The 105093-nt window shown below is 43.5% G+C and overlaps 3 protein-coding genes across 11 annotated transcripts in view; all 3 read left to right on the top strand.

The window, feature by feature from the left end:
* Positions 1 to 16746, top strand: part of rassf4a (Ras association domain family member 4a) — a 307320-nt gene extending 290574 nt beyond the window's left edge. For all 7 annotated transcript variants that reach the window (XM_072282911.1, XM_072282915.1, XM_072282910.1 and 4 more), the window contains 5 exons: positions 1961 to 2062; positions 3443 to 3494; positions 6724 to 6845; positions 6935 to 7032; positions 16498 to 16746. In XM_072282911.1, the coding sequence (XP_072139012.1) occupies positions 1961 to 2062; positions 3443 to 3494; positions 6724 to 6845; positions 6935 to 7032; positions 16498 to 16567 (444 nt within the window). In that variant the 3' untranslated portion in view covers positions 16568 to 16746. The remainder of the gene's footprint in view (positions 1 to 1960; positions 2063 to 3442; positions 3495 to 6723; positions 6846 to 6934; positions 7033 to 16497) is intronic.
* An 18952-nt stretch (positions 16747 to 35698) lies between these two features.
* Positions 35699 to 63380, top strand: paox (polyamine oxidase). The gene is made up of 7 exons (XM_072282917.1): positions 35699 to 35933; positions 43600 to 44089; positions 46954 to 47153; positions 48661 to 48916; positions 54478 to 54590; positions 54674 to 54831; positions 61502 to 63380. Exons 1-7 carry the CDS (start codon positions 35759 to 35761, stop codon positions 61637 to 61639), a joined length of 1530 nt encoding a protein of 509 aa, XP_072139018.1. The 5' UTR covers positions 35699 to 35758; the 3' UTR covers positions 61640 to 63380.
* A 5615-nt stretch (positions 63381 to 68995) lies between these two features.
* mtg1 (mitochondrial ribosome-associated GTPase 1) lies at positions 68996 to 101359 on the top strand. 3 transcript variants are annotated; one of them, XM_072282060.1, is made up of 11 exons: positions 68996 to 69166; positions 71782 to 71846; positions 78550 to 78654; positions 80438 to 80524; positions 82678 to 82734; positions 86441 to 86531; positions 87723 to 87784; positions 90888 to 90984; positions 91978 to 92059; positions 98862 to 98974; positions 100477 to 101359. In XM_072282060.1, exons 1-11 carry the CDS (start codon positions 69067 to 69069, stop codon positions 100572 to 100574), a joined length of 957 nt encoding a protein of 318 aa, XP_072138161.1. In that variant the 5' UTR covers positions 68996 to 69066; the 3' UTR covers positions 100575 to 101359. The 3 variants fall into 3 exon arrangements, with proteins under 3 accessions (XP_072138161.1, XP_072138162.1, XP_072138163.1); XM_072282061.1 differs by lacking the exon at positions 100477 to 101359 and adding an exon at positions 99878 to 100454; XM_072282062.1 differs by lacking the exon at positions 68996 to 69166 and adding an exon at positions 69181 to 69415.
* The last annotated feature ends 3734 nt before the right edge of the window (positions 101360 to 105093 follow it).

Here is a 105093-nt window from a genome sequence, read left to right on the forward strand (position 1 = left end):
ACAATGAATGGAATTTTGGGGAATAAACAATGCAATGCATTTCCAGATTACTTGTTTGTATTGTATAGTGTACTGTACAGAACTACCTGTTTTTATGTACAGTGTATTGAAGAGTGTGAAGGTCCTGTATCAACTCAACTTTTGATCGTCCTTACAATATAAGAGATCATTGCTCTGGGACTGGAGCACATAACACCAGAGACTGCTGATGTTGAATTCTGGAGCCAACAACAGACTACTGGAGGTGATAATCCAGATGGAGTTCAAAATTCAAAGTAAAGTTCATTATCAGAGTACATACAGGCCACCATGTACAGCCCAGAGAGTCTTCTTACTGCAGGCATACAGCAAATCTGTAGAACAGTAACTGTAAACAGCGTCAATGAACAAGTAACAGTGCAAATGCAAATATAAATAAATAGCAATAAATACAAGAGAACAAGATAAAGGATCCTTAAAGTGAGACCATCGATTGTGGGAACACCAGAAATAGAATAAGTATATTTATTCTCTTTCATTCAAGAGCCTGGGATGAAGATGAAGGGTCTCAACCCAAAACATTGACTGTCCGTAAAACTATAAAACACAGGAGCAGGCCTGCCTATTGCTGAGGCTTCCCAATCCATCAGAACCAACACACAACTCACACTTACAGAGCTTTCTCTGTTCAGGATTAAACCTCGATTTCAGATTGAACTGTATCACTTAATTTCTATCACACAATGATTTCTGAGGGCCCCTTAACTATAAGATTAACAATTAACCCCTTCTCATTATGATCAAAACACCCTACTCACTAACTGAATAAATAAAAAAAGAACCTATCAACCTTTGTCTTAAGTATACCCAATGACTTGGCCACCACAGCCATCTTTGGCAATGAATTCCACAGATTCACTATCCTCTGGGTAAAGAAGTTCCTAATCTCTGTTCTACATGGACATCCCTTTAAACTGAGGCTATGCCCTCTGTAGGAAACACCCTCTCCATATCCACTCTATGTAGGCATTTCAATATTCGATAGATTTCAATGAGGTCCCCCCCTGACTCCCCATTCCTCTAAACTCCAGCAATAACAGGCCTAGAGCCTTTAAACATTCCTCATGCATTAATTTAAAAAATCCTCCTCATCTTTGAACCTTAAAATGGCAGTAGGCAGACTGATGATGGGAATAGGGATGGCAGGTTACTTGTTCCTCTTCTGAGTGAGCACTTTTGCACACAAACCTAATGAATGCTAAAAGTTCTGAAATGGTGAGTGAGGCAGGACCATCATAAAAACACAAGAAACAAAGTCCTCATGTAACATGGCCCTCTACAGGTCAGAATCTTCCAGAGTATAGATCACTGTACTTATCAAATGAGAAAATTTGCAGATGCTGGAAATCCGAGCAGCACACACAAAATGCTGGAGGAACTCAGTAGGTCAGGCAGTACCTGTGGAGAAAAAGTACAGTTGACGTTTCAGGCCAAAACCCTGATTAGGAAGGCTAACAGAATGTTGGGCTATATAATGTGGTCAGTGGAGTTCAAGTCAAGAGACATTCTCCTTAAGCTCTATAATGAGCTTGTAAGGCCACAGCTTGAATACTGTGTACAATGAAGGGGTGCGGGCTAACTAGAGTGGTTAGTAAGATTAACTGGGGGAAGAAACTTTTAAGATGGTGTGAAATTTCCTTTGGATAGTAGTGAAATGGCACATTAGATCTTTAACTTTGTTAAAATGGATTTATTAGAATGTTAAACTGAGCAGCAGGATAGGTCATGGGTAAATCGTACGGTTGTGCATCATATTTGATATGCATTCCCATTTGTGGTGATGCCAGGATCCGATGATCATAGGGTTGAACGGTTGTACTGCCAAAAGATATAGAATTGTTGTTCTAAAACAACAATTGAGCAGTAGTGAGCAGTAGTACTGCTTCCTCTCATTATGTAAATGATATCTGTTTCACTGCAGACGTCGGTGTTTACCCCTGCCTATGGGTCAGTGACCAATGTCCGAGTCAACAGCAGCATGAACACCTCACAAGTACTGACCCTGCTGCTCAATAAATTTCGGGTAAGCGACCCCCGTGTATGTGCAGATTTAAAGTATTGTATGCCAGGCTGGAATTTTGACCATAAGACATAGGAGCAGAATTAGGCTATTCAGCCCATCAAGTCTACTGTATCATTCCATATTGGTTGATCTATTATTCCTCTCAACCTCATTCTCCTGCCTTCTCTCTGTAACCTTTGATGCCCTGGCTAATCAAGAACCTATCAACCTCTGCTTTAAATATACTCAGTGACTTGGCCTCCACAGCCACCCGCAGCAATGAATTCCACAGATTCACCACCCTCTGGCTAAAGAAATTCCTCTTCCATCTCTGTTCTAAATGGTTGTGCCTCTATTCTGAGGCTGTGCCCTCTGGTCCTCGACTCACCCACCATAGGAAACATCCTCTTCACAGCCACTCTGTAGAGGCCTGTCAATATTTGATAGGTTTCAGTGATATCCCCCCTCATTCTTCTGAATTCCAGTGAGTACAGGCCCAGAGCCCTCAAGCCCTCCTCATTATTAAGCCTTTCATTCCCAGGATCATTCTCGTGAATCTCCACATGCTTTCCTTGGCCTGCAGCCCAAAACTACTCACAATGCAGTCTGAAAAAAACCTTATACAGCCTCAGCATTACATCCTTGCTTTTATTTTCCAGTCTCCTTGAAATGAACGCCAACCTTGCATTTGCCTTCCTCACCATTGATTCAACCTGCAAGTTAACCTTTAGAGAATCTTGCATGACGACCCCCAAGTCTGTTTGTACCTCTGATTTCTGAATTTGCTTCCAGATCTAGATAATCTTTGGGGCAGGCTGTTCAGGTTCCAGATTGAGTTTACATGGCCTCGTTGGTTTTAGATGATCTGTTGGGTGGGCTGTGTTTTTATCAGATTGGTTTCAAGTTCCAAACTTAACTTACATGACCTGGTTAGTTCTAGCTGATCTGCGGGGTGGATCCATAAAGTCATCCAGCAGGGAAAAGCCACTCAGCCCATCCCACCATGCCAAGTAGGGGGGGACCCATCCGTGTTATAAGATGAATTTGGACAATAAATCTGTAGAAAGTTGGTGGATGACTACACCTTGTGAAGGGTCTGTTGTACATTACATACTGGATTCATGCAAGCGCACTGATTAAGGGAATGCCTTTCATTGTAGAAGTTTGAAATTCTTCATTTTGCATGTGACTTTTCATTAATCTCAGTGACTTTCATTCAGCATACTTGTGCTGATAAAGTATCCACGATGATGAAATGTTGAGGGGTGTCCCAGCGTTGGTGCTGGAATCAGAACCAAGGCGGCGACACTGACTGACGGAGGTTGAAGTGGTCTGGGAGCCTGGTTCACTGTAACCTGCTTGTGCTTTACCTTACCTCATCTTCTTGATGTGACTTTGCAGGTGGAGAATGTTCCAGATGAATTTGCACTCTATGTCGTCCATGAAAGTGGAGGTATGTATGTACCAATAATTAATAGTTGAGGCCACTGCAATGATCAGTGTGAAACAGTGCTTGTTACATCTTGCCAACCAAAGACCCATTTATACCCTTCCTGTGGTTCCTGTTACTCACCCAGTCTTCTGCTCATGATAGTGCAGCATCGTGCACGTCTTGGGCACATGTAAAAAAATGCTGTAAAATGAAGATGCTTTCAAAAATAATGAAAAGTTTCTAAATGTCAAAAGATTTACTATAAAGGGCAGTAAAGAGTGTGACCACCCGTTGCCTTTAAAACGGCATCAATTCTCATAGGTACACTTTCATGCAGTTTTATTAAGAAATCAGTTGGTAGGTTGTTTCAAGCATCTCAGAGAACCTGCCACAGTTCTTCGGTAGACTTTGGCTGTCTCACTGGCTTTTGTCTCCCCAGGTAATCCCAGATATCCTTGATATTGAGAACAGGGCTCTGTGGAGGCCAAACCATATAAAAAATTTACCATGCCCTTAGACTTGTGTACAGAACTGTGTGTTATCTCCTGCACTAGGAGTTTTTATTTTCATCAGTAACCTATGATGCAGCAACTTACCAATGTCTAGAAATTTAAATATAAAAGATGCACAATTCTTCTTTAGAAAACTCCATCAACCTGATTCCCCTTGACAAAGCTATGCTGACCTTGCCTGCTTACCTTGCATTATTTCTAAGCACTCCGCTACGATGTTCTAATACATCCCCTTGAAGGTGACATGGTAGTATATCACTTTGCATAACTTTACTACAGCACCAGTGAGCCAGGTTCAATTTCTGTGCTGTCCATTTGAAAATTCTCCCCGTGACCTCCAGTTTCTTCCCACATTCTTATAAAACGATTTCTTATAAAACTGCATGAGAGTGTACCTATGAGAATTGATGCAGTTTTAAAGGGAAAGGGTGGTCACACTCTTTGCTGCTCTTTATTGTGAATCTTTTGATATTTAGCAGGTTAATTGGTCAGGAGTGTAATTGGACAGCGCAGGTTCGTTGGGCCAGAAAGGCCTGTTATCTCCTCATAACAAAAATACAAAAAGTTAAGCAGTGCTGTGATTTTCAGTTTTCTATCTCTCTCTCACTCTCTCTGACAGAATATTTGCCATTGACCCATCCAATGAAACCTTCCCAAAGGTAGATAAGTGGGACAGTGACTTGTGGGCAGGGCCCTAGATGGGTTCAATGACGGGGCAGCGACTTGATAAATGAGGTACAATAGGGAAAATATGAAATTACCCATTTTGGCAAAGGAAAGTAAAATAGAAGCAGTCCAGAGAGGGTATGCCAAGTTAACAGCTTGAATGAAGGGGTCATGTTTTAAGGAAAGGATTAGGTTAGACTAGTGTCTACTGGCGTTTAGAAGAGTCTAACTGAACTTTACTACAGTTCTGAAGGGTTTTGACAGGGTGGATGTGGACAGGAGAATCTCGTGAGGGACTAGGATCACCATTTAAAAAGGAGGACAGATACTTCGATGGAGATGTACAAGATGATGAGGCATGGATCAAGTGGATAGCCAGAGACTTTTTCCCAGGACTGAAACAGCTAATACCAGGGAATATAATTTTAAGGAGAGTGGAGGAAAGTATACAGGGCATATCAGAGGTAGATTTTTAACAGAGAGCGCGGCGAGTACGTGGAATGCCCTGTCAGGGATAGTGGTACATTAGGGACATTTCAGAGACTCAGGTAGGCACATGGATGATAGATAATGGAGGGCTATGTGGGAGGGAAGGGTTAGATTAATAAGTAGTTTAATAAGTCAGCACAACATGGTGGGCCAAAGGGCCTGTGAAGTGTTGTAATATTCTATATTCTGTGTAAAGTTAATTTTAATGTAAGGTGATCAATATAGTCACAGAGGACGCCACCTCCACGGCACTTCACTCTGCCCTGACCCACCTGGACAGCCCCAACTCTTACGTCAGAATGCTGTTCATTGACTTTAGTTCGGCATTCAATACTGTGATCCCCTCCAAGCTGATCACCAAACTTCGCCAGCTTGGTATCAGCTCACCCCTCTGCAATTGGACCTTGGACTTTCTGACTAACAGACCTCAATCAGTTAAGTTACACAACCTCTCCTCCTCCACTCTCACCCTGAACACCGGCGTGCCACAAGGCTGTGTGCTGAGCCCTCTTCTGTACTCCCTTCTCACCTATGACTGCGTTCCTGTACATGGTTCTAACTCCATAATCAAGTTCACAGACGACACCATGGTGGTTGGTCTGATCAGAGGGGATGACAAGACGGCCTACAGGGACAAGGTCCAGCATCTGGCTGCATGGTGTGCCGACAACAATCTGGCCCTTAACACCCAGAAGACCAAAGAGATCATTGTGGACTTCAGGCATGCCAGGAGTCACACTCACGTCCCCCATCTACATCAACAGAACTGTAGTGGAACGTGTATCAAGCTTCAAATTCCTTGGTGTCCACATTTCCAAGGATCTCACCTGGTCCCTGAACTCCTCCATCCTGATCAAAAAGGCGCAACAGTGCCTTTATTTTGCAGAGCATCAAGAAAGCTCACTTCTGTCCCAGGATACTGATGGACTTTTACCGCTCTACCGTTGAGAGCATACTCACCAACTGCATCTCAGTGTGGTATGGCAATTGCCCCATATCGGACTGCAGAGCACTCCAGAGTGTGGTGAAAACTGCCCAGCGGATTATCGGCACCCAATTGCCCACCATTGAGAACATCTACCATAAATGCTGCCTGGGCTGGGCTGGGCGAAAAGCATTATCAGGGATGCATCTCACCCTAACCATAGACTTTTTACTCTCCTCCCATCCGGTAGGCACTACAGGAGCCTCCGCTCCTACACCAGCAGGCACAGGGAGAGCTTCTTCCCTGAGGCTGTGACACTGCTGAACCTTTCATCAGAGCGCTAAGCAGTATTGCATCAGTATTGTACTGTCTCAGTACTTTTATATTTGTGTGCTGTAGCACTTTTTTTATGCGCAGTTATTTTGTAAATAACACTATTCTTTGCATTTCTGGTCAGATGCTAACTGCATTTCATTGGCTTTGTATCTGTACTCGGCACAATGACAATAAAGTTGAATCTGATCTAATCTAAATGATTGAAGGGTAGATGTTAGGGACTGTTACATGCCAGCACATGCTTATGTTTTACATTTCCTGAGTAACTTAGCTGCATGTAATTTGACTGAGTCACAAGCCTGATGTGTTTCTCCGACTGCAGAAAGAACAAGATTAAAGGATTCGGAATACCCCCTTATAGCACGGATCCTGCACGGTCCGTGTGAGAAAATCGCACGCATCTTCTTGATGGAGAAAGATCTCGGTGAAGAGGTCACATATGATGTAAGCATTATAATATTAAAACTGTCCAAACACGGGATCATGTTTAAGAGTGAACCTGATTTGTGTTTCTAATGTCTTTTTCCTCAAAGGTTGCGCAGTACATTAAGTTTGAGATGCCAGTCCTTGATAGCTTTGTTGAGAAACTGAAGGAAGAAGAAGAGAGAGAAATAAACAAACTCACACTGAAGTAAGTACAAGTTCCTCTGGTATTTCTCCACAGTCAGGAACAACCCTGTGGCTGGAGATAATAACTATAGAGTCATAGAACACTACAGCACAGAAACAGGCCCTTCAGCCCATCTAGTCCATGCTTAGAGTGATTGAACAGTACAGCACAGAAACAGGATTTTCGGCCCAGCTAGTCCATGCCGAACTGTTATTCTGTCTAGTCCCATTGACTCACCCTCCTGGATCTTAGCCCTCCATACCCCTCCCATCTATGTACTTAACCAAACTTCTCTTAAATGTTGCAGTCAAACTGGTATCCACCACCTCTGTTGGCAGCTTGTCCACACTCGCACCACCTTCTGAGTGAAAAAATTCTCCCTCATATTCTCCTTAAATATTTCACCTTTCACCTTAACCCTTGACCTTTAGTTCTAGTCTCACTCAACCTCAGTGGAAAAAGCCTGCTTACATTTACCCTATCTATACCCCTCATAATTATATATGCAATATTGCGTGAAAGTTTAAGGCAATATTACTATTGGGTCACTATTGTGGACTGAGAGTTGCCAGGGGACAGGGAGGGGGTTGGAAAAAGGGGAAGGGAGTGGTGAATGGAGTGGGAAGCACCAGAGAGAAATTCTGTAATGATCAATAAACCAATTGTTTGGAATCAAATGACCTTGCCTGGTGTCTCAGGGCTATGTCTGTCTGCATCCGCAATACCTCCCCCCCACCCCACCCCCGGCACTTTTTCCACCTGTCCCACACCCTTCCCATGGCACTCCACCTTGCCATTCCATAAGACCATAAGACATAGGAGCAGAATTAGGCCATTCAGCCCATCGGGTCTGCTCCGCCATTCCATCATGGCTGATCCCGGATCCCACTCAACCCCATACACCTGCCTTCTCGCCATATCCTTTAATGCCCTGACCAACCAGGAAACAATCAATTGCTGCCTTAAGTATACCCACGGACTTGGTCTCCACCAGAGTTTGCAGCAGACATTCCACAGATTCACTACTCCCTGGCTAAAAAAATTCCTCCTTACCTCTGATCTAAAAGGTCACCCCTCAATATTGAGGCTGTGCCCTCTAGTTCTGGATACCCCATCATACGAAACATCCACTCCTATCTACCCTATCTAGTCCTTTCAACATTCGGTAGGTTTCAATGAGATCCCCCCACATTCTTCTGAATTCAAGTGAGTACAAGCCCAAAGTGGCCAAACATTCCTCATATGTTAACCCCTTCATTCCCAGAATCATCCTCATGAACCTCCTCTGGACTCTCTCCAATGACAACACATCCTTTCTGAGATATGAGGCCCAATTCTGGGGGTTACCATTGACCGGAAACTGAACTGGTCTGGAAATATAAACACCGTGGCTACTTGTGGCAAGTAACTCACCTCCTGACTCCCCAAAGCCTGTCCACCTTCTACAAGGCTCAGGTCAGGAGTGTAATGGAATACTCGCCACTCGCCTGGGTGAGTGCAGCTCCATCAACACTCAAGAAGCTCAGCACCATCCAGTACAAGGCAGCCCACTTGACTGGTACCCCTTCCACAAGCATCCAATCCCCCCACCATCGATGAACAGTTGCAGCAGTGTGTGGTATCTGCAAGATGCACTGTAACAACACACCAAAGTTCCTGAGGCAGCACCTTCCAGACCCACAACCACTACCATCTAGAAGGATGAGAACAGCAGATACCTGGGAACACCAGCACTTGAAATCCCTCTCCAAGTCACTCACCATCCCGACTTGGAAATATATCGCCGTTCCTTCGTTGTCGCTGGGTCAAAATCATGGAATTCCCTCCCTAACAGCACTGTGGGTGTACATACACCTAGGGACTGCAGCAGTTCAAGAAGGCAGCTCATCACCACCTTCTCAAGGGCAACTAGGGATGGGCAATAAATGCCAGCTTAGCTGGTGATGCCCACATCCTGTAAACGAATAAATAATAAATAAATAAAATGCTTTTAAAATTTTTAAAACTTTTGACAATACTCCAAGTGTGATCTGACTAGTGTCTTATAAAGCTTCAGCATTATCTCCTTGCTCTTATATTCTATTCCCCTTGAAATAAATGCCAACATTGCGTTTGCTTTCCTTACCACAGACTCAACCTGTAAATTAACCTTCTGGGAGTCTTACACAAGGACTCCTAAGTCCCTCTGCACCTCTGATGTTTAAACCTTCTCCCCATTTAGATAATAGAATGTACTATTGTTCCTTTTACCAGAATGCATTATCATACATTTCCCAACACTGTATTCTATCTGCCACTTTTTTGCCCATTTTTCCAATCTGTCTAAGTCCTGCTGCAATCACATTGCTTCCTCAGCACTACCTACCCCGCCACCTGTCTTTGTATCATCCGCAAACTTTGCCACAAAGCCATCAATTCCATTATCTAAATCACTGACGAACAATGTGAAAAGTAGCAGTCTCAATACTGACCCCCGAGAAACACTAGTCACTGGCAGCCAACCAGAAAAGGCCCCTTTTATTCCCACTCGCTGCCCTCTGCCTGTCAGCCATTCCACTATCCATGCCAGTATCTTTCCTGTAATGCCATAGCTTTTTATCTTGTCAAACAGCCTCATATGTGGCACCTTATCAAGCACCTTCTGAAAATCCAAGTAAGTGACATCCACTGTTTCTCCTCTGTCCACCCTGTTTGTTACTTCCTCGAAGAACTCAAACAGATTTGTCAGGCAAGATTTCCCTTTACAGAAACCATGCTGACTTTGACTTATTTTATCATTAGTCTCCAAGTACCTCAAAACTTCATCCTTAATAATAGATTACAACTATTTCCCAACCACTAAGGTTAGGCTGACTGGCCTATAATTTCCTTTCTTTTGCCTTCTTCCCTTCTTAAAGAGTGGAGTGACATTTGCAATCTCCCAGTCCTCCGGGGCCATGCCAGAATCAAGTGATTCTTGAAAGATCATAACCAATGCATCTGTTATCTCTCCAGAAACCTCTGTCGGGTCTCTGGGATGTTGTCCATCTGGTCCAGGTGACTTATCCACCTTGAGACCTTTGAGTTTGCCTAGCACTTTTTCCTTTGTAATAGCAACTGTACTCACTCCTGCTCCCTGACACTCACAGACTTCTGGCATACTGCTAGTGTCTTCCACAGTGAAGACTGATGCAAAGTACCCATTAAGTTCCTCTGCCATTTCTTTGTCCCCCATTACTACCTCACCAGCATCATTTTCCATTGGTCCAATATCAACTATCACCTCTCTTTAACTCTTTATGTAACTGAAAAAATATGGTATCCTGCTTTATATTATTGGCTAGTTTTCCCTCATATTTCATCTTTTCCCTTCATAGAGCTTTTTTAGTTGCCTTTCGTTGGATTTTAAAAGCTTCCCAATCATCCAGCTTCCCACTCACTTTTACTACCTTATATGCCCTTTCTTTGGCTTTTATGCAGTCCTTAACTTCCTTTGTCAGCCATGGTTGCCTACCCCTGCCATTTGAGAACTCTTTCCTTGTGGGACATATCTATCCTGAGTCTTGTGAACTATTCCCAGAAACTTCAACCACCTCTGCTCTGCTGTCATCCCTGCCAGTATCCTCCTCCAATCCACCTGGGCAAGCTCCTCTCTCATGCCTCTGTAATTCCCTTTAATCCATTGTGATACTGATACATGTGAGTTATCTTTCTCCCTCTCAAATTGCAGTGTGAATTTAATCATATTATGATCACTGCCTCCAAAAAGTTCTGTTACATTAAGCTCCCTAATAAGATCTGGGTTATTACACAACACCCAATCTAAGATAGATTTCCCCAAGTAGGCTCAAGCACAAGCTGCTCTAAAAAGCATCTCTTAGGCATTCAACAAATTCCATCTCTTGTGATCCAAAACCAACCTGATTTTCCCAATCCTCTTGCATATTGAAGTCCTCAATTACAATTGTGTCATTACCCTTATTACATGCCTTTTCCAGCTCCCTTTGCAACCTCAAGCCCAGATCTTGGCTACTATTTGGAGGCCTATTTGTGATTCCTTTTTTTTTTAACCATTGCAGTTTCTTACCTCCACCCACAATGATTCAACATTCTCTGACCCTATGTCATCTCTTTCTAAAGATGTAAGTCCATCTCTTACCAACAAAGTCACACCACTGCCTATGCCTTCCTGCCTGTCCTTTTGATACAAAGTTTATCCTTTGATGTTAGGCTCCCAACTATAGCCCTCTTTCAGCCATGACTCAGTGATGTTCACAATGTCATACTGACCAATCTCTAATTGCGCCACGAGTTTATCCACCTTATTCTGAATGCTACATGTATTTAATTACCACACCTTTAGTCCTGCATTTTTTGCCCTTTTGAATTTTGGCTCTGTGGTACAATTTAACCCTTTACTCTGTCTGCATTTGTACTCAATCATTGCCTTGTCCTCCTTTACATTCATGTTACACCCATCATCTACTTGTAAACCTCAGCTCTATCATACTGGTTCCCATCTGCCTGCCATGTTAGTTTAAACCAATCCCAGCAGCTCTGGTAACTCTGTCCGCAAGAATATTGGTCCCCCTTGGATTCAAGTGCAACCTGTCACTTTTGTACAAGTCACACCTTCCCCAGAAGAAGTCCCAATGATCCATAAATCTGAATCCCTGCCCCCTGCTCCAGTCCTTCTGCCACGCATTTATCTGCAACTTCATTCCATTCCTATCCTCACTGTCACGTGGCATAGGCAGCAATCCCGAGATTACTGCCTTTGAGGTCCTGCTTCTCAGCTTCCTTCCTAACTCCCTGTGTACTTTTTTCAGGACCTTCTCCCTTTTTCTGTCCATATCGTTGGTACCAATATGTACCACAACTTCTGGCTGCTTACCCTCCATTTTCAGGATATTATGGATGCGTTCAGAAAGATCGCAAACTCTAGCACCTGGGAGGCAAACTACTTTCCGTATTTCCTTTTCGCATCCACAGAATCACCCATCTGTCCTCTGATTATAGTCTCCCCTGTTACTGCTGCCACCCCCTTCAGTCCTGTACCCTTCTGAGCCACAGGGCCAGACTCAGTTCAGAGGGACGGCTGCTGTTGTTTCCCTGAGGTAGGCCGTCATCCCTCAACAGTACTCAAAATGGAGTACTTGTTGTTGAGGGGGAAGGCCACAGGGGTGGTCTCCACTATCTGACGTTCTCCCTTCCCTCTCCTGACAGTCAACATTCAGGCCCCTGAGCCAGAGGGGATAACGTCACTCACCTCAACGCAGAACTGATTCCACAGCCTATGAACTCACTTTCAAGGGCTCTACAATTCATGTTCTCGGAATCATCTTTCTATTTGTCTATTTATTTATTTATCTGTTTATTTATTGTTTGCTTTCTTTGGTATTTGCGGAGAGTGAGTTTGTAAATACTGGAGAAAAGGATGCTGGGAATTTACAAACTCACCCTCCGACAGATAGAAAGAGATATAGGGCTGAAGAAGAGGGAATCCAATAGGAGAGGACGGAAGGCCATGGAAGAAAGGGAAGGGGGAAGCACCAGAGGGGTTGCAAGGAGAAAAACATAGAGCATAGAACATAGAATACTACGGCACAGTACAGGTCCTTCAGCCCACATGTTGTGCCGACCCTAAACCCTGCCTCCCATATAACCCCCCACCTGAAATTCCTCCATATACCTGTCTAGCAGTCTCTTAAATTTCACTAGTGTATCTGCCTCCACCACTGACTCAGGCAGTGCATTCCACGCACCAACCACTCTCTGAGTAAAAAACTTTCCTCTAATATTCCCCTTGAACTTCCCACCCCTTACCTTAAAGCTATGTCCTCTTGTATTGAGCAGTGGTGCCCTGGGGAAGAGGCACTGGCTATCCACTCTATCTATTCCTCTTAATATCTTGTACACCTCTATACAAGATAAGGTGAGAGAGGGAAAGGGGGATGGGGAACAGAGCAGAGTGGGGGAATTACAGGAAGCTTGAGAAATCAATGTTCATGCCATCAGGTTGGAGGCTACCCAGATGGAACGTAAGTGTTGTAGAGGAGGCCATGGATGGACATGTTGGAATGGGAATGGGAAGTGGAATTAAAATGGGTGGCCACTGGGAGATCTCACTTTTTCTGGTGGATGGAAAGTAAGTGCTCGGCGAAGTGGTCTCCCAGTCTTCGTCAGGTCTCACCGAGGCCACACCGGGAGCACTGGATACAACAGATGACCCCAACAGACTCACAGGTGAAGTGTTGCCTCACCTGGAAGGACTGTTTAGAGCCCTGAATGGTAGTGAGGGAGGAGGTTTAGGGGTAGGAGGGAGATCAGTGGGGAGGGACGAATGGACAAGGAAGTCACGTAGGGAGCAATCCCTGCAGAATGCAGAAAGTGGGGGGAGGGAAAGATGTGCTTGGTGGCGGGATCCCACTGGAGGTGGTGGAAGTGCTGCACGCGGAGGCAGGTGGGGTGATAGGTGAGGACAAGAGGAACCCTATCCCTGGTAGGGTGGCGGGAGGATGAGGTGAGGGCAGACATGTGAGAAATGGAAGAGATGCGGTTGAGGACAACGTTGATGGTGCAGGAAGGGAAGCCCCTTTCTTTGAAGGAGGAGGAAATCTCCTTCATTCTGGAATGAAAAGCCTCATCCTGAGAGGAAATACAGTGGAGACGGAGAAATTGAGAGAAGGGGATGATGTTTTACAAGTAACAAGGTATAGTCTAGGTAGCTGTGAGAGTCAGTAGGCTTGTAAAGGACAGTGGATAAACTGTCTCCAGAAAGAGAGACAGAGAGATTGAGAAAGGTGGGGGAGGTGTCGGAAATGGACCAGGTAAATTTGAGGGCAGGGTGAAAGTTGGAAGCAGAGTTGACACAGTCAAACCATCTGGCTGAGTGCATCTTTACTCTTATCATCTGCATATCCTTCCTCATAAACTCCCTACAAGCTGTCTCTACTTGTGTGCCAACCGCCCCATCCTCTGCCTCTTCATTTCAGTTCCCACCCTCCTGTAAATCTAGTTTAAACCCTCGCCAATAGCATTAGTAAACCTCCCTCCCAGGATATTGGTTCCCCTCCAGTTCAGGTGCAACTCGTCCCACTTGTACAGGTCACCCCTTCCCCAGAAAAGGTTCCAATGATCCAAGAACTTGAAACCCTGCCTCCTGCACCATCTCCTCGGCCACTCATTCATCTATGCTATCTTCCTGTTCTGACTTTCCCTAGCTCGTGGCACTGGGAGTAATCCGGAGATTACCACCTTGGAGGACCTGCTCTTCAGCCTCCTTCGTAACTCCCTAAACTTGCTGCACAGGACCTCTACCCCTCTCCTGCCTCTGTCATTGGTATCGAATTGTACCATGACCTCTGGCTACTCACCCTCCCCTTCAAGACTATTCTGAAACTGCTCAGAGACATAATGGATCCTAGCACCTGGGAGGCAACGCTCTATCCTCATGTCTATTTTGCTGCCACAGAATCTCCTATCTGTCCCCCTAACTATCGTGTCCCCTGTGACTATTGCTCTGCTTGACTTCACCCTAGCCTTCTGAGGCTCAGAGCCGCCCACAGTGCTATTGGTCTTGCTGCCACTCTCTCACATTATCTCCCTGCCTGCCCATCACCTCCCATTGGTGCTCCTCCCCCTTTTTTCTTCCGTGGCCTTCTGTTCTCTCCTATTAGACTCCCCCTTCTCTAGCCCTGTATCTCTTTCACCAATCAACTTCCCAGCTCTTTACTTCCCCCCTCCCAGTTTCACCTACACCTTGTGTTTCTTCCTCCCCTCCCCCCACTTTTGTAACTCTCACTCCTCATCTTTTTATCTTCAGCCCTGAAGAAGGGTCTCGGCTCAAAACGTTGACTGTACTTTTTTCCATAGATGCTACTTGGCCTGCTGAGTTCCGCCAGCATTTTGTGTGTGTTGCTTGGATGTCCAGCATCTGCAGATTTTCTTTTGTTTGTGACTATAAATGGAAGGGTAGGCATTCCCAATGGTAGTGTAGCAGTGGTCAATGTATGAGAAAATATTTGGGGAATGAGAGCCTTGCTGAGGAGGAACGTTTATTTTTTATAACAGTAGAGTGATTTTTTTAATTATAAAATAATCCTCTTCGTACCTTCTTTATTTGCCGGAGGTGTGGAGTACATTTGAGCCATTCAAAGATACGTCTTCACGTGAAATAAGAGAACATTAGGGAAGGACCTTCCTGTCCCTGTGCTCCTGCAGATGGGACTGATATTGGCCACTGAAATCCCTGGCACATGCACAGAAGTTAACAAGCAGAGTCAAGATACAACAAATAACAAACAGTATTTTGTTTTATGGGTCTGTGATATAAAGATAAAATGAGGCGACACTTCACCTGTGAGTCGGCTGGGGTGATATACTGCGTCCGGTGCTCCCAATGCGGCCTTCTATATATTGGCGAGACCCGACGCAGACTGGGAGACCGCTTTGCTGAACACCTATGCTCTGTCCGCCAGAGAAAGCAGGATCACCCAGTGGCCACACATTTTAATTCCACATCCCATTCCCATTCTGACATGTCTATCCACGGCCTCCTCTACTGTAAAGATGAAGCCACACTCAGGTTGGAGGAACAACACCTTATATTCCGTCTAGGTAGCCTCCAACCTGATGGCATGAACATCGACTTCTCTGACTTCCACTAATGCCCCACCTCCGCCTCGTACCCCATCTGTTATTTATTTTTATACACACATTCTTTCTCTCACTCTCCTTTTTCTCCCTCTGTCCCTCTGACTATACCCCTTGCCTCTGGGTTCCCTCCCCTCCCGTCTTTCTTCCCGGACCTCCCGTTCCATGATCCTCTCGTATCCCTTTTGCTAATCGCTGGTCTAGCTCTTGGCTCCATCCCTCCCCCTCCTGTCTTCTCCTATCATTTTGGATCTCCCCCTCCCCCTCCAACTTTCAAATCCCTTACTAGCTCTTCCTTCAGTTAGTCCTGACGAAGGGTCTTGGCCTGAAACGTCGACTGTACCTCTTCCTAGAGATGCTGCCTGGCCTGCTGCGTTCACCAGCAACTTTGATGTGTGTTGCATGATAAAGATTAGCATTGTTTGTTACATGTAAACTGAAACATGCATTGAATGTGTCATTTGTGTCCAATCAAATCAGTGAGGATGTTCTGGGGCAGCCTGCAAGTATCACCATGATTCTGGTGCCAACGTTGCATGCCTACATCTTACTAACCCTAACCCATATGTCTTTTTGAAACCGGAGCACCCAGAGGAAACCCATGTGGTCACAGGAAGAACGTACTAACTCCTCACAGAGAGCACTGGGAATTGAACTCGATCCTGCAGCCGGCAGTGGCAAGCAGAACGCTAACTGCTACACTACAAAGCCATCCAAAATTCAACATAGCTTAAACCATGTTTAACCTCTGACTAGAAAATGTCTGCATCATGCATAAAATCTGCAAAGTGTGTTAAAGTTTAACAAGCATTTAAAATATGTTTTGGACATAATGGTACTCTCTTTTTGAAGGTACAGTGCTTTGAGATCTATGATACATCAGCAACTGGAAGATCTAACAGAGTCAGAAGACTATATCTGAGCAAGCTCCAACTCCTCCAACACTGCAACCCCAGCAACCAGTTTGGATAAGGTCCTTGTGACAATAAACCAGTGGATAGACAAGATTCATGCCTTCAATTTGTTTAAAATCACTGCGCCCTTTTGTAAAAATGTGACTATTACAATGAGAACTTTTTCTATTAAATGTTCTTTGAATTAGCATTTATTAATGTGTAATACTTCAGAAAAACACTTTTATACTTTAAGCATTGCCTAATTTAACAGAACAACACACAAAATGCTGGAGGAACTGAGCAGGTCAGGTTGCCTGTTGTTAGATCTTGAACTATTTTATTTAGAGATACAGCACAGAACCAACCCAATGAGCCACGCCGCCCAGCAGCCCACCTATTTAACCCTAGTCTAATCACAGGACAATTTACATTAACCAATTCACCTACTAATCGTACATCTTTGGACTGTGGGAGGAAACGAGAACACCCGGAGGAAACCCACGCGGTCACGGGGAGAACGTGCGAACTCCTCTCAGACAGTGTTGGAGTTGAACTCTGAACTCTGTCACCCCGAGCTGTAATTGCATCCTGTTAACCTCTATGCTACCATAGTGCCCACTTTTGTGTGTGTTCTTCTGGATTTTCAGCATCTGCAGAAACTCACGCGTTACTAATTTAACAAAATTATTATTAGACATGCTAAATGAAGGTTTTAAGTGTGGACATGTAATTCAAGTGGAATATTTTGTTGGGATGTGTCTTCTTAACATGAGGCACTGTATTGTTAGTCTTTTGTGATCCGGGTAAGTTTCAATAAGTCTGTACAACTGAATGTCTCACATTTATTAGGTAAAGATTATACAATTTTGTCATCACATAACAGTAATAATTAACTAACATATGATAAATTGTACTATTATGTTAACCATGTTTTCTAGTTATACAAATTTCAGATATTTAAATAACTTGATTGCTGTTAAATGCTGTCGAGTCGTCGACTCATGGCGACCCTATGGATAATTGTCATAAATGAGTATCGATCCTTGCAGAGGTGGCTCATTGTAGATAACGTTGCTTTCATAGCCGTCCTTATTGTGTCCAACCACCTGATTGGCAGCCTTCCTCCCTTCCATTGTCCCTCCACCTTGCCGAGCATGATATCCTTTTCCAGGAAGCTGTTTCCTCGCATGATGTACTCAAAGTACTATAGGTGGAGCCTCCAGAGAGAGACGGTTTGGTCTCGTTGAGGATCGATTTGTTTGTTCTGTGAGAGGTCCACGAGGTGAATAGTATTTTTCTCCAGCACCACAGTTCAAAGGCATTGATATGCTTCCTATCCTTCTTCACCATCCAACTTTCGCATCCATGTATTGTCATTGAGAACACGATCGCCTGCACAAGTCATATATTTTAATGTAGAGATAGATACCTGTTCCTGAAGATCTTGTCCAAATCCTTCATGGCTGCTCTGCCAAGGGCGATTCTTTGTTGGATTTCTTGACTCCTTACCGCTTTGGTGTTAATCATTGATCCAAGTAAATTGAAACTGTCAACCATTTCAACTTCCTCTTCTTCATTGAGATTGAAATTGATAGTGCTGCAAGTAGTCATAATCTTAGTCTTTTTCAGGCTAAGGGGCAGATCCATCTTGAGGCTATGTTCCTTGATGTTGGTTAGCAGTTGTTTCAGTTCTTCATTTTCAGCCAGTATTGTCATGTCATCAGCATAATGAAGGTTTTTGATGATTCTGCCACCAATTCTCTCCCCTCGACTCTCTTTGTATACTCCAGCTTCTCTGAAGATTTGCTCCACATTCAAATTAAACAGCCTTGTCCTACCCCTTTACGGATACTGAACCATCCTGTTTCTCCTTGTTCCATTTGAACTGCTGCTTCTTGATCAGTATAAAGATTGCGCATATGTTCTGGTACAGCCATGTGTCTTAACGTGATCAATAGTTTGTCATGATCGACGCAGTTGAAGGCCTGTGGTAATCAGTAAAGTACATGTAGATGTCCTACTGGTATTCTTTTGTCTTCTAGAGAATTACAATGTTTCTTGTTCCCCTTCCTTTCCTGAAACCTGCACTTCAGAAAGCTCACGCTCTAAATAAGGTTGAAGTCTTCTTAGTAAAATCTTGCTGGCATGAGGAATGAGGGCAATTGTATTATAATTTCCACACTGCCAGATCACCTTTCTTCAGTATTGGTAAAAACACTGATTTCCTCCATTCACTTGGCCATGACGTTATCTTCCAGATCATTTAACCAATTTCCCCCGGGATCAATAAAGTATGACTATGACTCTGACTATGAGTTGACAGAGCATTGTCAGTGTTACAACAGCGTCTGATTGCTGTAGTATTTCAGTTGGAATTCCATCAACGCCACGTGCTTTGTTCTTTGGTAGGACTTTTAATGCTGCTTCAGCTTCTTCCTTCATCACTGTTGACACCTGACAGTAAGATATTGGACGATATTCCCTTGATCTTTCTGGTATAATGACTCACAGTATACCTTGCATCATTGTATGATCTTCTCAGATTCGTTGAGGATGGCACCTTATGCATCTTTCAACAATCACGTGAGAAGCTGGAATTTTCTCCTCAGTTCCCATAGCTTTCTTATTTTCCATTTCTTACTTCTTCACACATTATTGTGGTAGTTTTCTTTGGCTCACCTAGCAGGAAATTGGAAAGCTCGATTGAAAATTGCGACTACTACCCTTTTTCCCTCAGCCTTAGCTTCTCTTCTTTCCTGTGCGATTTTCAGAGTTTCTTCACTCATTTATTTCAGCCTCTTCTGCGTTTTCACCTTATGCAGAGTCTTTTCACACTCTTTCAGCATTCTTGATAAATAAGCTCTTCTCGGGCTTCCAGATGGGTACAGGTTTTCGGCAACATCATAGAACTTTTCCGTCACTGGCTTCCGCAGATATAATCTATTTGGTTTCTGTGTAATCCATTGTAAAAGGTCCAAGTGTACAGTCTTTGCGTGTGTCATTGGAAAAATATGTTTGAGATGAACAAGTTGTTGGTTTTGCATAAGTCGACTAAACATTGTTTAGTAGCATTCCTGATACCTAGTCCATATTTCCCAACTTCTTGACCTTTCCTCTTCCAACTTTTGCATTCCAATCTCCCATAATTATCAGTATATCTTGTTTGCACATTCCATCAAGAAGTTCAATCTGCACTTGCTCATAAAACTGGTCTATTTCATCTTCCTCTGCATCTGCTGGTGGTGCAAATATTTGTACAATGGTAATGTCATCCTTGTAGAGGAATTGAGATTGGGTGACTGTTGACTGCATTGAATTTCAATACAGCTCCAGCCAGTGTTTTCTTGACTACGAATGCGACACCGTCCCTCCTGTACTTGTCATTTCCAGCATAATATATCCAGTGTTGATCAGATTGAAAGTGTCCCATACCAGTCCACTTCTGCTCGCTGATTCCAAGTGGGTCAGTTTGCAGGCATTCCATTTCATCTTTCACCGTCTCCAGCTTTCCCTGATTCATACTGCGTACGTTCCATGTACCTAAAATCAACATATCTTTGCAACCTCTGACCCTCATTTCATGTGCAGAAACATCAGCAATCAAAGATCCCGAAGGCTTTACTCCAACCGCATCATACATCTCGGCCTTACTCTGAAGGATCATCAGCTCTTCCCTAGTAGCTTGTTGAGCATCTTCCAACCTGGGAGTCTCATCCTCCAGCACAATATCATGTTTTTGCTTTACTTTAGGGTTTTCATGACAAGATACGGAAGTAGGTTGCCAACAATTCTTCTGCGCAGACCCTGCTGCATGCTAGGTGGGTGGTTTTGTCCTAGTCTGAGACCTGTCCATCTTGGGAGACCCTGCCAGGAGATGAATTACTGATGGCTTAACTCTCAGCATCATTGATGCATGTGAGCCCTTGCAGCATGACAAGCCAACAAGCCATGCGAGGGTTAGGAAACAGCAATTGGTCACTATAAATCATCATCAGCCCCCTCCAGGCACGTTAATACAGATTCACATTATTCCATCAGTGGCCATCCACGTCACCTGGCAGCACACTGGTTTGAAATCTGCTTGTAGAAACTTCAAATGAAAACGTAAACAGTTGTCATTCATCAGCACATCGTCACGGTGATAAGGGTAAATGGAGACACTGGGCTCTAGAGCTAAGAGGTGAACTGCAGGTCAGACCGCATCTGTGGAGGGAAATGGACAGTTGACAGTTTCAGGTTGAGACCCTTCACCTGGATGCTGTGAATTGCAGGATATTATGATCAAATGACTGCAACAACATAGGATAAAATGCCTGAGATTAATTAATCAAATTGGTGTCTTACAACAGTGAGTCATATTTCCCTTGCCCGCAAAAACAGAATTTGAAATCTCAGCACAATCTGAAAACTGTTGTATTTTCCTGCTTCTCTCAATTGTTTTATAAGGCACTGGTCAGATCACACTTGGAGTATTGTGAGCAGTTTTGGGCCCCATATCTAAGAAAGGATGTGCTGGAATTGGAGACAGTCCAGAGGAGGTTCACAAGAATGATTGCAAGATTGAAAGGGTTAACGAATGAAGATTGTTTGATGGCTCTGGAGTTCGGAGAAATGAGAATCACATTGAAGCACGTCGAATGTTGTAAGGCCAAAACAGAGTGGACATGGAGAGGATATTTCATACAGTGGGTGAGTCTAGGACCAGAGAGCACAGCCTTAAGACTGAAGGATGTCCTTTCAGAACAGAGATAAGGAGCAATTATTTTAGCCAGAGGATGACGAATCTGTGGAAGCTGTTGCCACGATTGGCTGTGGAGGCCAAGTTATTGGGTTTATTTAAAACGAAGGTTGATAGGTTCATGATTAGCCAAGGCGTCAAAGGTTATGGAGAGAAGGAAAGACAATGGGTTTGAGACGGATAGTAAATCAGTCATGATGGAATGGTAGAACAGTTGTGATGGGCAGAATGGCCTAATTCTGTCCCTATGTCTTATGGCCAATTGCACTTGACAAGTCTTGAAAACAAGGAAAATTAACTGTCACCCCAGATCAACTCACATTCATCTTGTTGCTGTTAGCTGAGTTACCAGCACAGCAGCTTAGCGGTTAATCTTTTTATCATTTTTAGTTTTTTTATAATTCCATTAGGTTTCATATATTGCATTTCCATTTCCAAGCCTCAGAGTGTTGGAAAGATTCGGAGTAAGAAAAGGTCAACAGTTGTTTGCTGGTTTCGGGAACTTCATCTAGTTTACACCGAAGGCGAGTGTCATCAATGAATTATGTGTAAGAAAGTTGTGGAAGATCCGGTCAGCAGTTAGCTTGTCAGAAGCAGAATCAGCTTTATTATTACTTACATATGTCATGAAATTTACTGTTACAGGGCAAAACATTAGAAATAAATGTCTTTCAGTTACGATGAAAATTAAATAGTGCAAAAGAGGAATGTTTACTGGCAGCAGTACAGTGCAAAGACAAAATTACTGTAAATTACAAAATAGTATAAAAAAAAGAAAGAACTATGAAGTAATGTTGATAAAACAATCTGATGGTGGAGAAAAAGCTGTTCCTGAATCACTCAGTGTGGATTTTCAGTCTCCTGAACCTCCTTCCTGATGGTGGTAAGCAGAAGACAACATGTCCAAGATAATGAGTGTCCTTAATGATAGACGCTGCCTTTTTGAGGCACCACCTGTCAAAGATGTCGTCTATGGTGGGGAGGGTTGTGCCTGTGATGGAACTGGCTGAGTTTACAACACTCTGCAAACTCCTGTAATCATGGGTGCTGGAGGCTCTGTACCAGTCCCAATGCTCTGCACTGGGCATTATCTTTGGTACATGCCCATTTGGATATCTATCTCCATAAGTTATTGTGAGCAATATCTTTACACCTTAAGTAAACTTCTACTGTGGTAAGTAACATGCTCAAGATTTTGAACTACTTGTGATGATTTCAGAAGATATGTTGTACAATTTCATGCCATTGTAGGATATGGAAACTTAAGAGAGAGTGCAGAGGATTTACCAGAACGCTGCCTGGCTTAGAGAATGTGTATTATGAGGAAACGTTAAGTAAGAAAAGGCTTTTCTCTTTGGAGTGTGGGAGGATGAGATGACTTCATCGATGTGTATAAGATGATAAGAGTCATAGATAGAGTGGACAGTCAACACCTTTTTCCCATGGCAGAAATGGCTAATACAAAGGGGCATAATTTTACGATAATTGTTTGGGGGGGATGTCAGAGGTAAGTTTTATACACAGAGATTGGTGGGTGCATGGACTGCGCTGCCAAGGGTGGTGGTAGAGGCAGATACATTAAGGACATTTAAAAGACTCTTGGTAAGATGCATGGATGACAGAAAATAGAGGGCTATGCGGGAGGGAAGGGTTATACCTGTGGCTCTGACATCAATTGCTATGAAGTGCTTCGAGTGGTTGGTTATGGCACACTTCAACCACAGCCTACCAGTCAACCTCAACGCTTTGCAGTTCGCCTACCGGAACAATAGGTCAACGGCAGATGCCATCTCTCTGGCCCTACATTCCTCCTTAGAACACCTGGAGAATAAAGACACATATGTAAGGCTGCTTTTCATTGACTACAGCTCTGTCTTTAATACCATCATTCCAAATAAACTGATTCCTAAGCTCTGGAACCTGGGCCTCAGCACTCAGATCTGCAGTTGGATCTTCAACTTCCTCACAGACAGGACCCAGGCTGTAAAAATAGGGGACAAGCTCTCCTCAACAATCACTCTGAGCACCAGTGCCCCACAAGGCTGTGTACTCAGCCCCCTGCTGTACTCACTGTACACCCATGATTGTGAAGCTAAGTTTCCATCAAACTCAATATATAAGTTTGCTGATGATGCCACAATTGTAGGCCGTATCTCGGGTAATGATGAGTTTGAGTACAGAGAGGAAATTAAGAACCTGGTGGAATGGTGCGAGGACGATAACCTATCCCTCAACATCAGCAAGACGAAGGAATTGGTTGTTGACTTCAGAAGGAGTAGCGGACCACACGACCCCATTTACATCGGTGGTGCGCAAGTGGAACAGGTCAAAAGCTTTAAGTTCCTCGGGGTCAATATCACAAATGACCTGACTTGGTCCAACCAAGCAGAGTTCACTGCCAAGAAGGCCCACCAGCGCCTTTACTTCCTGAGAAAACTAAAGAAATTTGGCCCATCCCCTAAAACCCTCACTAATTTTTATAGATGCACCGTAGAAAGCATTCTTCTGAGGTGCATCACAACCTGGTATGGAAGTCATCCTATCCAAGACTGGAAGAAGCTGCAGAAGATCGTGAACACAGCCCAGCACATCACACGAACCAATCTTCCATCCTTGGACTCACTTTACACCGCACGCTGTCGGAGCAGTGCTGCCAGGATAATCACAGACACGACCCACCCAGCCAACACACTTTTCGTCCCTCTCCCCTCCGGGAGAAGTCTCAGGAGCTTGAAGACTCATATGGCCAGATTTGGGAACAGCTTCTTACCAACTGTGATAAGACTGCTGAACAGATCCTGACCCAGATCTGGGCAGTACCCTCCAAATATCCGGACCTGCCTCTCAGTTTTTTTGCACTTCCTTACTTTCCCTTTTCTATTTTCTATTTATGATTTATAATTTAAATTTTTAATATTTACTATCGATTTGTACTCCAGGGAGCATGAAGAGCAGAATCAAATATCGCTGTGATCATTGTACACTCTAGTATCAATTGTTTGGTGACAATAAATTATATTGATCTTAGAGTAGGTTAAGGGGTCAGCACCACATTGTGGGCCAAAGGGCCTGTACTGTGCTGTAATGTTCTATGTTCTATAAGGAATTAAATGCTCTCTAACTCATACTACTGATCTCCTAGTGCCAATTTCAAACATCTGGTGAATCTAATGCAATTCTAACTTTTATTAAATGATCCATTGTATATAAATCACTATGCATCATAATTTCCATAAACAGAGTTTTATTAGAGTTCTAAATGTGGTTTCATAACAAATTAGTCACCACATCAGAATGATCCTAGACGTGGGAGTTACTGAAAGACCCTGAGTCTCAGACGAAGTGTACAAATCAGAGAAATCAAAACTTGTTTGACTCTGCTGATTCCCCACCAATCTGCAACGCAGTTGCAGCAATTTCTGTGCTTATTTCATGCTGGCTTGTTTCCATTCCCAGGGAAAACTGCTCAATGTTTATTTAATTCATTAGCACAAGACAAATATTTTCTGTTTTTCTTAGTTTGTGATTGTTCCCATATGTCATTAGGATTTGTATCTGATTTCTCAACATTGGGAGTACTTCAAGGTGGGAGGAGAAGATGGCGATGCACCTGCATGTGCGCAGCCCTCCAGTGAAAAGTGATATCGTGTCTGTTAAATAGGGGCCGTGGACAATTCTGATTTGATGGAGAATGGAGGTGAAAGCACAGAGGAACATCTGGAGAAATTTCTGAAACGCCCATTTGCTGCTGTCGTTACTGTGTGGTCGTGAATCTTTCAGAGGGTAGGCCTCAAAATCCCCGGCCTTGCCTGCTTTTGGCGACTGAGAAGGAGGTCGAATCGTTCGGACAGAGATGGCGCTCAGTACTCGGTGTCGGAGAGCTGATCAGAGCTTGAAGTTTTCGGATGACTCAGAATCGGATTGTGGTCGGCATGGCAGGGAGAGTTTTTCTTCTTTCTCCCGTCTGCGTGAGATGTGGGACATTTGAGAAACTTTGAACTTTACTGTGCTCATGGACTTCTTCATCAAGTTATGGTATTGTTGCACTGTTTGTAACTATATAATTATGTGGTTTTGTCAGATTTTTCAGTCATGGTCTGTCCTGTGTTTTGTGATATCACACTGGAGGAAATAATGTATCATTTCTTAATGCATGCATTACTAAATGACAATAAAAGAGGACTACGTGTCTTCATAATCTAAAAAAATCTAATTAGCTCACTGAACACAGATTGCACTGGCAAATCCAGTGTTTGTTGTTCTGATGAAACAACCTGAAATATTACCCATCTTTCTTGTGTTGCTTGGCTGAGTTCCTCCAGCATTTTGTGTGTGTTCCATCTTTCTCCCTCTGTGGTTGCTGATTGACCTGTTGAGCATTTTCAGATTTCCACATTTTTGCTTTGATTTGTCCTCCATCTCTATTTGTCCCCCTAACAGGGCAGCTATTAAACACAATAGATCCTATAGATGCTGGAAATCCAGAGCAACACACATAAAATGCTGGAGGAACTCAGCAGGTAAGGCAACATCTATGGAGGGAAATGAACTGTTAATGATTCCCTTCATCATGACTGGAAAAGAAGGGGGCAGAAGTCGGAATAAGGTGGGGGAGGGAATGAGTGCAGGTGAGGGGAAAGGTGGGTGTGGGTGTGGATGAGGTAAGAAACTGGGAAGTGATAGGTGGAAAGGGTAAAGGGCTGAAGAAGAAGGAATCTGATAGGAGAGTGGGCCATTGGAAGAAAGGGAAGAAGGGAAACCAGAGGGGGTGATGGGCAGGTGAGGATATGAGAAGAGAGAAGGTGGGAGCCAGAATGAGGGATGGAAAAAGAGAGAAGGAGAGGAGGAGACATTACTGGAAGTTAGAGAAACTGATATTCATTACATCAGGTTAGAGGTTACGCAGACGGAATATTTCAAATATTGGCGGCACCATTTTTTGACAAGTGCATTCCCTACAGATGCCAGTATCATGCATATTAATTCTGAACGGGGAATTGTTCAGCCTAATATGTCCAATACGTAAACATGCAAGTAAAACTTCTTGCAACACACATAAAAGTTGCTGGTGAACGCAGCAGGCCAGGCAGCATCTCTAGGAAGAGGTGCAGTCGACGTTTCAGGCAGAGACCCTTCATCAGGACTAACTGAAGGAAGAGTGAGTAAGGGATTCACTCTTCCTTCAGTTAGTCCTGACGAAGGGTCTCGGCCTGAAACGTCGACTGCACCTCTTCCTAGAGATGCTGCCTGGCCTGCTGCGTTCACCAGCAACTTTTATGTGTGTTGCTTGAATTTCCAGCATCTGCAGAATTCCTGTTGTTTGAGTATAACTTCTTCTTTCCTTTTATACTCGTCTCCCAGTTCAGTTCCTACAACCCTCTGAATTTTATATAGATTCCGTCCTTTCATTTCCTTCTTCCAACTTTGTTGGCACACTGATTAAATAGACTTTTTAATTATGACTTTCATCTCCCTTTATGAAAATGCACCACGACATTTATATCCTTAATTTTGAATGATTGCTTGGTAAGAATATCTGCCAGCATGGGCAGTAATTCACATGAAGGTCAGACCTTGCAGCCTCAGCTGATGCTGTCCAATCTCAAGACGAATGTATGGCCTACAATTTGAAATACCTGCTTTAACAGATGACAGACTGAGAGCAAATCAAAGCACAGGGGTACATAATTGGGGTGTACTTTTTCAACCCATTCCAAGGCTAAAATGATAGCAACCATCTCAGATGTGAATGCACATATTTTTTCTGATAATCTTTTCTTAATAGACATCTGAAGCTCTGGAACATGGACAGAAACACGTGAATGGCGTGTCACTGGATCGTTAGCACAACCTGTGTAGATATAATATCTGCCTTGCATGTATTGCAGAGCTTCCTGCGCCACTGATAAACAACCACTCCTCATAGAAACACAGAAAACCTACAGCACAAAACAGGCCTTTCAGCCCACAATGCTGTGCCGAACATGTACTTACTTTAAAAATTACCTTGGGTTACCCATAGCCCATGTACCCATTTTCTAAGCTCTATGTACATATCCAGGAGTCTCTTAAAAGACCCTATTGTATCCACTTCCACCACCGTCACCAACAACCCATTACACGCACTCACCACTCTACGTAAAACACTTACTCCTGACATCTCCTCTGTACCTATTTCCAAGCACCTTAAAACTGTGCCCTCTCATGATACCATTTCAGCCCTGTGATAAAGCCTCTGACTATCCACATGATCAATGCCTCTCATCATCTTATACACCTCTTAACAGGTCACCTCTCATCCTCCACCGCTCCAAGAAGAAAAGGCCGAGTTCACTCAACCTATTCTCATAAGGCATGCTCCCCAATCCAGGCAACATTCTTGTAAATCTCCTCTGCACCTCTTCTATAGTTTCCACATCCTTCCTGTAGTGAAGCAACCAGAACTGAGCACAGTACCCCAAGTCAGGTCTGACCAGGGTCCTATATAGCTGTAACATTACCTCTCAGCTCCTAAACTCAATCCCACAATTGATGAAGGCCAATACACCATTTGCCTTCTTAACCACACAGTCAACCTTCGAAGCAGCTTTAAGTGTCCTATGAACTCAGACCCCAAGATCCCTCTGATCCACACTGCCAAGAATCTTACCATTAATACTATATTCTGCCATCATATTTGACCTACCAAAATGAACCACCTCACACTTATCTGCATTGAACTCCATCTGCCACTTCTCAGCCCAGTTTTGCATCCTATCCATGTCCCACTGTAACCTCTGGCAGCTGTCCACACCACCTACAACACCCCCAACCTTTGTGTCATCAGCAAATTTACTAACACATCCCTCCACTTCCTCAACCAGGTCATTTCTAAAAATCTTGAAGAAGGAGTCCCAGAACAGATCCCTGAGGCACACCACTGGTCACCGACCTCCATGCAGAATATGACCCGTTTACAACCACTCTTTGCCTTCTGTGGGCAAGCCAATTCTGGATCCACAAAGCAAGGTCCCCTTGGATCCCATGCCTCCTTACTTTCTCAATAAGCCTTGCATGGGGTACCTTATCAAATGCTTTGCTGAAATCCATATACACTACACCTACTGCTCTTCCTTCATCAATGTGTTTAGTCACATCCTCAAAAAAATTCAATCAGGCTCGTAAGGCATGACCTGCCTTTGACAAAGCATGCTGACTATTCCTGATCATGTTATGCCGCTACAATTATTCATAAATCCTGCCTCTCATGATCTTTTCCATCAACTTACCAACCACTGAAGTATGACTCACTGGTATAATTTCCTGAGCTATTTCTACTCCCTTTTTTGAGTAAAGGAACAACATCCAATCCTCCGGAACCTCTCCTGTCCCCATTGATGATGCAAAGATCATTACCAGAGGCTCAGCAATCTCCTCCAGCACATCCTCTTTCTTAATGTCTGTGTGCTCAAGCTTTTCAATCCTCTGTAAATCATCCCTACAATCTCCAAGATCCTTTTCCATAGTGAATACTGAAGCAAAGTATTCACTAAGTACCTCTGCTATCTCTTCCGGTTCCATACACACTTTTCCACTGTCACACTTAATTGGTCCTATTCCCTCAAATTTTATCCTCTTATCCCTCTCCAATGCTATGGTAAAGGAGATAGAGTTGTGATCACTATTTCCTAAATGCTCTCCCACTGAGAGATCTGACACCTGACCAGGTTCATTTCCCAATACCAGATCAAGTACAGCCTCTCCTCTTGTAGGCTTATCTACATATTGTGTTAGGAAACCTTCCTGAACACACCTAACAAACCCCACCCCATCTAAACCCCTCGCTCTAGGGAGATGCCAGTCGATATTTGGGAAATTAAAATCTCCCACCATGACAACCCTGTTATTATTACACTTCTCCAGAATCTGTCTCCCTATCTGCTCCTCAGTGTTCTTGTTACTATTGGGTGATCTCATCTTGATCTTTTCCTGAAGGTCCAAATCAACTACAGGCAGAGGGAAAAAACCATGATGAGTGATAGAAGGGGGTAAACAGGGACCATAGTCCATATTAAACAACCCAAGATGTGCCCAAAACTGAAGACCTTTCAAGAGCAGTGCTCCCAACACTCTACTAATGTTTCCAACATTGATGACCAACTTTATGTCCTCTTACGTTAACCCAATAAACCTTGCTAATTGTAACCTGTAAGGGTACTTCACTCATTTTCACCAGTAATGGAGTCATCTCTTGCTCCCATATTAGGAGAGAGAGAGAGAGTCTGCAGCATGTTGATTTATCGGATGAACAACGTAGTCTTTGGGGTAACTGCAAGTCTGTGTCTTTGCTCACGCTTGAGTGCTGGTAGCAGGTGTACTTTATTTTTGCCAGTGGGGGAGGGGGATCGTTGCTCGCTGGGGCTTGCGCACAGGAGGGAGGGGAGCTGGGGGGGGGACTTTGGGGGTCTAACATTTACCTGTTGTTCATTCTTAGGAGGCACTCCTCTTTTCGTGGATGTTTGCAAAGAAAAAGCATCTCAAGATGTATATTGTATACTTTTCTCTGACATCAAATTGTGCCTTTGAACCTTTAATGCTGAAATTGGGGGTGATTTAACAGCCCCACAACATAATCTCAGTGCTTGAGCTTGATCTTTATCTGGGGGCTTTAAGACCACTGGTGAGGCTGACCCACAAGCAACACATCCATAATCAAAGACGGATCTGATTAAAGCAATATACAATTGATTTCGTGACCTCCTGCTCACACCCAACTAAGCACCTTTGCACAATAAGGGCACTTTCACACTTCTCTAGACACATGCAGCTTCCACGTTAGCCTTGTGGCCATCCACGTGCCTAGAAACTTTACTACTGACTCTTGTTTTAGAGATTTACCAAACAACTTGACATCAATTGTGAGGGTAATGTTTCTTTTAGAAAAAACAAGTAACGTGAGTCTTAACAACAGCAAATTGAAACCCCTGCCAACATCCCCATTCCTCTACTTCATTAATGGCTGCCTACATTTTCCTAACTATTTTAATCATATTCCTGCCTCTCTTCCGCACTGCACCATCATCAGCATATAACAATTTGGAAATATCTGAAGCAACATTTCAGAAAATATCATTAATCATATTAAAAAGGAGTGGGTTACACACACTCACCTGTAGAATCCTATTCTCCACCTCATACTCTTTAGAGTACGTACTCCAATACATTTCCTTTGCCCTTCTCACTACTTTTCTAACTATAGCTTTTTATGTTGAATGAAAGATGAACAGGAGTGACACTACCTATCTTTTCTAAAAGCTTCATTCTGCTCCTTCACAGTGCTTTTACACTCATCCATCCACCAGGGAACAGCTCTCCTCTTATTATCTCCCAATGATCTGGAAACTGATTCCTTAGCCATTGAGTTGAGTACAGAGCACGAGGTATTATTACTCAACTCGATATCCTCCACAACCAAATGATCAGGAAATCTACTTTCATATAAATCTTCAAACCTGCCTATCACCTCCTGCAGGTCCCCTCCTCTTTCCCTTTCCCTTATGGTCCACTCTCCTCCCCATCAGATTCCTACTTCTCCAGCCATTACCTTTCCCAACCACCTGGCTACACCTTCCACCGTCCAGCTAACCTACTTCCCCTCCCCCTACCTTTTTATTCTGGTGTCTTTCCCTTTCCTTTCCATTGTTGATGTAGGGTCTTGGCCTGAAACTTTGACTGCTTACTCATCTCCAGAGATGATGCCTGACCTGCTGAGTTCCTCCAGTGTTTCGTGTGTGTTGCATCCCAATTTGCTTTTTTAAATATCCATCTGGGGATATGAGAACCTTTCCTCTGACTTCTATTCCCATTGTACAGATAACAGGGAAATGACCATTCCCCACTGTTGTATCATTATACACTTCCAAGTTATACACACTTGCTATCTGCATAAAGTCTACAGCAGAAAAGGTGTTAATAGATTTATCCCTGTATTCCTACCATCATTCAAGCACACCAAACACTTATCTTCCAGAAATTCTTCCACCACCGTCCCATTCACATTTGTGTCACTACAACCTCACATAGTACCATGAATAATAAAATCCCCACAGTATGTAGCCTTATTTTTCTCATCTCCACTCATACTTTCCAGTATATCAAGTATTAACCTTTCACTAGGGTTTAAAAAAATGATCTGTACTTTACTGTTTTTTCCCCAAATTTCAACCGCAATTGACTCATAAATAACCCCAGTCTCCAAAACTTCTATGTGCAATCCTATTTTTCTTAAAGGTAGCCACTCCTCCATTACCCATTGTCCAATTGTGTCGTATATGTCTTAAAACTTTGACAAGACTTCAACTAGGTTTCCTGTACATATTTATATATAGGCATCCTTGGTCTTGTGAGACTATGGATTTGCGCCTTGGAAGGTTTCCAGGGCACAGGCCTGGGCAAGGTTGTATGGAAGACCGGCAGTTGCCCATTCTATAAGTCTCCCATCTCCAAGACACTGATGTTGTCCAAGGGAAGGGCACTAGGGCCGATACAGCTTGGCAGCGGTGTTGTCGCAGAGCAATGTGTGGTTAAGTGCTTTGCTCAAGGACACAACACGCTGCCTCAGCTGAGGCTCGAACTAGCGACATTCAGATCACTAGACTGACGCCTTAACCACTTGGCCATGCGCCAACACACTGTACACATAACATCATGTTTATCTGGTAAATCTTCAATAAATTTCTTGAACTCTTGACCATTAGCTAACAGGCTTCTAGTATTCCATTGTAAGATTAAAAAATCCATTAACAACCCTCCTTTGAAGTCTGAACATAGTCATAGAGTCACAGAAAATTACAGCACAGAAACAGGTTTCAGCCCATCCCGTCCTGTCCTGGCGAGCCATTTAAACTGCCTACTCCCAATGACCTGCACCAGGACCATAACCCTCCTTACACTACCATCCATGTACCTGTCCAAACTGCTCTTAGACGTTAAAATTGTACTCACAGGCACCACTCGCACTGGCAGCTCATTTCACATTCCATAACACTCTGAGTGATGCTCCCTTTAAACTTTCAACCTTAACCCATGACCTCTAGTTGTAGTCCCACCAAACCTCAGTGGAAAAAGCCTTTACTCTTCCATAATTTTGTATTTCTCGATCAAATCTCAACTCAACCTTCTACCTTCTAAGGAATACAGTCCTAACCTATTCAATCTTTCCTTATAACTTAGGTCCTCCAGACCCAGCAACATCCTTGTTAATTTTCTCTGCACTTTCTTTACATTATTTACATCTTTCCTGCAGGTAGGTGACCAAAACTATACATAATACTCCAAAATAGGCCTCACCAATACATTATATAACTTCAACATAATACATAACATCTCCTATACTCAATGCGTCCACTTATGAAGACCCATATGCCAAAAGCTTTCTTTACAATCCTATCTACCTGTGATGCCATTTTTAACAAATTATGGACCTGTATTCCCAGATCCCTCTGTTCTACCACACTCCTCAGTGCCCTACCATTCACTGTGTAAGACCTACCCAGGATCGTCCTACCGAATTACAACACCTCACATTGTCTGCATTAAATTCCATCTGGCATATTTCAGCCCATTTTTCCAGGTGGTCCAGAACCCACTGCAAACCATGATAGCCTTCCTCACTGTCCACTACACCCCCAATCTTGGTGTCATTCACAAATTTACTGATTCAGTTAACCATGTTATCATCCAGGTCGTAGATATAGATGACAAACATAAGCGGACCCAGCACCGATCCTTGTGGCACTCCACTAGTCATAGGCCTCCAGTCAGAGAGGCAATCCTCTACTACCACTCTCTGGCTTCTCCCACAAAGCCAATGTCTAATCCAATTTACTACCTCATCCTGTGTTCAGTCATCGAGTGACTGAACCTTCTTGACCAACCACCCATGCAGGACCTTGTCAAATGCCTTGCTAAAGTCCATGTAGACAACATCCAGCTCCTTGCCTTCATCCACTTTCCTGATAATTTCCTTGAAAAATAACACAGTGTTAAACGCTGGGCAAGTGGATTGAAAAGGCTGAGTGTCGTGACTGGAGATGAGGGTCAGGCTGGCTCTGCTTACTGCCCTTTGTGGTGCTGATGCTGTGGCCTGCTGTGTGTCTGCGAGCTCTTTTTTGCTCTGCTGTGTGTTGAACTGAGGCTGAAGCTGCGGCCTGCTCCAGATGTTCCAGGCTTCACTGCTACAGACGCACTCTAGTTCTGAATGCTGTTTGCTTTTATTGTTGACACATTTCGTGATATATATATATATATATATATGGCCTGCTGTGTGTCTGCGAGCTCTTTTTTGCTCTGCTGTGTGTTGAACTGAGGCTGAAGCTGCGGCCTGCTCCAGATGTTCCAGGCTTCACTGCTACAGACGCACTCTAGTTCTGAATGCTGTTTGCTTTTATTGTTGACACATTTCGTGATATATCTCTCTCTCTCTCTCTCTCTCTCTCTCTCTCTCTCTCTCTCTCTCTCTCTCTCTCTCTCTCTCTCTCTCTCTCTCTCGCTCTCTCTCTCGCTCTCTCTCTCTCTCTCTCTCTCTCTCTCTCTCTCTCTCTCTCAGTGGACATATGTTCCAGTCCTCCATTTCCTCACCTGTCACCTAGCATGATTTAAATATCTCTGCTGGAGCACCGACAATTTCTGCACTTTACAAAAAGTGGAGTTTCCGGTGGCCACCCATTTTAATTCTACTTCCCATTCCCATTCTGACATGTCAGTCCATGGCCTCCTCTACTGCCAAGGTGAAGCCACATTCAGGTTGGAAGAGCAATCCCTTTTCAGTATTCCATCCAACCTGATGGTATGAACATTGATTTCTCGAACTTCTGGTAACTGTCCCCCCCTCCTCTCCTTCACCATTCCCCATTCCTGTTTACCTCTCACACTTACTCTTCTTACTTGCCCATCACCACACTCTTCTGCTCCTCCCCCTTCTCCTTCTTCCATTGTCTTCTAACCTCTCCTATCAAATTCCATCTTCTCCAGCTCTTTATCTCTTGCACTAATCAATGTCCCAGCTCTGTACTTCCCCTCCTGTTTCACCCGGCACGTACCACCTTGTAGTTCTTCTTCCCCTCCCACACCTTCTTCCTTTAATTTCTCCCCCTCCTTTCCAGTCCTGATGAAGGGTCTCAACCCTAAACATAGACTGACTGCCTGACCTGCTGAGTTCCTCCAATATCTTGTGTTGCTCTGGATTTCTGGCATCTGCAGAATCTCTTACGTTTGTGAATTTCTGCACTTGCCTCCTGTAGGGTGTAAAGGAACGTTGTCAGGTCTGGGGATTTAGCCCCCCCGATTAGCCTCAGGACAGCAAACACCTCCTCCTCTGTAATCTGTACAGGGTCCATGAAGTTGATGCTGCTTTGCCTCACTACCACAGATTCTGTGTCTGTCTTCTGAGTAAATACAAATACAAAAAGAAATCATTTACAATCTCTCCCATCTGTTTTGGCTCCATATAGATTACCATTCTCATCTTCCGGGGGACCAATTTTGTCCCTTACAATTATTTTTCTGTTAACATAACAGTAGAATCCTTTAGGATTCTCCTTCACCTTGTCTGCTAGAGCAGCTTCATGCCTTCTTTTAGCCTTCCTGATTTCTTTCTTATGTGTTCTCTTGCATTTCTTATACTCCATAAGCCCCTCTTTTGTTCCTACCTGCCTACACCTGCTGTGCACCTCCTTTATTCTCTTAACCAGGGCCTCAATATCTCTTGAAAACCAAGGATCCATACACCTGTTATCGTTACCTTTTATTCTGACAGGCACATACAAGCTTTGTACTCTCATAATTTCACTTTTGAGCGCCTCCCACTTACCAAGTACACCTTTGCCAGAAAATAGCCTGTCCCAATCCACAATTACCAGATCCTTTCTGATACCATCAAAAGTGACCTTTTTCTAATTTAGAATCTCAACCTGCGGACCAGACCTATCTCTTTGCATATTTACATTAAAACTAATGTATTTTGATCACTGGATGCAAAGTGTTCCTTGACACAAACTACAGGTACAGGAGCCTCAGGACTCACACCACTGGGTTCATGAACAGTTATTACCACTCAACCATCAGGCTCCTGAACCAGAGCGGATAACTTAACCTTGCTTGGCCCATCCCTGAAATGGTCCCACAACCTATGGACTCTCTTTCAAGGTCTCTTCATCTCATCCTCTCGATATTTAATTTGTTACTTAGTTATCATTTCTCTTTGCACACTGATTGAACGCCCACGTTGCTGCGGCCTTTCAATAACTGTTATGGTTATTATCCTATGATTTTATTTCATATGCACGTAAGCCAATTTCCAGTGACATAGATGTACTTTGATAATAAATGTACTTTGAACTTTGAAGTGCGCCACCTTTGGAGACGTCCGAGACCGCTGCAGGCACTGCGCAAAGTGAACTGGCAGAGGCAGTGCTACAGTCGAGCCATATCGGCAAGCGGAATGGCTGGCGCTGATGGTGACCTCCTGCCGGGCCGGGACTGCAGCATCGTCATTGTGGGCTGCGGCATCGCGGGGATAGCGGCAGCGCAGCGGTTGACGGAGCACGGCTTCGGCCGGGTGCGCATCGTAGAGGCAACGGAGCGGTGCGGCGGCCGCATTTGGAGCCGCGGCTTCGGTGAGACTGGCGGCGCGGTGATGGACGGGAGCGGCGGCCAAACAGCATGCCAGCCCAGCCCAGAGTAGGGGGACACCGCTGGTGGAAGGATGCGGGCTTTCAAGGCTGACTCTCAGGCGCTGTCAGAGGTTTCGAGTGATTAGGGGCCGAGAGGCCGCTGCCCCTCTCCAGTGCAGTGCCGCATTCGGTGCGGGGTGACTGTTTTCATTTTGTGACAGGAGTCACTCCTCCTCTCCCACTTGTCGCCATATTGCCTCTCAGATACCTAGTATATCGGGGTGGTACGGTGTAGTACTTTGGTTTCAGAGAAAGGGCAGTGCAAACAGATAAATAAGGTGCAACATGGTAGATTGGGAGATCCAAACAGAATGGAAATAGTACTTGACCCGGTGGAACATGCTCTCAAGTTTTTGTACGCCTGCCCGACGGGAGTGCTATAGTTGTCATAGGGGATTTCAACATGCAGGTAGACTGGAGGAATCAGGTTGGTACTGGACCCCAAGAAAGGGAGTTTGTGGAGTCCCTCCAAGATGGATTCTTAGAACAGCTTGTACTGGAGCCTACCAGAGAGAACGCAATTCTAGATTTAGTGTTGTGCAATGAACCGGATTTGATAAGGGACCTCGAGGTAAAGGAGCCATTAGGAGGTAGTGACCATAATATGATAAGTTTTAATCTACAATTTGAGAGGGAGAAGGGAAACTCAGAAGTGTCAGTATTACAGTTGAACAAAGGGAACTTTGGTGCTATGAGGGAGGAGCTGGCCAAAGTTCAATGGAACAATACCTTAGCAGGGATGACAGTGGAACAGCAATGGCAAGTGTTTCTGGGAATAATGTGGAAGGTGCAGGATCAGTTCATTCCAAAGAGGAAGAAAGATCCTAAGGGGAGTAAGGGGAGGCCGTGGCTGACATGGGAAGTAATGGACAGTATAAAAATAAAAGAGAAGTATAACATAGCAAAGACGGGTGGGAAGCCGGAGGATTGGGAAACTTTTAAAGAGCAACAGAAGGTAACTAAAGAGGCAATATGCAGAGAAAAAATGAGGTACGAAGGTAAACTAGCCAAGAATATAAAGGAGGATCGTAAAAGCTCCTTTAGGTATGTGAAAAGGAAAAAAATAATTAAGACCAAAATTGGGCCCTTGAAGACAGAAACGGGTGAATTTATTATGTGGAACAAGGAAATGGCAGATGAGTTGAACAGGTACTTCGGATCTGTCATCACTAGGGAAGACACAAACAATCTCCCAGATATAATAGTGGCCAAAAGATCTAGGGTAATGGATGAATGGAAGGAAATTTATATTAGGCAGGAAATGGTGTTGGATAGACTGTTGGGTCTGAAGGCTGATAAGTCCCCGGGACCTGATGGTCTGCATCCCAGGGTACTTAAGGAGGTGTCTTTAGAAATCGTGGACGCATTGGTAATCATTTATCAATGTTCTATAGATTCAGGATCAGTTCCTGTGGATTGGAGGGTGGCTAATGTTGTCCCTCTCTTCAAGAAGGGAGGAAGAGAGAAAACAGGGAATTATAGACCAGTTAGCCTGATGTTGGTGGTGGGAAAGATGCTGGAGTCAATTATAAAAGATGAAATTACGCCACATCTGGATAGCAGTAACAGGATCGGACCGAGTCAGCATGGATTTACGAAGGGGAAATCGTGCTTGACTAATCTTCTGGAATTTTTTGAGGATGTAACTATGAAAATGGACAAGGGAGAGCCAGTGGATGTAGTGTACCTGGACTTTCAGAAAGCCTTTGATAAAGTCCCACTTAGGAGATTAGTGGGCAAAATTAGGGCACATGGTATTGGGGGCAGAGTACTGACATGGATTGAAAATTGGCTGGCTGACAGAAAACAAAGAGTAGCGATTAACGGGTCCCTTTCGGAATGGCAGGCGGTGACCAGTGGGGTACCGCAGGGTTCAGTGCTGGGACCGCAGCAATTTACAATATATATTAATGATTTAGATGAGGGAATTAAAAGTAACATTAGCAAATTTGCAGATGATACGAAGCTGGGTGGCAGTGTGAAATGCGAGGAGTATGTTATGAGAATGCAGGGTGACTTGGACAGGCTGGGTGAGTGGGCAGATGCAGTTTAATGTGGATAAATGTGAGGTTATCCACTTTGCTGGTAAGAACAGGAAGGCAGATTATTGTCTAAATGGAGTCAAGTTAGGAAAAGGGGAAGTACAACGAGATCTAGGTGTTCTTGTACATCAGTCACTGAAAGCAAGTTTGCAAGTACAGCAGACAGTGAAGAAAGCTAATGGCATGCTGGCTTTCATAACAAGGGGAATTGAGTATAAGAGCAAAGAGGTCCTTCTGCAGCTGTACAGGGCCCTGGTGAGACCACACCTGGAGTACTGTGTGCTGTTTTGGTCTCCAAATTTGAGGAAGGACATTCTTGCTATTGAGGGAGTGCAGCGTAGGTTCACAAGGTTAATTCCCGGGATGGCGGGACTGTAATACGCCGAAAGATTGGAGCGACTGGGCTTGTATACTCTGGAATTTCGAAGGCTGAGAGGGGATCTTATTGAAACATATAAGATTATTAAAGGATTGGATATGCTGGAGGCAGGAAGCATGTTCCCGCTGATGGGTGAGTCCAGAACCAGAGGCCACAGTTTAAGAATTGGGGATAGGCCATTTAGAACGGAGTTGAGGAAAAACTTTTTCACCCAGAGAGTGGTGGATATATGGAATGCTCTGCCCCAGAAGGCTGTGGAGGCCAAGTCTGGATGCTTTCAAGATACAGATGGACAGAGCTCTTAAAGATAGTGGAATCAAAGGTTATGGGGATAAGGCAGGAACTGGATACTGATTGTGGATGGTCAGCCATGATCACAGTGAATGGCGGTGCTGGCTCGAAGGGCCGAATGGCCTACTCCACCTATTGTCTATTGTGAGTGGAGAGAAGAGAGAATGCTTAGGGTGGGAGGGGGGTTCCTGCGCTGGCTACTTTCCTAAGTGTAGACAGTCAGTAGAGGGGCGTCTATTTTGTGTGATAGACTGGGGTGTTCGCAGCTCAGAACAATTACCCCACCAAGCTGAGATGTATTTGTAAAGAATTCATTTGTAAAAATTGGTGAGTCATGGGATCATTGCAAGTTTCCTTAGCTTTCTGAGGAAGTAGAAGCACTGGTGTGCCTTCTTGGTGATAGCATGCACGTGACTGTTGATGATTGTTACACTTGAAGTTTTTTTTAAATTGCCCTCGAGTGAATCTTGTATAAATGCACTCTTGATCTCAATCTATATTGTTTTGATCTTGACTTAATCTTTTACTTTTCATTATCTATTAGACTTTCTTCTGCTTTGTTATTATTTTACATTATTCCATCTCAATAAGCTGTGTAATGGTCTTGCGTATTGTTCATATAGTTAAGCTTTTCACTGTGTCTTAGGACATGTGACAACCATCATTATCATTATGTGCTGTGTCTGGATGGTCTGAGTGATAATGGTCACATGATCATGATTGTTCTTGGGATATTTTCACTTCAGAAGTGCTTTGCCATTGCCTTCTGGGCAGTGTCTTTACAAGACGGATGTCCCCAGTTATTCTCAATACTCGTCAGAGATTGTCTGGCATCTGTGGTCACATAACCAGGACTCGTGGTGTGCACCAGCTGCTCACACGAGCATCCACCACCTACTCCCATGGCTTCACGTGACCCTGATCGGGTGAGCTAAGTTACACATTGCCCAATAGTGACCTGTAGCGGAGGGAAAGAGTGCATTATGTCTCCTTTTATAGAGACATATCTCCACCCCGCTACCCATACATGAGACAATAATACACCATAAGACATAGGAGAAGAATTAGGCCATTTGGCCCATTGCATCTGCTCCGGCATTCAATCATGGCTGACCCTTTCTACTTCCCCTCCTCAGCCCCAGATCCCAGCCTTCTCCCTATAATCTTTGATACCATGTCCAATCAAGTACCTATCAATTCCTGCCTTAAATACACCCAATGACCTGTCCTCCACAGCTGCATGTGGCAACAAATTCCACAAATTCACCACCCTTTGGCTAAAGAAATTTCTCTGCATCTCTGTTTTGAAAGGACGCCCCTCTGTCCTGAGGCTGTGCCCTCTTGTCCTGGACTCTCCTACCATGGGAAACATCCTTTCCACATCTGCTCTGTCAGGGCCTTTCAATGTTCGAAAGGTTTCAATGAGATACCCGCCCCCCCCCGCCCAATCCTTCTAAATTCCAGTGAGTACAAACCCAGAGCTATCAAACATTCCTGGTATGATAACCCTTTCGTTCCTAGAATCAACCTTGTAAATCTCCTCTGAAATCTCTCCAATGCCAGAACATCTTTTCTTAGATGAGGAGCCCAAAACTGTTCACAATACTCAAGGTGAGGCCTTACCAGTGCCTTATAAAGCCTCAGCATCACATCCCTGCTCTTGTATTCTAGACCTCTTGAAATGAATGCTAACATGGCATTTGCCTTCCTCACCACCGACTCAACCTGCAAGTTAACCTTTAGGTTCTTCTGGACAAAGACTCCCAAGTCCCTTTGCATCTCAAATTTTTGGATTTTCTCCCCATTTAGAAAATAAGTTTGCTCATTTATTTCTTCCTCCAAAGTGCATAACCATGCATTTTCCAACATTATATTTAATTTGCTACTTTCTTGCCCATTTTCTTAATCTGTACAAGTCCTTCTGCATCCTACCCTTATCTGCCCCTCCACCAATCTTCGTATCATCTGCAAACCTGGCAACAAAGACATCTATACCATCATCAAAATCATTGATCAATTGATCATTGATTAAACCAGTATGAATATACAAGCAGCACTCGGGGTTCAGGATCGAGCTTGTTGTGCTTCCAATGCCCAACGTTATTCATGCAAGTAGTATCTTAAGGGGGCTTGACAAGGTAGATGTTGAGATGGAGATACAACAGAGTGCAGATGCTGGAATCTGGAGCATCAAACAAGCTGCTGGAAGAACTCAGCAGGTGAAACAGCAACTGGGAGGAATTGTTGACATTTTGGGTCAAATTCCTGCATCTGGACATTGAGTTGTTTCCATTAGTGAGAGAGTCACAAAACAAGAGAACAACATCCAATCATTGTAAACAGAGGTCACCAAAATTTCTTCTCAGAGGATGGTGAGTCTCTGGAATTCTCTGTCGTAGAGAGTGGTGGAAGCTGGATCAATGGATTTATTTAAGGAGGAGGCAGGTAAATGTTTGGAAAATCAAAGAATTGAGGGCTATGAGGGACTGAAACAAGAGGAGCTGAGCCCAACATAGATCAACCAAAATTATATTGTATGTCTGGGCAGCCTTGAGGAGCAGAGTTGTTTGTTCGTGGAGAAACTGAAGGAGCTGTACTTGGAGCAGATCGTGCTGCTGCCTGAGGCAGGTGTCGGAGGAGGTGGTGTGCAGGTGATGGTGGGTGGGTGGGCAGGTGATATATGGGTGGGTGGATGGGTGACGATGGGTAGATGGGTGGACGATAGTGCGTGGGTTACAGTGGGGGCAATAGTGATGGTGGGTAGATGGGAGATGGTGGGTGTATTATGTTGGGTGGGGTGGTGATGGTGAGTAGGCGATGGTGGATGGGGTGATGATAGTGGGTGACGGTGGGTGGGCGAGGTGGTGATAGTGGGCGACGATGGGTGGGTGGGGTGGTGATAGTGAGTGGGCGATGGTGGGTGGGCGGGTGATCATGGGTGGGTGGGTGGTGTTGGATGGGGTAGTGATGGTGAGTAGGCAACGGTGGGTGGGCAGGTGATCGTGGGTGGGTGATGTTGGGGTGAGTGGTGATAGTGAGTGGGTGACGGTGGATGTGTGGGTGATGTTGGGGGTGCTGTTGCTGATGGTGAGCTCCAAAACACTGAGCTGTAATCATGTCAGGCTAACCATTGTGCTCTGTGGTGCCCTGTGAAGTACAGCTTTGGCATGGACTGCGAGGTACTTCCCTGTTGGAAGCCTGTTTTCTTAGGGGAAGGGGCTGTTTTCCTTTCCTATTTCTTAAATATGATGAGAAATTCATGAGAACACCATAATGAGAGAAACTACAAGGCCAAGGTTGTGTGTACATTGCCAATAGAACAGTCTGCATTGACATCTTCTGAAACTGAAGATTCATCAACTAAAAGATAAAGATTGACTTTATCAGTCAAATGTACATCAAAACCTAGAGTGAAATGTGTCATTTGCATCAATAACCAACACAGTCGAGAATATGGTGGTGGCAGCCCTCCAGTGTCACCGTGCTTCTGGTTCCAGTGTCACGTGCCCACAACCTGGTAACTTAGTCTGTCTTTGGAATGTGGGAGGAAACTGGAGCACCCAGAGGAAACCCGCACGGTCACAAGGAGAACGTACAAACTCCTTACAAACAGCAGCAGGAATAGAGTCGGCTGGGGTGATATACTGCGTCCGGTGCTCCCGATGTGGCCTTTTATATATTGGCGAGACCCAACGGAGACTGGGAGACCGCTTTGCTGAACATCTACGCTCTGTCCGCCAGAGAAAGCAGGATCTCCCAGTGGCCACACATTTTAATTCCACATCCCATTCCCATTCTGACATGTCTATCCATGGCCTCCCCTACTGTAAAGATGAAGCCACACTCAGGTTGGAGGAACAACACCTTATATTTCGTCTGGGTAGCCTCCAACCTGATGGCATGAACATCGACTTCTCTAACTTCCGCTAATGCCCCACCTTCCCTTCGTACCCCATCTTTTCCTTATTTTTATACACACATTCTTTCTCTCACTCTCCTTTTTCTCCCTCTGTCCCTCTGAATATACCCCTTGCCCATCCTCTGGGTCCTCCCCCTTATCTTTCTTCCTGGACCTCCTGTCCCATGATCCTCTTGTATCCCTTTTGCCATCACCTGTCCAGCTCTTGGCTCCATCCCTCCCCCTCCTGTCTTCTCCTATCATTTTGGATCTCCCTCTCCCCCTCCCACTTTCAAATCTCTTACTCACTCTTCCTTCAGTTAGTCCTGACGAAGGGTCTCGGCCTGAAACGTCGACTGCACCTCTTCCCAGAGATGCTGCCTGGCCTGCTGCTTTCACCAGCAACTTTTATGTGTGTTGCAGGAATAGAACCCTTGTTTGCCAGAAATGGTGGTTGAAGAAGGCCCATTAACAACGTTTAAAAGCCACCTGGATCAGTACATGGATAGCAGAGGTTTAGAGGGTGTGGGCCAAGTGCAGGCAGATGGCATGCGCTCACTGGGCAACACAGCGTAGAGAAGTTGGGCAGAAGAGCCTGTTTCACTCATCTATAATTTATTAAAACATCTATTGGCAAGACTGAGCAGATAACATATCATAAGACCATAAGGTAATGGAGCGGAATTGGCCTATTTGGCCCATCAATTTTGCTCCGCAATCCCATCACAGATGAATTTTCAATCAATGATTCCTTTCAATCCCATTCTCCTGCCTTCTCCTTGTGCTGCCCTGACTATCACTCTATAAACCTCCACCTGGAATGTACTTAACAACTTGGCCTCCACTGGAGTCTATGACAATGAATTCCACAGATTCACCACCCTCTGTCTGAAGAAATGTCTCCTCATCTCTGTTCTAACTGGATGTCCCTCTATTCTGAGACTGTGCCCTCTGCAATTTCCATTATAATGAAAATGCTTCTGTGCAAATTTCTTTCAGCAAAAGGTTTGGTTGAAATAGGAGCACAGTGGATCCACGGCCCCTCGAAGCAGAATGCTGTATTTCAGTTAGCTGGCCAATACGGTCTTCTGGATGAAACAGCAATGTCCGAGGAGAACCAGGCAGTGCAACTAGATGCTCACCTACCAGGCGTGTCAACCTTTTACACCAGCTCTGGGAAGAGAATAGACCCAGAGATAGCAGCCTCCACGGAGGAATTATTTTCAACGCTGTTCCTGAAAAGCAGAGAATTCTTCCAATCAAAGACAGAACCAGTCCAGAGTTTGGGCAGATTTCTCAAGTGTGAAATAGCTCAGTGTGCAGAAAATTGGAAAGACGACGAGGAACTGTGCAATCTTAAACTGGCCCTGCTTAATGTGGAATTTAAACTGGAATGTTGTGTGGCAGGCACTGACAGCTTGGATCTGTTGGCACTACGGCCGTATGGTCAATACGTGATGCTGCCTGGGATTGACTGCACTTTTCCAAGGTCTGTGTAAGCTTTAAATTTAAATTCTGGAGGCTGTTTTTCCTTCATGTACATTATTTCAATCGTGCTGTTCCACAACCTTTCTACACCCTTCATCCTCTCCCCATTCACCGTCACTATCCCTCCACACCTCATACCCACACTGACACACTCCTCTCCACAGTCCCTCACCACCCCCTTCATCCCCCCATTCACTGTCACTTCACACTGACACTCCACACCTCATACCCACACTGACACACTCCCCTCCACAGTCCCTCACCACCCCCTTCATCCCCCCATTCACTGTCACTTTACACTGACACTCCACACCTCATACCCACACTGACACACTCCTCTCCACAGTCCCTCACCACCCCTTCATCCCCCATTCACTGTCACTGTACACTGACACTCCACACCTCATACCCACACTGACACACTCCTCTCCACAGTCCCTCACCACCCCCTTCATCCCCCCATTCACTGTCACTTCACACTGACACTCCACACCTCATACCCACACTGACACACTCCCCTCCACAGTCCCTCACCACCCCCTTCATCCCCCCATTCACTGTCACTTTACACTGACACTCCACACCTCATACCCACACTGACACACTCCTCTCCACAGTCCCTCACCACCCCTTCATCCCCCATTCACTGTCACTGTACACTGACACTCCACACCTCATACCCACACTGACACACTCCTCTCCACAGTCCCTCACCACCCCTTCATCCCCCCATTCACTGTCACTTTACACTGACACTCCACACCTCATACCCACACTGACACACTCCTCTCCACAGTCCCTCACCACCCCCTTCATCCCCTCCATTCACTGTCACTTCAACTGACACTCCACACCTCATACCCACACTGACACACTCCTCTCCACAGTCCCTCACCACCCCCTTCATCCCCCCATTCACTGTCACTTTACACTGACACTCCACACCTCATACTGACACTGACACACTCCTCTCCACAGTCCCTCACCACCCCCTTCATCCCCCCATTCACTGTTACTGTACACTGACACTCCACACCTCATACCCTGGGCACAGTCACTGTGCTATTGTAATTTCATATGCCTTGTAATTACAGCCTGAAAGAGCTGCTCATGCCAAGACTCGTCACATTATCATTTCTTGTCAGACACTCCAGAAATGGGCAGTTATGTAATATTGTTTTACCGATTTTCCTAGCCTAAAAAAAATGAGTGATTTTTGCCTGATCCCCACCCCTTTCACACTGTAGACAAGAAAAGTTTTAAAATTAATTAGTTACTCAAAAGATACCATATTTTTCCAAAGCAGATCATTAGCTCAATATCTAGAGTCTTAGGGTCCTCAAGAACTCTTAAGGACCCCATTCTCTGATATTGTTACAACGGATTTCATTATGATTGTCCACAGTGTATACACTCTCCCCGAGGGACTGAGCTTCAGTGTTGTCTGGTGTGTATAATTTTAATGCTAATGACATAGCAGAACTTCTTTACCAAACTGGAGATTTGGAGGTACACGAGGATGTGGAGCCTCACTTAAATTAATTTTACTATTTGCTAATTGGCTGCAGACCTTTATTATTGCATGGTGTCTGGGATCATATTATAATTCACATGGGTTTATTTCTAATTCAACTTAAATGTATTTTCTTAATTAGTAATTAATTCTCCATAATAATCATTTAGGTGCTGATGATAGGAAGGATGTAGAAACTTTAGAGAGGATGCAGAGGAGACAGACCAGGATACTGCCTGGACCAGAGGACATGTATTATGAAGCTAAGTCAAGTGAATGAGGCCTTTTCTGTTGGAGAGAAGGAAGCTGATAGAGGTGTACAAGATGATGAGAGTGGACAGCCAGGAACTTCAGAATGAGAATCAGGTTTATTATCACCGGTATGTGTCGTGAAATTTGTTAACTTAGCAGCAGCAGTTCATTGCAATACATAATATAGAAGGAAGAAATAAATAAATTGCAGTATGTATATATATATATATAATAATTAAAAATCGTGCAGAAACAGAAATAATACATATTAAAAAAGTGAGGTCGCATCCAAGGGTTCAATGTCCATTTAGGAATTGGATGGCAGAGGGAAAGAAGCTGTTCCTGAATCACTGAGTGTGTGCCTTCAGGCTTCTGTACCTCCTACCTGATGGTAACAGTGAGAAAAGGGCATGCCCTGGGTGCTGGAGGTCCTTAATAATGGATGCTGCCTTTCTGAGACACCGCTTCCTAAAGATGTCCTGGGAACTTTGTAGGCTAGTGCCCAAGATGGAGCCGACTAAATTTACAACCTTTTGCAGGTCCTGTGCAGTAGCCCCCCATACCAGACAGTGATGCAGCCTGTCAGAATGCTCTCCATGGTACATCTGTGGAAGTTTTTGAGTGTTTTTGTTGACATACCAAATCTCTTCAAACTCCTAATGAAGTATAGAACTTTTTCCCAGAGTGGAAATGGCTAATATAAGGGGACATAAATCTAAGGTGACTGGAGGAAAGTATAAGGGGAATGTCAGATAGGTGATTTTTTTTTTTACATAATGTGTGTTGGGTGTATGGGACACACTGCCAGGGGTGGTGGTGGAGGCAGATACATAAGGGACATTTAAGATACTCTTGGATCGGTACATGGGTGATAAAATGGAGGGCTATGAGTGAGGGAAAGGGTAGATTGATTTCAGACTAGGTTAAAAGGTCAGTACAACATTTTGGGCCAAAGGGCCTGTACTCTGCTATAATGTCCCATGCTCTAATAAATGACAGTAAATGAAAATTATTTTCCAAAATCATTGATCAAGCTTAATTTTTTACTTTGAATATGATGATCTTGATTGCAATTAATATTTTATTGATTTTTGTTTTAGGGGATTTAACAGCCTTATTGATGAGATGATGAAACCCCTGCCAAAGAACTTAGTGTCATTCAACAAGCCAGTTAAATGCATTCATTGGAATGGTTCCTCTGAAACACCAACAGCTCTGAAACAGTCTTACCCGGTTGTAGTGGAGTGTGAAGACGGCGAGAGTATACCAGCAGATCACGTTATAGTCACTGTCCCTTTAGGTAATATACCATTTGACATTCATTTTGTCCCTCACAAACAAAAATGAACAGTAGATTTTGTCAGTTTTCACAGGCTCGGTACTTTAGTAGCTTTCCGGAATAATTAGTACAAGTCTAAAAGTGAAAATCTGCAACTCAAAAACTTCACAGTCATGAATGAATCACTCCCTCACTCCGTCCCGCCTGCCTTTCGGGCCCAGCAACCCACTGATTTAACCCTAACCTAATCACAGGACAATTTACAATGGCCAAATAACCTACTAACACTCCATCTTTGGATTGTGGGAGGAAACTGGAGCACTTGGAGGAAACCCACACTGTTCACAGAGAGGACATTAAATTCCTGACAAGCGACACTGGAGACTCCGAGCCCTGGAGCAGCCCACGCTGTAGTAGCATCACACTTAACTGCTATGCTACTGTGACGCCCGTGTAATACCAATATGGAAAAGTAAAACTGACAACGTCCAGAGTTTTATGTTGGATGTCAAAATGCTTATCCACTCTTATATAATATTCCCCCATACAAATGTTCTAGGTTTCCAGTGGAAGCAATTGTTTGTACCGGTCAAAAAATGAAGCAGTAGCTTTGGCTTCTATAATGTTTTAATAATCAAACACATCTCACTAGTCCTTACATTTCTTGTGATAATGAACTGCATGAAATCCTACACTTTTAAAATCCTGTTAACCTTTCACGAAACAGCTCAAGTTGTTGGGGGAGCCCAGCAATGTTTATGCTGAACATTGTGGGCATCTGATGTTGGTACTGGAATGTGTGGTGACACCTGCGGGCTGTCCCAGCACATCGTTGGGTTTGTAGGCTGTTAACACAAATGACACATTTCACTGTGTTTCCATGTACATGTGATAAATGAACCTAAATCTCAGCCTGACTGTACAACTTACTGTCTGTTACACCACTGGTTTGTAGGGCAGCAATAAAGGTTCTAGTTCTCTATCTGTCCTTGACGTAGCATCGCACACAGATATAGAAAGATCCTTCATTGCTGTATTGGTAATATATTTTTTGGCCAGTCAGGTTTGTTAACCTGGTCTGAACTCTCAAACCTGGAGGACCGCTGGACCACTCTTAGTCCGCCTCTACCCTTTAACCTGTTTGGCATGGGTGACCATGCCAGGTGCCAAAGCACAAGGACCTGCCTCTAGCCAAGGAACCTCTACAGATCATTGAGACATGCAAGCCTTCAAATCCCAGGGCAATGTTGTGGTCATCTTGGAACCTGACAGTACGAGATAACGTTTAATTCATGGGCCTGTGTAGTTTTGGTTCTTGGGTTTGACTCACAGTTGGTTCACTCTGATTGAGTCCATCAAACACACAAATAGCACAAGGGTGGGGTCTTTCACTGTGAATGCCCGCAAGGAAACTAATCTCAGGGTCGTATATGGTGACATGCACTTTGATAATAAATTTACTTAGAACTTTTTGAACTTTGAGTTTTGGGTTGACTGCTTTTTGAAGATCATACTAATTGTTTTCCAGGTTTCCTTAAGGAACATTACAAAACTTTCTTCTACCCCCCACTTCCTCCCGGCAAAACCGATTCCATTCAGAAAATGGGGTTTGGAATAGTTAATAAAATCTTCCTTGAATTTGATGAGCCATTTTGGGAGCCAGAATATGATTTCATCAGACTGGTCTGGGAGGATGAATCTCCGTTAAGTGATCGGCCGCCAGATCTGCAGAAGACCTGGTTTAGGAAGATCCTTGGTTTTATTGTCCTTAAACCAGCTGAAAGGTAATTATGCACATAATCTATTTTAGTGTCTAACATAATGGTTTGTTGTGATTCACCCAGATTTGGAGTTGTTGTTTTGAGAACATCTTAATTGTCTGAATGTGCCTTGATAAGAAGCAGTGATTTCACCAGTAAGTACTGTAACCAGCTAACTGTCAAAAAGCAAGAACCATGTGGTTCTTCCCAACACTGTATTCAATCTGCATCTTCTTTGCCCATTCTCCTAATCTGTCTAAGACCTTCTGTAGCCACTCTACTTCCTCAAAACCACCTGCCCATCCACCTATCTTCATATCATTTGCCAACTTTGCAACAAGCCCATCAATTCCATCATCCAAAATAATCACATATAATGTAAAAAGAATCAGTCCCACACAGACCCCTGTGGAACACCACAAGTCACTGGCAACCAACCAGAAAAGTCTCTCTTTATTCACACTTTTTGCCCTCTGCCAATCAGTCTCTGCTTTAACCATGCCCGAATCTTTCTTATAATACCATGGGCTCGTAGCTTGTTATGGATCCTCATGTGTAGCACCTTGTCAAAGGCCTTCTGAAAATCCAAGTACACATCAACCAATTCTCCTTTGTCTTTATCCTGCTTGTTATTTGTTCAAAGAATTCCAACAGATTTGTCAGGCAAGATTTTCTCTTGAGGAATCCATGCTGACTGCAGCCTGTTTTTTCATGTGCCTCTAAGTACCCCAAATCCACATCCTTAACAATTAACTCCAACATCTTTGTAACCACTAAGATTGGACTAACTGGCCTATAATTTCCTTTCTTCTGCCTCTCCCTTCTTGAAGAGTGGAGTGACATTTGCAATTTTTCAGTCTTCTGGAACTATTCCAGAAACTATTAGTTCTTGAAAGATCATTACTAATCCCTTCACAATCTCTTCAGCCACCTCTTTCACAACCCTGGCGTGTACACCATCTGGTCCAGATGACATATCTACCTTCAGAATTTTCAATTTCCCGAAGTACTTTCTCCCTAGTAATGATATCTTCCCAAACTTCATGACCCCTGACACCTGGAATTTCCACCATTCTGCTAGCGTCTTCCACAGTGAACACTGATGCAAAATACTTATTCAGTTTGTCCGCTATTTGCTTCCCCCCCCCCCCGCCCCATTACTACCTCTCCAGCTTCATTTTCCAGCAGTCAGATATCTACTGTCACCTCTCTTTTACACTTTATATATCTAAAGAGTCGTCCTGGGTATGACTCTAAACTGGAACTGGTGATAAGGCTCTGATTGGGGACTTTCAGTGCTTTGGGGAAAGTGGAGTTACCCCTTAGTCATTCATTGCTTCAGGGCCGCTCTGACCCGGAATGGTAGCACCTGCAAGGGTTCCTGCTCAGGATACGAGCGAAGGCCAACGGCAGATCCGGCAGGTTCAGTAACTGAACTTATGACGGAGAAGGTGGATGAGCTAGGAGCTCAAATGTCAACGGCTATAGTACAGGTGGATGAACATTTGGGAAGAGAAATGGCGATTTCTTTAGTTTGCCCAATGGTAGGCAATAGCAAACCACTGTTGCTATTTGCTAAGAAAACCATGGTCAAACTCACAAAATGTAACACACAACAACAGCGTCAAGAGGATCTTCAAGACAATTCTGAAGATGTTTCACTGGGTAGGGTTGATTCTGGTCAGCAGGGGATCCCTGGCATCTTGGGAATCAAAATTGGCAGTGAAAACATGAATAATTTCAGATATGCAGGTGACACTGTGTTAATTGCAAGTATGGAGGAAGAACTACAAAACTTAATTGATATAGTTGTTGAAGAAAGTGCAATAATGGGTCTATCTATCAATTGCAAAAAGACAGAATGTATGGTAATATCCAAAAAGAAGGAGAATCCTATCTGCAGGCTGAGAATAAACGAGGAAGACATAAAACAAGTACAGAACTTTTGCTACTTAGGAAGCTGGGTGACATCAGATGGCAGGTGCGATGTGGACATCAAAAGAAGAATAGGGATGGCAAAAGACACCTTTACGAGAATGAAGAGTATACTGACCTATACTAAACTAGTCATGACAACCCGCCTCAGAGTACTGAAACGTTACGTTTATCCAGTTATGTTATATGGCTCAGAATGTTGGACAATATCTAGTAACATGAGGAAATGAATTGTAGTAGCAGAGATGTGGTTTTTGAGGAGGATGCAAAGAATATCATGGACGAAACGAATATCTAACGAGGATGTCATGAACAGATTAAATACAAAAAGGAAATAATGTATGAGATCATGAAAAGGCAACATAACTTCATTGGAAATGTGATTAGGAAAGAGGAGTTAGGATGCACGGTAATTATGGGAAAGATTGAAGGGAAGAAAGCAAGAGGAAGACAAAGACAAATGATGATGGACACAGCAGCCAGAGAACTGGAAATGAATACCAATGAATTGATCCCCTTGACCCAAAACAGGAGTGTGTGGGCCATGGCGGTCAAAGCTCAAACTGGGCACGGCACTGATGATGATGATATCTGAAGAGAGATGGCCAGCTGGTAGTATAATAGCCTTTACTTGGCACACACGAGCTGATAACATTTGGAGTCACTCTGGAGAGAGGCTCCCTAAGCTAATATCACATCATATTTTTATATGCTAAAGATTAAAGGTATCAGCAGGACCATTACTGTAGTTGCAATGCATTCTTTGAATTACATATAATTTCCAAACACCTAGATCTTCTCACCAACACTCCAGACACCCAAAATGAATGGTAATCACTGGTCTCGCTAAACTGCACTCATACATATGCAGACATCTTAGGTCAATTGGGTGTTTCCTGGTTTGCAATCAATCTCAGTCTGCAGCTTCAGGAAGACCATTGTTCTGAGCTGCATTTTTACCTCAATCTACGATCCAAGTTCAGATCTGAAGACTGGGGTTGCTATTGCAATGAATATTTATCATATTCCATATCTCCAGAATATGCCCCACCACCCTTAGTAACATGGAGGTCCAGAGGAATCCTGCGGTCCAGGTCCATCGTTCCCTGAAAGTGTCCACACAGGTGGATAATGGGCAAAGAAGGTGATTGACATGGTAGGGCTGTTGAGTTTAAGAGTAAAAACTTTAGTCACACTCCACCTGGAGTGTTTTGTGCATTTTTGAATAAAACATTAGCCACACTCCACTTCGAGGATTGTGTGCAGCCTGTATAAAATTTTAGCCACACTCCATTTGAAGTATTGTGTGCATTTTTGTATAACACTTTAGTCACACTGCACCTGAAGTATTTTGTGCATTTTTGGTCACCTCCATTACAGGAAGATGTCATGACTATGGAAAAGGGCGCAGAGGAGGTTGACCAGGATGCTTCCTGGATTACAGGGCCTGAACTAAAAGGACAGGTTGGACAACTTGGGTTGTTCTCCTTTGAGAGTCAGAGGCTGATGGAGGCCTGAGAGGCTTTTGTAGTTATGAGATTCATAGAGAGAGTAGATAGTGGGAATCTGTACCCCAGAGTAGAATTGATAAACACCAGAGGACATGCTATAAGGTTAATTGGGGTTTGTTTAATGGCGATGTGAGGGGACAAGTTTTTTTTTTACAGAGTGGTTGGTACCTGGAATGTCTTACCAGGGTACTAGTGGAATCAAGTAGTTTAGAATAGTTAAAGATGAATGGTACACAAGAGTAGAACATAGTATAGACCAGCACAGCATCGCAGGCCAAATGGCTTATCTAGAGACATTTCTCTAACTTCTGGTAACCAATGAGGCTTTCCATTGGTTGGGGTAAACCATGCATATTGTGTCCTAGCTGTCTAAGTGATACAGAAGCCAGTTGGTACGATATGGAGAGCAAGTTGTTGCCCGTGCTACAGGCTTCCCCTCTCCACACAACTGATAAATCCAAAGGATCGTCAGAGACTGATACATTTTGGCACCGACAGCATTGCGGCCGGCTGGTAGTGGCTTCAGCGCTGGATTTCAGAGTGAGAGGTGCCAAGTTCGAATCCAGCCGACACCCTTGCACGCTCTCCATCCGTGCCTGGGTTGAGTGTTGAACTAACAACTCGACCTCGTAAAAAAAAAACCTGGAGAGGCCCAAGACGCGCCGTATGATGAGCATACCAAAAAAGCTTCTCCACCAGGAATTCCTCGGGGGTTACTCCGAAGCCTTCTCTGTGAATGGCTATAGCCTCAAGGCAGCAGAGGTTTCAGATCAGAGTTTCCCTTCTCTTAGATGAGCTGATGAACCCCATCTGCCCGGAGTGACTGGTTTTAAGGCACCTTAATCCACCTTTGCCCCTTCTCCTGTCAGTAGAAATTGTTGTGCCAGACTTAGTAACTAAGGCTAGGAGCTGGTTGTCAGAGGCTATTTGAGACAGACATCACTAAATCATTGGGAGAATTTAATAGGTAGTGGGAACTTTTCCCCACTACACCTTCCCCCCCCCCCGCCCGAACAACATTAAAGAACTATTCTGGGAATCACTCCCCTCTGTTACCCTCTCCCCTCATTCTGCTGGTCTTTTTACCCCTTCTCTTCACATCCACCACCCTCACGGCCTGCCCGTTGGCTGAGCCCACCTCATTCCCATCTTCAGTGGCCTCCTGTTCTTGCCTATCAGATTCCTTTTTTAGCTATTTCCATCTCTCACCACCCAACTTCTCACTTCATTCCCTTTCATCTCCCTCCGCCACCCACCTACAAGCCCCCTCACCGGGATTGACCTATCAGCTTGTACTCCTTCTCCCTCCCCGCCTCCCACCTTATTCTGTTTTCTTCCTCCTTCCTTTCCAGTCGTGATGAAGGAAAAGATCTCAGGCTGAGACTTGGACTGTTTATTCTCCTCCGCAGATGCTGCCTGACCTGCTGAGTTCCTCTAGCATTTTGTGTGTGCTGTCCAGTGGTGTAAAGTTCTATTTCCTAGAAGTATTTACTAACCCACAATAAGACAATTTCTGATAACCACTTAATTTTAATGATTTAACTAGCATGGGATCCAGGGGAACTTGGCTATGTGGATACAGAATTGGCTTGCCCAAAGAAGGCAGAAGGTAATAGACACAAGAGGTACTGTAGATGCTGGAAATTTAGAGCAATATTTACAAGGTGCCAGAGAAACTCAGCTGGTCAGGAGGCATCTACAGATGGGAATAAACAGTCAACATTTGGGCCAAGACCTTTCATCAGTACTGGGAAAGAAGGGAGAAGATTTAAACTTCTTCAGGGTAGGCATATTCCAAAGAGACTTCACAGTAGAGCAGTAAATCATAGACATGAGGTACTGCAGATGCTGGAAACCAAGAGCAATACACACAATGTGCTGGAGAAGCTCAGCAGAGCGTGGTAGCAGATGGAACATATTCCACATGGAGGTCAGTTACCTTCAGTGTTCCGCAAGGATCTGTTCTGGGACCCCTGATCTTTTGAAATTAGCGTTTGAAAATAAAGTTTAAAGTTTACATTATATACATTTTTGGATACACTAATAGAGCAGAAGTGAAGCATATTGTGTAAGGTTTGTGAAGTGAACCTAGGGTATTTAGGTTCATGCAGACTTCATGACTGTGTCTTCTGGTTGCAGCTATGGCCATGTCCTCTTAACTGTGCTGGCGGGGCAGGAAGCCAACCTAATGGAGCAGTTATCAGACTCTGATGTTAAAGATTCTTTGACACAAGTCATTCATCAATTTACAGGTATAATTTCTCACATTGCATATCAATACAAGTGTCAATATGCAAACACCCTACAAAATACTGATAAATTTTTTTTTATTTAGGAAACCCCTCAATACCTCCACCAAAGAGTATAGTACGATCAAGATGGCACAGTGATCGGTTCACAAAGGGATCCTATAGTTATGTGGAAGTTGGCAGTTCAGGTGATGATATAGATCTTATTGCACAACCTCTCCCATCAACGTCTGCAAAGGAACAGGTATGTCATGATTCTGATTTCTTTATTATGTAAAGTCCTCTCAGTGGCCATTATATTAGGTACACCTGTACACCTGCTCATTAATGCAAAATCTCCTCAGCCAATCGTCTGGCAGCAGCTCAATGCATAACAGCATTCAGACATGGTCGAGAGGTTCAGTTGTTGTTCAGACCAAACATCAGAATGGGGAAGAAATGTGATCTAAATGACTGACTGTGGAATGATTGTTGGTGCCAGGTAGGGTGGTTTGAGTAATCCAGAAACAGCTGATCTCATGAGATTTTCATGCACAACAGCCTGTAGGGTTTACAGAGTGGCAGTTTGCGACAAACATTTATGAGTGGCAGTTCTGTGGGCACCTTGTTAATGAGAGAGGTTAGCGGAGAATGACCAGACTGGTTCAGGAAGGTAACAGTAACTCAAGTAACCATGTTTTACAACAGAGGTGTCCAGAAGAGTGTCTCTGAACGCATAACACGTCAAACCTTGAAGTGATTGTCTTACGCCAGTAGAGGACCACTGCTATACCTAATAAAATGGCCACTGGGTGTACACATTAATTTTCTATCTCAAAGATTAAAATTGCTGTTTTGGATCTTCCTCTTGGGCAGTCCCCCAGGATCAAGGATGCTTCCTGTGGGTTCTGAGGTGGTGGAAGAGCCTTGTGTGAGATCTCCAAATTATGTGTTTGATGGAGAGGGTGGCTGGATTATATGCATGCTCCTTCCACAAGCTACACTCTACTGTTCAGACTTGAGGAGGGATGCACCTCCACAGAAGCTTCACTGTACTGACGAGTTAGAGGCTCAGGATCCCAGTGAGTCAGTGCGGATGAAGTCAGCGAGTCCAAAGGTAGAGGATGTGTACGGACAAGAGACTGCAGATTGGGAGGCCCGATGTCTACGAGTTTGAAATTCCAGGGCTAAGGACAGGAGGCCTGGACGTGCCCTGTACTGGGTTTGCAGGCCTGTGAGTGTGAGAGGATGGGAGTGAGTGAACGTGGTGTGTTTTTGCTGTTATTGTCTGATTCTGTTGTGGTTGCTGTTTATGTGCTTGTCTTGGACATCGTGGGCATACTATGTTGGCGCTGGAGGGTGTGGTGACACTTAGCTACCCCAAACACATCTCAGATTGTGCTGTTAGTGACTGCAAACAACGCAGTTCACTGTATGTTCCAACGTACTCGTGACAAGTGAATCTGAACCTGTAAGTTTTCAGTGAGACTTCAAGAATGCCCTCAATCTGAAAATTATTTCCATCACCAAGCTCAAGGCGCAGTTCATTTGCTTGTCTGATTAGCAAGTACCTGAGCTTCTTAGCTGACTGTTCTCTGAGCCTGGTCGCTGCAGGCATTCAGCCAACAGTGATTCATTTAATCTGGTCATGTGGATCTGGAGGATCTGTGAGAAGAGTATTAGGAGCATTCCTGCCTGTCGTCCATGTCTCTGATGAATGTAAGAGCACACAGAGATCATAGCTGCTTGCAAACCCATGAGCTTCGTGCTGGGCTTGACATCTAAGCTTTGGAGCAGATCTTGCAATTCTCATAAATACAAGAGATTCTGCAAATTCTAGAAATCCAGAGCAACACTCACAAAATGCTGGAGGAATTCAGCAGGTCAGGTGGCATCCATGGAAATTAATAATCAGTTGACATTTTGGGCTGAGATCTGTCATATCAGGGCTGGATGAAGGGTCTTGGCCCAAAACACTGACTGTTTCTTCATTTCTCTAGATGCTGCCTAACCTGCAGAGTTCCTCCAGCATCTTGTGTGTTGCTCTCACAATTCTTAGATTGAGATTCTAGATTAGGGAAAGGTTAATTTTGATGGTATCAGAAAGGATCTGGCAAGTGTTGATTGTGACAGGCCATTTTCTGGCAAAAATATACTTGCTAAGTGGGAGGCCTTCAAAAGTGAGATGTTGAGAGTACAAAGCTTGTATGTGCCTGTCAAAATAAAAGGTAACGATAACAGGTGTAGGGAACTTTGATCTTCAAGAGATATTTACAGGCATCCGTTAGTCTCGTGAGATAATGGATTTGAGCCTTGGAAGGTTTCCAGGGCGCAGGCCTGGGCAAGGTTTTATGGAAGACCAGCAGTTGCCCATGCTGCAAGTCTCCCCTCTCCACGACACCGATGTTGTCCCAGGGAAGGGCATTAGGACCCATACAGCTTGATACCAGAGCAATGTGTGATTAAGTGCCTTGCTCAAGACACACAATACGCTGCCTCAGCTGAGGCTTGAACTCGTGACCTTCAGATCACTAGACCAACACCTTGACCACTTGGCCACGTGCCAACATCAAGAGCTATTGAGGCCCTGGTTAAGGGAAAAAAGGAGCTGTACAGTCAAGTAGGAAAAAATTAGGTGCTTACAGAGCATAAATGCAAAAGAACACTTGAGCCCTAAGCAACACATACAAAATGCTGGAGAAACTCAGCAGGTTAGGCAGCATCTGTAGAAAAGAATTAGCAGTTGACTTTTCAGCGAAGACCCTTCTTCAAGACGGAGAAGGAAGAGGGAAGATGCCAGAAGCTGGGGCGGGGGGTGGGCAAAGAGACTAGCTGAAAGGTGATAGATGAAGCCAGGTGAATGGGAAAGGTCAAGGGCTGGAGAGGAAGGAATCTGATGGGAGCGGAGAGTGGGCCATAGGAGAAAGGGAAGGAGGAGGAGATCCAGGGGGAAGTAATAGTCAGGTGAGAAGAAGTAAAAGGTCAGAGTGGGGAGTAGAAAAAAGGTGGGAGAGGGATTTGTTTACCGGAAGGAGAAATCGATATTCATGCCATCTGGTTGGAGGGTACCTGAACGGAATATCCGGTGTCACTCCCCTACCCTGAGGGTGGGCTCAGCCTGGCGCAAGAGGAGGCCACGGATCGACACATTGGAACTAGAATGGGAATTGCAATTAAAATGTGTAGTTAATGTAAGTCCCTCTTGTGGTGGATGGTGCGGAGGTGCTTAACGAAGCAGTGCCCCATTTTACGAAGGATTCAGCAATGTAGAGGAGTCTGCAACGGGAGCACAGAACACAATAGATGATTCACGGGTGATGAGTTGCGTCACCTGGAAGAACTGTTTGTGTCCTGAATGGAGGTGAGGGAGAAGGTGTATGGGCAGGTGTAGCACTTAAGCTGCTTGTAGGGATAAGTGCCTGGAGAGAGATTAGTGGGGAGGGAAAAATGGACAAGGGAATCGCGGAGGGAGGGGGTAGTGGAGGTAAAGATATGTTTAGTTGTAGGGTACCTTTGAAGATGGCTGAAGTTAAAGAGGGTAACGTGTTGTATGGTACTTCCTGAGAAAGCTAAAGAAATTTGGCCTGTCCCCTAAAACCCTCACTAATTTTTATAGATGCACCGTAGAAAGCATTCTTCTAGGGTGCATCACAACCTGGTATGGAAGTTGTCCTGTCCAAGACCGGAAGAAGCTGCAGAAGATCATGAACACAGCCCAACACATCACACAAACCAATCTTCCGTCCTTGGACTCACTTTACACCACATGCTGTCGGAGCAGTGCTGCCAGGATAATCAAGGACATGACCCACCCAGCCAACACACTTTTTGTCCCTCTTCCCTCCGGAAGAAGGTTCAGGAGCTTGAAGACTCGTACGGTCAGATTTGGGAACAGCTTCTTTCCAACTGTGATAAGACTGCAGAACGGATCCTGACCCAGATCTGGGCCATACCCTCCAAATATCCGGACCTGCCTCTCGGTTTTTTTGCACTACCTTGCTTTCCTTTTTCTATTTTCTATTTATGATTTATAATTTTAATATTTACTATCGATTTGTACTCCAGGGAGCGCGATGTGCAGAATCAAATATCGCTGTGATGATTGTATGCTCTAGTATCAATTGTTTGGCGACAATAAAGTATGAAAGTATGCAGAGGCTGATGGGGTGGTAGGTAAGGATAAGAGAGACTCTATCCTTATTAAGGCAGCGGGAAGATGGGATGAGCACAGATGTACAGGAAATGGAGGAGATTTGAGGTTGCCCTGGAAGACAAAGTGAAAGAGAATCCTAAGGGATTTTACAGATATGTTAAGAGCAACAGGATTTCTAGGGACAAAATTGATCCTCTGGAAGATCAGAATGGTAATCCATGTGTGGAATCAAAAGAGATGGGGGAGATCTTAAATGATTTTTTTGCATCTGTATTTTCTCAGGAGATGGAAATGAGGAAAAATAGATTCAGCTTCCAAACCGCCCCCCCCCCACACCTTCCTGCTCTTACTTCTCATCTTTTTTACCAGTCTTGCTGAAGGGTCTTGGCCCAGAATGTTTCCAGAGACATTTCCTGGCCTGTGAAGTTCCTCCAGCATTTTATGTGTTGCTTGGATTTCTGGCACCTTCAGATTTTCTCTTGTCAACTTCATGGACCCTGTACAGATTACAGGGGAGGAGGTGTTTGCTGTCCAGAGGCAGATTATGGTGGATCAATCCCTGACAACGTGATCACTCTGACCCTGCGGAAGTCAGGCGCAGAAATTGCCGGGGCCCCTAGCAGAGATATTTAAATCATCCTTAGGAACTGATAAGGTACCAGGTAGCCTATGTTGTTCCTCTGTTCAAGAAAGGCTGTAAAAATAAACCAGGAAATTGTAGGCCAGTGAGTCTGACGTCAGGAATGGGCAAGTTTTTGGAAGGTAATGTGAGTATTTCGATAGGCAGGGACTAGTTACGGATAGTCAGCATGGCTTCACGTGTGGTAGGTCATGTTTAACCAATTTTTTCAAGGAAGTCACCAGCAAAGTTGACGAAGGCAAGGCAATGGATGTTGTCTACATGGATTTTACCAAGGCATTTGACAAGGTCCCGCATGGGAGATTGGTTAAGGTTGGTCACTCAGCTTTCAAGATAGGGTCATAAAGAAGGCTTTTGGCATATTGGCCTTCATAAATCTCAGTATTGAGGACAGGAAATGGATGTTATGTTGAAGTTGTACAAAACATTGGTGAGGCGTAATTTGGAGTACTGTGTGCAGTTTTGGTTACTTACCTACAGGAAAAATGCAAATAGGGTTGAAAGAGTACAGAGAAAATTTACAAGGATGTTGCTGGGTCTGGAGGACCTGAGTTATAGGAAATATTGAATTGGTTAGGACTTATTTCTTGGAACGTAGAAGATTGAATAGAGGCATATAAAATTATGAGGGGTATAGGTAGGGTAAATGAAAGCACGCTTTTTCCACTAAGGTTGGGTGGGACCACAACCAGAGGTCATGGGTTAAGGGTGAAAGGTGAAAAGTTTAAGGGGAACATGAGGGGAAACGGTCATGAGAGAGTGGTACGACCTTAATTTCAATGTTTAGGAGAAGTTTGGATAGGTCCCGGTGCATGTCGATTCGATTAGGCAGTTTAATAGTTCGGCATAGACTAGATGAGCCGAATGGCCTGTTTCTGTGCTGTACATTTCTATGACTCTATATTTCCTAATGAATCTCAAGGAAGATTGGCCTGTCAAAGACAGAAAAACTAATGGAAACGTTCTATAACATTAATTAAACTGCATACTAGATCACAAATTAAGGTTAGTCCTTAAGTCGTTGCATCCAACTCCAGCTGTGAGCAGCTGGCTCTGACTGTTGATAGGATTAAACCATGATATCAATATTCTCCCAATCTTATTAATAAATTAAATAAAGGAAAGAGTAGTTACTTGGACCATACTGAATTTTTCACAGTGAACTCGTATAGCTGTGTGAGATAGTTAATGGTCATTTTCAAATGGTGTGTGATATTTTGTACTTCTGAAAATCATTTTTTAACCTTTTTTCTCTTTTAATTTCTTCAGATAATTTATACAGGGTGGTCATTTTGCCCTTTTCCTAATGATGAATTATCAATATTTAATAAATGGCCTATATTTTAATTTTAAGATTTAAGTTTGCTTATTGTCATTCTTTAGCACACAAGTGTAAAGCAGCACAGAATGGCTGTTATTTTGGATCCAATACAGCATAAAAAAGACATCATAAGCATAAAAACACAATAAATATAAACACATAAGATAGTTTGTATAGATTGATTGACACCACGCACAGAAGTGCCTGTACATAAGGTGATTGACAGGAAATGATGAAGTAGTGTTGGTTTGGGTGTGGAGGGATGGGTTAGTGAATGGAGGTGTTGATCATTCGTACTGCTTGGGGAAGCTGTTTTTGAGTCTGGCTTCCTGGTGTGGATGCTACGTAGCCTTTCCCCCGATGGGATTGGGACAAACAGTCCAAGAGTGGGGTGAGTGGGATCTATCAAGATATTGCTGGGCTTTTTTCAACGCCTTTCTATATATATGTCCTTAATGGCAGATAGGCCAGGCAGTTTTACTTACATGGCATAGAGCCCTCCTGTGCAGTTTCTGTACCACACTGCGGTGCAGCATGTTAGGATGCTGTCCATTGAACGTCTGTAGAAGGTTGTGAGAATTGGTGTGTATAGTCCAGCTCCATTCATCCTCCTCAGAAAGTGGAGGTGTTTACGAGGCTTACCTTAAACTCTAAGCATCAGAGCTGGGAGCAGGGACACACAGCGACCCGACCACTCTAGCCCTCAGTGAGACCACGGCTGATCCAGTGGCTGAAGACTATTTAGAACATTAAAATGGAAGTCTTTGAGGATAGATATTTGTGATTCATGGTGCGATTTAATAATTTCACATTGCTGTTAGCCTTTACAGGTGCTTTTTGCTGGTGAAGCTACTCACCGAACGTTTTATTCCACGACCCATGGTGCCTTGGAATCGGGATGGCGAGAAGCAGATCGCCTGAGAGACTACTATCTGCATCACTGTAACGTGAAGGGTTAATTTACCTGGCAGTCAAAAGCCACTTCTGCCGCTCTGGTAGCTGATTGGGCCGTTCGAAAGATGTGCCAAATCTGTCCTCATTTTCAAGTTGTTCTTTACCATTCCTTTGTTTTTCATGCCCCTGCCATACATGGCTCTTGCTATCTCCTTATCTCTCTTACTGGTTCCTCTGCTTAGACTTTGATCCATGTGAGTTTAAATATTAAAAATTTTCTGTGCTGGATGATTTCTAGACATGTCACTCCCAGAAAGATAGAGAATCAGAATCAGGGTTAGTCCCACCGGCATATGTTGTGAAATCTGTTGTTTTGCAGCAGCAGTACATTACAATACTTAGCAATAAAAACTATAAATTGCAATAAGAAGTATATTTTAAAAGGAAAATTAAATAAACAAAAGAGAGGGGGGAGAGAAGTAGTGAGGTAGTGTTCATGGGTTCAATGTCCATTCAGAAATCTGACAGTGGAGGGGGAGAAGCTGTTCCTGAATCATTGAATGTGTGCCTTCAGAATTCTGTACCTCCACCCTGATGGTAGCAATGAGAACAAGGCATGTCCTGGGTGCTGGGGTCTTCAATGACGGATGCTGCCTTTTTGAGGCATCGCCTTTTGAAGGTGTTTTGGATGCCGGGGAGGCTAGTGTCCATGACGAGGGTGGCTGTGTTTACAACCCTCTGCAGCTTCTTCTGATCCTGTGCTGTGGCCTCTCCATACCAAACAGTGATGAAACCAGTTAGGAGGGTCTCCGTGGTACATCTCTAGAAATTTTTTAAGTATCTTTGGAGACATTTCAATTCTCCTCAAACTCCATATGAAATATAACTGCCCAGGAAAGATTTTTAGAGAAATTGACACCCAGTGCTGAAGAATACTGAGAACTTGGCAGGGAAAGGTGATGACAGGGTTACTTGGAGGCAGCTCTTGAAGATCGTCTGCAGAAGATCCCATGGGTAACAGCAGGAGGGAAGGCAGAAAAGGCAAATGGGCCTGTTTCTGTGCTGTGGTGCTTGCTGACTGGATGGTCAGTGACAATTACTGTATTTCCAGCCTAATGCCAGCACCAGAGCTGGAAAATATGTTACCAATAATATATTAAATGAATGAATCTCCATATTGTCATCTCTGTTATTGCAACTGGAAGGCCACTTGTCTTATTTTTTTCTTCCCATGAGTTTTAATGTAAGGTACATGTTTCTAATATTCTGGTGCACCTGCAAGTTGGCCTCCAGATTGACATGATGCATAGCATTTATGATTTCCCCCATATGCTCTCTACCCAAGCCCTGTCCATCTCTCTCTGGCTCAATCCTCACAACTCGGTCATTTGACTGTGAAAAGCAATATTGTTACTCTTCTCTGCATGGCCCTCATTGCTTGGATGTTGTTCCTCGGTCTCAGTAATCAAAACTAAAAATTATTTTTAAAATGCAAATGATTTTGTAGATTATTAAATATTTTCTATCAATTATCAATGACAGATTCTTAACGTCTGAATATCTGTGGCTGTTGAATTTAATTGCATCTTTTGAACCCAATTGCTGGAAAAAATTGTTTTTTTTTGCTTTGAATCTACTGAAAATATAGCGATATGTAAAATAATGTTTTTTTCCTGTACTCTATGGACATTTTATGAACAATGCCTGAAATGCACTTAAAATTCTCATATTGTGTCCACAGGAATGTGATTTTTACGTTCATTTAAAATTACCAAATGTCTGCAAATCTATTAAACTCTTACTCATCCTGGATTTCCAGCACCTGTTTTGTGTATTTTACTGAGCGCTTGTTTAGATATGATTAAATTTTGAAACTTAATTGGCATAGTTAATTAGTCACAGAGCACTACAACACATAAACAGGCCCTTCAGCCCATCTAGTCTGTGCCAAACTACAGTATCATTCTGCCTAGTCCCATCAGCCTGCACCCAGACCATAGCCCTCTATTTCCTTCCCATCCGTGTACTTATCCAAGTTTGTATTAAATGTTGAAATCAAACCAATATCCACCACTTCCACTGGCAGCTCGTTTCACACACTCACCGGCCTCTGAGTGAAGGAGTTCCCCTTAAACAGATGAGCCAAGGGGCCTATTGCTGTGCAATAGTGTTCTATGGCTCTATAGTTGTTCCTCTCCCCCCCCCCACCCCCACCCCCACCCCCACCCCCATTCTTCTAAACTCCAGCGAGTACAGGCCCAGAGCCATCCAACTCAACTCATATGTTGACCCTTTCATTGCCAGAATCATTCTCATAAACTCCTCTGGACCCTCTCCAGTGCCAACATGTTCTTCCTCAAGATAGGAGGCCCAAAACTGCACGTATTATTCAAAGTGTGGTCTGACCAATGCCATATAAAGCCTCAGTGTTGCATCCTTGCTCTTATATTCTTGAAATGAATGCTAACAATGCATTTGCCTTCCCCACCACTGACTCAACCTGCAAGTTGACCTTTAGGAAATCCTGCATGAGGTCTCCCAAATACGTTTGCACCTCTGATTGCTGAAATTGCTTTCCATTTAGAAGGAGCCATACAACACAAAAACAGGCTCTTCTGTCCATGCAAGATTCCCATGTAAATGAGTTCCACTTGCCTGAATGTAAACCATATCCTTATAACCCTTTCCTATTCATGTACCTGTCCAAACACCTTTAAATGTTAAGTATGTGCCTCAACCACTTCCTCTGACAGATCATTCAATATACTGAGAACCGTCTGAGTGAAAGAATGCCCCCTCATGTTCCTATTAAATCTTTCCCCTATTACCTTAAATCTGTGCCCTCTACCTCTCAATTCGCCAGCCCTGGGGAGAAAAGACTGTGTGCACTGACTCTATTTACGCCCTTGTGATTTTTATACATCGGAAGTGGGTGAGTTCTTTAATGACTACTTCACATTGGTCTTCATCATGGAGCGTGATGTGGATGATGCCGAGATTATACTGAATTCTGATATGTTGATATTAAGGAGGAGGTATGACTGACTTGATAAACATTAAGTGAACAAATCACGGGACCTGATGGATCACATTCTAGGATGCTGAGGAGATTGCTGTAGCCTTGACAGAGGGCATTGTATCATCTTTAACCATGGGTAAGGTGTTAATGTTGTTCAACAAACGAGAACATCGGCAGATGCTGGAAATCAAAGTAACACACACAAAATGCTGGAGGAACTCAGCAGGCCGGGCAGCATCTATGGAAAAGAGTAAACAGTCAAATGTTTTGGGCTGAGACCCTTCATCAGGACTCATGTTGTTCCTTTGTTCAAGAAGAGCAACAAGAACAAAGCAGGAAGTCGTAAGCCAGTGAGTCTTGGGTGGTGGAAGTAGATGTAATTAGGATCGTATTTTGAGACAGGCACATAAACTGAATAGAGGGATATAGATCATATATACTACAGTCTGGCAGGATTAGTGTAAAGAGAGATTACCTTTATTTGTCACGTGTACATTGAAACATACAGGAGGTGGAGGGGAGATACATCTCTTCCTAAGGAGGTGCAAGGTGCTCCTTCCCTCTGCTGGCCTGCAGGTCACCCTTGACCAAGGTGTAGCACCGGCCTAGCCCCTGATCAGGGTCACGTGAACCACATGGGAGCAGGTGGTGGATGGTCGTATCAGCAGCTGTTGTGTATGACAAGTTCCAGTTATGCAACACAATCTCTGAAGAGCATTGATAATGCCTGGGATCACCCGTCTGGTAAAGACTCTGCACAGAAGAAAGCAATGGCAAACCTCTTCTGTAGAAAAATTTGCCAAGAACAATTATGGTCATGAGACTATGCTTACATCATATGACATGGCATACAATGATGATGACATCAAAACATACAATAAAATAAGTTGTTTTGTTTCGACAACCAACACAGTCCGAGGATGTGCTGGGGCAGCATGCAAGTATCACCACACTTCTGGTGTCAACATAGTGTCCACAACTTCCTGACCCTTGCCCAAACTGTAGGTCTTTGGAATGTGGAAGGAAACCTACACGGCCACAGGAAGAACATAGAAATTTCTTACAGACGGAGGCAGGAAGTGAACTCCAGTCGGTGATTGCTGGTGCTGTAAACCTGTAAAGTCCTAACCACTATGCTACCATATTGTCATCAATGGTCAGTATAGACATGGTGGGCAGAATGGCCTTTCCCATTCTACGCTGTTTTATCCTTCTATATGTTGTAGGTACCAATAATGGGCTGCTTTTTCTCCTAGTGATCACTCGAGTTGAGTAAGATGTTCTACGGGGTTGTCCATTGGTGGTTCCTCAGGTGGCTGTGGAGGCTGAAGTGGGATCCTCATATTCCGGTGCAGTGAGGCCAAGAGTAAGTAGTGAGTGTGATTAGTGGTTGGATCTTTTGGTTGTTCAGTGTCTCCTTTCACAACTGATGCCCGCTCTCTATGACATAGTGGAGGTCGCTCTTGTGTAGTCCAGATTTCCTCCAAGTGTATCTATTGAATGCAATGTCCTCCCAGTTTTTAGATGTCATGTTGAATTTCTTCAGGCTGATTTTGATGTTATCATTGAAATGTTTCCTTTTCCCTCCAGTGGCTCACTGACCTTCGTTCAGCTGGGAGTAACGGATCTGTTTGGGGAGACATGAGTTTGGCATTCAGATGCCATGACCTATCCATTGGAATTGGTGTTGCTTTGTGGGGAGATGCTACTCATGTTGGCCTCCTCCAGTATACTGGTGCTCATGTGTCTATCCTTCCAGCTGATCCTCAAAATCTTTTGAAAGGCTCTTTGGTGGTATTGTTCCAGGGCTTTTAGGTGTCTGCTATAGGATGTCCATGATTCAGCTCCACATAGGAAGGACGACTGCTCTGTAGACTAAAAGTTTTGTTTGGATCTGTAGGTCGTGGTCTTCAAAGATTCTTTTCTTTAACCTTGCATAGGTTCCACTGGCACTACTCAGGCAGTGGTTTCTCTCTGAGTCAATGTCCAATTTTGAGGAGAGAATACTGCCAAGGTCGGGAAGTAGTCAACATTTTCAAGGGTGATATTGTCAATTTTTATGAAAGGTTGGATAAATGGCTGGTTGGCCGGTGACCAATATAGGATCTGGGTCTTTTTTCGTATTCAGAACGAGACCCAGGAGTATCCATGCCCTGGCAAAGGCATTCAGGATATATTGGAGGTCTTCTTCAGGGTGTGCTGGAATTTCATTGGCATCCACATACTGTCACTCCATGATAGGGGCAGTGCTGACCTTGTTCTTGGCCTTGACCTGTTGATGTTGAAAAGCCGGCTGTCCATTCTATACATGATTGGGATTCCCTGTGGCAGGTCTTGGCCAGTGAGGTGCAGGAGAGCAACAGTAAAGATGGCAGATAGGATGGGAACAATGATGCAGTTGTTTGACCCCGGTGAACGGTTGTGATTCACCGCCACTATTGCTGAGTGCTGTGGCTGATGTGCCATCATGCAGCGCCTCAGCATTCGTAAATATTTGCCACGACAGATAGTATATGCAAGAGAGTTTGTCGGTCTCCTGTATCAAATGTCTTTGCAGTCTATGAAAGCCAAGTACAAGGGTGGCTTTTGTTCACGTCATTCTCCCTGTAATTGGCGTGCCTACGAGACCTCTTCATGGGCGGAATCCACACTGTAGGCTACAACGCCTCGCTACAAACCTTCCTCCTAAATGATACACAGGTTAAAATGTTGACGCAACATCGAGGCAAAACGGCTGTAATATTCTATGGCTTTCATCTAATCAAAAAAAAACTTTAAAGTTTTAAATTCCTGAGATATACTGCATTCTTTTAAGATGTTTTACATTACAGACATCCCACCCCAACCATTAATTCCGGAGTCTCCCGCATATTAATAGCAGCTTCCGGACGCCCGCAAATTATATACAATATCCCGGAAATGAGCGGGAGCGGGAGCGAGAGCGAGCATCCTGATTGGTCTCTCTTTGTGCTAAATAGACCTATCAGTTTTCTCTGTGGGCGGGCTTTACAGTCGACAGCTGTCTCTCCGTTAGTTTAGTTTCGTGTCCTGCACCGCCGTAGGAGAGTGTTCCAAAAAAAATAAAACGCACTTCACCCCAGACTACACTAAAGTGTACCCCTGCCTAATAGGGGTCAAAAATAATGACAGTATTGCTCGCTGCACTGTTTGCAACAGTGACTTTTCTATTACCCATGGTGGGTTAAGACTGTAAAAGACATGTTGAGGTGAGTTCAACAGGTGTCATTCGTTCATTAGCATAGCTAACGTTATTTAAACTAGCTGGCTGGCTGCAAAGGAGCTACTCTATTGATGTCCTACGTGATGAGGCCAAACTCCCTGTAGACGTGCTGAAAGTTGGAACAGAATTAAAAAACGACTCCATGATAATATATAAGTACATACTGTATTTTAATGTCACATTTTCTGCATATACCCAGTTTACAGATTACAGATTGGTTTACAGATTAGACAAAATCACTAAACAAAGTATTACATAAGACAATATAATAAGGATACACTTTGTGCATTAATTTCTTTTAGGGACCACAACATATTAGGGAGGCTAATCGCAGGGAAGGCTGCTCAAGTATTTCACAGTTCTTTTCAGCAGAGCCACATCACAGTACAAGGAAAGTTTGCAAAAGAAATAGAAAAGCTATTTGCATCAGCATTGAACACACATAAAAGTTGCTGGTGAACGCAGCAGGCCAGGCAGCATCTCTAGGAAGAGGTGCAGTCGACGTTTCAGGCCGAGACCCTTCTTCAGGACTAACTGGAGCAAGAGTTAGTCCTCTTCTTTCAGTTAGTCCTGACGAAGTGTCTCGGCCTGAAACGTCGACTGTACCTCTTCCTAGAGATGCTGCCTGGCCTGCTGCGTTCACCAGCAACTTTTATGTGTGTTGCTTGAATTTCCAGCATCTGCAGAATTCCTGTTGTTTGCATTAGCATTGAGATTGCCAACAAAATACTCAACAAGGAATATATATATATATGTGTGTGTAAATAGTTTCAATATGGTCAAATAAATTGTGTTCTTTCATAATCAAATGCCCCGTATACATGCGCCCTTGGAGGTCGACAGGGGGGGTGATATGGGGTTGCGGGGGGCGGGGGTGCTACCTCCCTGAAATGAGTTTTTGCAGGTGGGATGTTTTATATTACTAAACTTGGCTCTAGTTGGGATAAAACACGCTGTGGAAAGCAAATGCTAGTAGCTGCGAAAACACACCTTTTTCTGCACTGTTCCTTACGTGTGTGTATTTATCATCATTAAAGTATGTTTCTAAAAAATTAAAAAAGCAATGTGCAGTACGCGTGTTGCAGAAAATGTAGAGCGACGCGGCTGAGCAGCGGACCTTTACGCTTTTGTGGTCGCGGGTGATTTAGAGACGGTCCCCGCTTCGTTGTCAATCAGCGGTTGCGCGGGCAACGGCGGCGGCGGCGGCTGGGGGCCTCGGGATAGTCGCGGCGATGAGCGGCCGAGCGGCGTGGGCCGCACTCCAGCTGCGGCGAAGTTTCGACCTCGCCAACCGCGACGTGGCGCGCTGGTTCCCGGGTCACATGGCGAAAGGTAGCGGCTGGGCCTGGGGCGAGGTCGGGTGGAAAGCTCGGATCGGGCCCGGGAAACACGGCCTGGCTCCGATGCCGGTGTTTGCCTCCTCTCCTCTCTGTGTCCGCCGACGCTGGCAGGGGAAGTGCAGACTGAGTTACCGCCCGGGTGGGAGTGAACGGGGTGAGGGGGAGAATGGGTCATAGGACAACAGGCACTGAAAACAATCGTGAAGTCTTCGGCGGGTCGGACAGCCCCTGGAGGATAAAGGTGAAGTCAATGGGGTTATGGGCTTAATGAGAGTCGAATGATCATACCTTATATATAGAACACAGAATAGTACAGAACAGTACAGGCCCTTCGGCCCACAATGTTGTGCCGACCGTCAAACCCTGCCTCCCATATAACCCCCCACCTTAAATTCCTCCATATACCTGTCTAGTAGTCTCTTAAACTTCACTAGTGTATCTGCCTCCACCACTGACTCAGGCAGTGCATTCCACACACCAACCACTCTCTGAGTAAAAAACCTTCCTCTAATATCCCCCTTGAACTTCCCACCCCTTACCTTAAAGCCATGTCCTCTTGTATTGAGCAGTGGTGCCCTGGGGAAGAGGCACTGGCTATCCACTCTATCTGTTCCTCTTATTATCTTGTACACCTCTATCATGTCTCCTCTCATCGTCCTTCTCTCCAAAGAGTAAAGCCCTTGCTCCCTTAATCTCTGATCATAATCCATACTCTCTAAACCAGGCAGCATCCTGGTACGAGTCTGTGGTGGCCAGTGCTATCATGTTTACTGTTGTGTGCTGGGGCAGCAGGCTGAGGGTAGCAGACACCAACAGAATCAACAAACTTATTCGTAAGGCCAGTGATGTCGTGGGGATGGAACTGGACTCTCTCACGGTGGTGTCTGAAAAGAGGATGCTGTCCAAGTTGCATGCCATCTTGGTCACTGTCTCCCATCCACTACATAATGTACTGGGTGGACACAGGAGTACATTCAGCCAGAGACTCATTCCACTGAGATGCAGCACTGAGCGTCATAAGAAGTCATTCCTGCCTGTGGCCATCAAACTTTACAACTCCTCCCTTGGAGGGTCTGACATCCTGAGCCAATAGGCTGGTCCTGGACTTATTTCATAATTTATTGGCATAATTTACATATTACTATTTAACTATTTATGGTTCTATTACTATTTATTATTTATGGAGCAACTGTAATGAAAACCAATTTCCCCCGGGATTAATAAAGTATGACTATGACTAAATCTCTGTACCCTTTCCAATGCTTCCATATCCTTCCTATAGTGAGGCGACCAGAACTGGACACAGTACTCCAAGTGTGGCCTAACCAGAGTTTTATAGAGCTGCATCATTACATCGCGACTCTTAAACTCTATCCCTCGACTTATGAAAGCTTATATCACATGAAGCTATGACAAACTATTCAGGGTAGGTTAGATTTTGAGGAGCAACCTGTTCTGGCAAATCTTCAGCACATTATTGAATAGTGACAATATACAGTGTGGAAACAGACCCTTTGCCTAACTCATCCACACACACCAAGATGTCTTTGCATGCTGGTCCCATTGACCTCCCAATCGTCCCTTGCACCTTACTGCCTGCCTGCACTGCTCCATCTCTGTAAGTGTGACACTTTATTTTGTACTATGTGTGACAACTGTTTTGGTAACTGACCTGCAAGTGACAACTGTTTTGGTAACTGACCTGCAAGTATCTTGTTTTATTCCAAATTGTCAGCATTGAGAGAGTTCATTTTGCTTTTTAGTTATATTTTGTTGTTACCTACAGAATGTGCTGTTAGGCAAATTAAGTACTGTTCTGGGTGGCCTGTTTGATATAGGATTTAGGATTGCTTTTGTATTTATATTTATTGTGGTTTTTTTGTTGCTTTCTATGTTCTTTATGCTTATTGTGTTTTTTGATGCTGCATTAGATCCGGAGTAACAATCATTTAGTTCTCCTTTACACTCGTGTACTGAGGACTGGCAATAAAGAATACTGAATCTTGAACTCCTCAATGATGTAGTACTGCCTCAGTTTCACTGGTCAGCTGCCAGTGTCAGCCTAGAGTATGTGGGCTTAATCTAGAGTCATAAATGCAAATGTTAATCAAATGTGCCTTCACAGCAGCTACTTGGATAAGCATCATACAGTTTAAGTGTGTGGGATCATTGCTGTTTCACTGCAGGGATCTCTGGAGTTAGTTGAGAGTGTTTGAGGTGACCCATTCTCCTTTCTCACTCCGAACCAGTGTTGGGAGATAAGCTTTCACGTTTCTTCTGCTATAATAAATGCGGAAAAACACATTTTTGCAAAGTCCACACACCTGTCATTAGAAAGGCATGTAATGGGCATGTACTTGGATAGGAAAGACATAGGGAACATGTGCCTAATGCAGGTAAAGGGATCCGTGTAGACAAACATCACAATCAGTGCGAAGGACCTATGATTTTATATGATTCTGTCTAAGAAATTTTTTTTCTTACCATGTAAATGAGTTCATGAATTATAATTAATTTCTGTATAGATGATTGGGATGCAGGTACCTTTTTTATGTGATAAAACCATGCTTGGTGTGCTGAAGGTTGACCCTATTGTGTTTTATCCAGGCCTGAAAAAGATGCAAGCCAGTCTGAAAAAAGTGGATTGTATGATTGAAGTTCATGATGCACGAATATCCTTTAACAATGTAGCCCTTCAAACGGTTTAACCCAAAAGCTACTAGGAAACTTAGGCATCTGGAGAATTAGACATGTGTAATTCAAGTTCAAGTTTATCGTCATTCAACCATATATATGTATCCCGCCAAATGACACAATGTACCCCCAGACCAATATGCATATAACTCACATACAACACATAATGCAATATAGAAACAGAAAAACTACAGCACAATACAGGCCCTTCGGCCCACAATGCTGTGCCGAACATGTCCTTACCATAGAGCCATAGAAACTACAGCACAGAAACAGGCCCTTTGGCCCTTCTTGGCTGTGCGGAACCATTTTCTGCCTAGTCCCACTGACCTGCACACGGACCATATCCCTCCATACACCTCCCATCCATGTATCTGTCCAATTTATTCTTAAATGTTAAAAAAGAACCTGCATTTACCACCTCGCCTGGCAGCTCATTCCATACTCCCACCACTCTCTGTGTGAAGAAGCCCCCCCTAATGTTCCCTTTAAACTTTTCCCCCCTCACCCTTAACCCATGTCCTCTGGTTTTTTTTCTCCCCTTGCCTCAGTGGAAAAAGCCTGCTTGCATTCACTCTATCTATACCCATCATAATTTTATATACCTCTATCAAATCTCCCCTCATTCTTCTACGCTCCAGGGAATAAAGTCCTAACCTGTTCAACCTTTTTCTGTAACTGAGTTTCTCAAGTCCTGGCAACATCCTTGTAAACCTTCTCTGCACTCTTTCAACCTTATTTATATCCTTCCTGTAATTTGGTGACCAAAACTGAACACAATATTCCAGATTCGGCCTCACCAATGCCTTATACAACCTCATCATAACATTCTAGCTCTTATACTCAATACTTCGATTAATAAAGGCCAATGTACCAAAAGCTCTCTTTACGACCCTATCTACCTGTGACGACACTTTTAGGGAATTTTGTATCTGTATTCCCAGATCCCTCTGTTCCACTGCACTCCTCAGTGCCTTACCATTAACCCTGTATGTTCTACCTTGGTTTGTCCTTCCAACGTGCAATACCTCACACTTGTCAGTATTAAACTCCATCTGCCATTTTTCAGCCCATTTTTCCAGCTGGTCCAAGTCCCTCTGCAGGCTCTGAAAACCTTCCTCACTGTCTACTACACCACCAATCTTTGTATCATCAGCAAACTTGCTGATCCAATTTACCACATTATCATCCAGATCATTGATATAGATGACAAATAACAATGGACCCAGCACTGATTCCTGTGGCACACCACTAGTCACAGGCCTCCACTCAGAGAAGCAATTCTCTACCACCACTCTCTGGCTTCTTCCATCGAGCCAATGTCTAATCCAATTTACCACCTCTCCATGTATACCTAGCAACTGAATTTTCCTAACTAACCTCCCATGCGGAACCTTGTCAAAGACCTTACTGAAGTCCATGTAGACAATATCCACTGCCTTCCCTTCATCCACTTTCCTGGTAACCTCCTCGAAAAACTCCAATAGATTGGTCAAACATGACCTACCACGCACAAAGCCATGTTGACTCTCCCTAATAAGCCCCTGTCTATCCAAATGCTTGTAGATTCTGTCTCTTAGTACTCCCTCCAATAACTTACCTAATACTGACGTTAAACTCACCGGCCTATAATTTCCCGGATTACTTTTCGATCCTTTTTTAAACAACGGAACAACATGAGCCACTCTCCAATCCTCCGGCACTTCACCCGTAGACAGTGACATTTTAAATATTTCTGCTAGGGCCCCCGCAATTTCAACACTAGTCTCCTTCAAGGTCCGAGGGAACACTCTGTCAGGTCCCGGGGATTTATCCACTTTAATTTTCCTCAAGACAGCAAGCACCTCCTCCTTTTCAATCTGTACAGTTTCCATGGTCTCACTACTTGATTCCCTCAATTCCATAGATTTCATGTCAGCTTCCTTAGTAAATACAGACGCAAAAAACCTATTTAAGATCTCCCCCATTTCCTTTGGTTCCGCACAAAGCCGACCACTCTGATCTTCAAGAGGACCAATTTTATCCCTTACAATCCTTTTGCTCTTAATATACTTGTAAAAGCTCTTTGGATTATCCTTCACTTTGACTGCAACCTCATGTCTTCTTTTAGTCCTCTTGATTTCTTTCTTAAGTATTTTCTTGCACTCAAGCACCTGATTTACCTCCTGTTTCCTATACATTTCATACAACTCCCTCTTCTTCTTTATCAGAGTTGCAATATCCCTTGACAACCAAGGTTCCTTATTCCTATTCAATTTGCCTTTAATCCTGACGGGAACATACAAACTCTGCACTCTCAGAATTTCCCCTTTGAAGGCTTCCCACCTACCAATCACATCTTTGCCAGAGAACAACCTGTCCCAATCCACGCTTTTTAGATCCTTTCTCATTTCTTCAAATTTGGCCTTCTTCCAGTTCAGAACCTCAACCCTAGGACCAGATCTATCCTTGTCCATGATCAAATTGAAACTAATGGTGTTATGATCACTGGAACCAAAGTGCTCCCCTACACAGACTTCTGTCACTTGCCCTAATTCGTTTCCTAACAGGAGATCCAATATTGCATCCCCTCTAGTTGGTCCCTCTATATATTGATTTAGAAAACTTTCCTGAACACATTTTACAAACTCTAAACCATCTAGACCCCTAACGGTATGGGAGTCCCAATCAATGTATGGAAAAGTAAAATCCCCTACCACCACAACTTTATGTTTCCTGCAGTTGCCTGCTATCTCTCTGCAGATTTGCTCTTCCAAGTCTCATTGACTATTGGGTGGTCTGTAATACAATCCCACTAATGTGGCCATACCTTTCCTGTTTCTCAGCTCCACCCATAAGGACTCAGTAGACAAGCCCTCTAATCTGTCCTGCCTGAGCACTGCTGTAATATTTTCCCTAACAAGCAATGCTACTCCCCCACCTTTCATTCCTCTGCCTCGATCACATCAGAAACATCGGAACCCTGGAATATTAAGCTGCCAGTCCTGCCCCTCCTGTAGCTAAGTTTCACTAATTGCTACAACATCATAATTCCATGTGTCAATCCACGCCCTCAACTCATCCGCCTTCCCCGCAATACTCCTAGCATTGAAATATATACACCTCAGAAGATTTTTACCACCACTCACAACCTTTCTATCAGCGGATTTGCTTAAACTTGCAACATCATTTATTTTCACCCCAGCCACACTGTCAGCTCTGGCACTCTGGTTCCCATCCCCCTGCAAATCTAGTTCAAAGCCTCCCCAATAGCACTAACAAACCTCCCTGAAAGGATATTGGTCCCCCTGTGGTTCAAGTGTAACCCGTCTCTCTTGTACAGGTCCCACCTGCCCCAGAAGAGGTCCCAATGATCCTGAAATCTGAAACCCTGCCCCCTACACCAGTTCCTCAGCCACTTGTTCCTCCTCCAGAGCATCCTATTCCTACCCTCACTGGCACCTAGCACAGGTAGCAATCCTGAGATTACCACCCTTGAGGTCCTGCTTTTCAACTTCCTACCAAGCTCTCTATACTCACTGTCCAGGACCTCTTCACTCTTCCTTGCTATGTCATTGGTACCGATGTGCACCACGACATCTGGCTGGTCACCCTCCCACTTCAGAATGTCATGCAATCGATCAGAGACATCCTTGACCCTGGCACCTGGGAGGCAACAAACCATCCTGGATTCTCTGTCACAACCACAGAACCTTCTATCTGCACCTCTAACTATCGAGTCCCCTATCACTACCGCTCTCCTCTTTTCCCCCCTCCCTTCTGCACTGCAGAGCCAGACTCAGTGCCAGAGATCCGGCTACTGCAGCTAGTCCCAGGTAAGTCATCCCCCCCAGCAGTATCCAATGTGGTATACTTGTTGTTGAGGGGAATGGCCACAGGGGAACCCTGCTCTGCCTGCCCTTTCCTCTTCCCTCGCCTGACAGTGACCCAATTTCCTGTCCTCTGCTCCTTTGGCGTAACTACCTCCCTGTAGCTACGATCTATAATCTCATTCTCTCGAATGATCCGCAGGTGATCCAGCTCCTGCTCCAGTTCCCTAACGCGGTTTGTCAGGAGCTGCAGCTGGATGCACTTCTTGCAGGTGTCATTGTCAGGGACACCGGAGGGCTCCCTGACTTCCCACATCCTGCAAGAGGAGCATTCCAACATTCTGCTTAGCATTCTCTCTACTCTAAAGAACCTGAACAGAAAACTTACCAGAACCTACCCCGGCCTCTGCCTGTTGTCGCTGAAGCCAGTTGAGCCAAAGCCGTCCCACTCTGACTCAGTCCACTCCGACGATGGCCGCTGTATATGGTGGTCTGCTTTTTAAACCTTGGCGCGCTACGTCACGCGCCTGCGCAGTGCAGACCCTTCTCCCTGAGCAGTGTTTAAAATACTTACCTTAGAAATTACCTAGGGTTACCCATAGCCCTCTATTTTTCTAAGCTCCCTGTACCTATCCAGGAGCCTCTTAAAAGACCTTATTGTATCCGCCTCCACCACCGTCACCGGCAGCCCATTCCACACACTCACCGCTCTGCGTTTAAAAAAAATTTACCCTGACATCTGCTCCATGCCTACTTCCAAGCACCTTAGACCTGTGCCCTTTTGTGATAGCCATTTCAGCCCTAGGAAAAAAGCCTCTAGTTGGACTATCCACACGATCAATACCTCTCATTATCTTATACACCTCTATCAGGTCACCTCTCATCCTCTCTGTCACTCCAAGGAGTAAAGGCCAAGTTCACTCAACCTATTCTCATAAGGCATGCTCCCCAATCCAGGCAACATCCTTCTAAATCTCCTCTGCACCCTTTCTATATTTTCCACATCCTTCCTGCAGTGAGGTGACCAGAACTGAGCACAGCACTCCAAGTGGGGTCTGACCAGGGTCCAATATAGCTGTAACATTATCTCTCCGCTCCTAAACTCAATCCCATGGTTGATGAAAGCCAATACACCATATGCCTTCTTAACCACACAGTCAACCTGCACAGCAGCTTTGAGTGTCCTATGGACTTGGACCCCAAGATCCCTCTGATCCTCCATGCTGCTAAGAGTCTTACCATTAATACTATATTCTGTCATCATATTTGACCTACCAAAATGAACCACCTCACACTTATCTGGGTTGAATTCCATCTGCCACTTCTCAGCCCAGTTTTGCATCCTATCCATGTCCCGCTGTAACCTCTGACAGCCCTCCACACTATCCACAACACCCCCAGCCTTTGTGTCATCGGCAAATTTACTAACCCATCCCTCCACTTCCTCATCCACGTCATTTATAAAAATCACAAAGAGAAGGAGTCCCAGAACAGATCCCTGAAGCACACCACTTGTCACCAACCTCCATGCAAAATATGACCCATCTGCAACCACTCGTTGCCTTCTGTGGGCAAGCTAATTTTGGATCCACAAAGCAAGGTCCCCTTGGATCCCATGCCTCCTTACTTTCTCAATAAGCCTTGCATGGGGTACCTTATCAAATGCCTTTCTGCAATCCATATACACTACATCTACTGCTCTTCCTTCATCAACGTGTTTAGTCATATCCACAAAAAAATCAATCAGGCTTGTAAAGCAGGACCTGACTTTGACAAAGCCATGCTGACTATTCCTTATCATATTATGCCTCTCCAAATGTTCATAAATCCAGCCTCTCAGGATCTTTTCCATCAACTTACCAACCACTGAAGTAGGACTCACTGGTCTATAATTCCCTGGGCTATCTCTACTCCCTTTCTTGAATAAGGGAAGGTGATGCAAAGGTCATTGCCAGAGGCTCAGCAATCTCCTCCCTCGCCTCCCACAGTAGCCTGGGGTACATCTCATCCAGTCCTGGAGACTTATCCAACTCGATGCTTTCCAGAAGCTCCAGCACATCCTCTCTCTTAATGTCTATATGCCCAAGCTTTTCAATCCACTGTAAATCCTGTCCACCAAGGCCTTCGCATGGCCCCTTCTGGCTCTCCTAATTTCATTCTTAAACTCCTTCCTGCTGGCCTTCTAATCTTCTGGATCACTATCATTACCTAGTTTTTTGAACCTTTTGTAAGCTTTTCTTTTCTTCTTGACTAGATTTTCAACAGCCTTTGTACACCATAGTTCCTGTACCCTACCATCCTTTCCCTGTCTCATTGGAACGTACCTATGCAGAATGCCACACAAATATCCCCTGAACATTTGCCGCGTTTCTGCCGTATATTTCCCTAAGAACATCTGTTCCCAATTTATGCTTCCAAGTTCCTGCCTGATATCTTCATATTTTCCCCTTACTCCAATTAAACACTTACCTAACTTGGCTGTCCAGTGCTATGGTAAAGGAGATAGAATTGTGATCACTATCTCTGAAATAATATTACCATAAATAATTTTAACAAATATTTATTTATTTATTTCAGAAATACTGCACAGAATAGGCCCATCTGGCCCAATGCACCACACTGCCCAGGAACCCACATACATTTACACTGGCTTAATCACAGGACTATTCATAACGACCAATTAACCTACTATTTGATGTGCCTTTGGACCGTGGGAGGAAACTGGAGCACCCAAAGGAAGAATACTACAACACAGTACAATACTGAAAGTCTACAATATTGCCCTGAACATTTAACAAATGACACATTTCACTGTATGTGGCAGATAAAACTAATTTTATAAAATTCTGTAATCCTTAACCTCCGTCAGTACATTCCTTTATCTGGACGCAATCCTGTATTTAAGGAGACCTTGAATGTTAGACCACATCTGCTGGTGCTGAACAAAATGGACATAGCTGATCTAACAGATAAACAGGTCTGTATACTAGCACACTGAGCAGGAAACAGCTCTATAGCTGCACGTTATTTCCCAGTACTTGTATTTCTAAGTGGGAGTCAAATTTAAGAGCAGTTCATTGTGAATTATCTCCAACTTTCCCTTTCTCCCTTCAGTTTATGCCCAGAGCAGTAATACCTTAACTGGTCTACTTGCTGGAATTTAGAAGAATAGGGGGAATTATTCTTCTAAATAATTCGATATTTGAATATTGAAAAGCCTAGATAGAGTGGATGTGGAGAGGGTGGTTCCTATAGTGGGTCAGTCTAGGACAAGATGGCACAGCCTCAAAATAGAAGGATATTCCTTCAGAACAGAGTTAAAGAGGATTTTCTTTAGCCACGGTATGATGAATCATGGGAATTCATTGCCACATACCAAGTTATTGGGTATATTTAATGCAGATCTTGATAGATTCTTGATTAGCAAGGCTGTCAAAAGATGTGGGGAGAAGGCAAGAAAATGGGGATGAGAGGGACAATAAATCAGGAATGGCAGAGTGGATTAAATGGGCTGAATGGCCTATTTCTGCTCCTGATGAAGGGTCTTGGCCCGAAATGTTGACTGTTTACTCTTCAATAGATGCTGCTTGACCTGCTGAGTTCCTCCAGCATTTTGTGTGTGTGGCTCGAATTTCCAGCATCTGCAGATTTTCTTGTAATTGTGCTCCTGTGTCTTTATGATCTTACAGACATTCATCTGCAGACAATGAAAATTTTACTACATCAACCAGCAAGTAACATGCTACTCTGTGATGCTATGCCCTGATAGTGCTTTTGTACTATATTTTTCTTGTTTCTAATGGAGGCTGATGACATAAGTGCTGTCTTCACGTTATGAGAAGAATGTCAAAAGATTGTCAGTGTATCAAGAACTGCTTATCTAATCATCAGGGTCACATTAACCTTGCTGTGGTACAGCCGCACCACAAAATAATTTCTGCAGTACTGTCAATACAGAAACTTTCTGAACTTTGAGACTTCTTGGTCATTATTCTATCTGGAAAGGAATGGCATGGGTAATGAGTTTCAGACAGATAGTTTCATGGATACTTTGGACATTGAATTGTACTATATTAACCATTCTTGTGCTGTACCATAAATGCTAAAAAGCTACTCTTCCAGATTCTCAAATCAATGTAAGAGTGGGACTCAAGTTTTTCTTTCTCAAAGAAATATTTATTAAAAATAACTACATTTATAGAATACATTTCAAATATCCGGCCACTCTTATGTCCTTCAAAGCTGAATTCTAGAAACATAACTTCTAAACTTTTGGTCTTGATTACAAAAATGTCTGAATTAAGAATTGTCAAATGTTAGATTTATATTTTATAAAACTCAGGTATAATTCATAAAACACTACAGCACACAAAGAAGGCCTTTGGTCCATTTGGTCTGTGCTGAACTTAATTTGCCCACCCCTATCGACTTGCACCTGGACCACACCCCTCCATGCCTCTCGCGGCCATGTACTTATCCAAATGTTTCTCAAATGTTGAAATCGAACCAGCATCCACCACTTCGCTGGCAGCCCATTCCACACTCTCCACCACCCCCGAGTGAAGAGGTTCCCCCTCATGTTCTCCTTAAGCAATTCATCTTTCACCTTTAACCCATGACCTCGAGTTCTAGTCTCACCCAACCTCAGTGGGGCAAAAATGAATTGAGTCATAGTAATTATGTGGTCAATCATTTTTTAAAAGAGTATTCTTTACACAAGATTTTGTCAGTAGGACCTAATATTTTTGTTTATTCTTCAGCGAATTCTGAAGCAATTGGAAGAACAAGGAGTCCAAAATGTCCTCTTCACAAACTGCTTACAGGACAGGGATGTACACGTAAAACAAGTGAGTTCTTCAACTGAATTTGAATTGACTTGAATTCAATTTACTCCATCAGGAGTTCCCCATTAACGGTATTTGTGGAGCTGTTTAGGATATTCACCCGATTATGTGCAGATTTAAAATGATATCAATCAGTCAGAATCAAGTTATCACTGACATACAGTATGTCGTGAAATTTCTTGTTTTGTTTCAGCAGTACGTTAAAAAAAACTATTAAGTTATAATAATAAATATCAAGAAAAAAGTAATGCAAGAAGAGAGCAAAGTGGTGAAGGCAGAGGGGAAAAAGCTGTTCCTAAAATGTTGAGTGTCCTGTAGTCTCCTGTACCACCTCCCTAATGTAGTATTGCGAAGAGAGTGTGTCCTAGGTGGTGAGGGTCCTCAATGATGGATGAGGCCTTCTTGAGGCATCGCCTTTTGGAGGTGTTCTTGTTGCTTGGGAGGCTAGTACCCATGATGGAACTGACTGAGTTTACAACCCTCTGCAGCTCTTTCTGATCCTGTGCATTGGTGTCTCCATATCGGACAGTGATGCACCCAGTCAGAACAATAAAACTAGAAATTTGTGCGTGTCTTTGGTGATATACCAAACCTCCTCAAGCACCTAATGAAATAAGCTGTCATGCTTTCTTTGTGATTGCATCAATACATAGGGCCCAGGATAAATCTACGGAGATGTTGACACCGAGAAACCTGAAGCTGCTTCATCCTTTCCACTGCTGCACAAATGGAATCCTGGTGTTTTTAGAAACAGATTCCATAAGTGCTTCACATTTCAAAGTGACAGTTGTGACATTTCCTTACTTAGTTATAGAGAAATGAATGCTGTTTTAATACTGGGATTGGCATTGTTCTAGCACAACATCTTTGATATCACCATTCTCCAGTCAGAGAAGCAGACCCCTACCTGTAGGTATTTCACAAACGCATGACAGTGCTAGTGATCTGTCATTATGCTGGTGAAATTAGTGTTTGAAAGAATGCAGACGTGAAGGTTACAATTGTCAAAAGTAAAGTGCTCAAACTATTTTCAAATTTATAACTAATTAAATGTTAAAACACAAGAGGTTCTACAGATGTTGGAAATCAAGAGTAACATACAGAAAATGCTGGAGGAACTCAGCAGGTCAGGCAGCATCTGTGGAGAGGAATAAACAGTTGACGTTTCAGGCCAAGATCCTTAATCAGGACCAGGTCTTCTCCACAGGTGCTGCCTGACCTGCTGAGTTCCCGCAGCGTTTTGCATGTGTTAATTAAATGTTAGCTCTGCTGCAGAAGAATTATCACCATACAAAGCTTGAGGAATGTGTCCCATCTCCTTGAGGCAATCTCACACCTGTACCAAATGGTGAACAGATGCTGGCTCAACTAAGGCTGAGTTCAACCTCGATTCATGTTTTGCATTAACATGGACCATACAACACAGTTGTAACTGAGCTATTAAATCAGTAAGAACTGTAAAAACTGTTAACCTATTTTATTTATTAGAACCTGAGTAATTATAGGAAGTTAGTTGGCACCCATCCCAGTCCCAGTTCAGACACAATAGTTTGATGTTTGCTACTACTACTACTACTGCGTCAACTCAGGCCTAGGGGGCCGGCGTCGGGCACGATGACAGACTCTCCACTTCTCCCTCTCCCTCATCAGTGTGTTCAGTTTATCTACATTAGCCGCACCGCTGTCTTCTAGGAGCGTGTTGACCATAGTCTTGGGAGGGCGCCCAGGGTTCATCCTCCCGTGCTTGGGTTCCCATATGATGACGAGGCTGGCAGGTAGCTCGGGGTGGCGTAGACAGTGCCCCGCTAGTTGCAGTCTTCTCGTATTGATTTTAGTGGAGAGCATCGGTAGGTTGTTATAGAGCTCAACATTCATCATGTGCTGTTGCCAACTCACATCAAGAGCTATCCGGAGCATTTGTGTATAGCAACCATCTAGAGACTTTCGCTTAGTCTTGTTGAGTGTCCACGTCTCGCATCCATACGTGAGAATGGACTGTATGACTGCTATGAAGATCCTCTTTTTACAGTAGTAAATCCTGTCAATCCTCTGTTTGACAGTAATAGAAATCTGTTCTTTCTCCAAGTATAAAAGTATTTTCTCTTGATGAGTTTGTGATTTGATCATTAATTGCTGCTTTTTTGGATGATTGGTAGATTGTTCCCACTGTTATAGACCTCATTCAGAAAAGTAACCGGTATCATCGAACAGAGGTAAGGAAATGTATATGTTATTGTCTATGATATATAATTTGGTACTTTGATGTCACAAACTAATGCACATTAATAATGCCAATAAAGCATAATGCTATAATGGAGCCAGTGACCCAGGTTCAATTCTGCTGCTGTCTGTAAGGATTTTGTACGTTTTCCCTGTGTCAATATGGGTTTCTTCCAGGTGTTTCAGTTTCCTCCCAAATCCCAAAGATGTAGAAGTTAGTAGATTAATTAGTTACATGGGGGTAGTTGGGTGGCATGAGCTCGTTGGGCTAGAAGGGCTTGTCACTATACTGTATATCTAATTTTTAAAATAATGATTAATAGTAATCACATGCATAAAACCATTCATACGCCACTTGATATTACGCATCACTTGGGTACCATGTTTCGATGTGAGTGTGTATTGAGTTTTGTCCCATCGAGTCAGCTCCGCTATTCAATCATGGCTGATTTATTGTCTTTCTCACTCCCATTCTCCTGCCTTCTCCCCATAACCTTTGACACCATGACTAATCAAAACCCATCAACTCTGCTTTAAATATACCCAGTGATGGCCTCTGCAGCCATCTGTGGCATTGAATTCCACAGATTCACTACCCTGTGGCTCAAGAAATTCTTCCTCATCTCTGTTTTAAATGAATATCCTTCTATTCTGAGGTTATATCCTCTGGTCCTACACTCACCCACAATAGGAAACATCCTCTCCACATCCACTCTACCTAGGCCTTTTAATATTCAATAGGTTTCAAAGAGATTGCCCCTTATTCTTCTAAATTCCAGTGAGTAGAGGTCCAGAGCCATCAAACATTCTTCATGCATTAACCCTTTCATTCCTGGAATCATTCTTGTGAGCCTTCTCTGGACCCACTTGCAGGCTTCTGTCACGCTTGTAGACATTGGGCTTCAACATCTGCATTAGACTCAGAGATTCGCAGACCCAGCTCAGGTCAACCGGCCTTGACTTCAGAGCCGTCCGTGACAATGAATTCCACAGATTCACCATCCTCTGGCTAAAGAAATTCCTGCTCCTCCTCTCTGTTCTAAAGAGACAGCCCTCTATTCTGAGGCTGTGCTCTCTGGTCTTAGACTCCCCCACTATAAGAAACATCCTCTCCACATCCACTCTGGAAACCCTTCTGTAGGTTGCAGCTTAGTTCCTCCAGCAGATGGGAAGTGATACTTGAACTTTGTCACGGGTTTAGCCTCAGCTTGACATGCAGTTCTTCTCACCACATTGTAGGAAATAACGTAATTGAACTGGAGCAGGGGTAGAGCAGATTTACAGCAGATTTACAGCGATGCTGTCTGCAAAATAGTAGTTACATAAAAAACCTACAGCGCAACACAGGCCCTTTGGCCCACAAAGTTGTGCCGAACAGGTCCCTACCTTTGAAATTACTAGGCTTGCCCATAGCCCTCTATTTTTCTAAGCTCCATGTACCTATCCAAAAGTCTCTTAAAAGACCCTATCGTATCTGCCTCCACCATTGTTGCCGGCAGCCCATTCCACGCACTCACTGCTCTCTGCGTAAAAAACTTACCCCTGACATCTCCTCTATACCTACTCCCCAGCACCTTAAACCTGTGTCCTCTTGCGGCAACCATTTCAGCCCTGGGAAAAAGCCGCTGACTATCCACACGATCAATGCCTCTCATCACCTTATACACCTCTATCAGGTCACCTCTCATCCTCTGTTGCTCCAAGGAGAAAAGGCCATGTTCACTCAACCTATTCTCATAAGGCATGCTCCCCAATCTAGGCAACATCCTTGTAAATCTCCTCTGCACCCTTTCTATGGTTTCCACATCCTTCCTGTAGTGAGGTGACCAGAACTGAACACAGTACTCCCAAGTGGGGTCTGACCAGGGTCCTATATAGCTGCAACATTACCTCTCGGCTCCCAAGTTCTGAGCAAAAAAGTCAGATAAGTTTTATTTGAAATTGAGGAGGTTGAGGGGAAACTTGAATGAAATGTATAAAGTTTTGAGGGATCAGTATAAATGGAATGGATTTATTTCCTTTTACAGAAGGGTCAAAAATAGGGAGTAGAAATTTAAAGTAATTGGTACAAGGCTTAGGATAAGATGAGGAAAATCTTTATAACCCAGCTGCACAGGGTTCTGTAATTCACTGTGTGAAAGGGTGGTTGGTAGAAACCCTCAACAATTTTAAAGGGCGACACAATAATGTAGTGGTTAGTGTAATGCTATTACCATGTCAGCAACTCAGGTTTAGTTCCCGCCACTGTCTGTAAGGAGCTTGTACATTCTCCCAGTGATTGCACGGGTTTCCTCTCGGAGCTCTAGTTTCCTCCCACGTTCCAAAGCCGTATGGATTATAGGTAAATTGGTCACATGGGTATGATTGGGCGTTGTAGGCTCAAGGGGGCGGGAGTGCCTGTTGCGGTGCTTTAATAATAATAATAATGGCTCTGTCTGTCTAAGTACACAATGGATGCACCCGGTTTAGGACTCAGTTGGGTGTGGAACAGAGTCGGCTGTGGCTGAATAAGCCAATTCTTGAGCGGCAGTCCTTGGCACAGCTGCTGCACACGAAGGCTGATGGCTGCGGCTGGGTGGTCACTGCCACAGCTTTCCTTCTCTTTCTTCTGTCCGACCACAGCCGAGTTCGTTTTTCCTCTGCATTGGTAATGCCTGTACGTACAGCCTGTCGTCAGGTGCAGCGATACAGGTGTTACAGGGACGTTTGTAAACGTGACCTGAAGTCTGCTGATATCAGAGTGGACAATTGGGAAGAGACAGCTACAAATCGCTGCACCTGGCGACAGGCTGCGGTGCTTTATCTCTAAATAAAATAAATATAAGTGTTCTGGAGGTTTGGATGTGTATTTGAAGAACTGCTACTGACTGGGCTTCAGTCCCAGTACTGGAAGGTGGGATAGCCTTTTCCATCAGCATCAAAGTTATGGGTTAAAAGGCTTTTTCCCCTGTCAGAGTTTACATGTTTATTTAGAGATACAGTGTGGAACAGGCCCCTCTGACAGAGTTTACATGTTTATTTAGAGATACAGTGTGGAACAGGCCCCTCTGACAGAGTTTACATGTTTATTTAGAGATGCAGCACGAACAGGCCCTTCTAGCCCAACGAGCTACACCGCCCAGCAACCCACCTATTTAACTCTAGCCTAATCACAGGACAATTTACGGTGACCAGTTAACCTACTAACTGGTACATCTTCAGACTATAGTAGGAAACTGGATACCTGGAGAAAATCTACGCACACAAGGGATGGAATGTACATTTTTTTACAGAGGACACTGGAACTAAACTCCAAATGCAACACCCTGAGCTGTAATAGCATCATGCTAACTGCCACACTACCATAGCGCCCTATTTTCCATCTCTAAAGTTTTTTATAATCTGGAAGGGTAATAAATCTTAGAAAATATTTGCTTGTCAGGTCAGAGGAATCAAAATCTTTGGGGAGGTTTAAAATGAGGCCAAACCCTATAAAAAGAGAGTTGGATTACTTGAGGGAATAGCGTGTTCTTGAAATTGATAAATGTTAAGAATTTATACCTAACAGGTCACCAGTGTTGTAGATCTCTGTCTTAACTATGTCTGTCTTTTATAAAATTGGTAGGTAATGTAGAATGTACAAGCATGATCATTTGGATACTGGGTCATTCAGAACACCTGGTAATGAGAAATATTCCCATTTACCTTGTTTCCCCTTAGAACATGGAGTATTGTTTGATGGTGATTGGTGTACCAAACGTCGGGAAGTCATCCCTCATTAATGCCATGCGAAGAATGTATTTAAAGAAAGGTACGTTGTGTTTACACAAACCACTTGAATGGACACAAAACTGTTTGAATCTATGAGAAAACGGTGTTTGTCAGTCTCCTTTCTGAGGTCAATTATTTTGTCAGATTTTTCACAAAGTTACTGAGCACCAGGACCAAGGACACTGAGCCCAAGTGAGGACAGCATGGCTGATTCCAATGCTGTCCATCTGTGACTCAAGGCCATATACAAGTGGCTTCTCTACTCGAAGCATGGACAGCACGTAGCGTAGTGGCTACTGTAAAACTAATACAGTCCCAGCAACCAGGGGTTCAATTCTGCTCCTGTTGTAAGGAGGTTGTACATTCTCCACGTGACCGCTGAGTGTTCCGGTTTCCTCCCACATTCCAAAGACGAACGGGTTAGAGTTAGTGAGTTTGTATGTTGGTGGTGGAAGTGTGGTGACGCTTGTGGCTGCTTAGCACAATCCAAACTGATTTGATTTGATGTAAATGATGCATTTCACTGTATGTTTCATTGTACGTGATAAATAAAGCCAATCTTTAAATTACACACGAAACTTCAGAAATGGAGTGATGATAACCTCATGATGGAGGTCACCATTCTGACGACATTTAACAGAGAATTATTTGTTTTCTCTGAGCACAGTTTAATCTTGTAATACTTGCATGCAGTGGCCACTTCATTAGATACAGGATTGAAACTTGGTGTGGTCTCCTGCTCCTGTAGCCCATCTACTTCAACGTTCAATATGTGCATTCAGAGATGCTCTTCTGCACACCACTGTTGTAACATGTGGTTATTTGAGTTACTGTCGCCTTCCTGTCAGCTTGAACCAGTCTGGCTGTTCTCATCTGACCTTATTAACAAGGCATTTTTGCCCACAAAACTGCCACTCACTGGAAGTCTTCTATATTCCACATCATTCTCTGTAAAGTCTAGAGACTGTTGTGTGTGAAAATCTCAGGAGATCAGCAATTTCTGAGATACTCAAACGACCCCATGTGGCTCCAACAATCACAGTCTAAGTCACTTAGATTACATTTCTTCCCCACTCTTGGTCTGAACAACAACTGAACCTCTTGGCCATGTCTCCATTGTGTTGCTGCCACTGAGTGTGTGTGCCTTACGGAATTCTTGAAGAGCACAGTTTTGCTTCTATTATAGACAGTCAATTGCTGAAGGGCTAAAGGCTTTGCCTTTTTTTTTTAGGCAAGGCATCCAGGGTTGGTGGTGTGCCAGGGATTACCAGAGCTGTCCTCACAAAGATTCAGGTAAATATAAGTGGAGCTTGAAAACAATGATAGTTGTAGCTGGTATTTTGGGGGCAACCTTTGGCTGTTCATTCCCAGATACGTACAGGATACTTGATGAGGCATTGATGCATATTACTGATTGGATTAGTGGCTCATTTATGGCCAACGTCTCAAATAGAAACAGAAATCATATTGCACAGCACCCCTCATCTTTTATACTCATGTAGTGCATAAGCATTACAGGGGTGGGGAGTGTAAGCACAAGGGAGGCGGGGAAGTGGATCTGGAAGGCCAACCTACAGTAACCTTTGCCTTTAAAACTGTCCAATGTGTCAGGTTGTTGGGATGAGAGAGGGAACTGCCCTGAGGTCTGGAAGTCCTCAACCTATGCTCCTGCCTTCTCATCATAACCTTTGACACCCTTACCAATCAAGAACCCATCGACTTCCACTTTAAATATAGCCAGTGACTTGGTCTCAGCAGCCGGGTTGGTGCAGGGGCTTTTGTGTGTGTTGTTCAAGACTTCTAGCATCAGCAGAATCTCTTGTGTTTATCACATCCTTCTTAGTGTGGTGGCACAATATTCCAAGTGCTTCTTAACTGGTGGTCTGTAAAATTGCAACGTAATGTCCCTACATTAATATCTTATGCCCCAACCTGTGGAGATAAGCATGCCACACACCACCTTCATCACCTTGTCCCACGTCGTTGCCACTTTCAGGGAACTATGGACTTGGACCCCTAGGTTTCTCTATTCATCAACTTTCCCCAGTGTCCGTCCAATTACAGGTGTGCGCTGCTTAACGTCCATTCGAACAACGTCCGATCACATATACGTCCGTAGTCCCGATCAGACAATGTGACGTAGCAGATGTAACCAATCCTGTGTATCGCGCGTCTCTTGAGTGGAGTAGCGTTATCTCTCTGTTTAATTTTCTTTTGAAAATATTACCGTAAAGTGCATCCTGGCTTCCAAACGCAGCAAAACCACTCCTAGTGATAGCAGCAGCAAGAGGCAAAGGAAAAGTATTGATTTGGAAGTGAAACAAAAGGTTATTAAACAATATGAAGGTGGAAAACCAGTGAATGCTATTGCTCGGGATTTAAGCATGTCGCACTCAACAATCACGACGATCCTGAAAAACAAAGAAAAAATTCTCGAAACTGTTAAAGGATCGGCTTCACTGAAAACTACAAGGCTCACGAAAATGTGAAAGGGACCTATATCAGATATGGAGAAATTGCTAATGACATGGATTTAGTCAATTCAGGTACACTGCAGTACTCCATATAGGTTTGCGAAGTATATAATATGGTGTCCGCACAACATCCAAATCACATAACGTCCAAATCACATAACGTCCGATTTCACAGAACGTATCGTGGACTTTAAGCGACACATACCTGTACTGTACGTGTCCTACCTTTACCTGACCTCCATTTGCCTATATACCCCACCTAATTTTCCAGCTGATCCATGTCTTGCTTCAGCCTGATATAGCATTCTTCATTATCCATTGGCAAAATTAATTATCATACTACCTAAGTTCACGTGCATATATTGGTACTAATACATCATCATTGGCAAAATTAATTATCTTACCTCCTACATTCAGGTTCATATATTGGTAACGTACATCACCACAAATTGCTGGAGGAACTCACCAAGTCAAGTAGCATCTGTAGTGGGAATTAAACAGTCGATATTTCAGGCTGAAACCCTTCATGAGTCTTGATGAAGGGTTTTGGCCTGAAATGTGTGCAACACTTCAACTACCTGAGTGCTGGTGTGAGAGCTTAATCTGCTTTAATCTAGCCCATTTGGATGAATTTTTAGCTCTGGATCACATGCGAACAAAAAGTACATCTTCACCTTACCCAGGAAATGTAGCAGCTACCACTCCAGTCTACCTCTGTTAATTTAGAAGTTGGATCAGTGGTTGTTTAAGGGAGATGGTCCAGACCCATTTACAATAGTATAGGCATCGTTGCTGTGAAGTATATTTGAGCCCTCCGCTGGTAGAAGCTGGTATTGTCCCGCTGCAGTAAAACCCTGTCCACTCCTGACTCCCCACTCTTATCTTCTGGAAAATATTTCAACAGGTCTGTCCCTAGATCAGGTGTGGTTGGAATTAGCTACCTTCTTCATCAATCCATTTTTTGTTTAAGAGAATATAGTTGACCAAAATACTGATGGGTCTTAAGTTACAAGATCTTGAAAATCTGTATTCAACTGGTACAGCATTATATAAAATTGATATTCCAAAGTAGCTGTCTGTTATTCATGTTTACCTTTAAAATAATATTGTTAGGATGATTTTCCAAGCAAAGAACACAACAGTACAGGCCCTTTGGCCCACAATGTCGTGTTGAACTTTTAACTTACCCCACAACCAAGCTCTAATCCTTCCCTCTCAAATAGTCCTCCATTTTTCTATCATCCATGTGCCTATCTAAGAATTCATTAAATGTCTGTAATGTATCTGCCTCTACCACCACCCCAGCAGAGCATTCCATGCACCCACCACTCTTGTGTAAGAAAAACTTACTCCCGACACCCTGCCCCCATACCTTCCTCCAATCACCTCATAATTATGACCTCTCATATTAGACATTTCTGCCATGGGAAAATGGCTGTCCACTCAATCTATGCTTCGTATTATCTTGCACATATTGTATATTTTACATTGTATTTTAATGTTTAATATTTGATTAGCATCAATCCTGATTTTTAGACCCGCAAGTTATTGCTGGATTGAAGTTTCCGGAAGAGTTCTTAACTAGGTTAAACTGGGATTGAATATCCAATAACCAAACTGATTTATAAATCTAACTTGTATCTTTATGGCAGGGAAGGGGGAAAGAGTCCCTGAAACAGACCTACCCCACCCTCTTCAGTACAGATTAGTACCACATGATTAATGATGAGGCCTCTCAGTTCCTGGTAAAATGCAGAACATCAGCTGACACTGGCAAAAGCAGTCATGGTTATTTTACAACAGAGGGTGTTGTTCTAATATGTCCAGCCAATAATCTAGGACAAGCATTTTTCTCATCACCTTTAGATGTCCTCCGGTAATATAGTGCCTAAAGAAGTTATGAATGTTCTGTGTTTCTGCAGGTTTGCGAGAGACCCGTCGTGTTTTTATTAGATACTCCTGGTGTCTTTTCTCCTCACATTGAAAGCGTGGAAGTTGGGTTGAAGCTGGCACTCTGTGGTATGTTCTACACATGGACCTGGCACACTACATCAACACTGATGATAGTAAACGAATAACTGTTAGAATAGTACAGTACTACAGCACAGAAACAGGAGCTTTGGCTTATCTAGTCCATGCTGAAATGATATTCTGCCTACTCCCACCAACCTACATCTGGACCATAGCCCTCCGTACCCCTCCCATCCTTGTACCTATCCAAACTTCTCATTGAAACCTATCGAATATTGAAATACCTAGAGAGAATGGATATGGAGATAATGTTTCCTATTGTGGGGGAGTCTAGGCCCAGAGGGCACAACGTCAGAATTAGAACAGAGATAAGGAGGAATTTCTTTAACAAGAGAGTGGTGAATCTGTAGAATTCATTGCCCCAGATGGCTGTGGAGGCCAAGCCCTTGAATACATTTAATTAGAGGTTGACAGGTTCTTGATTAGTCAGGGCATCAAAAGCTGTGAGGAGAAGGCCAGGTCATAGGGTTCAGAGGGATAATAAATCAGCCTTGATAGAATGGCGGAGCAAACTTGGTGGGTAGAATGGCCTAATACTGCGCCTATGCCTTCTGTTCTTATGTTGTGTTATTGTTGGTTCACAGTCAATTGGTAATTCAAATGTCTACTGCTGAGATTTGGTATCATAATCAAGTTGATCCTATGCAATACAAAGTGCATTCCTGATGGATAGATCCATGAAAACAAAGATCCCTGTCTGATCTTTTCATGGGTCCACCAATGTTAAGGATCCTATGCACTAATTAAATAACAACAAAGGAATTTCTCATTGTATCTTATCAATACCAGAGTGAATGGAACCAAGATAGTTGACTTCAAATCATTGTTGTTTGGTGGCACCACATAAACGTTGGCTGCTGGCCTTGCTTCAGAAATAAATCTGAGTTCAGCTTTAAAATGTTTTGAGATTACAAAACATAGTTTTGGATGCAAGATTTTTCTTTCCTTCAATGCAATAGTCCTGTATTGGATTTCCCACAGGAACAATATTAGACCATTTGGTAGGAGAGGAAGTAATTGCGGACTATCTACTCTTCACTCTCAATAAGCATCAGAAGTTCGAGTAAGTATCATTTTATACTATTTTTCAGCATGTTCATTTTGTTCAGCATGTCTCCATTTGTGCTAAATAACCGCCTAGCAATCCCTGATTTAATTCTAGCCGAATCACAGGATGATTTACAATGACCAATTAACCTACTAACTGGTACAGTCTCTGGACTGTGGGAGGAAACCAGAGCACCCGGAGGAAACCCACGCATTCCATGGGGAAGACGTATAGACCCCTTACAGATGATGTCTCAGTTGAACTCAGGATTCCAAAACTCTGAGCTGTAATAGTGTTGTGCTAACTGCTACACTACTGTGGCGCCTCCAAACTAGCGTATAGAGTAGCATAATGGATGTTTGTTAAAGTAAGATGTCATGTTTTCTCTTTGGATAAACAAATCACCTTTGGTTATTTGGGCTTTTACAATTCTGACTCTTGATTAAATCAATGTTTCTTCCTCAATTGTCAGGGTCAATTGAAAGCAAAAGGAAAATTCAAGTTGTTTCCCCATTGAAATGTTACTTGTCTCATTAATGATAAATATGAACCACACTGCCCTTTCCCAATTTCTTTGCTGTGTAAAATTTCTCTGTATGTAGATAGCCCATCACAGGTAAATGAGTGCAAAATATTAACATCTGATTTGCAACTGACCATCTATTTTTCTGATATTACTATTCCTCTTCCAGATCCCTGGGAGTCCTATGTGACATTTTTGCTGTCCTATTACACTAGAATATAAACAGCATCAAATCATAAAAAATTGACAATGCAGGAGCCCATTCAGCTCATCCTTTTTGTGCTGAGAAAGATCAAACCAGCTTAATCCTATTTTCGAGCAGGAGCCCTCCAGGTGACAGCTCTTCACAAAATGTGTTTAAAGTGTGATAGGGGTTTCTGTCTCTAACTTTTTGGGCAGTCAGTTCCAGACCCCCGCCACCCTCTGGCTGAAAGACTTTCCTGAGCTCCCTCTAATCTTTGCCTGTGCCCTTTGTTGATAGAAACAGAACCTTGCAATCTCCTCATAATTTTGTACTCCTCAGCTGGGTTTCTCTTTGACCTCCCATTTCAAAAAGAGCCTCACCATACAATTTCCATTTCTGGCAACATTCTTTAAATCTCAGTGCTTTTCACCAGTTCAGTCACACCTTTCCTGTAATCTGGGATTGGAACTGTACACATTATGCAACCTATGTTCAAAGTACATTTATTATCAAAGTATGTATAAGATATATAACCTTGAGATTTGTCTGCTTACAGGCAGCCACAAAACAAACCCGAAAGAACCCAATTTTAAAAAAAGACCACACCCAATGTGCAGGGAGAGGGAAAAGAACACAAGTCATGCAAACAAAAGGATTCAGAACAAAATTGAGTCCATAGACATGCAGCCCAGAGCAGGTCCATTGCGTCAGTCTCAGTTCATCACTCAGAGGAGCAACTTGTTACAAAGCCCAGAACAGTCTCACAGCCTTAGCTGAGAGCGGAGTAATGAGCAGAATTGGCCCAACCCTTGCATCTAGGCTGGCGTTTAAATTGTCCCCCACACTAGGACCCAGGCCCCACTGCATCAACACTCTGAGCCTGGACCCTGCCACCACGTTTTGGCTCGCACCCAACCTTTCCAAATCAGCCCGGCGCTTAGATCGATCCAACCTCGGTTTAGGTGGACAGGCTGCAAAACAATTCCTATCCATCTCCATCTCGAACATGCCTCGACTTCGCTCCGACCACTTCTCCTCAAACATGACATGCTCGACTTGGCATCACAGTCGTATGCCTCGATCCTCAAGTCAGCCTGATTGGTAGGAAGCAGCGAGTGGGAATTAAAGGATCCATTTTGGTTGCCTAGTGATGGTCTGCAGAGGTTGGTGTCGGGACCACTTCTTTTTATGTTGTATATAAATGAATCAGATGATGGAATAGATTACTTTGTTACCAAGTTTGCAGAAGATACGAACCTTGGTGGAAGGGCAGGTAGTGTTGAGGGAACAGGTAGGATGCAGAAGGACTTAGACAGATTAGGACAATGGGCAAGAAAGTGGCAAATGAAATACAATGTTGGAAAATGCATGCTTATGCAATTTGGTAGTAGAAATAAATGTGTGGACTATTTTCTAAATGGGGAGAAAATACAGGAATCTGAGATGCATAGGGACTTGGGAGTCCTTGTGCAGAACACCCTGTAGGTTAACTTGCAGGTTGAGTCGGTGGTGAGGAAGGCAAATGCAACGTTAGCATTCATTTCAAGAGGTCTAGAATACAAGAGCAGGGATGTGATGCTGAGGCTTTATAAGGCACTGATGAGGCCTCACCTTGAGTATTCTGAACAGTTTTGGGCCCCTCATCTTAGAAAAGATGTGCTGGCATTGGAGGGAGTTCAGAGGAGGTTCACAAGGATGATTCCAGGAATGAAAGGGTTATTATATGAGGAATGTCTGATGGCTCTGGGTCTGTACTTGCTGGAATTCAGAAGGATGAGGGAGGATCTCGTTGAAACCTCTCGAATGTTGAAAGGCCTAGACAGAGTAGATGTGGAAAGGATGTTTCCCATGGTGGGAGAGTCTAGGACAAGAGGGCACAGCCTCAGGATAGAGGGGCACCCTTTCAAAACAGAGATGTGGAGAAATTTCTCTAGCCAAAGGGTGGTGAATTTGTGGAATTTGTTGCCACATGCAGCTGTGGAGGCCAGGTCATTGGGTGTATTTAAGGCAGAGATTGATAGCTCTTGATAGGACATGATATCAAAGGTTAAGGGGAGAAGGCCGGGAAATGGGGTTGAGGAGGAGATAGGAAAAAAGACTCAGCCATGACTTGATGGGCCGGATGTCCTAATTCTGCTCCTATGTCTTATGGGCTTATTACCTCCCGCAGAACCCACACCACCAGGTTCAGGAACAGTTATTACCCCACAACCATCAGGCTCTTGAACTAGAGGGGATAACTTCACTCAACTTCACCTGCCCCATCACTGAACTGTTCCCACAACCTTTGGACTTATTTTCAAGGACTTCTCATCTCTTGTTATTGATATTTATTGCATATTTATTATCATTTTAAGCTTACTTCCTTTTGTATTTGCACAATTTGTAGAATTTTGCACAGGGGTTGTTTGTCCACCTTGTTTGCAGTCTTTCATTGACTCTGTGTTTCTTTGTATTTACTGTGAATGTACACACGTAAATGCATTGGAGGGTTGTATATGGTGGCATAAGACCATAAGACAAAGGAGCAGAAGTTGGTCATTCGGCCCATCGAGTCTGCTCCGCCATTTTATCATGAGCTGATCCATTCTCCTATTTAGTCCCACTCCCCTGCCTTCTCACCATAACCTTTGATGCCCTGGCTACTCAGATACCTATCAATCTCTGCCTTAAATACACCCAATGACTTGGCCTCCACTGCTGCCTGTGGCAACAAATTCCATAGATTCACCACCCTCTGACTAAAAAAATTTCTTCGCATTTCTGTTCTGAATGGGCGCCCTTCAATCCTTAAGTCATGCCCTCTCGTACTAGACTCCCCCATCATGGGGAACAACTTTGCCACATCCACTCTGTCCATGCCTTTCAACATTCGAAATGTTCCTATGAGGTCCCCCCTCATTCTTCTAAACTCCAAGGAATACAGTCCAAGAGCGGACAAACATTCCTCATATGTTAACCCTCTCATTCCCGGAATCATTCTAGTGAATCTTCTCTGTACCCTCTCCAACGTCAGCACATCCTTTCTTAAATAAGGAGACCAAAACTGCCCACAGTACTCCAAGTGAGGTCTCACCGGTGCCTTATAGAGCCTCAACATCACATCCCTGCTCCTATACTCTATTCGTCTAGAAATGAATGCCAACATTGCATTCGCCTTCTTCACTACTGACTCAACCTGGAGGTTAATTTTAAGGGTATCCTGTACGAGGACTCCCAAGTCCCATTGCATCTCAGAACTTTGAATTCTTTCCCCATTTAAATAATAGTCTGCCCGTTTATTTTTTCTGCCAAAATGCATAACCATACACTTTCCAACATTGTACTTCATTTGCCACTTCTCTGCCCATTCTTCCAATCTATCCAAGTCTCTCTGCAGACTCTCCATTTCCTCAGCACTACCGGCCCCTCCACCTATCTTCGTATCGTCAGCAAACTTAGCCACAAAGCCATCTATTCCATAATCCAAATCGTTGATGTAAAATGTAAAAAGAAGCGGCCCCAACACTGATCCCTGTGGAACACCACTGGTAACCGGCAGCCAACCAGAATACGATCCTTTTATTCCCACTCTCTGTTTCCTGCCAATCAGCCAACGCTCTATCCACGTATGTAACTTTCCCATAATTCCATGGGCTCTTATCTTGTTAAGTAGCCTCATGTGTGGCACCTTGTCAAAGGCCTTCTGAAAATCCAAATATACAACATCCACTGCATCTCCCTTGTCTAACCTACTGGTAATTTCCTCAAAAAATTGTAATAGGTTTGTCAGGCAGGATTTTCCTTTAAGGAATCCATGCTGAGTTCTGCCTATCTTGTCATATGCCTCCAGGTACTCCGTAACCTCATCCTTGACAATCAACTCCAACAACTTCCCAACCACCGACGTCAAGCTAACAGGTCTATAATTTCCTTTTTGCTTCCTTGCCTCCTTCTTAAATAGCGGAGTGACATTTGCAATCTTCCAGTCTTCCAGAACCATGCCAGAATCTATCGACTTTTGAAAGATCATCACTAATGCCTCCGCAATCTCCACAGCTACTTCCTTCAGAACACAAGGGTGCATTCCATCTGGTCCAGGAGATTTATCTACCTTTAGCCTATTCAGCTTTCTGAGTACTTTCTGTGTCGTAATTGTGACTGCGCACACTTCTCTTCCCTGCCACCTTTGAGTGTCCGGTATACCGCTGATGTCTTCCTCAGTGAAGACTGATGCAAAATACTCATTCAGTTCCTCCGCCATCTCCTTATCTCCAATTACAATTTCTCCAGCATCATTTTCTATGGGTCCTAAATCTACTCTCACCTGTCTTTTACTCTTTATATACTTGAAAAAGCTTTTAGTATCCTCTTTGATATTATTTGCTAGCTTCCTTTCATAGTTAATCTTTTCTCTCTTAATGACCTTCTTGGTTTCCTTTTGTAAGGTTTTAAAAACTTCCCAATCCTCTGTCTTCCCACTAATTTTTGCTTCCTTGTATGCCCTCTCCTTTGCTTTAACTTTGGCTTTGACTTCTCTTGTCAACCACGGTTGCATTCTTTTTCCACTTGAAAATTTCTTCTTTTTTGGAATATACCTGTCTTGCACCTTCCTCACTTCTCGCATAAACTCCAGCCACTGCTGCTCTGCCGTCTTTCCCGCCACTGTCCCTTTCCAGTCAACTTTGGCCAGTTCCTCTCTCATGCCACTGTAATTTCCTTTACTCCACTGAAATACCGACACATCAGATTTCGGCTTCTCTTTTTCTAATTTCACAGTGAACTCAGTCATGTTATGATCACTGTCTCCTAAGGGTTCCTTCACCTCAATCTCTCTAATCACCTCCGGTTCATTACACAATACCCAATCCAGTACAGCCGATCCCCTAGTGGGCTCAACAACAAGCTGTTCTAAAAAGCCATCTCGCAGACATTCTACAAATTCTCTCTCTTGAGATCCAGTGCCGACCGATTTTCCCAATCTACTCGCATGTTAAAATCCCCCACAATTATCATAACACTGCCCTTCTGACAAGCCTTTTCTATTTCCAGTTGTAATTTGTAGTCCACATCCCTGCATGGTGGCATATATGTACTTTGATCATAAATTTACTTTGAATTTTGAAGTGCTTTTTTTTAAAAAGATATAGACTATGTGCCTCTTTAACCATTGTATCTGCCTCCTATGTTTTGAGTATCTGTAAATATACATGCCAACATACATTCCTCTGTCCATAGAAGTCCATGAATCAGTATTACGTTTATTAACACTGACATTATGTCATGAAATTTGTTGTTTTGTAACAACAGTACAGTACCATACATAACAAGTCCAAAAAATAGAAGTATATTAAACATATAATAAATGTATTATCATCTTGGGTTCATAGGGACGGTTTTGGGGACAGAGGGGAGCTAGAGGTCAGGTTAGGTTTTAGGGACAGAGGTTCTGCCCGATGGTAGCAGCGAGAAGAGAGCATGGTCTGAATAGTAGGTGCTCTTGATGATGGACACTGTTTTCTTGTGGCAACTCTGATGTAAATGTGCTCACTGGTGGGGGAGGCTGAGTGATGGACTGGGTTGTATTCATCACTTTCCGTAGTCTTTACTGTTCTTAGCGTTGGTGCTTTCCTACCAGGCCATGGTGCAATCAGTCAGGATATCCTCCACTATGCATCTAAAAACATTCATCAAAGTTTTGGTGACATGCTGAACCTACACAGTTACAGGTATTCCTCCATGTTCTGTCATCTGTCTCTCTTGTGTCTCCATTTTACCTCACATAGTAATGTTCTAGTGTTTAAAGCTTAACTCCATGGTCACCTATGAGCAGTGAAACAAGACAGAGTCAAAAAAGGAAGTTTTATCTCAAAGTCAAAAGTAAATTTATTATCAAAGTACATACAGTTTAGTCACCATATACCACCCTGAGATTCATTGTCTTGAGGGCATTTACAATGAATACAAGAAACACAACGGAATCAATGATAGACTGCAGGTAACAGGACAGACAAACAACCAGTGTGCAAATACAAAATGGGGGGGGGAATAATAAATAAATAACTGTTAGTTATTTGCTAAACACCCTGATTGAGATTAAGATCTCTCTGGTTCTGTGTCTTTCCCGTCAGTTACGTTGAGCGATACCAGCTGGGAGAGCCCTGTGACGACTTACAAACAGTGCTGAAAAAAATAGCTGTGAAATTAGGCAAGACGCAGAAAGTGAAAGCCATTACGGGAGTGGGTGAGTTGTCTATTATGCTTTATTGATAATGCTAATTGAAAATAAATTATTTTGATTTTCTTCTCATACACATTTGGGGAGATAACAAGACTTAACATACTACACAGATGACTTCTCGGGGGTCTTTAAGGCAATGCCAACATTTTTAAAAATGGACACAGACAGCACGTCCACTTGGGAAAATCAGGGGAAATAATTTAAAGGTGATGGGTGTAAAGTATGGGGGGGGATAAGAGGGGTAAGTTTTTTACACAGAGAGTGGCTGGTGCGTGGAATGCATTGCCAGGGGTGGTGGTAGAAGCAGGACATTAAGAGACTCTTAGATAGGCACGTTTAGCAGGCCAGTGGTGTAGTGGCATCTGCACCAGACTTTGAGGTGAGTGGTCCTGGGTTCAGATCCAGCTGGCTCCTTGCACACTTTTCATCTGTGCTCTGTTGAGTGTTGAGTTAGCAACTCGGACTCATAAAAGCCAGTAAGTGCTAAAGAGATGGCAATGTCGTTGTCCAATATGCCGCAAGGAGAGGAACTCAACAGCAACTAGATAGGCACATGGATGAAAGAAAAATGGAGGGCTATGTAGGAAGGAAGGGATGGATTGATCTTAGAGTAGATTAAAAAGTTGACACCACATTGTGGAACAAAAGGCCTGTACTGTTACAAGTTCTATTTCCCAGCCAGAGGCCAGCATCCGTGTCACCAAGACATCTACCAAGAAGACAGGAGTAACTTCTGTATCCAAAGACTGGTGGAATTTAATACAATTATAGGTTGAGACAAATTGGACAGACAAATTTTAGGGAGGCTGGACAAGCTTCTGAGTCAGAAGACAATGGAACTTAGAACAGTACAACACAGAACAGGCTCTTCATCCCACTTTAACCTAACTCTTCCTTCCCATGTAGCCCTCCGTAAAAGGATCTGCTGGAAGATTTAATGGCAAGGACAGGAGGAGGCTCATGGGGGATACCAGTGCTGCTAGAGCCATTTGAGCTGAATGAGCTGTTTGTGTGCAGTATATTATAGGGTCAGTGCTGGATACGTTTCTGTGAACTCTTGCTTTAGTTATGAGCCTGCCTATCTTATAATAACAGATATGGCCATAATTAGGCCATTCGGCTCATTGAGTCTGCTCCACCATTCCATCACGGCCGATCGATTATCCCTCTCAACCCCATTCTCCTGCCTTTTCCCCCTAACCTTTGATGCCCTGACTAATCAAGGACTATCACTTCCATTTTAAATATATTCAATGACTTGTCCTCCACACCCAACCATGGCAATGAATTCCACAGATCAATTAACTACCTTAAAGAAATTCCTCGTCATCCCTATTCCAAATGGTAGAACATAATAATTATACTGATAATAAGTCAGTAATATTATAAAATACAAAGCATTAAAATATTGTTGCTCCTTCATTTACAAAGCAAGATGTGATTAGTTGCTGGTCAAAATTAACCATGACCGGGTGAAAGTAACAACCATTACTGCGACTTTGCAGGTAATGTGAATATTCTCATGCCGAACTACAGTGCAGCTGCTTACGACTTCATCAGAACGTTTCGGAAAGGAGACCTGGGGAAGGTTATGCTGGATTGATGTCAGTGCTCCTGTTCTGAGAATCAGAAGCCAGCTATACTGGATGTTTAGGGTTACCTGTACATCATCAGAAAAGATCTCATCCTTGAGAACTGTGTTTAAGTCCTTGTCCACTGTCATAAAATGTTTATTTTTTAAAAGCTGATGATGTAGAGCATGACTGCTGTTTAACATGAAATACATGTGCTCTGCTGTCAGCAACTTTCAAGAAAATACAGTGGATTCCAGTTCACTGGGATAACTTCGCCCCAGTACATTGTGGCCAATTAAGTGGCCGTTCCAAAATAGTTAAAAAGTTATTTTTAAAAGAACTACTGTTTAACTGAATAACAAATATTGTGTTTGATTGAAATACAGAACAAATTAGAACACAATCAATAGTACTACAGTACGATAAAACTGTGCATTAGCTCCAAATAGGTATTGACAGAGGAATTGCACTGCGATGTTCTTTTGATTGACTGTAAACTAACAAAATCAGTTCCGACACCTGGTACAGATAATGGACTGCCTTCATACAATTTTTGACAATTGTATCCTCAAAATCTTTATTTTCACTGTAACACTCAGTTTGTCGATACCTTCAATTTCTTTGTTGCTCCCAACTTGTTGAAGTAGTGAAATCATTTCAGTTTTGCTCTCAGCCTTTTCTGGCACCTTCCAGCCTGAATGCTTGAAACCGCAGTGAGCAAAAACAGTTCTGAATAGCCTTCAACACGAGGAATTCTGCAGCTGCTGGAAATTCAAGCAACACACATCAAAGTTGCTGGTGAACGCAGCAGACCAGGCAGCATCTCTAGAAAGAGGTACAGTCGACGTTTCGGGCAGTTAGTCCTGACGAAGGGTCTTGGCCCGAAACGTCGACTGTACCTCTTCCTAGAGATGCTGCCTGGCCTGCTGCGTTCACCAGTAACTTTGATGTGTCTGAATAGTCTTACTGCTTATTCCTTGCAAACTATCAGTTACTGCTTTTTTAGGATAAGCACACTCAACTGATGTTATTTAATATCTGTTTGCTGTAAACACAGCAAAATGTGTCTAATAGCCACACAAATGCACTCGTCTGACGCTCGTTAGAAACTGTGCAGTAACAGTCTCCTATCCCAATCCAGCAGCATATAAACAAAGGGAATTCTGACTTTTTTCTCGATTAGTTTCTGCTCTTTAAGACTTGTCCCAAATAAGCAGCTGTCCTGATTAACCAATGGCCCAATTAACCAGAATCTACTGTATAACGGAGCAACAGATTAAAATCTGCAGCAAAATAATCTCAAAATTAAACCTATTACATTGCTACACCAGTTCCATTCATGGATCGGAAAAGAATCGTGAAATTAACCAATTAATTTCCTGAAATGATTGTGGTCTTCTGTCTCAGTAACGTTGAAAGTTGAAGTTTGGAATCTCATTAATTTGGCATCATCTGACTTTCTTTTAAAATAGTGATTGTAGCTGGTGGCATTACTGAGAGATGTGGTTTTGAGAAAATTGCCCAGTTGGACAGAAGTTTCAGACTTGCACAAGTTCTCCCACAGAACTCTAAATATGTCCAAATAATGTCTCCGTAGAAACATACCTATCAGTTGTACTTGATTATGGATGAAAATGGATGTAGTGCTTTCCTGGCATATATGACAAATAAATTTTTCTCAGTCTTCCAGCTGGGTGCAGGTTATATTTGATATCTGTACCCGGCTGGAAGCCCGAGAAGAGTTTATTGATTATGGATGTTCGTCATAGCCTTCAAGGTTTAAAATGAAATTGAATAATTTGTGCTGAAAATGTTTGTATGGGCAAATATGCGAATAGTTAAACTGTGGCTTGATTAAAAAGAAATGTCTAGTTGGAAGTGTGTTCCTGTGCTGGCACTCTGGCTTTTCACTGATCGCAATGTCTGTAAACGAGTGAATTTCTGCTGACACCCTCACTTGTTCTCCCTTGGAGAATGTGATCATTTCTGACTTATTGATAAATCCATTTATGGACAGTTCTCAGAAACAGAAGGCTTACGTAATGTCTATAAGGAGTTTGTTCTCCCGTGAGTGCATGGGTTTCCACCCATAGTCCAAAGACTTAGTAGGTTAATTGGTCATTGTGAATTCTCTGCTTAGGCTAGGGTTAAATTGGTAGGTCGCTGGGCTGTGTGGATCGTTGGTTGGAAGGGCCTATTCCGCACTGTATCTGTAAGTAAACAACAAACAACTACCTGAACTCTGGTACATTAACATTATCCACATGAACAAAATTTTGTTTGCAGAGAGCTTTTTACATTCAGTTGTTCCATAATACACAATATAATGCTAACCAGTTACGTTGCTCTCAATAATTATTATTTATAAGGAATAAGTATTTTGTTAGATTGTGTTCTTTAATAACTGGATTCCAGTTAATTGGACCATTGGTAAATCAGGCCAGCTGTTTATTTTGGAAAACTCTTAAAGTACAAAAACTGAATCAAGAAAATAGCTGGGATTCCCTATGTTTGTTTGGGGCACTATGCTGCTTAATTGGGGCAGGAGACTGTTGCCAAATTGTTTTGTGTTTGTTGTGTGCAGTTACATGGACATTAAGACATAATGCCTTGCTGAGAGTGACCAGTTTTTAAATAGCATCTGTTGAATCTGTGTTCAAAAATAGATGATTTTCATCACTGATAGTTGGCGAAAAGTAAACGGTAAGACAATTTGAAAGTTTTGCACACCGTGGTTTCAATCGTCCAGGCTTAGAGGTGCCAGAAACAGCTGGGAGTGCAAATGAAACAATTTCACTACTTCAGTAAGTTAGAAATTACAAATAATTTGGAGGATGCAATCATCTAAAGCATTATTTGTATTAGGTGTCTGAACTGATTTTGTTTATTTACAGTCAACCAAAAGAATTCCTCCATTGATAACTATTAGGAACAAATATACAGTTGTATAGTATTGTAATAATATTTGTAGTGTTCTAATTTGTTCTGTATTTCATTTAAATACATAAATTGTTACTCAGTTAAACAGTAGTTTGTCTTTTTTTATACCTTTTTAACTATATCCACGAATCTTTGGCTAATTGGGGCAACTGCCTAATTGTTCCAAGTGTACTGGTCCTGATGTGTCCACTGTATATAAAAACAAAATGGTCGGAAAATTGGGCAGTATTAGAGAGAAGTGGTTTCAGGGAAAACACTTTTCAGTGGAATTTATAGAATTAGAACCATATCTTGTCAATATGTTCTGTCAGTATGATAAAGAAAAAAGTAAAAACTAATTGAAGAATGTTTAACCCATCACATTGAATGGGTCTACTGTTTCATTATTTGTATTCAATATAAATGAAGCAGTAATTGTGGATACTTTAAGGATGTGTGCTATTAAATCAATCTTGGTACCATTGTTTAACCATGTAAATCTGGTTTCTATTTTAATTGCATTTTTAATAAAGCTACAACAAAAATCAGAATCAGCTTTGTTATTAAGACCATAAGACAAAGGAGCAGAAGTTGGCCATTCGGCCCATCGAGTCTGCTCTGCCATTTTATCATGAGCTGATCCATTCTCCCATTTAGTCCCACTCCCCTGCCTTCTCACCATTACCTTTGATGCCCTGGCTACTCAGATACCTATCAATCTCTGCCTTAAATACACCCAATGACTTGGCCTCCACTGCCACCCGTGGCAACAAATTCCACAGATTCACCACCCTCTGGCTAAAATAATTTCTTCGCATCTCTGTTCTGAATGGGTGCCCTTCAATCGTTAAGTCATGCCCTCTCGTACTAGACCAGGGGTCCCCAACTGTTTTTGCACCGCGGGCTGGTTTAATATTGACAATATTCTTGCAGACCTGAGAGAGGTGGTGTTAATCGCGACCGGAATATAGGTGATAAGTCAACTATGTGTCACTTATAAGTGGCTAATACACTCAATTTCGTTTCTAAAAGGGTTTATCTAGCGAACTTAATGTTAAACACACAGCGCATATTTTCCTCGCATGAATATCGATAAGTCAATAGCATCATAATATTTTAAGTAACGTTTGGATATTAAACACACAGCACATATTTTCATTGTATGAACATATAAAATCATTGCAACACACCAATATCGTTGAATCAGTGGCAGCCCTGGACTTGTTTTCCTGCAACAAGACGGTCCTATCGAGGGGTGATGGGAGACAGCAATACTCGAAGGGGGTTCCTTATGTCCAGTCTATTCCGCAATTTAGTTTTCGTTGCATTCATTGCAGAAAACTCTGCAGCGATATGATGTTGGAAATGGAAGCAACGTTTTCAGTGCTTTCATGGCTGTCTCAGGATATTCAGCCTTGACTTTGATCCAGAATACCAGCAGAGATGTTATGTCAAACATACTTTTCAGCCCACTGTCATTTGCAAGCTCGAGGAGTTGATCTTTTTCCCGCGCTGACATGGATGATTCACCGGGGACATTCACAAATGGGTCACAGACCCATTCCTTTGCGCGTCTTGGGTCACTGATGACCTCGCGTGCGTTAAAGTTCAACAGTGAGTGACAGGGAA

Source organism: Mobula birostris, chromosome 18, assembly GCF_030028105.1.
Source record: "Mobula birostris isolate sMobBir1 chromosome 18, sMobBir1.hap1, whole genome shotgun sequence".
NCBI classification, from domain to species: Eukaryota; Metazoa; Chordata; class Chondrichthyes; order Myliobatiformes; family Myliobatidae; genus Mobula; species Mobula birostris.

Bases quoted from the DNA above. Each gene is read 5' to 3' on its own strand.
- mtg1 (XM_072282060.1), top strand. From the start codon at position 69,067: ATGAGCGGCCGAGCGGCGTGGGCCGCACTCCAGCTGCGGCGAAGTTTC. The intron at 78,655-80,437 runs GTCTGTATACTA...TTTATTCTTCAG, and splicing joins CTGATCTAACAGATAAACAG to CGAATTCTGAAGCAATTGGA. The intron at 82,735-86,440 runs GTAAGGAAATGT...GTTTCCCCTTAG, and splicing joins ACCGGTATCATCGAACAGAG to AACATGGAGTATTGTTTGAT.
- paox (XM_072282917.1), top strand. From the start codon at position 35,759: ATGGCTGGCGCTGATGGTGACCTCCTGCCGGGCCGGGACTGCAGCATC. The intron at 48,917-54,477 runs GTAATTATGCAC...TTCTGGTTGCAG, and splicing joins GTCCTTAAACCAGCTGAAAG to CTATGGCCATGTCCTCTTAA. The intron at 54,832-61,501 runs GTATGTCATGAT...CATTGCTGTTAG, and splicing joins CAACGTCTGCAAAGGAACAG to CCTTTACAGGTGCTTTTTGC.